The 135,729-nt window shown below is 63.0% G+C and overlaps 8 protein-coding genes across 11 annotated transcripts; 3 read left to right on the forward strand and 5 right to left on the reverse strand.

The window, feature by feature from the left end:
* Nucleotides 1-6,104: 6,104 nt before the first annotated feature.
* Nucleotides 6,105-19,264, forward strand: MAP3K12 (mitogen-activated protein kinase kinase kinase 12). Its single transcript, XM_075724987.1, is given in 16 exon segments — nucleotides 6,105-6,341; nucleotides 6,343-6,419; nucleotides 6,812-6,837; nucleotides 7,671-7,854; nucleotides 8,986-9,177; nucleotides 10,126-10,284; nucleotides 10,682-10,840; nucleotides 11,913-12,021; nucleotides 12,925-13,034; nucleotides 13,226-13,342; nucleotides 13,904-14,041; nucleotides 14,699-15,146; nucleotides 15,452-15,522; nucleotides 16,591-16,790; nucleotides 16,793-16,839; nucleotides 19,172-19,264. Coding segments are annotated over 16 exon segments (2,367 nt in total).
* Nucleotides 19,265-19,941: 677 nt separating this feature from the next.
* PCBP2 (poly(rC) binding protein 2) lies at nucleotides 19,942-36,131 on the reverse strand. 4 transcript variants are annotated; one of them, XM_075724897.1, is made up of 16 exons: nucleotides 36,059-36,131; nucleotides 33,303-33,438; nucleotides 32,840-32,863; nucleotides 32,710-32,742; nucleotides 32,210-32,326; nucleotides 30,609-30,740; nucleotides 29,880-30,008; nucleotides 29,296-29,370; nucleotides 27,570-27,656; nucleotides 27,331-27,396; nucleotides 26,515-26,556; nucleotides 25,342-25,414; nucleotides 24,801-24,839; nucleotides 23,676-23,728; nucleotides 23,124-23,293; nucleotides 19,942-20,378 (listed from the first exon to the last, which is right to left on the reverse strand). In XM_075724897.1, the coding sequence occupies exons 2-16, from the start codon at nucleotides 33,369-33,371 to the stop codon at nucleotides 20,342-20,344; spliced, it is 1,146 nt and encodes a 381-aa protein (XP_075581012.1). In that variant the 5' UTR covers nucleotides 33,372-33,438; nucleotides 36,059-36,131; the 3' UTR covers nucleotides 19,942-20,341. The 4 variants fall into 4 exon arrangements, with proteins under 4 accessions (XP_075581012.1, XP_075581014.1, XP_075581013.1 ...); XM_075724899.1 differs by lacking the exon at nucleotides 27,331-27,396; XM_075724898.1 differs by lacking the exon at nucleotides 27,331-27,396 and having other exon boundaries at nucleotides 23,676-23,731.
* A 1,297-nt stretch (nucleotides 36,132-37,428) lies between these two features.
* On the reverse strand, nucleotides 37,429-46,764 carry AMHR2 (anti-Mullerian hormone receptor type 2). The gene is given in 15 exon segments (XM_075724895.1): nucleotides 37,429-37,547; nucleotides 37,631-37,681; nucleotides 38,139-38,178; nucleotides 39,251-39,376; nucleotides 40,286-40,422; nucleotides 40,499-40,646; nucleotides 42,168-42,328; nucleotides 42,398-42,512; nucleotides 43,472-43,696; nucleotides 44,315-44,424; nucleotides 44,846-44,932; nucleotides 45,404-45,545; nucleotides 45,547-45,569; nucleotides 46,160-46,309; nucleotides 46,740-46,764. Coding segments are annotated over 15 exon segments (1,659 nt in total).
* Nucleotides 46,765-50,424: 3,660 nt separating this feature from the next.
* SP1 (Sp1 transcription factor) lies at nucleotides 50,425-65,728 on the reverse strand. The gene is made up of 6 exons (XM_075725020.1): nucleotides 65,697-65,728; nucleotides 64,473-64,567; nucleotides 62,294-63,797; nucleotides 51,470-51,638; nucleotides 51,102-51,301; nucleotides 50,425-50,992 (listed from the first exon to the last, which is right to left on the reverse strand). The coding sequence occupies exons 1-6, from the start codon at nucleotides 65,701-65,703 to the stop codon at nucleotides 50,673-50,675; spliced, it is 2,295 nt and encodes a 764-aa protein (XP_075581135.1). The 5' UTR covers nucleotides 65,704-65,728; the 3' UTR covers nucleotides 50,425-50,672.
* A 14,837-nt stretch (nucleotides 65,729-80,565) lies between these two features.
* On the forward strand, nucleotides 80,566-81,561 carry SP7 (Sp7 transcription factor). Its single transcript, XM_075725072.1, has one exon. It carries the CDS (start codon nucleotides 80,566-80,568, stop codon nucleotides 81,559-81,561), a length of 996 nt encoding a protein of 331 aa, XP_075581187.1.
* Nucleotides 81,562-85,244: 3,683 nt separating this feature from the next.
* AAAS (aladin WD repeat nucleoporin) lies at nucleotides 85,245-92,374 on the forward strand. The gene is made up of 16 exons (XM_075725000.1): nucleotides 85,245-85,367; nucleotides 85,529-85,656; nucleotides 86,084-86,139; nucleotides 86,305-86,396; nucleotides 86,738-86,784; nucleotides 87,327-87,425; nucleotides 88,248-88,391; nucleotides 88,573-88,693; nucleotides 88,961-89,085; nucleotides 89,325-89,385; nucleotides 89,555-89,645; nucleotides 90,204-90,297; nucleotides 90,437-90,504; nucleotides 91,509-91,590; nucleotides 91,945-92,029; nucleotides 92,246-92,374. The coding sequence occupies exons 1-16, from the start codon at nucleotides 85,245-85,247 to the stop codon at nucleotides 92,372-92,374; spliced, it is 1,545 nt and encodes a 514-aa protein (XP_075581115.1).
* Nucleotides 92,375-94,416: 2,042 nt separating this feature from the next.
* MYG1 (MYG1 exonuclease) lies at nucleotides 94,417-96,913 on the reverse strand. The gene is made up of 7 exons (XM_075725084.1): nucleotides 96,723-96,913; nucleotides 96,061-96,198; nucleotides 95,823-95,982; nucleotides 95,461-95,610; nucleotides 95,258-95,380; nucleotides 94,691-94,872; nucleotides 94,417-94,603 (listed from the first exon to the last, which is right to left on the reverse strand). Exons 1-7 carry the CDS (start codon nucleotides 96,911-96,913, stop codon nucleotides 94,417-94,419), a joined length of 1,131 nt encoding a protein of 376 aa, XP_075581199.1.
* Nucleotides 96,914-98,999: 2,086 nt separating this feature from the next.
* Nucleotides 99,000-116,282, reverse strand: VDR (vitamin D receptor). The gene is made up of 8 exons (XM_075725031.1): nucleotides 116,132-116,282; nucleotides 110,165-110,295; nucleotides 102,215-102,399; nucleotides 101,881-102,004; nucleotides 101,204-101,375; nucleotides 100,527-100,678; nucleotides 99,401-99,517; nucleotides 99,000-99,259 (listed from the first exon to the last, which is right to left on the reverse strand). The coding sequence occupies exons 1-8, from the start codon at nucleotides 116,278-116,280 to the stop codon at nucleotides 99,000-99,002; spliced, it is 1,290 nt and encodes a 429-aa protein (XP_075581146.1). The 5' UTR covers nucleotides 116,281-116,282.
* Nucleotides 116,283-135,729: the final 19,447 nt, after the last annotated feature.

Here is a 135,729-nt window from a genome sequence, read left to right on the forward strand (position 1 = left end):
GGGCGGGGCCATGTGGCTGCCGGGCGGGGGGGGCGCTGCCTCAGTTTCCCCCCGCCCCGGACGGGGAAGGGGGGGGATAAGGAGGGAGGGGGGGCGGGGGGGACGGACGGGGGTCAATGGATGGGGACAGACGGACAGGGTGGGATGGGGACAGACGGACAGGACAATGGGGGCAGGCAGGGTGGGATGGGGACAGACGGACAGGGACAGACAGACAGGGACAGACGGACAGGGTGGGATGGGGATGGAGAGGGGTCAATGGATGGGGACAGACGGACAGGGACAGACAGACAGGGACAGACAGACAGGGACAGATGGACACAGTGGGATGGGGACAGACGGACAGGACAATGGGGACAGGCAGGGTGGGATGGGGACAGACAGACAGGGTGGGATGGGGATGGGCAGGCATCAATGGATGGGGACAGTGGGGACAGGGTGGGTGGGATGGGGACAGACAGACAGGGACAGACAGACAGGGACAGACAGGGACAGATGGACACGATGGGATGGGGACAGATGGACAGGACAATGGGGGCAGGCAGGGTGGGACAGGGAAGACGGACAGGGTGGGATGGGGACAGACGGACAGGGACAGACGGACAGGGTGGAATGGGGATGGAGAGGGGTCAATGTTTGGGGACAATGGCAGGGTGGGACAGGGACAGACAGACAGGGACAGACAGAGACAGAAGGACAGGGTGGGATGAGGATGGATGGGCATCAATGGATGGGGACAGACGGACAGGGATGGACAGGGACCAACAGGGGTTGGTAGAGAGGGATGATGGGGACGGACAGGGTGGGGCAGGGACAGACAGACGGGGTGGGACAGGGGGTAGAAGGGATGGACAGATGGGGACAGACGGACAGGGCCAGCCAGGTAGCGGTGGGGACAGACGGACAGGCAGGGATGGGGTCGGTGGGGACTGGTGAGCGGGGGGCAGCGGGGGCAACCGTGGCAGGGTGGGACGGAGGGACGGGGAGCGATGGGGACAGACGGACAGGGAGGGGGACAGACGGACAGGGAGGGGGACAGATGGACAGGCAGTGATGGGGACAGGCAGGGGTGACAAGGTCAGACTGGGCCAGCTGGGATGGGCGGGGTGTGACGGGGACAGACAAGGGGCCATGGGGACAAACAGACGCCTGCACTGGGAGCACTGGGGACAGAATCACACTGGACTGGGAGCTCTGGGGGACAGGGACACCCATACTGGGAGCACTGGGGGCAGGGACACCCATACTGGGAGCACTGGGGGCAGACTGGGAGCACTGGGGGCAGGGACACCCATACTGGGAGCACTGGGGACAGAATCACACTGGACTGGGAGCTCTGGGGGACAGGGACACCCGTACTGGGAGCACTGGGGGCAGACTGGGAGCACTGGGGACAGAATCACACTGGACTGGGAGCACTGGGGACAGGGACACCCATACTGGGAGCACTGGGGGCAGACTGGGAGCACTGGGGACAGGGACACCCATACTGGGAGCACTGGGGGCAGACTGGGAGCACTGGGGACAGGGCCAGCCATACTGGGAGCACTGGGATTGTGCTGGGGCCCCCGTGTGGTGCTGGGGCCGGGGGCATCCCGGTCCTGGGGGGGTCCCGGGGGCAGCGGGGGGTCCCGGTGCCGGTCCCGGGGGGGTCCCGGGGCCGGGGGGGGGGGACCTGGAGCGGTTCGGGGTCCCGGCGCCGGTGCTGAGGCCGGGGGGGGCTCCCAGTGCATTCGGGGTCCCGGGGCCGGTGGTCCCGGGCCCAGCAGTGGGGTCCCTGTGCCGGTGCTGGTGCCGATATGGGGGGGTCCCGGTGCTCGTAGGGGGGTCCCGGGGCCGGTATAGGGGTGCCGGGGCCGGTTGGGGGTCCCGGTGCGATTTGGGGTCCCAGGGCCAGTGCCGGTGCCAGTGTAGGGCTCCCGGGGCCGGTGGTCCCAGGTCCCGGTCCCGGTCCTGGTATAGGGGTCCCAGTGCCGGTGGGTTCCCGGTGCTGGTCCCGGTGTGGGGGTCCTGGTGCCAGTGGTCCCGAGTCCCGGTGCCAGTGGTTCCTGGGGCTGGTATAGGGGTCCCGGTGCCCGTAGGGGGTCCCGGTGCTGGTAGGGGGTCCTGATGCCAGTGCCGGTGGTCCCGGGTCCCGGTGCAGGGGTCCCGGTGCCAGTGCGGGGGGTCCCAGTGCTGGTACGGGGGTCCCGGTGCTGGTCCCGGTATGGGGGTCCCGGTGCCAGTGGTCACAGTGCCGGTATGGGGTCCCAGTATGGGTGTCCCGGTGCCGGTGTGGGTGTCCCGGTGCCGGTATGGGGGTCCCGGTGCAGGTATGGTGGTCCCGGTGCCGGTAGGGGGGTCTTGGTACGGGGGTCCCGGTGCCAGTGGTCCCGGTATGGGGGTCCCGGTGCCGGTGGTCCCGGTCCTGGTATGGGGGTCCCGGTGCCGGCGCGGGGGGTCCCGGTATGGTGGTCCCGGTGCCGGTATGGGGGTCCCGGTGCCGGTCCCGGTATGGGGGTCCCGGTGCCGGCGGTGCCGGTGCCGGTGCCGGTTTCGGGGTCCCGGTGCCGGCGGTTCCCGCGGCCGGGGCGGGGCGGGCGGGGCGGGGCCGCGCCGAGCGCCGGGCGGGGCCGTTCCGCTCCGCTCTCCCTGACCGCGGCACCGGCCCCGGTACCGGCCCCGCCCGCGCCCCGGCCCCGCCGGGCCCAGCCCCGGCCCCGGCCCCAGCGGCATCGCCAGCGCCAGCGGCATCGCCCCCACCGGCACCGCCGGGCGCGGGGCCCGGAGCCCCCCAGGTACCGGGGCCGGGGGGGGCGGCGGGGAGGCCCGGGGGGGCGGGGGGGGGATGCGGGGCGGGGGGGGCGCGCCCTCCTCCCGCCCCCTCGGGGCCTGGGCCCCCCCCGGGGCTCGGTGGGGCCTGGGGGGGGGGGCGGGGGAGGCGGGCGGCCTCTTGCACACGCGTGGGCCCCCCCGCACGCGTGAGCCGCTCTTGCACACGCGTGGGCAGCTCCTGGCACGCGTGTGACCCCCCCACCCACCCACCCCCCCCCGCGCGCACACGGGTGATGCCCCCGCGCACACGCGTGTGCAAGGCCTGCAGGTGCGTGCGCGCGTGCCGGCGCCCGTGCGTGCCCCGCGACGTGCGTGTGCCCCCCGCCACGCTCGGGCACCGCCGTGCACGCGCGTGTGCACACACACACACACACACGCCCCCCCCCCTCAGGCGGGTGCGAGCCCCGCGTGGGTCCGCACCCCCTTGCACCTGCGCGCGCCCCCCTGCACGCGTGTGCGCCCCCCCCCCCGTGCACGTGCACCACCTTGCACACGCGTGGGCTCCCTCGCGTGCCGCCCTGCGCACACGCGTGTGCACCCCATAGGGCTCCGCCCCCCCCAGGCCTGTGCACCCGCTTGCACATGGGTGCGCCCCCCACGCACACGCGTGTGCCCCTCGCAGCCCGTCCCGCTCCTCCCGCCCCCTCCCCGTGTCGCGACAGGGCGCCATGTCCCGACATGCCATGTCGGCGGGGGCGGCGCGGTGGCGCTCTCTCCCCCGCTCCCCTCCTCCAGCTCCGCTCTGTCGCGACACGGGGCCGGCGCTGTCGCATGTCGTGACAAGCACCCCCCTCCCCGCCCCCCCGGGTCGCTGTTTCCCCGCTTCTGCCTCAGTTTCCCCGCGCGGAGCCGCCGGGGGGCGGGGGGGGGGGAGGGGGAGGCTCCATCCCTTACCGGGATGACGTCACCGCGTGACGTGATGTCGCCACGGGGGGGACACGACACCTGGGGGGGCGGGTCGTCCCCTCCCCCCGCCCGGCCGCCCGGGTCCTTCGGGGTGACGCTGAGCCCCGCCCCCGCCCCCCGCCGTGACTCACACCCCCCCCCCCCAATTTTAGTGATGACCTCATCGGCCGGCTCCGCGGTTGCCATGGCAACTCCCCCCCCCCCCCCATTTTCAGGGGACCCGGATCGGGCCTGATCCCCTCCCCCGACCCCCCCCGGGCCCCCCGGCCCCACCAGCCCTGCCTCAGTTTCCCCGGCTCATCTGCACCCCATTGCACGCTCGTGTGCCCCCCTGCACGCTCATGCACCCCCTTGCACGCTCGAGTGCCCCCGCGCGCGGCGGAGGGGGGGGCTTCCTCCGGCCCGGGGGGTGTGCACACGCGTGCAAGGGGCTGCACGTGCATGCGACGGGTACCCAGCGGTGGGGGGCTGCACACGGGGGTGCAAAGGGGTGCACGCGTGTGTAAGGGGTGCACGCGTGTGTAAGGGTGCACGCGCGTGTAAGGGTGCATCCAGGTGCAAGAGGGTGCATGCGTGTGCAAGAGGGTGCACACACGAGTGCAAGGGCATGCACATGCATGTGAGGGGGTGCACAACGCGGGGCTGCACACACAGGTGCAAGGGGTGCACGTGTGCAAGGGGGGTGCCCATGGGTGCACGTAAGGGGGTGCCCGTGGCTGTGAGGGGCTGCAAACGTGCGGCTGCACCTGTGGGTGCGAGGGGTGCAGAGTGTGCAAGGGGGGGGCCCACAGGTGCAAGGGGCACACAGGTGTGTAAAGGGGGGGGCCCATGGGTGCAAGGGGGTGCCCGTGTGTGTAAAGGGGGGCCCGTGGGTGCAAGGTGTGCACACACACGTGGGATTGCAGACATGGGTGCCCCTGTGTGTAAAGGGGGGGCCCATGGGTGCAAGGGGCGTGCAGTGGGGCCGCACACTGCAGGTGCGAGGGGTGCAGAGCATGCAAGGGGGGGCCTGTGGGTGCAAAGCAGGGGTGCACGTGGGTGTAAAGGGGGCCCGTGGGTGCAAGGGATGCACAGTGGGGCTGCACCCATGGCTGCGAGGGGTGCAGAGCATGCAAGGGGGGGCCTGTGAGTGCAAGGGGCACACAGGTGTGTAAAGGGGGGCCCATGGGTGCAAGGGGGTGCCCGTGTGTGTAAAGGGGGGCCTGTGGGTGCGAGGGGCGCACAGGTGTGTAAAGGGGGGCCCATGGGTGCAAGGGGGTGCCCGTGTGTGTAAAGGGGGGCCCGTGGGTGCGAGGGGCGCACAGGTGTGTAAAGGGGGCCGTGGGTGCAAGGGGCGCACAGGTGTGTAAAGGGGGGCCCGTGGGTGCGAGGGGCGCACAGGTGTGTAAGGGGGGCCCGTGGGTGCGAGGGGCGCACAGGTGTGTAAAGGGGGGGCTGCAGCCATGGGTGCGAGGGGCGCACAGGTGTGTAAAGGGGGGCCCGTGGGTGCGAGGGGCGCACAGGTGTGTAAAGGGGGCCGTGGGTGCGAGGGGCGCACAGGTGTGTAAAGGGGGCCCGTGGGTGCGAGGGGCGCACAGGTGTGTAAGGGGGGCCCGTGGGTGCGAGGGGCGCACAGGTGTGTAAGGGGGGCCCGTGGGTGCGAGGGGCGCACAGGTGTGTAAAGGGGGGCCCATGGGTGCAAGGGGGTGCCCCTGTGTGTAAAGGGGGGCCTGTGGGTGCAAGGGGGGGGTGCCCATGTGTATAAAGGGGGGGCCCATGGTTGCAAGGGGCGCACAGGTGTGTAAAGGGGGGGCTGCAGCCATGGGTGCGAGGGGCACACAGGTGTGTAAAGGGGGGCCCGTGGGTGCGAGGGGCGCACAGGTGTGTAAAGGGGGCCTGTGGGTGCGAGGGGGTGCACAGGTGTGTAAAGGGGGGGCCCGTGGGTGCGAGGGGCGCACAGGTGTGTAAGGGGGGCCCGTGGGTGCGAGGGGCGCACAGGTGTGTAAAGGGGGGGCTGCAGCCATGGGTGCGAGGGGCGCACAGGTGTGTAAAGGGGGGCCCGTGGGTGCGAGGGGCGCACAGGTGTGTAAGGGGGGCCCGTGGGTGCGAGGGGCGCACAGGTGTGTAAAGGGGGCCCGTGGGTGCGAGGGGCGCACAGGTGTGTAAAGGGGGGCCCGTGGGTGCGAGGGGCGCACAGGTGTGTAAAGGGGGGGCTGCAGCCATGGGTGCGAGGGGCGCACAGGTGTGTAAAGGGGGCCGTGGGTGCGAGGGGCGCACAGGTGTGTAAAGGGGGGCCCGTGGGTGCGAGGGGCGCACGGGTGTGTAAAGGGGGCCCGTGGGTGCGAGGGGCTCCCGCTGACGGCCCCTCCCGCAGGCGGGGGCGCGGGGGGCGCGGGGGCCCCGCCATGGCCTGCCTGCACGAGACGCGGACGCCCTCGCCCTCGCTGGCGCTGGCCTCGGACGGGACCCCCGAGCAGGAGCTGACCCCCACGCAGTGCGTGCTGCGCGACGTGCTGCCCGCCGCCCCCGCCGCCCCCGCCGCCCCCCCCGAGGCCTGGCCCCGCCGCGGGCCCCCCCGGCACCCCGACCCCGAGGGCGCGGGGCCCCTGGCCGCCGAGGCCGCCCACCTGCGGTGCCAGGCGGGCGGGGGGGTTCCTGGAGGGCCTTTTCGGCTGCCTCAAGCCCGTCTGGACCATGATCGGCAAAGCCTACGCCGCCGAGTGAGGGGCGCAGGGGGTGCGGCGTGGGTGCCACGGGGTCGGGAGGGGGCAAGGGAGGGGGCAAGGGAGGGGACGAGGGGGCAAGGGAGGGTGCAGGGGGGCAAGGGAGGGTGCCATGGGAGCAGGAGGGTGCAGGGGGGCAAGGGAGGGGACAAGGGGGCAAGGGAGGGGACGAGGGGGCAAGGGAGGGGACGAGGGAGGGTGCCATGGGAGCAGGAGGGGGCAAGGGGGCAAGGGAGGGTGGCAGGGGGGCAAAGGAGGCTGCAGGGGGGCAAGGGAGGGGATGAGGGGGCAAGGGAGGGGGCCCTGGGAGCAGGAGGATGCAGGGGGGCAAGGGAGGGTGCAGGGGGGCAAAGGAGGGTGCAAGGGGGCAAGGGAGGGGGCAAGGGGAGCAGGAGGGTGCAGTGGGTCCAGGAGGGTGCAGTGGGACAGGGATGGGGCAAAGCAGGGGCAGTGGGGCAGGGGAGGGGGCGGCGGGGCAGGCAGCGGGGTGCTGGGGTGCAGAGGGTGCAAGGGGGGGGGTGGGAGCAGTAGGGCGGGGGTGAGGGTGCCAAGGGGGGCTGCAGCCTGGCCATGCCAGCACGTGGGTGCTGTGGGCGTGGGTGCAGCAGGGGTGCCGGTGCGTGGGTGCCACGGGCGTGGGTGCAGCAGGGGTGCTGGTGCGTGGGTGCCATGGGTGTGGGTGCAGCACGGGTGCCAACGCACGGGTGCCGTGGGCGTGGGTGCAGCAGGGGTGCCGATTCGCGGGTGCCATGGGCATGGGTGCAGCAGGGGTGCTGATGGCGGGTGCCATGGATGTGGGTGCAGCAGGGGTGCTGGGGCGCGGGTGCCGTGGGTGTGGGTGCAGCAGGGGTGCCGACGCGCGGGTGCCATGGGCGTGGGTACAGCAGGGGTGCCGGTGCACGGGTGCCGTGGGCGTGGGTGCAGCAGGGGTGCTGGGGCGCGGGTGCCGTGGGCGTGGGTGCAGCAGGGGTGCCGATGCGCAGGTGCCGTGGGCGTGGGTGCAGCAGGGGTGCTGGTGCGCGGGTGCCATGGGCGTGGGTGCAGCAGGGGTGCTGGGGCGCGGGTGCCGTGGGTGTGGGTGCAGCAGGGGTGCCGACGCGCGGGTGCCATGGGCGTGGGTACAGCAGGGGTGCCGGTGCACGGGTGCCGTGGGCGTGGGTGCAGCAGGGGTGCCGATGCACAGGTGCCGTGGGCGTGGGTGCAGCAGGGGTGCCGGTGCACGGGTGCCATGGGCGTGGGTGCCTGCAGACCCCTGGGAGGTGCCATTCGAGGAGATCCTGGACCTGCAGTGGGTGGGCAGCGGGGCGCAGGGCGCCGTCTTCCTGGGCCGCTTCCACGGCGAGGAGGTGGCCGTGAAGAAGGTGCGGGACCTCAAGGAGACTGACATCAAGCACCTGCGCAAGCTCAAGCACCCCAACATCATCACCTTCAAGTGAGCGTGGGTGCTGCCGGCACTGGCGTGGGTGTGTGGGGGTGGGCATGGGCACGGCGTGGAGCATGGACGTGCTATGGGCATGGGGACACCACGGGCACAGGGCATGGACACAGCATGGACATGGCATGCGGCGTGGTCATGCCATGGTCATGGAGTGTGGATGTGGTAGGGACAAGCTGTGGTCATGGGGAACACCATGGGCACAAGGCATGGACACGGCATGGGGCATGGAACATGGACACGGCATGGGGCATGGGGCATGGAACATGGACATTGCATGGGCACACCGTGGGCATGGAGAACACTGTGGGCACAGGGCATGGACACAGCATGGGCATGGACATGGTACGGGGCATGGATGTGCCATGGGCATGGGACGTAGACATGGATATGGCATGGGCATGAGGGATGGAGGTACGGACATGGCATGGGCATGAACACAGTATGGGGCATGGACATGCCACGGGCAAGCCATGGACATGGAGAACACCACGGGCAGAGGGCATGAACGCATCATGGGCATGGGCATGAGCACAGCATGAGGCATGGACAAGCCATGGTCATGGGGAACGCCATGGGCACAGGGCATGCACATGGCTTGGGCATGAGCATGAACATGCCGTGGGCACAGGCGTGGGGTCATGGATGCGTCATGGGCATGGGACACCAACACGGCACATGCATGGGGAACACCGGCACGGCATGGACCTGGGCGGGCAGGACACGGCACGGACACGGGGCACGCTGGTGTGTGCCACGTGTGGCACAGGGCATGGCCGCCCACAGGACAGGTCTGTCACAGACGGGGCAGGGCGGTGTGGGTGCAGATGGGTGCCCCAATCCAGATGGGTGCCCCAGTATCCCAGTGCCTCTGGGTGTCGGGGTGCCCATGCGTGCCCCCAGTGCTAATGGGTGGCCTGGGTGCCCCAGCACTGGTGGGTGCTGACAGGTTCCTGGGTGCAGCCAAGTGTCCTGGTGCAGATGGGTGCTCACAAGTGCCCTGCTGAGGTCGGGTGCCCCTATGCGGTTGGGTGCCCCGGTGCAGCCGGCTGCCCCGGTGCTGCTGGGTGCTACTGGATGCCCCGGCTGGCCGGGCAGCGGGTGCTGAGGGTGCTGCTGTGCCTGCAGGGGTGTGTGCACCCAGGCACCCTGCTACTGCATCATCATGGAGTTCTGCGCCCAGGGCCAGCTCTACGAGGTGCTGCGCGCCGGGCGCAAGGTCACCCCCTCCCTCCTCGTCGACTGGTCCATGGGCATCGCCGGCGGCATGAACTACCTGCACCTCCACAAGATCATCCACCGCGACCTCAAGTCGCCCAAGTGAGCGGGGATGGGGGCTCGGGGAGCACCCATGGGTGCTGGGGCGGGGTGTCCCAGGCGGTGGCGTGCCCGTGATGGTGCCGTGCCCATGGTGGGGACGTGCATGTGGCCGTTGCATGATAGCGGCAGTGCCATACCCGTGGTGGTGCGTTGGCCTCGGTGGCTGTGTGTCGGTGATAGTTGCATGTCCGTGGCGGTGACACATCCATGGCGGTGATGTGTCCGTGGCCATGCTGTGCCCATGGTGCTGCAATGCCACGGCAGTTGCACGCCCATAGCAGTGCCGTGTCTATGGTGGCTGCGTGTCCATGGCGTTGACATGCCCGTGACAGTGCTGTGCCCGTGGCAGTGCAATGACCTTGGCGGTTGCATGTCCATGATGGTTGTATGTCCATGGTAGTGCTGTGCCTGTGGTGGTTCCATGCCCATAGCAATTGCATGACCATGGTGGTGCCATGCCCATGGCGGTGGCATGCCCCTGGCAGTGATGTGTCCATGGCCACGCTGTGCCCATGGTGATGCAATGCTGTGGCAGTTGCATGCCCATAGCATGCTGTGTCTATGGTGGCTGCGTGTCCATGGCAGTGACACGCCCATGACTGTGCTGTGCCTGTGGCAGTGCAATGATTATGGTGGTTGCACGTCCGTGACAGTTGTATGTCCATGGCAGCACCATACGCATAGCGATTCTATGTTCATGGCAATTGCGTGACCATGGCAGTGCCATGCCCATGGCAGTGCCGTGCCCACAACAGGACCGTGCTCATGGCAGTTGTATGCAAATGACAGTGCCACGGCCATGGCGATGCCATGGCCGTGTTGGTGCTGTGCCCATGGTGGTGGCATGCCCATGGCCCAACGATGCTCACAGCAGTTGCATGCCCGTGGCGGTGCCGTACCTGTGTCGTTGGTGTGTCATTGGCGTGGCGCTGAGTGGGTGCCCCCCAGCATGCTCATCACCTATGACGACGTGGTGAAGATCTCGGACTTCGGCACCTCCAAGGAGCTCATTGACAAGAGCACCAAGATGTCCTTCGCCGGCACGGTGGCCTGGATGGCGCCCGAGGTCATCCGCAACGAGCCCGTCTCCGAGAAGGTCGACATCTGGTGAGGGCACAGGGGCCTCGGGGACGCTGGGGACATGGGACACCCCAGGAACGTGGGGGGCACAGCAAGGCAGGGGCTTTGGGAGGCCATGGGGACGCTGAGGGGCACAGGAGGCGTTGGGGACCATGGGAACAGGGGACGTTGCAGGGACATCAGGGGCGCAGGAGGCCTCAGGGACACTGGGGGGGCAGAAATGGGGACATCAGGGATGCTGCTGGGGACACGGCAAGGACAGGGATGAGGGACATGAGGAGGGGCAGGGGACAGTGGGGACACCAGCATGGGCAGAGGCAGGGAAGGGACACCGGGGCAGGGCAAGGGGGACCAGGGGACGGCGGGAGGGTGCTGGGGGTGCTCAGCTGCGGGTGCCGGGGGCCATGGGTGCCGGTGCCCCCAGGTCCTTCGGGGTGGTGCTGTGGGAGCTGCTGACGGGCGAGATCCCCTACAAGGACGTGGACTCCTCGGCCATCATCTGGGGCGTGGGCAGCAACAGCCTCCACCTGCCCGTCCCCTCCGGCTGCCCCGACGGCTTCAAGGTGTTGCTGCGCCAGTGCTGGTGAGTGCGCCCGCGGGGACGCCCGCCGGGGACACCCTGCCATGGGGACACCCCACTGTGGGACACCCCACCATGGAGTGACCCTGCCATGGGGACACCCCACCATGGGGACATCCCACCATGGAGTCACCCCACCTGGGGACACCCCACCATGGGGACACCCCACCATGGGACACCCCACCATGGAGTGACCCTGCCATGGAGACACCCCACCGTGGGACACCCCCACCATGGAGACAGCCCACCATGGAGTCACCCCACATGGGGACACCCCACCATGGGACACCTCACCATGGGACGCCCCACCATGGGGACATCCCACCATGGAGACAGCCCACCATGGAGACAGCCCACCATGGAGTCACCCCACCATGGGACACCCCACCATGGGACACCCCACCATGGGACACCCCACCATGGGACACCACACCTGGGGACACCCCACCATGGGGACACATCACCATGGAGTGACCCTGCCATGGGGACACCCCACCATGGAGACACCCCCCTGGGGACACCCTGCCATAGGGACACCCTGCCATAGGGACACCCCACCATGGGGACACTCCACCTGGGGACACCCCACCATGGGGACACCGCACCATGGGGACATCCCAGCATGGAGATACCCCACTGTGGGGACACCCTGCCATAGGGACACCCCACCATGGGGACACCCCGCCTGGGGACACCCCGCCTGGGGACACCCTGCCTGGGGCCACGCCACGGGCACCCGTGCCACAGATGGGTCATGCCATGGGGGACCCCACCGTGGGCCCCCCACTGTAGGGACCACCATGAGGGACCTGCCATTGGCACCCCAATGTGGGCAGTGCAGGGGGGACCCCTTGTCACAGGGACCCCCATGCTGGGGGTGCCCCCGCCCCGGGGGGTGTGCCTGTGGGCACCCCGTGCCAGGCTGCACCCCGGGCACCCCTGCTCCTTGGGCGTCTCGTGTGTCCTGTGCACCCTTCTCTGCCCGTGGTCCCAAAAGCCTCAGCACCCTCCCAGCACCCCCCCAGCACCCAGCCGCCCACCCCGCCTGCACCCAGTGCCGTGCCGCTCCCCCCAGGAACAGCAAGCCCCGGAACCGGCCGTCCTTCCGCCAGATCCTGCTGCACCTCGACATCGCCTCCGCCGACGTCCTCTCCACCCCCCAGGAGACCTACTTCAAATCCCAGGTAGCCGGGACCCCCAGCACCCCGGGACACCCAGGCACACACCGGGACCCCAGCACCCCGGGGCACCCAGGACCCCTGGGATACTCCAGCACCCTTGGACCCCAGAACCCCCCAGTACCCTGGGACCCCCAAACCCTGCAGGACACCTCCTTCAAATCCCAGGTACCCGGGACCCCCAGCACCCCAGGACCCCCAGCCCCCCAGGCACACACTGGGACCCCAGCACCCTGGGACACCCAGGACACCTGGGATACTCCAGCACCCTTGGATCCCAGAACCCCAGGACCCCCAGCACCTAGGGACCCCCCAGCCCCCCAGGGACACACTGGGACCCCAGCACCCCGGGTTCCCCAGCACCCTGAGACCCCCAGGACCCCTGGGATACTCCAGCACCCTTAGACCCCAGAACCCCCCAGTACCCTGGGACCCCCAAACCCTGCAGGACACCCCCTTCAAATCCCAGGTGCCAGCACCCCAGGGCCCAAGCACCCCAAGACTCCCAGCACCCCCAAACCCCACAGTACTTCACGTCCCCGTGACTGCGAGGGCTGGGGCGGGGGCAGCTGGTGCCAGCAGTAGCTGGTGCCCAGGGTGTCCGGGCCACCACATCCCAGTGCTCCTGGGAGCCCAGCCCAGTGCATCCCAGTGCCTGGAGTAGCTGCGCCCAGGTACCGCAGTGCCCGGGGTGCCCGGTGCCCGTGGTAGCCGGTGCCCAGTGCCTGGGTTGCCTGGGGTGCCCAGTGCCCATGGTAGCCAGTGGCCAGTGCCTGGGGTGCCCATGGTGCCCGTGGTAGCCAGTGGCCAGTGCCTGGGGTGCCCATGGTGCCCGGTGCCCATGGTAGTCGGTGCCTGGGTTGCCTGGGGTGCCCGGTGCCCGCGGTAGCCGGTGCCCACGTGCCGCAGGCGGAGTGGCGGGAGGAGGTGAAGCTGCACTTTGAGAAGATCAAGTCGGAGGGGACGTGTCTGCACCGGCTGGAGGAGGAGCTCATCAACCGCCGGCGCGAGGAGCTGCGGTGGGGCCCGTCCACGGGACACAGGGATATTGGGGACACGGGGTGCCGTGGCCATGGGGGCATCGGGGACACAGCGGGGGGACCAGGGTCAGGGGGTGCGGGGTGTGGGGAGGGCTGTTGGGTGCCTGTCCTTAGGCATGGTGGGTGCTGTGGGGTGCCTGTGCCGACGCCACGTGTGCCGCGGGCGCCAGGCACGCGCTGGACATCCGGGAGCACTACGAGCGCAAGCTGGAGCGCGCCAACAACCTCTACATGGAGCTCAGCGCCCTCATGCTGCAGCTGGAGCTCAAGGAGAAGGAGCTGCTCAGGTGAGCGGGCACCCCCGGCACTGCCCCATGGCCGCCCCATGGCCGCCCCATTGCTGTGGCCAACCCTATGGCCATGGCCAACCCTCTATCTACCCTATGGCTCTACCCTATGGCCATGGCCAAACCTATAGCCACTTCATGGCCACAGCCAACCCTACATCCATCCCATGGCCACCCCATGGCCATGGCCAAACCTATAGCCACAGCCAACCCTATAGCCAGCCCATGGCCATGGCCAACCCTATACCCACCCCATGGCTGTGGCCAAACCTACAGCCACAGCCAACCCTATAGCCAGCCCATGGCCATGGCCAACCCTATACGCACCCCATGGCCACCCCATGGCCGTGGCCAAACCTATAGCCACAGCCAACCCTATAGCCAGCCCATGGCCATGGCCAACCCTATACCCACCCCATGGCCACAACCACCCCTATACCCACCCCATGGCTACCCTGAGCCCATGGCCAGCCCTTACCCACCCCATGGCCACCACCCCAAGGCCACGGCCACCCCACACGGCGTCCCTGGGTGTGGGTGCCCACGCGTGGCCCGTGGCAGGCGGGAGCAGGCGCTGGAGAAGCGCTACCCTGGGCTCTTCAAGCCGCGGGCGCCGCGGGGGTTCCTGCACGGCAACGCCGTCGAGACGCTCATCAAGAAGCGCAACGTTCCCCAGAAGCTCTCGCCCCACGGCAAGCGGTGCGCCCGGACGCCTGGGTCCCTGGGGGTGGGGGGCGCAGATGGGTGGACCCTGGGTCCTTTGGGTGGGGGGGTCTGGGGGTTCGGATGCCTGGGTGCTTGGGGGGGGGGGGCATGGACATGTGGGTCCCTCAGGGTGGGGGGGTCTGAGGACATGGAGGTGTGGGTCCTTGGGGGGCTGGGAGCCCGGACACCTGGGTCCTTTGGGGGGGGGGTGTCTGGGGGCTTGGGTGCCCTGTGGTCCTTTTGGGTGGGGGGGCTGGGAGACTGGGTGCTGGGGTCCTTTTGGGTGGGGGGGCTCTGAGGGCTGCAGATGCCTGGGGTCCTTGGGGGGGGGGGGTTGTTCTGGGGGTGCAGATGCTTGGGGTCCTTGGGGGGGGTGTTCTGGGGGTGCAGATGCTTGGGGTCCTTGGGGGGGGGGTGGTGTTCTGGGGGTGCAGATGCTTGGGGTCCTTGGGGGGGTGTTTTGGGGGTGCAGATGCTTGGGGTCCTTGGGGGGATGTTCTGGGGGTGCAGATGCCAGTGTCCTGCGGAGAGGGGAGGTCTTTTGGGAGCATCTGGACGTGGGGGTCCCTCGTGCCTGGGTGGGGGGCGTTCCAGGCGCTCCCGGCTGCCCGGGTCCCCGTCCACAGCCCTCCCCCGTGTCCCCCGCCCCAGGCCCGACATCCTGAAGCCGGAGGTGCTGCTGCCCAAGCTGGATGCGGCCATGGCGCAGGTGGCCCTGCCGGGGTGTCCCAAGGGCCCCCCCTCGCCTGGGCGCAGCCGCCGGGCCAAGGGCCGCCACCGCAAAGCGGGACCCCGGGGGGGCTGTGCGGAGCCGGGCCCCGAGGCCGGACCCCCCCGGGGGCTGCTCGGACCCCCCCCACCCGCTGCCGGCCCTGACCTCCTCGGGGGCACCCTGGACTCTGCGGGTGGCCCCCCGGCTGCGGTCCCTGATGCGGGACCCAGGGGTGCCATGGGCACCCAGGGGTCCCCCCCGCCGCGGCCCCCGGCTCCCGGCGAGCCCGAGCGGGAGAGCGGGGCCGGCCGGGGGGGCAAAGCGGGGTCCGGGCAGCACCTCACCCCCGCTGCGCTGCTGTACCGGGCGGCCGTCACCCGCGGGCAGGTGAGCCCCGGCCCTTTCAGGGGGCTGGGGGGGGGGGAGGGGGGGGGGGGGGCAGGACCCCCCAGGTCCATCCCAGCAGCGGGGAATGGGACGGATCCCCTCTGGGAAGGGGCGTGGGGCGGTTGGACACAGGGGTCTCGCCTGGGGGGGGGGTCAGGATCTCTGGGTTCCTCCTGGGGGGATGGGGACGGGGGGGTGAGGACCCCAGGTCCTTCCTGGGGGGGGGTCAGGACCCCTGGGGGTCAGGGCCCCCGGGTCCCTCCCAAGAGGCAGTGGGAGGACCCCAAGCCCCCCTCTGCCCCCAGAAGCGGGGGGTCTCGTCGGAGGAGGAGGAGGGCGAAGTGGACAGTGAGGTGGAGCTGCCACTGCGGCAGAGGTGGGTGCCCCCCCCCCCCCCCCCCCCCCCCCCCCATGCCTGCGTCCATTTGGGGGGGGGTCCATGGGTGCTCGGACACTCGGGATGGGTGCCTGGGGGTCCTTGGAAGCCCAGGGTGGGTGCAGGTGGTCAGTGGGTGCCCGGGATGGGTGCCCGGGCCCGGTCCGTAGGTGTGCAGATGCCCGGGGTGGTGGCATGGAGGAGCCCGTGGGTGGTTGGAAGCCCAGGACGGGTGTGGGGGGGTCCATGGGTGCTCAGAAGCCTAAAATGGGTGCAGGGGAGCCCATGGGTGCCTGCATGCCCTGGATGGGGTGGTGTGTGTTGTCCATGGGTGCTCAGAAGACCAAGGGGGTCAGTGGATGCCTGGATACCCAGGATGGGTGCGGGGGGGGGGGGGGGCCCATGGGTGCTCAGACACCTGGGATGGGTGCAGGGGGGTTCCATGGGTGCTCAGACATCTGGGATGGGTGCAGGGGGGTCCATGGGTGGTTGGACACCTGGGATGGGTGCAAGGGGCGGGGGGGGGGGGGGGGGGGGGGGGGGGCAGGATCCATGGGTGCTCAGACACCTGGGATGGGTGCAGGGGGGGTCCATGGTTGCTCAGACACCTGGGATGGGTGCAGGGGGGGTCCATGGTTGCTCAGACACCTGAGATGGGTGCGGGGTGGGGGGGGGGTGGGGGGGTCCATGGGTGGTTGGACACCCGGGATGGGTGCAAGGGGCGGGGGGGGTGGTCCATGGGTGCTCAGACACCTGGGATGGGCACAGAGGGGTCCAAGGGTGCTCAGACACCTGGGATGGGTGCAGGAGGTCAGTGGGTGCCCAGACGCTTGGGATGGGTGCAGAGGGGTCCATGGGTGGTTGGACACCCGGGATGGGTGCAAGGGGCAGGGCGGGGGGGTGGTCCATGGGTGCTCAGACACCTGGGATGGGTGCAGAGGGGTCCATGGGTGCTCAGACACCTGGGATGGGTGCAGGAGGTCAGTGGATGCCCGGACGCCTGGGATGGGTGCAGGGGAAGCTGTGGGTGCCTGGACACCGGGGTCCTCACCCCTCACCCCCTCCCAGGTGGCCCCCCGGCATGAGCAAGCGCCAGTCGCTGTCGACCTTCAGCTCGGAGAACTTCTCGGACGGGGACGGGGACGAGGGGCACACGAGCGAGCCCTCGCACAGTGCCACCCCCGACGTGGGCAGCACCAACACGGACGAGCGGCCTGACGACCGCTCCGAGGACCTGCTCTCCCAGGGCTCCGAGATCCCCCTGGACGCCGCCCCCCCGAGGGGCCCGGCCGCCGTCACGGGGGGCTCAGCCCCAAGGTGATGCCCCCGCCCTGGGGTGGGGGCTGGGCAGCACCCACAGTCCCACGGGGACGGGTGGCACCATGGGGTGGGGGGTCTCCCAGGGATGGGTGACCTGGGGTGGGGGTCCCTAGGATCCACCAGGGCTAGCACTGTGGGGTGGGGGTCCCTAAGTTCCCCCAGGATGGGGTTAGCAGGGGCAGGGGGTGCCCCAGGGGTGGGTGCCATTGCATGAGAGGATCCCTAGGGTCCCCCAGGGCTGGGTACTATGGGGTAGGGATCCTTGTAGCCCCCCAGGGTGGGGTCAGCAAGGGGAAGGGGGTCCCCAGGGCCCCCAGGGCTGGGGGGGGTCCCTAGAGTCGCCCAGGGCTTGGTACTATGGGGCAGGGATCCCCTGAGCCCCCCCCAGGGTGGGGTTAGCAAGGGGAAGGGGGTCCCCAGGGCTGGGTACCATCGTGTAGGGGTCCCTAGGGTCACCCAGGGCTTGGTACCTTGGGGAGGGGCCTCCCCAGTGCCCCCCAGGATGAGGTTCTATGGGGAGGGGTCTTGTGAGCTCCCTGTGTTAAGGGAACAAGGGGAAGGGGGGGACCCAGAGACCCCCAAGACCAAGTACCATTGGTGGGTGGGGTCCCCTAGGGAGGGTCCTGGAGCCCCCCAAGCATGGACAACATTGGGGGGGGGTCCCAGAGTCCCCCTGAAACAAGTGCCATGGCAGGGGGTGTCCCCGTGGGGTGGGAGGGTGTCACTCAGCAGCAGGTGCTGTAGGAAGGGGGTGTGTGTGGGGGGGGTGTCTCAGCCCACCCACCCCCCCAGAATAGGAAGCACGGGGAGGGGGTCCCCTGAGCCACCCAGGCCAGGCTATCAGGGCGAGGGGGTCCCCCCAGGACCCCCAGCACTGGGTACCATGCAGAGGGGCTCCTGTGAGCGCCCCCAGGGCCTCGCACCTTTGGGAGCGGCTGCCCAAGGTCCTTAGGGGGAGGGCGGGGGGCCCCAAAGGATCAAGTGCCATGGGGACGGGGTCCCTGGAGCCCCCCCTAGGGATGGACACCATGGGGAAGGGTGCCAGGGTCCCCCAGAACCAAGCCTCATGGTCATGGGCTCCCCAGGACGGGTAGCAAGGGGAGTGGGTGCCCCAAGCCCACCCGCAAGGGTGGATCTCACAGGGAAGAGCTCTCGGGGACCCCAGGGACCAAACGGTCATGGGGAGGGGGGGTCCCCAGAGCCCCCCAGGGCTGGATGCCATGTCCAGGGGGTCCCTGGGGTTCCCCACAATGGGGTAGCAGAGGGAAAGGGATCCCCTGGGGGTGGTTACCATGGGGACAGGGGTCCCCAGGACCAGCGACCATGAGAAGGGGGTCCCCCGGTACCAAGCACCTTGAGGAGGGGGCTGCAGGGGTCCTCCAGACCAGGGGCTGCAGGCGAGGAGTCCCCCAGGGCCCTGCAGGACTTGGTGCCATGGGCAGGGGGGCTCAGGATAAAGCATCGCTAGGAGGGGGGCCCCCAGGGACACCCCCCCACCAAGAACAAGCACCATGGGGAGGGGTCCTGTGAGCCGCCCCCAGCATGAGGCCCCAAGGTCAAGTACCATGGGGACAGGGGTCCCAGGGCCCCCCAGGACCAACCTGACAGGAGGGTGCAGTGAGGGGGTGTCGGGCTCTTCTCCCAAGTAGTGAGCGATGGGACGAGAGGAAATGGGCTCAAGCTGCGCCAGGGGAGGGTTAGGTTGGAAATTGGGAGAAATTTCTTCACGGAAAGAGTGGCCAAGCGTTGGAACGGGCTGCCCAGAGAGGTGGGGGGGTCCCCAGCCCTGGAGGGGTTCAAAACACGGGCAGAGGTGGCACTGGGGGCCAGGGTTTGGTGGGCACAGGGAGTTGGGGTGATGGTCTTGGAGCCCCTGTCCCACCCTGGTGATTCCCCGTTCCGCTGTCGCTACAAAGCAAAGCAGCCCCAAGCCAGGGAAGAGGAAGCTGCGACTCTGCCCTCGGTGGGTTTGGTGGTGACTTGGCCGCGCTGGGCTCACGGCTGCGCTGGGCGACCTCTTCAAACCATTCCATGATTCCATGATGCTGCAAGCACCGTGGGGAGGGGGTCCCCCCACCGTGCGGTGGGGCCCGCAAGCCCCCCAGGATGTAGCAGCTTGGGGAGGGGGGCCTCAGGACCCCCAGGGGCAGATTGCGAGGGGCGGGGATCCCCCAGCTATTGGGGCCATGGGGAGGGGTCCCCCGGGACAAGCTATTGGGGGGCCCCAGGGCCCTGCCCTGCAGAAGGGGGGGTCCCAACCCCCCAGGACCAGCTGTGGGGCAGGGGGAGGCTCCAGGGACCCTTAACCCCCCCTTTGTGTCCCCCTCAGGTCTCCGAGGACTCAGACTGCGACAGCGCAGAGCTGGACCACTCAGGCAGCGGCGAGGGCCCCCCCCGGCCCACAGCCCCCCCCGGCCTGTGACCTGCCCCCCCCCTTGTACAGCCCCAAATATTTATATAAATATCTATCGCTCTCTACCAACGCTCTGTGCTGTCTCTGGGCCCGGGCGGGGGGCAGGACTTGGGGAGGGGGCTCTGGGGGTCACTTTTGGGGGGAGAACAGAGAAGGTGTCCGCCTGCCTCGTGTGTTTATGTAGGCCCTACTGTAACAGCCCCCACCCCAGCGCTGGGGAGAGGACCCCTCTCCCCAAGACAGGGCAGGGGATAATTTGGGGGAGCAGCACAGAAGGGGCTGTACTGGTGGCACTGGGAGCACTGGATGGGGGCAGAGACCCCCCTGCTGGAGCCCCAGGGGCGGGGGGCACTGCTCTCACCCCCCCCGGCAAAGGAGGGGCCCAGGCGGATTTTAGGGTGGGGTGGAAGAGGCACGACCCGACCTGGCTGGGCTAGGGCTTCCATTACAGACCAGTCTGGGGGGCACTGGGAGAGGCAGAGAACCCCCCAAAATGCACCTGGGGTATCAAAGCCGACCCCCCCCGCCTCCAGGGCCGGGTTTATCCAGCCTCGGAGCCGCGTCCCCTCCCAGGAACCCCAACCATACTGGGAGCACTGGGCAGAACCGGGGGGGTTCAAATAAAGACGGAGACAGGCAGATCCATTAACCAAAATATCCTCCAGTTTCTATTCACAAGGAAAAGCTCCAGTCCATCTTTTTATTAATTTTTTTTTTTGAAAAATTTCCTGACGTTACAGAACTAAACTGAAATGTTTCTCTTCCACTCTTACATTTCATGACAAAACAGAAACTTCATGAGCCGAAAAAAGGGGGGGGTGGGGGGTGAGGGGGCAGGAAGGAGAGAGAGAAGCTTTATAAAACTAAGGATCTGGGGCTCAGCGTTTTAACAGCTGAACGGAGAAAGGAATTAAAATGCTGTAATTAAAAAAAAAAAACCAAAACAAAACAAAACAAAAACCTCATGAGTGGCCGCGGAGAGCATGGAGGAACCGAAAAATTTACAAACTAGTTAAAACCTGGGGCTGGCTGCTAAGGGACTACACAGATGGATGGTGAGGTGAGGCCGAGGGTCCGCGTCGGGCCCTAGCTGCTTCCCATGCCCCCGGTCTCCGAGGAGAGCCTGCAACGAAGAAAAGGGCGTCAGAGGGGGCCCCGGCGGGGGGGGGGAGGAGGAGGAAGAGGGGGGGGTGCAGGGGAGGAAGGGCTTCCCCCTGGGGAGCAGCCTGGAGGGGGGATGGTCCCCCAAGAAGGGAAGGGGAGGGGGGTTTTGGGGTGCAGGGGGGTTTTGGGGTGCAGGGGGGTTTCTTTATGCACAAGCAGCAGGGAGGGGGTGCAGCCTGCTGCCCCCCAGCCATCCCCCCCCACCAAAATGGAGCCGGGGCGCTCCCAGGGCCCCGCGCTCTGCCAGGGAGGGAGGGAGGGGTGCAGAGCGAGCGCACAGCGGGCTCTGCTCCCAACAGCGGAGCAAAGCTTTTGGGGAGGGGGGGACCCAGGGGACCCCGAGGCACCCTGGGCACCCCAGGGTGCAGGCAGGCAGGCGGGAGGCAGCAATCCCTGCAGGGAAGGGGGGGCTGTACCCCCCCAGGGACCCCCGGGGGGGACACGCATGATGCAAGGGGTTCCCCGAGCAAGCAGGGACAACACCAGCACCCCCGACCCACCCCGAGCACCCCCAGGAGCTGCCATCCCGCGGCTCAAAGCTGCTCCCTCCCTGTGGTTTGGGGGGGGACACCCCAGGCTGGGTGGCAGCAAGCCCCCCCCCCAGGCAGAGGGCACCCCGCCAGGCCCCCTCCCCGGGGCTCAGCCCCCCCGTCGGCACAGATCTAGCAGAGCAGATTCTCACCGTGGCAACTTTATTACAGGTACAGACATTAAAGAGAGACAGGCGAGGCCGCGAGCCCCGTGGGCAACGTCACCAGGAATGCAATTAAATCCCCCAACTCGTTTATTTGGTAACGAACCCCTCCCTCCACCCCCCACCCCCTTCCCCAAAACCGTGATTGAAACCAAGCTACTAAAAAAATGGAAAAAAAAAAAAAGAAAGAGGAGGAAAAAAAAAAACCCCAAAACCCCAAAAAGCCATAGCTACAAGATAGCAGGATCGAGAAGGAATCAAACAGATCACTAGACTCCAGGCCGGGCTGGGACACAGGGAAAATCGTCTCTCGGCCGGCAAGAAAACTCCGTTCTAAGAAACATCACAAGCTCACTTTGGAGTAAAAAGGAGGAGGAAGAAGGAAAAAAAAAAAGAAAAAGAGGAAAACAAAAAATTGCTCTTCCAAGTCTCCTCTACGGGGTCTCCATGCTGCCACCGATCTGCTGGTCCTCTAAGGCCACAAGCAGACTCAGTAAGGAGAAAATCTCTGCTTTTCCGCTTTCAGTTTGTTAGTGACACATGGCACAGCTGGAGCGGAGGTACCCTTAGCAGCAGACACAACATTTAGAGCCAGGAGAGGGACAGGTTTCATGCCAAGCAGACTGGAGACACAAGGGGCAGTCGGAAGAGGGTTGGGGAGGCTGGCGGGTGCTTCGGAGGCCCCCGCTGTGGCGAGCGAGGGGGTGGTGGTGGAGGAGGAAGAAGAAGAAGGGGTGGAGGGTTGAGAGAGGTTGATGCTGAGGTGGTCAGGGATCGTGACGGAGGCTGCCTGGGAGGAGGGTTTAGCGCTTTCTAAACTGTAACAGAGGAGAAAAGGAACAAAAAAAAAAAAAATACGGGTGGGTGGAAGGGAACACCACAAAAAAAAAAGCACAGGACAAACAGCGTAAAATCGCACGAGCCGAGCTCGGGGAGGGAGGGAGGGAGGGAGGGAAGGACGGAAGAGCGCTGCGAGGCCGCAGCCATGCCCGGCGAGGTTTGGCCTTGCCTCCGAGCCGCACCAGGACCCCCCACGCACCCCAGAGCCCCGGGCCGAGCCATCAGCTCGGCAGCAAGGCCGCCCTCGGAGCCAGGTACCTCAACACAACCCGTGTGGAGCAAGTGGAATAAGCCAAAAAAAGAAAACCACCAAAAAAAAAAAAAGAAATCACAGATGGCTTCTCCTCTGCTCCCGCTTGGGAGCGAGCTGGAGCTGCCGTGCCACCCCAGCGTCGACGCAGACGACACGGAGCGGTGACGCATCCCTGCGCGGGCCTGGGGCTCGCTCCTCTCCGCCATCCGGAGCCCCGGGGGCTGAGGACCAGGGAGGACGCGGCTCCCAGCCCACCCCGTCGCAGGGGACGCGGCGGCAAGATGGGTCTGAGCGCACGGGAGTCCGAGTTGGGCCCTAAATCCCTGCTGCAGCGGAGCGAGCTGCAGCATGCCGCATGGCGGGCAAGCGGCCAGGCCCCGCGCCGGGCTGCGGGGAAGCTGGCCGTCCCCGTCAGGGCTCGGCAGCCGCTCTGAGGAGCCAAGCCAGCGCCGATGCCTCTCCCCAGGATCACGGCATCCCACCAGGAGATGCCCAGGATCTCCGCCAGCAGCCCCAGGGGAGTCCCTCCTCTGTCACCCCACGAAAAAGCCCTCACCACGCAAGCGCCGGATCGGAACAGCAGAGCCCTAACTGCCCGCCAAGGGCCCCATGGGGCCAGGCACGGCTTTTAAGCAGCCACGGGCTCCCCTCGGCCCCGTGGCCAGACCCCCTTCCAGCCGGGTCCGTTCCCCTACAGCTTCCCACAGACCAGGAGGCGATCGCACCAGGAAAATGGGACAGCAGGCACAGGGAGGGGAAAGGAAAGGGGGTGGAAAAACAAAAAATGGGAGAGAAACCCCCTTCCCCTCACGCATCAGGGCGTGAGGAGGGTCCCAGCCCCGGGAGCGGTACCCCACGGCGCAGGCGTGCAGCGCTAGGCCCCCCGACGCGCAGAGCCTCGTCGACTGCAGACTTACCTGACATTAATTAGATACTGGGCCAAGCTAATGCTCGCTGCAGATCCAGTTATGGTAACCTGCCTGTCAGTAGATCCTTCCACTGGATTGGCAATTTTGATCTGCGCCCCAGACATCTGGCGGATCTCATTGATTTTGGCGCCCTGACGCCCGATGATGCAGCCAATCAACTGGGGGGAGAAAGCAGCTTCGTTAGCGGCAGGCGAGAGCCGAGCGCGTTGACCCACCCTCCTCCCCCCGTCGCACATCTGTCCCCCACGGGGACGGGGGCACCATCTCTTGGTGGGGTTTCAGGGGCAGAGAAAGGGGGTTTCTGCCTTAAAGCGGGCTGCAGAGGGGAGGAGGTGGTTTGGGGTGCAGCCACAAGCCCTCCTGCAGCTCTGAGCCAAGGACAGGCAACCCCGTGCCCCATTTTCTTAAAGAGGGGCAGATTTTTTGTTAGAGAGGGGCAGATCCCGGTGACCCATGGGGACAAGGGGGCAGCTGCCTGCCCGCTGCCCACCCCCCTCCCCAACGCGGGCTGGAAGGGCCGGATCCCATCCGGATACTCACATCATTTGGAATGGTGAGTTCGTGAGAGGTGGTTTGAGCGGAGGCATCCAAACCTGCTTAGAGACAGAGAAAAAGCGGGAGAAGTTCAGGGGGAGGCGGTGGGACGGCAGGGCGCAGCACAGACAGACCGCAGCAGTCAAGCCAGCATTTGCTGCTGGCTTCATGGCTACCTTGGAGACGGTTTAAAACAGGAGGGGAAGGGTAGAGCAAGCTGTGAGGTTACTGCGACCCCCCCCGCTGCTCCCCACCTCCTCCCTGCTTGCCTGCTCTCCCCCCCTTGGTCACCCCAATTTCTCTCCCCATTGTCCCCCTCCCCGCAATGTCACCACAGGATCTTCCGTCCGGTCAGGACAGTCCCAGAGCAGCGCACTCTCACTGCGGGGGCTCCATTTGGGCGCTCGGCTCCGCTGCCCGCTCCGTTACCAGCTTCCAAGGGCTACGCTACCCCCCTCCTCCTCGCCGCCGCGGCCCCGGCAGGGCAGTGCTACGCCGGCCAGCGCGGGTGCTGCGAGGCTGCTCTCACGTCTCAGATGGGGCCAAGCATGTGTGCTAAGTGGATTTTTTTTTTTTTTTTTTTAAGAAATGTTTTTAAATTATTTTTCCCCCCTCCTCAGCTCGCTCCCTGTTACAGGGAGCGGCGGGAGCCTCGAGACCTCACCCCAGGGCTCTGGCAGGGGCGACGCAGCCTGGGGACGCGCCAGCGGCCGCGGCGGTTAACGCGGTGCCGTCCCCCCCGTTGCCAGCGGTTCTGCCACCAGCAGCAAGTGGGGGGCTCGGCTGCCGCAGGCAATCTGCTCCGGCAACTCCTCGGGCGGGGGGGATCGCTCCCCCACAGCGTGTGGTCGGGGGGTAAAGCGAGGGGGCCCAAGGCTCGCTAACAGCGTCAGACGCTGGCTGACCGAGCCCTCCAACAAGCCCTGCCGCTCTCCACCGTCCAGCTGACGACTTCTGGGGCACGTACAACCAAGCCAGTCGGGACCTCCAGCCCTCCTAAGGCTCCCCTCGACCCCCCCTTTCCCCTCCCATCCGTGCACAAAGGCGGGCAGCATTTAACAGGGAGAACGAGACCCCGGTCAGTATTAATACACAATAGAATAACTACAGATTTTGTTTTTTAATCATTACCCCAATAGCCTTTCACCTCTGGAGAGCTGGATTCAATGCCTGTTAAGATACAAGTGACAATGAGTTTGGCTGTCTCAAGTTTAGAGCCCCAAATGGGTATTTTAGCCATCTTAGCAAGTCTACAGCAAATTTGGTACAACTCAACAGTTGCCTGCTCAGGACTGGAGTAGCCGGAGGGGAGAGAGAGGGTGCTGCGGGTCGGGGGGTCTCCCGGTGCATTGGCAGAGCTGTGGAGGATGAGGGTGAAGAGGAAGGAAAGCAGCATGGAGGCCCTGCCTGCTCGGTGGCTTGTTTGGTTTTTTGTTTTTTCTGCCCTCTGCGGCCCCCCGCGACTCGCAGAGGTCGGTACCAAGTCGCCCCCAGAGACGTCGCGACAAAAATCGTTACCTGGCCAGGCTCGCCTCTGGGGGAGCATTTGGTTTGGTTTTTTTTGAGAGCGTGAGACCCAAGCGGAGGCCCCGTTAGAGAGGAGCCAAGCGGCGGCTCGCGGGCTGGCCTTTGGCCCACGCTAGCGTACAGAAGAGAGAAGGAGTTTCCATACCACTGAATCCAGTGTTGCCATGAGACATTGGAAAGTGTGACTGTTGCATTGCCAACTGGTGCAGCTTGGTCAGCTAGAGGGGAAAGAGAGAAAGAAAAAGGCTGATGTTAGCCATTTCCCAAGCCCGAGGGGGGCCAGGACTCGCACAGCACGCACATCGACGCGGACACTGCCAGCGGCACCGGGTCCCCCCGGCCCCTCCGTACACGGCACTGCCCTCTCCACCCGCAGAGCGGGGAGGCACCAGGCCGGGGTGGGCTGGGGGGGCTGCGCCCACCCCCTGGTGAAGCGAGGTATGAGAGGAGCTCAGGGAGAGAAGCAGAGAGGAGCAGGAGAGATGAGATGGCAGGGTGCTCGCACCACACCATGCAGGGAGCAGCAGCGGGGACAGGAGTGCCACGAGGGGAGATAGGAACGGAGCCCGGCTCGGTTCAGCCCCCAGAGCAGCTCTTCGCCCAGCTTCCTCCTAGCCCTTCTCCTCCCTGGCCTGGCACGTCAGAGCCCCCCCCTCGCTGCTCTAAGGGCGCCGGGAGCAGAGATGGGCCCCCGCCAAGCCTGCGACGAGCCTACGGGATGAGCATGGGTGCCAGAGGATGGTGGTGTCCGACAGCGAGCCGGCACAGCGCCCGCAGGAGAGGCGGCCGCTGCCTGGACCGCCGCTCCTCTCCCGAGCAGTCCCCGGCAGCAGCCCGGGCCGCATCAACCCCCGCTGCCAACTGCCACCTGCGACCGCGCGCCGGGCCAGCTGTCCCCTGCCCCAGGAGAACCGCCGTGACAGCGCACCATCGTGTGCTGGTTTTGTTTTTCTCTTGACGGGCTGCGTGCCAAATTCAAGAGGAAGGGGCGGGGGGGGGGCCAAGGGAAAAGCCAGAGCTGGTGTGAAATGCCAAGCCAGGGAGAGGTGGGTTCGGAAAAAAAAAAAATTATATAGGAGGAGGGAAGTGTCAGAAAGAAGGCAGGGGAGGGAAAAAGGAGAGATCTGAGACCGGGTGAAGCTGGCTGCAGGAGGGCAAATTGAAGGGAGGCGAGTTTTTTGGGGGGGAGTTCGGATTGGATCGAGTATTCAGCCCAAGCTGACAGCTAGCGGCTCGAGTCGAGAAAGCACGGAGAAAATTTTGGAAGGGGGGAGGAAGAAGGTGGATTTCAAGACAAGAAGTTGTAAACAAAACTTACATCTGGCTGTGGAATGGCATACTGTCCTTGAATGGTATAGGCCTACAAAAGGAGGAAAACAGTCCTATTAACAACCATCGGACAGCCACCCAGGGACAGACAGATTTCAACTAGCCAGGAAGTCAGAGAGCCAAGGTGGAGAGTTCTCCGGGGCGAGGGAAGTGGGGCAGGGAGAGGCAGGGGACGGATAAATGCTGTAACAAGCAGTTTCTAGACGGGCGGTTACTCGAATTGGCCTTACGTGGCGGTTACAGGGAGGGAGTGGACAGTATGGCGCCGTCCCCCCCAAAAAAAAAGTGGCAGACAAAAACAGAACGGCTGGGATCTTGATGAAGATGTATGGTGTGGTGGAGTCCGACAATGCTTCTAGCCCTGCGCCCCCCGCCTTGCCGACAGGGGAAGGTCTCCAACGCCCCCGCCAGCCCTGCTAGCTCCCGGCCCCTCCTTTCCCCGGCCCAGCAGCCCCCCCCAAAAAAAAAAGTCCCGTTCCGAGTCCTCTCGTCACTTCCGCACGCCTAGGAAAACGTCGCCGGGCAAGCTAGAGGTAAATGCTGGAGCTGGCTACCGATGCTAGACAAGGCAAAAGAGAGGCATTCAGGGGGGGTAACAAGGCTGAGTGCCTGACCTGCCACAATTCCATGTCTTGAGGTTAAGGGACAGCCACAGACTTCAGATTCCTCCTGAAGCTACCCAGAAAGGGCGAGTCACTGGCTGGGGCCTGGCTGGCTAAGGTTTGGGGGTGGGGGGGGCCGGGCAGGTGGGGGTGGGTGGGATAGGAAGGGGAGAGGGGGGTACACAGCCTCACTTCCAGGTCACCGGAAGAACTGCAGCCCAGGCTGGAATTGGCCCAAGTTCGTTGCCATGCAGTGGCTGCCGGGTGGCCTGCGTGAGGAGAGGTTGGTGGGCTCAGAGTCCAGTTCCCAGTGGACAGGAGTCCACAGCACAAAAGCCACCGTTGACGGTTTTGGGGGACGGGGACGGGGATGCCACCCTTGTTGGCAGTCTCAGAGAGGCCAAGGATTGAACGGGCCGTGGAGACTGAACTCCCCTCTCACCTCCTGAGGTGGTCCCTCCAAGTCAGAGTTGAGGCACATGGATGGGGCGGTGTGGGGGTAGCTCGCACTGCCGCTGCTGTACCTGTCCTGTGGATAAATTAGAGGACTTCAGTCTCCAGGGCTGTCAATCCGAAACCTTCCGCTAACACCAAAGTCACATCGACATTAGCTTTGCTGTTCGAGGGCTAACCCTGCTCTACGCACGACTCTGAGCTGCGAAGACAGAGCGCAACACCACCGGGAGCGGGGCCCGGACGGCTGCATGGGGCTGGCCGCGGCCCTGGGCCAGGGGAGAGGGGTGGAAGAGAAGGAGCGGGGAGAAGAAAGGGGAGGGGAGGGAAGAGATGCGTGGCCACGGGAAGCCTGCTCCTCACTGCTCTAACGGGGAAGGCGGCCTGCTCCCGCGCTGCGGGGGGGGCACGCGGTACGGCCCTCCGCTGGCAAAAGGCACGGGGGGGGGGGCGCACGGATGTACCCAGGCGCTTCCCCCGGGGCGCAGAGCAGCAGGAGAAGCTGTCGGAGAGGCGGGGGGGGCTGACCGGGTTCAGGGAGGGGAGGAGGAAGAGGCAGGGAGGGCAAGGGGTGGGGGGGGCCGAGGCGAGGAAGGGGACGGCTACAGGTCCGTCCCCAAAACAAGCATGGCATGCCAGCCTGGCGGGGCGGGGGGGAAGAGCAGAGTCAGGCCTGGCTCTCGGGGGGGCCGGCGGCAGCTACCCCCTTCCAGCTACCCCCTTCCCTGCCTACGGAGACCTCCACTGACAACGCCGGACCCTGCCTGCGCTGCCTGAGCAGCTCCCCAGGCCGGCTAGGGGCTCCGGGCCCCGCCAGAGCCCACCCCGGAGGGGTCTCCCTGACAGCAGGAAGGCAGCGGACGCATTTGCACGAGTCGCCGCGTTTTCTCCGAGCGTTACGGCAGCCCTGGGAACCGCAGGGTGGGGAGCGGGTGACCCGCACCCCGGCCCGAGCCCCCCTTGCCTTGCCCAGCAGCCTGGATGGGACCGCAGGCCAGGATGCCCAGCCAGCACCCCCCACCCCAAACAGGGCCAGGGGATTCGGGGCATTACAGCAGACCGGATCCCAGGGGAGCCCTGTCACCTGTAACCTGGCTCAGCAGCAGGGAGCAAGCAACTCCCCTGATCAGCTCAGCACAGGAGGGACTAAATCCCACATCCCCTGATGGCTACCCCTATCTGACACCTGCCCCTCGTGCAAGACGAAACCTTTCCGCACCCCAGGCTAAGCCTTTGCACCCCAAAAACCAGCCCCGGAGAGCAGAGAACCCCCCAAACCTCTGGGCCAGTCACCCACAATGGGTCACACCAAGTCCTCGGAGCCAGCCCCAGGCAGAGGGGCAGCGCCTGGATTTGGCAGCTGGAGCCTCAGCCCCATTCAAATCCCCCACCACTGCCACCATACTGGGATTTTTTTTTTTTTTTTGGCTGGTTAACTGCAGGGCTGTTTGCCAGCACCCCCTCCTCCCCAAATCAGCCTTTTTGCCCCCCCCCCATCCCACCTCTGCCCTCTTCCATCCCTCAGCGAGCTCAGCGAGGAAGGCTCGGAGCGGGCTCTGGGAGGCCGAGGCCAAGCAGAGCCACTCTCTGCCGGAGGAAGCGGCGTGGGTGACAGGCACGCAGAGCGGCTGATGTGCGCTGGCAGCGTGGCAGCTCGGTAAGACACCCCCTTGCTCTCCCCACCCCGCACCCCAGGAGCAGAGGAGAGGCCTTACCTGACCGCCTGCAAAGATGACGGGAGAGCTGGATGGCTTGGGTCGGTACGGGATGGTGACGCCCTTCGGGGGAGACTGGGTGACAGGCAGAGAGCAGAGGTTAGACACCGAGCGCTGCTGGCACCGACCATCCCCTCCCTGCACCCCAGATGCCAACACTCTGCGGGTTTAAATCGGCTGTTTGGGAGGACGCAGAGCAACCCCGTTTCTTCCCCATCCCGGGCACGGGGCCAAGGGAGGACACCCGAGGAGCAGAGCAGCGTGCAAGGGAGGCTTGGGACAGCAGGACAACACCGCTCAGCGTCACTGTGGTGACCGGTCGTGCTGCCCAGCACGGAGCCGTGGGTGACACCATCCACCGGTGAGTGGCTCTGCAGGCCTGACTCAACCCCGGTTTTAAGCAGCTCCAAGCCTCACCTGGATGAGGCCGTAATCCCCAGCTATCCCTTTATCCCCCAGCAGCCGTTTCTCTGTCCTCAGCGGTTTCCACTCGCAAGGAGGGCTGCAGCTCGCCAACGGCGGCGGGGATCCCCGCACTGCACGTGCCTCCCCGGGGGAGAAACAGGCCCGCGGGGAGGCCCTACCTCAAGCATGACGACGCAGATCTGTTTGACGCACTCGATGATAGACTGTGGGATCCCAGCGATAGTGATGGCTCGCTCAGTCGAGTTGGGCAGCATGTCTCCTGCCACCTGGACCTGTGCCCCCGTGCTCTGCAAAGTTGACGGTCAAAAATAAGTGGTCAGACCCCGGCAAAGGCTGTGACCTCAGCAACAAACCCCGTGGCCAGGTTATACATAGCCGAAACTTCCCCCCACCCGCCCTTTCCCCAAAAATAAAAGTCCTTTAATCCCAGCTGGAAATAATTCTGTGTCAGGAGCCCGGGGCAGGAGAGGAGGAGCTGGGCTGCAGCCTTTCCCTGTAACCCAAGTCAAGCCCGTCTCTGCAGCCAGCAGAGCTGGACAGAGTTAATCCCCGGCAGCCCAGCGTCAGCAGCGCCCGCACCGAGGGCAGCACAGGCCTGGCAGTGCATTCCCCGCTCCAACAACCGGGAAAAGGCCGGGGGGGTTGTTGGGAGCCCGGGGAAGGGGGGGAGCAGGAACCTAGGCAGCCCACTGTGGCGGACAGTGCCGGGAAGGGGACGGTCTGCCCCGAGTCTCAGTTTCACAAGCACTAAAAATACAAGGAGCTCTAAAAGGGTGGAACGACATCACGTCTCTACTATGTGGTACCACCTGGGGTGTGGCCGATGAAACCATTCACCCCTGGAGGCACCCGGACCCTCGCGTCCCCCTGGGCTGGCCCCCACACACCTCTCTTATCTCTTTGATCTTGCAGCCTCCTTTTCCAATGAGGGAACCGCACTGGCTGGCAGGTACCACAAGCCGGAGGGTGACCGGGGGCCGGCTGGCAGCTGTACTGTTGGTCATGGAGCTGCTGATGTCCTGCGAGGAAGAGGAGTTACTCAGAGGGGTCAGCCCAGCGCGGTGCCCTCGCCAGAACGGCACGCAGGGAGGTGACGCGCCTGGCAGAGGAACGGGGAGGGTGACGCTGGCACGGGCAGGCCAGGCCAAGGTGACCCCGGGGCTCTCCCCGTCCTATCTCCTACTATCTCCTAGGACTTCGTTAGCAGCCCAGAAACACCACAGCCACGTTTTGGAACAGGAGGAAGAAGCCAAACTCCACTGTCTCAATGAAAAGGGGGGTTTAACCCCCACCAGCGCAGAGGCACCAGCTGCGTCACACTAGAGCCAAACAGGAACCGGCTGTGCCGGTGCTGGACGGGGACAAGCGGCTGGGGCCTCGGTGCGCCCACAGCTCCCAGTTCAGCGTGGAGCCTCCAGTTGTAACGAGTGATCGGGGCAGGAGCGGCTCCGGGAAAAAACAAGCCCGGCGCTGATTACAGCGGTCATGTGCTGGCAGGGGGAGGGGAGGCACAAGGCCACGGCTCAATTGACCTACTAAAATAAAAGCTTTAACTGAGCCCAGCACCCGGAGCACCGGCAGCCAGGAGCCACGCTCGGATGGGGAGCCCTCGGAGGACTCGGGCTCTTGGGGTACGGCAGAAACAGCTCAGGGCTCAGCAGCCTTTTAGGCAACAGCAAGAACAGAGGGGCCTTGGGGACAGATCTGCCAGCACTGGGCTGTCTCCTCCCAGGGACGGGTCCCAAATCCAAACAGAAACAGGATTTTCACCCCCACAGGCAAGGTGAGGGCCACAGAGCTCTGCCCCACAGCAGGCAAGGAGCGCTCGCACCTTCCAGCGATGGAAAGCTCCTCAACGCCATGGCCCTGAGCAGGCTCTAACGCCCACAGCCAGGATCCGAGTTATCCAGGATCAACATCCCCCCTGGAAGCCCCCGATTCAACGGGACCAGGGGCACGATGTGGCTCCTCCTCCGGCGCTGCGCAGCTGCACCCCCAGGTCCCCTCCTCAGCAGGGCTGGAGCCGGAGCCAAGCCCCCGCTGCCCACCAAGACGTGCCAAGGGAAACCAGCACAACCACCCAGAAGGGTGAGGGAAGCCAGGGAAGTTTTGAAGCCCTGCTCTGTTTTAAGCTGTTTAACCAGCGGCTGCAGGGTGTTTTCAGCCTGGGAAAGTCCCCACAGGGCTCTGGCACTCAGCGAGCAAGCACTTAAGGATTGCTGAGCGCACACAGGGAAGTGTCACTACCTGGACCTTGACCCTGCTCACAGCCGGGCAAAGATCAGGCCCCATGGGGAAAACACCACCAACCCATGCAGAACAAGCCCATCCTGCTGCTCATCCCCAGGGGAGAGCTTCTCCTCATGCTCCGGACCCCCCAGCACGCTCTGGGGCAGAGCCCAGGGTAAATTTATGCGGGGACAGAGGTAAAAGGTGACCGCAAGCAGGGCAGCAGCCTGCTGCGGGGGGCTTGGGACCGCAGACACACCTCTTCCAGTTTGTCAATGATCATCGCAAAAGCTTTGAAGATGGCATTGGTGGGTCCAGCGAGGGTAATGATCCGTTCGGGGCAGTTCCCTTCTGAGATGTTAATGCGAGCACCACTCTGCGGGAGGAAGGCACGCAGACATCAGGGCTCCCAGCCCCCCACTCAGACCCCCAAAAGCAGCAGTGGGCCCACGCACCCGGCTCGGTTCAGCATGGAGCAGCCGGGGTCCCCCGGGATCCACCACCAGCCATGAATCCTCCCTCCCTCCCTCCCTCGGCTCGGGGCAGCCATCTTAGCAGCCATCTTAGCCTCCTCGGCTTCCTGCCCGGCCCTGCCTACACCTCCCAGCATGCCTCGCGCCCGCCAGCTCCCATCTGCTGCCGGGGCCGCTGGCACCACTCTGCCTGCAAATTCCTTTTAAGGTCCGCGCCGCCACGGCCCCGCCGGACCCCGCCAGATCCCCCCAGGTCCCCCCTAACCCTCCTGGCCCCGGGACTCACCTCCTCGCGCATCTTCTTCACGGACTCCCCTTTCTGTGCGGAGGGAGAGAAGGGAGAGGCATTAGCGCGGCCTTGCCGGGCGGCGGGCGGGGAGAGGGAAGCGGGGCGAGGGGGTTTGTTGCTCACTTACCTTCCCAATGATGCTTCCCACCTCCTGGGATGGAAACAAAAGTGGCCATTAGTCAGTGCTTAAAAAACTCCAGGAGTCTCAAGCTTAAACAACCCCCTTTCACAGCCAAAACAAGTTCCTCAGGACCCCAGATATCCCCTCCCAGGCATTCTGACACCCTGCTCCCAGCTGAGCTCGCCACCAGGTCGCTTCTCCCCCCCTCCTGGGCTGTTATTTTTATTGATGCGCTGCGCTTTTAAAGCGCTGCCTTGCTCCTCAAGAGATATCCAGGAGCCGGCCGGGTGCCAAGGAGCACATTCCTGACACCGCTGCCTAATGGCTGCAATAAGGAGGCAGCTCCAAGACGTCTGACCGACAGGATTTACTGCCATGGAATCACACAGCCCATCCAGTCTGCCGAAAAGGCCGCCCCTGTGTCAGGTGAAGGGGCTTCGGCGCGGCCCTGCGTACCACCAACACGTACCTTTCCGTGCATAAGTAGTCGGATGGTGAGCGTGACATTTAAACCACCTTCAATGACACCGGTGTCCATCTTGAGCTGCGCTGGGTTGAGTCAAGCTTCGTCAGTGGTCAGATCTTTGGTCGCTGGGTGAGCGGAGCTACGAACGAGAGAGGGATTGCATTTGAGGGGCTCTGGAACACTCCCCGGCCGGTTTCAGACCCATCCCGGGGGGATTCAAGCCCCATTACCCTTCCTTGAACATCCCCCTGGCAGTTTTAGGGCCGTGCTCCTCTCCAAGCGGAGATCAGGAGAGCCGATCCACAGCAGTTCAGCTCCCCAGCAAGCTGCTCCTCCTACCAGGCATTTTCCAGGGCGGATGGTCTGAGCTGGCACAATCCCACCTGCATCGGGCCACAGCCAGAGCCACGAGGGTCTCGCTCGTCCCCTGCCTCCCTCCAGCCCTGCTCCTCGCAGAGGCTTCGCCCACAGCTCCAGGGAACTTGCCTCTACTTGCAAGCCCCACACCTTAATCTAGATTACGAGCTTTCCTCCGCAGCTGCGTGTAGACACACACGCGCCAGACGGAGCGACCGCCCCGTTTCCCTTTGGTTTAACCCGCTTGGGGAACTGGGCTGTTGAGAAAAAAGGAAAAAAAAAAAAACAACCCACTTATCTGCGCCCTGAGCCTGCGTGGGGAGGCCTTTCAGACCGGTTTCCAAGTTGATTTACTCAAACCAGATAAGGCCACATGAGCACACGATCAGGTTTCAAACAACCTGCGGACCGAGTCGACAGCAGTTGCAAAACACCGCAACCGGCCACCGGCTCAGCCAGTCAGCCATTTAACTTGAAAAATAAATTAAAAGGAACTAAATTTCAGCTCTTGTTTTTATCAGTCCGGCTGGTCACCACCCCATCAAAGTTTAACCAAGCCCAGGGAGAGAAGCCGGGGCGAGGGCAGGGGGATGAATAGGGCAGGGGACCGTGCCAAGGGCGCAGCGCTGCCGCGCTCCGGGTTAATGCTCTTTTAAGGGGAAGCCGCTGGCACGGAAGGTTTTCTTTTTTTTTTTTTTTGCCATAGCAAGCAGTTACGGCCTCCATAAAACTCAGCCTGACATCCCATCGGATCCAAAAAGGCGCCCGTTTGCCTAGTTTGGAAAGAAGGGCTCAGGATCCGAGCCCAGCAGCAGCGGAGCGAGGAGGAGAGTCTAGACCCGAGCCCACGAGTTGGTTGTTTACGAGTTTCCCAGTTCACCGGAGGTGGCAGGAGCCTCGCTGGCACCCGCCGCCGTCTCTCCGGCTCTGAACCCACTCCTCCTCCCACCAGTTCAGCGTCCCAGTTCGCCTTCGTTAGCATTAATTTGCTTTCCTAGCAGCGGTTTTGCCAGTCGAACGAGCTTGGGTCGGTTACAGGGCCGCCTCGCAGCCCGCTGGGGACAAAAGGAGCCGACCAAACCTGCCGGGGGGTTATGCAAAGGGAGAAGCGAAGCCATGCGGGGCAGGCCGAGGCCGGCAGGCCGCCGTCGCTCTGACGCGGGCTCAGGACGAGCCAAACTTCTCCTTACCTCCATCCGGCAGCCCTGCCCGTCCCCACAGTGCACGTGGAAGGCCGGGCCCCACTGCCTGTACCGGGACCAAACACCCACCCGGGGGCCCCCCCACTCAGGATCCCAGCCCCAAACTGGGACCATTCTGGCAGAGGGAACAGGTCGCAGGGACAGGGATTTGGCTCTAAAACCGGCCTGTCCCTGAGGCGGGGGGGAAACGCAGCTCCAAAACCGACTCATCCCTGCGGTAGAGGGGTAAAAAACAAATCTGGGGCTGGAGATCCCAGCTCGTTGGCCCGGGGGGGGGTAGGGGGGCCATGGACAGACCCCCAGGCCGGGGACTGAGCCTCCAGACCAGGCCCGTCCACAGAGGGGGGCGAGGGGGGGTCCCCAGTCCCGGATCGCGGCTCTAAACGGGACCCAGAACCCAAAAGGGGAAAAACCGGCCGAGCCCCGGGTGCGCGGCTCAGCCCCGGCTCGGTCCCGAGGGGCTGGGGGGCAGCTCTGGACCCCAAACCGGGCCGGGGCGGGCGGATGGGACCGGCTCGGGGGCTCTAAAAACAGCCCAGAACCCGGGGTGGGGGGGGCCGGGGCCGCGGCTCCAAGCCGGGCCGGTCCCGGGGGGCGGAGGGGGAAAGCCCCGAGTCCTCGGTGCGGGGGGGGGTCCGAGCCGGGCTCGTCCCGTGTCCCCCCGAAAAGAACCCGGGATGGCAGCAAAAACGGGCCCGGCTGTTGAGGGAGTGAAAAAAAATAAAAACCCAAAAACTAAAAAGAAAAAAAACCCACAAAAAAGAAAAAAAAAGACGAAAAATGGCCAAAAAAAAAAAATCCCCCCGCCCCCCGGTGCCCCCCCGCCGCCGCTCGGCCCCGGGCGGGAGGGGGGCGGCGGCGGCGCCACGTGACGCAGGGGCCCCCCCGGCCCCGGTCCCCGCGGGGGGCGGCGGGGGGGGAGGGGGGGAGCGGGGGGAGCGCGCGGAGGGGCGGCGCCCCCCCCCCCGGCGGCGCGGCGCGCGCGCAGGCCGCGGCCTAGGCCGCGAGTAGGCCGCACGTAGGCCGCGGGCTGGCGTGAGGGCGCGGCCGGCGGCGGGCGGCGCGGGGGGCGCTACGCGAGGCCGCGGCTCCGCGGCCGTTGTGGAAGCGGGCGCCGGATGGCGCCGGGGGAAGCTCGGAGCGGGGGGTGGGGAGGGGAGGAAGGGGTCGGGAGGCGGCGTGGGGAAGGGTCGGGCCTACCTGGAGCGGCGCCGGTAACGGCGGCGGGAGAAGGGCGCTCCGGGCGGAGCGGGAGGAGGGAGGGCGGGGAGGAGGGGAGGGAGGTGGGGGGGGGAGAGGGAGCGCGCCGGGGCGGGCGGGCGGGATGGCGGCGGGAGGCGGCGGCGGCGGCGGCTGCTCCTGCTGCGGCGGCCGCGGCGGGTCTGGGAGGGGGCGGCGGGAGCGGCCCGATTTACACCCCGCCCCGACCCGGAAACGGACGCCGCGCACCAGCGAGGCGCGGCGGGGCGGGGATAGAGCGGCCACCCCGCCCCGCGCCCCGCCCGCCCCGCGCGGCCCGGGGGGGGCAGCGGCGAACGAGCCCGGCGGGCGGAGCGGCCACGGGGCGCCGCAGCGCCGCCGGCGGCTCGGAGGACTTGGGGAGCCGGGGCGGCGGGGGCATGAGGGGCGCTGGGGGGGGGGGGCGCTGGGGGGCAAGGGGGGTAACAAGGGGCGGGGGGGCCAGGAAGGGGCAGTGGAGGCTGGGGGGGCAAGAAGGGGGGGCAAGAAGGGGCAATGGAGGGCGGGGGGGCAATGGGGGGCGATGGGGACGGGGGGGCGATAGGGGAGGGGGCGGGGGGTAACAAGGGGCAGGGGGTAGCAGGGGGCAGGGCAATGGGGGGCGATTGGGGTAGGGGGGCAATTGGGGTGGGGGAGGAGGAGACGCCCATGGGGGCACCAAGGGGCGGGGGGGGGGGTTGGGGGTCAAAGGGGCAATGGGGGGGGCAAAGGGGCAAGGGGGGGGCAAAGGGGCAGCCCCCCCCCCCCCCCCCCAGGGCTGAGGGGGGTCTGTGTCCCCCGACCCCCAACGGCGCGAAGGAGGCGCTGGCGCGGCGGGGGGGTCCCAGAGCTTTATTGGGGGGCAGCAGGGGCACCCAGCACCCCCCTCCCGGCAGCCAGGCCCCCCCGGGACACGGGGTGAGGGGACACGGGGGGACCCCACGGGCACAGGGATGCAGCTGGGCAGCGCGGTCATGGGCGGACACGGGTGGTCACAGGTGCTCCTGGTTGGTCACGCGTGGTCATGGGTGGACACAGGAGGTCCCAGCAGGTCACAGGTGGTTCCAGGTGGTCATGGATGGGCGCGGGCGGTCATGGGTGGTCTTGGTTGGTCACGCGTGGTCATGGGTGGCTGGGGAGGTCGCAGGTGGACACGGGTGGTCATGGCTTCACACGGGAGGTCATAGCTTCACACGGGTGGGCATGGGGGGGCCCGGGGCAGTCAGGGGCACACGGTCGGCCACGGGAGAACACAGGTGGTCATGTCTGGCCATGGATGGTCACAGCTGCCAGGACACGCGTGCTCTGGGGCAGCTGTGGGCACACGGGTGGTCACGGGAGGTCACGGGTGGTCACGGGTGGTCACAGGTGGGCACTGGTGGGCACGGCAGGAGCGGGGCGCAGGGTGGTGATGGTGGCCTCAGTCGGAGTCGCTGCTGGAGGAGGAGGAGGAGGAGGAGGACGAAGAGCGCTGCGGGGGGGACAGGGCGGCCATGAGCACCTGGGGCGGGGGGTGCCCCCCACGTGCCCCCCTGCCCCCCGCCCCCCCCCCACCTTGTGCCTCTTCTGAGCCTTCTTCATCCTCTTCTTCATCTTCTTCGCCGCCTTCTTGTCCAGCCCCGGGGGGTACAGGGGGGGCACCCCGGGGGGGGGGGGCTGCAGGGGGGGGCACCCCGGGGGTCCCATGGGGCACAGGGGGGGTCCCGGGGGGCCCAGGGGAGCCCCTGGGGGGTAGAGGGGGGGGCCAGTAGGGTAGGGGGGCTGCCCGAGCCCCCCCAGCGAGTTCGGGGGTACCCCGGGGGGGGGGTAGGCGGGGTTGGGGGGTGGGGGCTGCAGGGGGTATGTGGGGTTCGGGGGGTACGCAGGGTCGGGGGGCAGGGGCTGGGGGGGGTACGTGGGGTTCGGGGGGTACACGGGGTTGGGGGGGGGCGGCTGCCCTGGGGGGGAGAGAAAAGAGAAAATTGAGGGGGGACCCCAGCCCCGGGGGGGCGGGGAGTGGGGGGGGGTCGAGGCAGCCCCCCCGCTTTGGGGGTGTCCCCCCCCTCGGCTTGCCCCCCCTTACCTGCACCAGGGTCCCACATGGCGGGGGACGGCTCCGGGACCTGGGGGGGGCACACGGGGTGAGCAAGGGCCCCCCAAAACCCCAGGAGGGGTCCCTGGGGAGCCCCCACCACCGTGGAGAACCCCCAACTGCCTGGGGACCCCCCCACTGCCTCCGGGGGGAAACTGAGGCATGGCAGCTCGGGGCGGGGGGCGGCGGGGGGCATTTGGGGGGGCAGGGGGGCCTGGGGGGCGCATGGGGAATGCAAGAGGGATCTGGGGGTGCACGGGGGGGGTTGGGGGTGCAGAAGGGGACTGGGGGTGCAGGGGGGTTTGGGGGTGCAGAAGGGGTCTGGGGGTGCAGGGGGGGGGTTGGGGATGCAGAAGGGGACTGGGGGGTGCGGGCGGGATCCGGGGGTGCACAGAGAGATCTGGGGGGTGCACAGGGGGGTTTCGGGGTGCAGAAGGGGACTGGGCGGGAGCACAGGGGGGGTTTGGGGGTGCAAAAGGGGACTGGGGGGTGCGGGGGGGACCCGGGGGTGCAGGAGGGATCCGGGGGTGCACAGGGAGATCTGGGGGTGCAGGGGGGGTTTGGGGGTGCAGAAGGGGTCTGGGGGGTTCAGGGGGATCAGGGGGTGCGGGGGGGAATCCAGGGGTGCACGGGGGGGGTTGGGGGTGCAGAAGGGGACGGGGGGATGCAGAGGGGGGGTTGGGGGTGCAGAAGGGGACTGGGGGGGTGCGGGGGGGGGGTGGGGGTGCAGAAGGGGGACGGGGGGGTGCAGAGGGGGGGTTGGGGGTGCAGAAGGGGACGGGGGGGTGCAGGGGGGTGGTTGGGGGTGCAGAAGGGGACGGGGGGGTGCAGAGGGGGGGGTTGGGGGTGCAGAAGGGGCCTGGGGGGTGCGGGGGGGATCCGGGGGTGCAGGGGGGGGTGCGGGGGTCGTGGTGCGGGGTGGGGGTGCGGGGTGGGGGCCCCCTCCCACCTGCCAACTCCGCTCCGGCCGCGGCCCCGCCCGGAGGAAGGGGGGGGAGGGGCCGGGCGGCGGGGGCCGCCCCGGGGCGGGGGGCGGGGCTGGGTTCGTTCCCGTTCCCGGTTCCCTCCCCCCCCCCCCCGTGCCTCAGTTTCCCCGCACCCACCTGGGCGGGCGGGGGGGGCCCCGCTGCCAGGCGCTGGAGCCGCTGCAGCGCCCGCTCGGCCGAGAGCCGCGCCTCGGGGTCGGGGTCCCAGCAATCCTCCAGCAGCTCCGGCAGAGCCCCCCCGGGCTGCGGGACCCCCCCCCTCAGCGGGCAGCCCGGGACCCTGCAGGGGCCCCCCCGGGTGGGGCCCCCCCCGGGCATGGCACCCCCAGGGTATGGGGACCCCCAAACAGGGACATACACCCCCCCCCCCCAGGGTAGGGGGACGCCTTGCATCCCAGCAGAGACATCCCCCGGGCATGACACCCCCCAAGCAGGGACCCCGCCATGCAGGGACACCCCCCTCCCAGGCAGGGACACCCCCCAGTAGGGATCCCCCCCCCCCCAGGCAGGGGAACCCCCCAAGCAGGGACACCCCCCGGGTAGGGGGACCCCTTTGCACCCCAGCAGAGACCGCCCCCGGGCATGACACCCCCCAAGCAGGGACATCCCCCCAGGGTACAGGGACCCCTTTGAACCCCAGCAGAGACACGCACCCCCCCCCCGGTAGGGACCCCCCTGGACATGACACCCCCAAACAGGGACACCCCTCCCAGGCAGGGGCACCCCCAGGCACCCTCAGCGTCCCTGGGCACCCGGGCAGGGACCACCCTGGGAAGGGGCACCCCTGGGTACCTCTGGGTACCTGGGCAGGGACCCCCCGCTCCTGGGCATGGGCACCCCGGGTCACCCCTACACCCCTGGGTACCCCCAAACACCCCTGGGCACCCCTGGGCACCCAGGCAGGGACCCCCCCAGGCATGGGCACGCCAGGGCACCCCTACACCCCTGGGTACCCCCCAAACACCCCTGGGTACCCTCCAAACACTCCTGGGCACCCCCGGGCACCCAGGCAGGGACCCCCCCAGGCATGGGCACCCCAGGGCACCCCTACACCCCTGGGTACCCCCCAAACACCCCTGGGCACCCCCAAACACCCCTGGGCACCCCCGGGCACCCAGGCAGGGACCCCCGTGGGTGCCGGTCGGGGCTGACCTGGGGGGCGCGGTGCCAGGCGGGGGGGATGAGCGGCCGCCGCCGCTCCTCCACAGCCAAGCGCCGGAGCTGGGCACCCGTGGGGCTGGCACCCAGCTCCGCCTCGTACGCCAGCCGAAACGCCGGCACAGGGGCTCCTGCAGGGCGGCGGGGGGGTCAGCGGGGATGGGTGGGGGGTCCCGGGGGTCCCGGGGGGCACCCACGGGTGCTCACCGGGGCTGAGGGCCTGGCAGCGCGAGAGGATCTCCCAGAGCAGCAGCGCCAGGGCGTAGACGTCCGCCTGCCGCAGCGCCCGGCCCCACGCCCGCAGGTCCAGGCTCTCGTCCAGGATTTCGGGCGCCAGGTACCGCTGGGTGCCCGCCTGCGCCCACCCGCACTGCTCGCACGGTCCGCGGCACGGCGCACGGCGAGCACCGGGGGCCCCGCAGGCTCACACCAGGGCCAGGCATGCACCAGGGCCGGGCATGCACGTGTGCCAGGGTGAGCCTCGCACCAGGGCCATGCTCACACCAGGACCATGCTTGCACCAGGGCCGGGCATGCGCGTGCACTAGGCTGAGCCTCGCACCAGGGCCATGCTTGCACGTGCACTAGGCTGAGCCTCGCACCAGGGCCGTGCTTGCACGTGCAGCAGGGTGAGCCTCGCACCAGGGCCATGCTTGCACATGCGCCAGGTCTGAGCTTACACCAGAGCTGTGCTTGCACCAGGGCCGTGCTTGCACACGCACCAGTCCCCCCCTTGCACTGCAGCCATCCTTGCACGCACACGAGGGCTGCACTTGCACCCGTTCCCCGCTGCTGGCAGCGTGAGGGGGGCCCTCCCTGTCCCGTCCCATCCCATCCCATCCCGTCCCATCCCATCCCATCCCATCCCATCCCATCCCATCCCTGTCCCATCCCTGTCTCTGTCCCATCCCATGCCATCCCATCCCCATCCCGTCCTTGTCCCCATCCCATCCTTGTCCCCATCCTGTCCCATCCTGTCCTGTCCCATCCCGTCCCATCCCATCCCATCGCGTCCCGTCCCGTCCCATCCCATCCCCATCCCATCCTGTCCTGTCCCACCCCATCCCATCCCATCCCATCCCGTCCCATCCCGTCCCCATCCCATCCCATCCCATCCCGTCCCCATCCCGTCCCATCCCATCCCGTCCCCGTCCCCATCCCATCCCATCCCATCCCACCCCATCCCATCCCATCCCGTCCCGTCCCGTCCCATCCTGTCCTGTCCCCTCCCATCCCATCCCGTCCCCGTCCCCATCCCGTCCCGTCCCATCCCATCCCATCCTGTCCCGTCCCATCCCATCCCATCCCATCCCACCCCATCCCATCCCATCCCGTCCCATCCCATCCCATCCCGTCCCCATCCCCGTCCCCATCCCATCCCATCCCGTCCTGTCCCATCCCATCCCATCCTGTCCCCATCCCCATCCCATCCCATCCCGTCCTGTCCCATCCCATCCCGTCCCATCCCATCCCATTCCCATCCCATCCTTGTCCCTATCCCATCCCACCCCATCCCATCCCGTCCCATCCCATCCCCATCCCGCCCCGTCCCATCCCACCCCATCCCACCCCATCCCATCCCATCCCATCCCATCCCATCCCATCCCATCCCGTCCCCATCCTGTGCCATCCCATCCCATCCCATCCCATCCCGTCCCATCCCGTCCCATCCCATCCTGTCCCCATCCCCACCCCACCCATCCCATCCCATCCCATCCCATCCCATCCCATCCCATCCCATCCCGTCCCCATCCTGTGCCATCCCATCCCATCCCATCCCATCCCGTCCCATCCCGTCCCATCCCATCCTGTCCCCATCCCCACCCCACCCCATCCCATCCCATCCCATCCCGTCCCGTCCCGTCTCGTCCTGTCACCTTGCGGATGGGCAGGGCCTGCCGGGCGCTGGTGCCGGCCTGGGCGCGTGGTGGCAGCGCCAGCGCCAGCCCGAAGTCCCCGATGGCGCAGGTGCCGTCCTGGCGCACCAGCACGTTCTGGCTGCTCAGGTCCCGGTGCACCACGCTGGGCTTGTAGAGGCCTGGGGGCGGGGGGCGTCAGGGCGGGGACCCCGCGGGCGCGGGCGGGCGGGGCAGGAGCGGCCGCTCACCGTCGCGCCACAGCTCCTGGTGCAGGAAGGCCAGGCCGCGGGCGAGCGAGAGCGCCAGGCGCACGCTGCCGGCCCACGTCCCCACGTGCTGGCCCAGAAAGTGCCGCAGGGAGCCCTGGGGGACACGGGGACACTCCTGGGGACACGCCCGGGGACACGCCCGGCACACGGCGCAGCCCCCCGCGCGCGGGAGCGCCCCGTGTCGCGGCCGCGGCACAACCTGCGTGGGCACCTCCAGCAGCCCACGCACGCGCGCGTGCACAGCAGCCCTCCCGCGCGCTCCAGCACCCCGTGCGCACCCCCCCGGCGCTTTGCACACACGCCTGCCCCCGCAGCAGCCCGTGCACACCCGGGTGCATCCCAAGCAGCCCGTGCATGCCCGCGTGTGCCCCCAGCACCTTGCACGCGCACCTGTGCGCACCCCCAGCACATTGCACGCGCACCTGTGCGCACCCCCAGCACCTTGCACACACTCCTGTGCACACCCCCAGCACCTTGCACGCGCACCTGTGCACACCCCCAGCACATTGCACGCACACCTGCCCCCCGGGCAGCCCACGCCCAGCAACCCATGCACACCCGTGTGCACCCCAGCAGCCCCTGCACACCTTGAGCAGCCCGTGCACACCCGTGTGCACCCAACCAGCCCCTGCACACCCATGCACACGTTGAGCAGCCCGTGCACACCCGTGTGCACCCAAGCAGCCCCTGCACACCTTGAACAGCCCGTGCACACCCGTGTGCACCCAACCAGCCCCTGCACACCCGTGCACATGTTGAGCAGCCCGTGCACACCCGTGTGCACCCAAGCAGCCCCTGCACACCCGTGCACACGTTGAGCAGCCCATGCACACCCGTGTGCACCCAAGCAGCCCGTGCACACCCGTGCACACATTGAGCAGCCCGTGCACACCTGCGTGCGCCCAAGCAGCCCATGCACCCCCCCAGCAGCCCAAGCGTGCCCACGCGCGCCCAAGCAGCCCATGCACGCCCGCGCACCCCCGCGTGCAGCCCGAGCGTGCCCACGCGCACCCTGAGCACCCCGAGCTCCCCGCGCCCCTCAGTGCCACTCACGGCGGGGTAGAGCTGGAGGACGAGGAGCCCCCCACGGGCACGGGGCCCGGCGCCCCGCGTGCCCAGCAGCCGGGCCACGTTGTCGTGCTCCATCAGCGGCAGCCCGTGCACGGCCCGCTCCGCCGCGAAGCGCCCGGCCGCCCCCGCCGCGAAGGCCTTGATGGCCACCGGCCGCTGCTGCAGGGTGCCCCGCCACACCGCCGAGAAGCGCCCCGCCTGCAGCACCTGCCAGCAGCCACAGCACCCGGGGGGGCCCGTAGTGACCCCGGGTGTCCCCTCTGGGTGACGGGCTGCCAGCCGGGGCTGGGTGACCCCAGCCCCAGGCACAGGCAGCCCCGGGCACCCGTGGGTGCTGCCAGCCCCAGGAACCCCAAGCCCGTACCCTCAGCGCTGGGCACCCACGGGTGCCCCTGTTCCTGAGCACTCCCGTGCTGAGGGATCCCCATCCCCAGGCACCCACGGGTGTCCCAGCCCCAGTCACCCCCACACCCAGGGATCCCCAGGCACCCACGGGTGTCCCAGCCCCAGGGTCCCCCAGCCCTGGGCACCCCAAACCCAGTAGCCCCAGTCCTGGGCACCCATGAACACCCTGAGCCCTGGGCTTCCTTGTGCCCCCCCGAACTGCTGCCCCCCCGTTTGTGCCCCCCCCGTGGGTGCCCCTCGGTCCCCTCCCCCTATGGGTGCCTCCAAGTGCATGCCCCCCAGGATTGCCCCCTCAAGTGGCCCCCCCCATTTGGGTTCCCCCCCCCGAGCCTCCCATCAGTGTCCCCACTGTGGGTGTCCCCCCGGGACCCCCCCTGTGTGCCCCCCCCGGGTGCCCCTCGCTCCGTGGGTGCCCCGCACCTGCAGGAAGCGCAGCGCAGGCAGATCCGGGCTCGGGGGCTCCGGGGGGACCCTGATCCTCTGGCACCCCCGCGGGGGCCGCCCTGTGCGGGCCCTCGCCCGTCGCAGCCCTGGTATGGGGACAGAGGGACACTGGGGACACCCCCACCCGGGGACACCCCCACCCGGGGATCCCCCATAACCAGGGACACAGGACCTGGGGACACCCGGGACACCCCCCGGGGACACAGGGGATGTGGCTCCTGGGATCCCTGCACCCAGGGACCCCTGCACCCCGGGGACACCCGGGACACTGGGGTCACTGGGAACACTGGGGACACCCCACCTGGGCACCCTCACACCCAGGGCTCCCCCCGGCACTGGGACCCCCCCTGCCCCCGGGACAGGGTGACGTGGCACTTGGGAACCCCCCCACCCCAGGAGACCCGCACCCAGGGACACCCGGGGACACCCAGGGACACCCAGGGGACACGGGGTAGGGGGTGGCCTGTGCGCAGGGGTCCCCGTGTCCCCCCGTGTCCCCGTCCCTACCGAGGACGGCCAGGCAGGCGAGGAGGAGGAGGAGGGGACCGGCCCCCCACAGCCACAGGGTCCCCGCAGACCCCGTGCGGCCGGGCACTGGGGACAGAGGCCACGGTGACACGGGGCCCCCCCCACACCTGACGGGCACCCCGGCGTCCGGGGGGTGGTGGCCCCTTTTTGGGGGACTGAGGGCAGAGACACCCCACGGGTTGCCCAGCCCCCCGTGGGTCCCAGGACCCCCCCTGGGTTCCCCATCCCCTATAGGTCCCCAGACCCCCCCATCGCTCCCCCAGTCCCCTGTGGGACCCACATCCCCCTCTAGGTCCCCCCCAGGGCTCCCCCAGCCCCCACGGGTCCCCTATGGCTCCCAAGCCCCCCTCCCTGGGCCTCCAGCCCCCCCCGGACCCCCCCATGGGTCCCACATCCCCCTACGGGTGCCCTGAAGGTCTCAGGGTCCCCCCTGGGTCCCCCCTGGGTCCCCCATGCATCCCCAGCCCCCCCCCAGTGTCCCCAGCCCCCCCTGGCCTCCCGAGGGATCCCGCCCAGCCCCCTGGAGCCCCCCAGCACCGGGGCCGTGGCGGGGCCCCCCCAGCCCCGGCCCGGGCCCGCCGGCGTTGCCGTTGCAGAGGTGGCCGTGGCAGAGGCAGACGAGGACGGCGCTGCCGGGGGGTCCCGCGGGGCTGGGGGCGCAGGCGGGAGAGGGGCAGGCGGCCCCCCCGGCCCCCCCAGCAGCCTGGGGACACCACCGTCACTGGGGCACCCCGGGGGGCTGGCCGGGGAACCCCGAGGCTGGCGATAGGGTGGGGGCCCCGGCTGGGACCCCCTCCGTGGGACCCCCTCCATGGGACCCCCTCCCTGGGACCCCCCTGCCCGGGACCCCCTGCCCGGGACGCCCCTGCCCCAGACCCCCCTGCCCGGGACCCCCTCCCTGCGACCCCCTCCCTGGGACCCCCCCTGCCCCAGACCCCCCTGCCCGGGACCCCCCCCCCCGCAGCGCTGCTTCATCTCAGCGCCGCCGTAGCAACTTCTCAAGGCCAAGGTCAAGCGCAGCAGCTGGGAGGGACCCGGGCGTCCGGGCCTCCCAGCACCGCCCCCCACTGCCCCTAAAGGCAGGATCGGGCCCCTCCACCCTGCCCCAGCCCCTTCCCCTGCACCGAGCCCCCCCAGGGCAGGATCGGGCCCGGGGCCCCCGGGCAGGACCCCCCGGGCAGGACCCCCCGTGCCGGACCCCCCGGGCCCCCCGGCAGGACCCCCCGGCAGGACCCCCCGTGCCCCCCCCCCGGGCAGGACCCCCGGCAGGACCCCCCGGGCAGGACCCCTCACCCTGCACCAGCGCCTGGCTGCGGTTCCAGACGCCGACGCAGCAGTGGCCGGGGGGGCAGCGCACGGTCCCGGCCTGCGCCCCCCCCGCACCCCCCAGCCCGCCCCGCACGCTGGGGTGCTTGTAGGAGACGCAGCTGAGGTTGAGGGGGCCTGCAGCGGGGGGGGGGACACGGTGGCGACAGCTGCCAGCCCCCCCCCCAAAAAAAAACCCTCCTCGACCCCTCCAGCTCCCCCCAACTCCTCCTCTCCCCCCCAAACCCCCTCCTCTCCCCCCCAGCTCCCCCCAAACCCCCTCCTTTCCCCCTCCAGCCCCCCCAAACCCCCTCCTTTCCCCCATCCCCCTCAAAACCCCCTCCTCTCCCGCCCCAGCTCCCCCCAAACCCCTCCTCTCCCCCCCAGCTCCCCCAACCCCTCCTCTCCCCCTCCAGCCCCCCCAAACCCCTCCTGTCCCTCCCCAGCTCCCCCCAAACCCCCTCCAGCCCCCCCAAATCCCCTCCTCTCCCCCTCCAGCCCCCCCAAACCCCCTCCTTTCCCCCCCAGCCCCCCCCCCCCCCCCGCCCGAGGGGGTCCCCGCACCCACCTGGCAGCCCCGGCGCCAGCCCCATGGGTGCCGCGGGAGCGGGCAGGGGAGAGCGACCCAGGCCGGAGGCAGCCAGGGGCGAGGAGGAGGAGAAGGAGGAGGAGGAGGAGGAGGAAGGCGCTGCCCCCGCAGCGGGGAGGAGAGCGGGACAGGGTGCCCCGGGGGGAGCCCGCCCTCGCCCCCCCCGCCTCGCCCAGAGCCCCCCCGGCCGGTGCTGCCCCCAGCGAGCTCCCGCCCCCCCCCCCCCCCCGTGCCTCAGTTTCCCCACCTGGGGCCGAACCCGGCCCCCCCGCAGCAGCCGCGCTCCCCCCGCCGAAATCCCGCAGATTTCCAGACAACGCCAGCGACTCGTGTTTATTACAAAAAGAAATCGTCGTTCCCCGTTTACAAAGGAGCCCCCCAAAAAACTAACATTTTCATCTAAGTCCTTTTGTACAAAAAAATAGCACTTTGGGAAAAGGAAAAAAAAAAAAAGAAAAACCAAACCCCAAACAAACCCCAAAAGTACGTTTTAGGGTGTTATTACATGGGCCACCGGATTTTTAAAAAACAAAACAAAAAAGCCCCAAAAATTAATATATAGCACAGACATGACAAAATCAAACAGTCTCGACAGGGAGGAGAATTATTGCCGGTGGGGGGGGCCGGGGCGGCAGGACCCCCGCGCTGCATAGAGGGGCGGCCCCGGCCCCCCGGGGGGACGCCGCATTAAAGCTGGGGGCCGGGGGGGCCTGGGGACAGCCCCGACGCCCCGAGTTTTCCCCCCAAGCCCCTGGGGGGTTAAAAGGAGGTGGGAGGGGAGGGGGGGCTCGCCCCCAGCCCCTCACCCCCAACCAAGGCACGTCTGTGTGTGTGTCCCACCCCGGGGGTGGCAGGGGGCATTCGGGGGGGCCCGAGGGGCGGGGACCTGGGTGCCGCAGCGGGAAGGGGTCCGGCTGCCCCGTGGCGCCGGGAGCATTGCCCCCCCAAATCCTCCGACCCCCCAAAACACAGGGGGGGGGCGAGCACCCCGGGCTCCACGCCAAGCCCCCCCCCTCCCGGCCGCATTTCCATAGGAAAATTAAATCGGGGATGACCAGGAATGTGACTGGGGAGGGGGCACCCCAAAGCCCAGGCAAAGCCCGTCCCCTCGGCGGGGTTTTGGGATCGGGGTTTGGCACTTGACTCCCGCTGGCGCAGGGTGGGCTGGGACGGAGCGGAGCTGGCGAGCGCGGGGGTCTCGGGAGATCCCTGTTACGTGGTGGGGGGAAAGGGGAAAAAAAGAAAAAATCAACAATTAAATTAAAAAAAAGTTCCTGTTTTCTACCAATTCTCTGTAGCTTCCAGTATCAAGGGGGGGAGGAGACGGACACGACGCGCTGGGGAACTCATAGTGCTTCACAGATTATTAAAATACAAACGCTTAAAGTTTCCTATATAAAAATATACAAATGCAAAAATATATATCGAGAGAGAGAGAGTGCGGAAAGATCGGCCGGAGGAATCGCCACGCTCGCCGCCTCCCTCCCTGCAGAGCTTTTTCTTTTTTTTTTTTCCTTTTTTTTTTAAAAAAAAAACCAAGGTAAAAACACCTTCGCGCTTCACAGTTTGGCTGGGTCTTGCCGCCGATGGTTCGGCCCCGGGGGCTTCCCCCGCTCTGGCGAGCCCACCCCGCCACGGGAAGCATCCGAGCACAGACGAGCTCGGGGTTGGGTAGAAAACGCATCCCCGGCGGGGGTCTGGGGGAGCCCCGGCTGGGGAGCGCTGGTTTAACTCCTCTCCAAAGGCCTTCCCAGCCCACCTGAGCGATTTTGGCAACCTCGGCCCCGAGCCGCCGTCTCCCTCCTGGCAGCCCCGGCTGCGCCGAAGCCCACGGGACGGCCCAGGGCGGGAGAAGGCGCCTGCGGGAGCAGGGAGCACGGCGGTGGGGATCGCCCCTCTCCGCATCCCGGGGATTTTCCTGGTTTATCCTCGGGCAGGGAAAAACAAAACGCTTCTAGAAAACGATAGAGCCAAGCCCTGGCGTTCGGGCGGGAGGAAGACGCCGCTGGCAGGCGCGACTCGGGATCCCAGGTCCGCGAGCACAGGGGTCCCCGCGCCGGCTTCCCCCCGCATGCCGAGCCCGAGCCAGCGCGACGGCGATGCCGGCGCCGCCTCCAGCTCCACGAACCATCGCCCGGAGCTCAGCACCCTCTCCGGCCCCGGCCTCCACACCCCAGGGTCGCTCCTACAACCCACGCTGCCTGCCCGGCTCAGCTCTTCCCTAAGCGTCCCGGCGGGACCCTCTCCTCTCCTCTCCTCTGGGAGCCGCTCGGCGCTCCTCTCGCCCCCAAATTTCTGCTCGAAAACGAGGAGAGATTTCACCCAGCGGCTCCCTGCAGCCCTTGAGGAGGCGGTCGGGAGCCACGTCCCACCGCCGCCTTGTTCCGGGGACGCAATCGAGCTGCCCCCCTGCTCTGCATCACCCTGAGATGAGCCCCCCGGTACGGGGGGACGGCGCGGGGCCCCTCCGCGGCTCCTCCCTGCGCGGGCAGGGGAGCCCCTGCCTGTTCGCAGCCGAGGGGAAAGGGCAGATATTGTCTGGCCTGGAGCAGGAAGAGGAGGGCGTGGGAGGAAGAGCGGAAGAAGACTGAGCCATCCCAGTCCTCCCCGGGCTGGGAAAAGCCAGGTACTGGAAAACCAAAAGGGTTTTCCCTGAACCGTCCCCGTTTCCAACGCCCTTTTTTTTTAAGCAGGAAGCGTGAGGAGCCACCTCCAGCAGCGTCACGGCAAAAGCCGCAAGGCGACAGCTCCGTCCCGCGTCCCCTCGCCGCTGGGACCTCTCCTCGGGGTGGAAAAGTGCCATCTCCCGCCGACCAGCTCCGGAGGCGCTGAGTTTTCAGGATTATTATTATTCTTAAGACCAACGGTGGCCAAAAAATAAAAAAAAAATAGACGTTTTCCCCGAGGAGGACCCGAGCCGTCTCCCACCGTACCCCAACGCGCCGGGTCCCAGACCCTCTGCTAAATAGCTTGAGTGAACCTGCACGAAACCCTTTACAAATCGATCCCACGTCTGGAGCCACCGCTCAGCCCACCCGAGCGGGGATCAGGAAAGCCGGAGGAGAAGGATCTTCGCGAAGAAGATCGCTGGAAAATACAGATCAAAAAGTCCAGTGAAGGGCAGGGGGAGGGCAGCTGTTTTTACAAGGGGGCGGGGAAAGCAAAACCTCACCCAAATAATTACAAAGAAATTAAAGAACAACCTAAAAGCAAAGCATACAAAAAAGACTGGGGGGTTGGGGTGGGGTTTTTTTCTTAATTCTTTTTTCTCTTAAGATTACAATGTAAAATGTAATATAAGGTCTGAAGGACAGCTCAGGCACCGTCCAACTGCCCCAGAGGGTCAACCTGTTCCAAGATAAGGCATCAAAGAGACCAAGCCATGGTCGCAGCAAAATCTCTCCTCTCTCAAACGAACACATTTTATATTTTTATATATATAATAATAATATAGAATCTTTTTTTTTTTCCTTTTTCTGGGGTGTGGGTTTTTTTGTGGGTTTTTTTTTGTTTTTTGGTTTTTTTGTTGTTTTTTTTTTTGCTAAAAAGTATTTCAAGGATCATATACTTTTACCAAGGCATGATGGCGTCGAAGGCTAGCTACGGAGGGGCAGACGGATCTCGGGGAGGGAGTGGAGGGGTGGGGGAAATAATAACAATAAGGTCAAGCCGAAATTAAAAAATATATATATAGCTCTGGCCTTCGTGTGTGGTCACCGGGCCCCGGAGGTTGGACAGCTCAAGGAGGGCTGCGATCCCAGGTAAGAGGAGCTGGGCTTTAGTGCTGGAGGGTGACAAGGGACGTCGCCCTCGCGGTGAAAATAGCTCCCGGCTCCATCGCCGCTCGCCTCTCGGCCCCGTGCCGCCCGGCGCCGCCGTGTCGCCCGCCGGTGCCCGCGTCCCGCTTCGCCCTCAGAACCCGTTGCCACTGATGTTGATGGACTGGAGGTCGGCCACCTGCATCACGTTGATGCCGCTGCTGGCCAGGCGGGCAATGCCCTCGGGGCAGATGGCTTCCATGGCCACCATGTTGGTGGCAATGAGGGCCGAGGGGGTGGCCCCGCCGTTACCCTCCGCTGAGGCCCCCGTGTCCATGGGGACGGCGGAGACGTTCATGGCCACGCTGTTGGCCGCGCCTCCCTTCTTGTTCTGGTGGGTCTTGATGTGCTTGGAGAGGTGGTCACTCCGCATGAAGCGTTTGGGGCATTCCGGGCAGGCGAACTTCTTCTCCCCTGGAAGAAGGGAGGGAGAGCGGGGTCAGGCGGCGGCTGGGCCCCTTCCCCCCCGCCCAGGCCGGCAAAAAGGCAACGGACACCGGGGGAGCAGTGCCCCGAGCCCTACCTGTGTGCGTGCGCTTGTGCCGCTGCAGCTCGTCGCTCCGGGTGAAGCGCTTCCCGCAGAGGATCCAGGTGCAGACGAAGGGTCGCTCCCCAGTATGCCACCGCAAGTGAGCCCGGAGGTGAGAGGTTTTGCCGTACACCTTCCCGCAGCCCGGGATGTGGCAGATGTGTTGCTTTTTTTTACCTGGATCCCCAGAGCTCCTGAAAGAGTCCGAGGGAAAGAGTTACAACAACCCTGAAAGCTCCAGCTGACCAGAGGGAGGGTGAACGGGGTCAAACAAGGCATTTTGGGGGTTTCAGCCTGCTCCTGGGGGTTCAGAGTTGCTTGGGCAGCCCGGTGTTGCTGGATGGGTGACGGAGCAGCCTTACCTTCCCTCGCTGTCTTTGCAGTAGGGGCAGGTACACGCTTCTCTCCGCACTTTCCGTCCTTGCTGGGGCTGCGGGTCCGGGCTGGTCTCTCCTTCCTCCACAGCCGCGTTCTCGTCTCCCAGCCCGTCTCCACTCGTGCCGTGAAGACCCAGCTGAGCACCGTGGTCGCCTGGAAGAAAAACACAGGAGGTTACTGCAGGCTCTCGGTCAGCAAAGCCCCGAGCAGCAGGAGGGAAGCGAGAGGGGCTTTCCCCAGCCTTTCCCCACGGCAGCCGCAAAGCCAGCAAGGTCTCGGCTTGATTGAGCCAAAGGAAGTTATTAATTGCAGCCTTCTCCCTTGGCTTTCCACAGGCTCCCATCTTTTCGAGCCCTGAGAACCCCACACCAAGCCCTCCCCAGAGCCCCGGGGCTCTCCCTGCCCTCCACAGCCCCCAGCAAAGCAGGGGGATCCCCCCAGCTCCCACACATCGCCCCACATTTTGGTCCACGCCCTCCCATTTGCATCCAGAGGAAAGAGCCACGTCTCTCAGGAAAAACAGCCCCCCTACGTCGCTCCAGCCACCTGCCAACTATTTCAGCTATTTCAGCTAACATAGCGCAGAAAACAGAGCAAAAAAATGTAAACCGAGCAGCGCTGGCCAGCTTGAATCGGTGTCAGCGATAAAGCAAGCGTCAAAACATCGCCGGGGGAAACCCGGGCTTCTCTGAACCACACCTTGCTACCGACTTCACCGAGGCCCCTTTCCCCCCTTGTTTTTTGGGCTGAAAGAGGCAGTTTTCCCTTTTCAAACCTGATGAAAGCAACAACCCAGGAGCAAATCTACAGAGCAGATGCAAACCCTCCTGCCAACGCCCCCCCCCGTCCCCCCCAAAAAAAAGGCAGCCATAAATAAAGCAGGCTGGAAGACCGTAGTCTTCAGCAGCATCCATCAGCGAAGATATTATCGGCACGCGCTCACTGGTTAATTACTGCGATTACAGAAAGGGATATATATATAAAGTTGAAAAATCATCTGGCGCTGCTTGCGGAGTGCGGTCCCTCCCTCTCCCAAGGAGCAATTCCCAATTATAAAAGCCATAGGAACCGCAGGGTAGTGCTGACGAGCTCCCAAATGTAGACAAACATAAACCATTCATAATGGGGGGGTTGAGGGGTAGGAAGTTTTTAAGCCTATCAGTTTTCATTGCCGTTTTATTGCTCTACGCTTATGCTGTCATCTAATTGCTTCTCCAATAACCCCATCTACACTTCACAAGTGTTTTATTTCCCTTCAAGCTCCGCTGCTTGATTATTTTCATGCTGAAAAGCCGGAGCGGGCGCAGAGACGGCACGCTGAGTAATCTCTTTTCAGCTGCAATTAACATATGCCAATAGGTCTAACGGCAGATTTAGAGCCGAGATGCTTCCGCCGGACGGGCAGCGGCATCCTTGGCTGGCTACAGGCTGCGATTTGAGCCCAAAATTCACCTTTTTCCTACCAACTTCCTTGCAAGCAGGCAGCCAGGGTTGAGATCACTGCCCGAACATGGTGGCGTTTGAACACGGGGCTGAGATAAAACACGCGTGTGTGCAACGCACACAGGCACACGCTTGTCCCCAACAGCAAATGACGCTGTGCTCTGCTGCTCTTTCCAGAGATCCTCTCCCACTGCTGGGAAATGAGGCCGTGTTGGGGTGAGTCTATCCCAAAAACACCCATCTGGGGGCTTTCCTGATGCTGTTCAGCAGCAGCTGCCCGGATGGCTCCAGCGAGGGCAAGTGAACGGGAAGGACCGCGCCAACCAGCCCCGACAAAGGCTGATGGGGACACCAGGACGCGAGGGACGTCACGGCACCCTGCGGGATGCTGCTTCCCTCACTCCATCTCCTCTTCCCAGTACCTGGAAGCCGCTTCTTAAACAGGGAGCGCAAATGCCACAAGGCTGCAGTTGCCAAAGCCGGCGTTCCAAAAAACAGCCCTCAGCACTGCTGCTGGTGTCCCCAGAGCTGCGTCACGATGGGGCTGCAGGAACGACGGCCACCTCGCCAGCATGGGGACCGAGATGCTGCCACCGGCGGTGGCACCACAGGAGGCCAGCACAGCCTTTTGAGAAGCTCTGCTGGGACAAGTACCTTCAGCAAATCGGTGACATTTGCTTTGAAAACCTGGCTTTCCATGCAACAGCTTCTAGGCAGGAGGCAGCACACCAAGCATCTGCAGGAGAGGTGCCGGCGCTGAAGAAGGATAAACTTCAGACTTGTGTTGGCCCGAAACATCCATTAGCTGCACGCTGGGCTCTCTTCCTGCGGCCAGGAGGGAGTTTCACAACCCAGAGACAGCGAGGGGGGAATGACGAAGAGTTCCTGGCAGCGGGCAGCCTTCCCCCGGCCCACGGCATTGCTGTTACCAGCAGGTGTCAGTGGTGCCCTGGCAAAGCTCAGCGGAGGAGCCGCGCTCAGGAGAGGACAAAAGCCACCAGGAATATCTATTGCCTGGCTACCTGGGACACCGGCCAGCTCAGGGCCGCGATGCCCGACAGCTCTGCGGCAGCATTGCCCGTGATCTGCGTGGCCGGCGGGGGATTTACGTGCGCAGCCGGGCCACACTCCACGTCTGGGCTTCCTCCAGCGAGAGGAACAGCTCTGATTTCGCTCCTCCGGGCCGCGGTGGCAGCAACAGGAGGTCCGCTCTCCCAGGCAGGAGCACGCGAACGGGGAGGCTTGAAATTAGGGGCTGGCTGCTCTGCCCGCCAAGTCCGCAAGGGTCCCAATTTCCTGGGAGAGGGCAGCGCTGGGCAAGCCCTTTGCCGTCGAGGACCGAGACACCCGGAGCATCAAAACAACAACCAGGAGAGAAGGGCTGCCATCAAGGAAATGAACCCTGACTCATCTGCTCACCCCGGCTCTACTTACGTCACGCTGCGGCCGGTTCGTCTGCAGGGGACAAGGCACATGCTGCCGTCTAAGCAGAAGTCGGGACGTCGTCCGCGTTACAGCAAGGGGCTGCGCTCATGTGTCTGAGCCCCAGCGTCGCGCGTTAAAGGACGGCACCGGCCCCAAAGCCCACGTAACCCGGCGCACGGTCCCATCCAGGGCAGGAGGAAACGCTCGGCTGAATCACAGCCGAAAGATGCTGCAAATAACACCCGTGACCGACACAGTCGGACCAGTCCGGCCCTAGGACAGAGCTCCTGCGTGACGGTAGCATTAACAACCGCAGCGGCGATGGTTGTGTATGCCCTCGCGCCGGGACACCGAGGTGGAGGAATATTGGTGGCCATGGAGTGGCAGCGACCAGGCCTGGTCTGGCTGTTCAACAACGATGCCAGGCAGGAGGGAAATTGTTTGTCCCCCCCAAAAGGGGACACAATTTTGAGCCCTGCTTGGAAATCTTGGCTGGGCCCTCCCATACCTCATCAGCAACTTTCCTATGCTCCCCACAAAATTTAGCAATTTTAGGACAAAACCTTTTCAGTGCCCCCCCTCCAGCTCTTGCAACATATGTTTACAGTCTAAAACCAGCATGGAAGGAACGAGGGAGGTTTTTTTTTTTTTTTAAGCTTTATAAGCCAACGACGACAGCTTGCGTTACAGCGACAGATTAGAGATTTCCCTGTCGCGTATGTGCCGTCCGGGGAGAGCTCTTGTAAAAAGGAAGGAGAAGACACACACGCTCTCCCCAAAATACACTTGGGAGGGGGAGAATCCAGCCCTGATGTCTTGGAATGGCTTCAATCTTCAAACATGCAAAAGCCTACGCAGCGTTTTATAGTCTGTTGGCATGTCATATGGAGGAGAAAAAACCCAAATCCTCCTTCTGGTAATCTATGGCTCGCATCTAATTAAGGTATAAATAAATTACGGCAAGAGAAGACAGATCTTGTACGTACACGCTTCATTCTTCACATATCAGGATGCGCCGAAGCCTCCAGAATATTGCAGTTTCAGGAGAAAGCTTGGCGGAGAGAAACCAGCTGGATAATTTACGTTTATTATCTCCACTAATATAGATTACTTCTAAGACCAAAGCTTTCATGAAGGCTGCCAAGCCCCTGGTCCACACTCAGGTCACTGAAATCCTGAAAAAATATATTAATAGCAGAGCAGGGAGGGGGTTTAATCCTTGGAAAACCCTGGGAGGGACTTGCCTGCGAAGACAGGCGACGGGCAGGAGCGACCCCACTTTGCTGCGCCTGGCTCCCGTACCCGACCCGGCTTTGCCCGAAGGAGCCCCTGCTCCCACGGCACGGGACGGGGGTACCGACCTCCGAGACCCCTGAGAAGAGGGGGACTCGTTTGCCGGTCTCACGCTAAGACAAGACCAAAGCACCCAAGTCTTGGCTTGTGACTTCTCTCAAGACAAGGTGTTTCTTGTCTTCTAACTGCTTGTCGGAGGAAAAATGCTTTGGTTTAGTCGTTTTATTTAGCAAACTAAAACGAGGTGAGAAATGCCCTGTGGATAGAAGAGAGGAGCATTTTTAGATCCACCCCAGCTGACCTTAGGAGAGGGGAAACAGTCTCAATGTTCATTTTTAGGGAGGATCTCAGGAAAAAAAAAAAAAAAAAAAAAAGGTTTCTTGTGCAAACTCTGCAACATTGGCAGCTGCAACTCTGCAGAGGCAGGGGAGGAGGAGGGGGTAAGTCATTACCACGCAGAGCGGGCCACGTACGACAAACTGATGTCAGCTTCCAGACGCAGCGAAAAGACGCAAGAGGAAGTTTTAAGGCTAAAAGAAAGGGCAGCAAAACCCGGTGGCATGCAGCCCCGGGGCTCCCCGAACCTCTCGGCACGTCTCCACTCAGGGCGGCTGACAGACACCAAGCGCGAGCCTGAAACCCCGCCCAGATCAAACCTTTCTAGCTCACAACTCGAGTTCTCCCCGCTTCCTCCTCTTTATTTCGGCAGAGTCTGAAAGCCCGGGGTGGCAGTGAGCAGCGTTGCCTCGCTGATGCTCACCGCTCTCCCCAAAACACGCCACCACGCTCCACTCCAGACAGATCAAAGACGATAGAGCTGCACTTGCTACACAAAGGAACAAAGTAGGTTTTGTAATGCAGTCCCCTTGATTTTTATCTCGTTTGATTTCCTCGCTAATTTGCAAAATGAGTTAATCTGCAGTAGGAAGCCATTCATGTAAATTAGCCAAGCTCTCGCTAAATAATTCTTCGGAGTTATGGACAGCGGAGCGGGGAACACACGGTGCCCGGCTGCGTAAGATGGTGCAGTTTTAAAGTCGGACTGCAGCGCATCGAGTAATTGTGTTTTAATCTGGAGTTTAATGACTTGAAAAGCCACCAGGCAAGTTCAGTGATATCCTTTAATTGTTGGAGGTTTCTGTGCGTCACAAGAAATTACACTTCCTTTGGAGAAGAAATAAATAGGGACAGAGCTGCTAGGTCAAGAGCAAGGCGGGCTGCAAGGGCAGACGGAGCCGCGTCCGTCCCCCCCGTGACGCACAGGCGGACCTGGAGGCGAGCGAGGAAGTCACCTCGTCCAGCCTGCAAGACCCCTGACCCTCCCAGGACTTGCTAAATACCTTTGTCGCGCTGCAAACTGAAACGCAGATCTCCCTTGCCCTTTTAATTCCACTCTGGATTGCCACGAAACTGGGATGAAGCCTCTAGTCCTGCCAAAGCCTTCAACGAAGCGGCCCTGCCAGGGCAAACCAGACCACCAGCAACCGGCAGCCAGAGCACCTCCACCCCGTAGCACAGGCACGTCCTACCAAACCACGCCAAAAAAGAAATCAGGTTAGTTAAAAAGAGAAGTCCCTGACGGTGCGCGAGGAGCACAGGAGGAGGAAAATGCCCAGCTGAGACGGGGCAGGGCGATCCCCGTGACCACGGAGGAGGAGGAGGAGGGCTGTGGCCTGAGCCCAGCCCAAAGCACACCCAGGAGACAGGGAAATCCCTGCAGGCGTTCCTCACCGCACCTGAACCTCTCCATTCCTCTCATCCACCCCATTCGAGGGCAGATGCTAGTTCCGAGCCTCAAAGCCCATGCTTTTAATCACACCCCTCTGCCGAGAGGGGGAATTAGTGCCCGCATCACTCACGGCGTCTAACCTAGCCATCCCGCACTGGGCCAGGGAGACGGCTGGACAGCGTGAGCCTCTGCGACAGGGCAGCCAGCGCCCCGAGAGCCGAGCTTGGGAATGGAGCCGCGCTGCAGCTACCCCTGCCCTGGGGCCCAGGATCCAGCTCCTGCAAAGGGGCGATAAAGCCCACGCTGCTCGGCCAGGAGGCAGCGGGGCTGAGGTTGGCACAGATAAAAGGAAAGGAAAGATTAGGGCCCAGCGAGACGGTCAGGAGCCGGGCAAGGAAACTCTTCCGTGAGGAGTCACGGGGCGTGCAGCACCCAACCAGTCCAACCAGCGCAGCTGCCAACCCGCTCCCATTCCCAGGCGGCCAAGCCCCGGCCTCGAGGAGGAGGAGGAGGAAGAGGAGGAGCAGGGCTGCCCCACGGAGCCCCAGACCCACGGCAACTTTGCGCGGGGCACAGCCTCGCCTGGACGAAGCTGCGCTGCAGTTAACGCAGGCATTATATTGGGATCGCTCCCTCTTCCCAAGCAGACCCCAGGATCTCTTGGGATTTGTGTAATTTCTTCAGCAAACCACCCTCTTTATTATGGCAAGGAGAGAGGTCAGCCAAGGAAGCCGGGAGGGTATTTAAAGTCCAGCCCAGCCAGAGTTTAGAGAAGGGAATTTCACAATATAATTATTTTCTGACGTGATGTCATGGGCGTAATGAAACAAACAATTACAGCACGTTGAGGAGAGATCCTGTCAGGGCTTGTTGGCCTGAGATTGATTCCGATTTTCCCCTCCCCTCCACAGATGATGCCATGTGGATGTCTCATCAAGGCCCTGCTACAAAGCTTCCCTTAAAAACAGAAAATAGGAGACAATCAGGTCTTTGTGTCAGTGCCCCACGGCTGGGAAGAGCCCTGTAAGAACAAAGTCGCAGCAGAGAGCTGGGGATGCATTTGGTAAACAGATTTCAAAGGGTTACTTCCCCATGAAGGCCTTTTTTTTTTTTCTTTCAGAAGGATGTCCTTGCTACGTCCCACCGCTCCATTTGACCACAAGCCTCTGTCCAATGACGCACTGAGCCCTGAAAGGGAGCTCGCTGCCAAAACGCCCCCGGGCAGGGGCACGGCTGGCGGCCGGTGCATCTCCCCCATCCCACCAGTGGCCCCCGCACCCTCCCAGGTCCACCTTCCCTGGAATAAAACATCCTTTAGCGCTCGTCTGTTTTGCACAAAACAAGGGCCGTGCATGAGGGATTTAACTCCAGCGCTGGCTTACCGGGAAGCCGCCGGCGGACGCCTGTTTACCCAGCACATACCTCAGCCAGGCAGGGCTCTCTGTCTCCGAGGCGCGGAGCACTAAGCAGCAGGACTCTGCCAGGGACAGGTACGTGGGCAGAGCCGCTCCGCTGGCAAAACTATACGGACACAGAGCTAAAAAACAAAAACAAAGGCCCTCTCCTCCTCCCTAAAGCTCCGTCAAAAGGGGAAGAGAAACCCCGGCATCGCAAACTTCTCGAAATCGCCCCCACCCTGCTTGCCACAAAGCCACGGCGCGAAGAGGCCTCGCGCCGGACGTCCCCTCCCCGAGCAGGCCAGCGCCAGGGCGACAACTGGGCGACGCTGCTCGCCAGGGCCAGGAGCCCACCGAGGCGTCCGAGCACTGCAACACCCACCTTTGCACTGCCTCGCCCACAGAACGACACCCAAAGCCTCCTTCCTTCATCCCGGACGCGGTCCTGCTGCCCGCTGGCATGGGGAGCGCCGGCACCCAAACCCGCGCGTGGGTTTTTGGGGCAATGCCAGCCGAGGAGATCCGCTCCCCCGCTCTGTGGCTGCCTTCCCCTCGCAGCAGAGCCGGCTGCAAGGCCTGTTTGCCCACATACCAGCCCATCACAGTCACAGACCTCCTCTTGTCTCTGCCACCGCTGGTAATTCACAGCCCACCTCACGCCGAGGAGGCGGCAGCCTGCAGACTACCTTAATTAATACAAACACAGCCAGAGATACATCTGCACAGAGCTCTGGGCCCTGCCTCATGCCCAGGAGCAAAAATCCAATTTTTTAAAAGACCTTTTCAGGTGTCATTTTCTCCAGGGGGATCTTTCCCCACCCCACTTTGCAGAACAGAAAGCGAAAAGCAGAAATCTCATCGGTGGCTCGTCCCCAGCCCTCACAAGGGGCCGAAAGCCACAGCGCAGGAGTCCCGCTGCCCACGGACCGGCGCAGGGCTCAGGAGAGGGGACGCGTGCTTCCCGCAGCCCAGCAGCAGCCCGGCCGGGACACCGCAGCGGCCGCCAGCCCTGGAGGAAGCGGAGCTGAGCTCTTCGAAGCAGCTCAGCTACGGCAGATCTGCAGGGAAGCGGTAGGAAACGCGGCGGCTGCAAGCCCGGCAGGCAGCTGGAGTGCACGCTCAGCTACCGAAACCCCTCGCCATGCACCCCCTTCTCCCCACCACACCGTAACACGTGGCAAACCTCGAGCAGCCGGGAAGACCAGCTGCCAGTCTCCCCTCCCAAGCAAACCTGGGTTTTATTTTCCATTCGCCTCCCTCAGAAGCAGAGGAGCTTTTTCTGCTACAAAAAACCCTCCCAACTCTTAGCCTCGAGCAGAAAATGAGCGCAGAAAGTTCCAGCACACGTGGTGCGTGCTTGCAGAGCCGCCGGCAGCTGGAGGGGAGGCTGCTCACGGGAAACGTTCAGCGATTTGGACAACGGGCAGAGTCGGTAACAAAACCACCCCCTTCAGTTGCCATCAGAGAGCTCGGACGGGGAGGGATCCCCGTTCACAGCCCCCCAACATGGCAGGGATGGCCCAGCCGTGGTGCGGACGGAGAGGACGCGCCTGGTGCGAGGTCCGGGGGGGGCTCAGCACCCACTGGAGAGGTGCTGTTTGCGGGGGGACGAACGGACCCATTGCCACGTGCGACTGACCCAGCTAGAGGAAAAACTCTTCCAGCCTGGAGTCAAACCACGCAAACCGTGTGCGTGGATCAGCGCCAGGAAGCTTTCCGTCCCAGCCACAGCCTCCGCGATCTCGCCCTCGGAGCCTGACTCACGGTCCCGTCGCGCAGGGGTCTCGACGGGTCCCCGCAAGCCCTTTGAAACCTGAACCCTGCTCTGGTTTTTCAAACATAACAACATCAAAGCGTCGCCTGAACGTCACATCCTGCGAGCTAAGGAAGAGCAAGGCCCTCGGCGCAGCCGCCAGCGTCGGAGGGTGAATTTGTCACTGCAGATCAAGAGCTAAACACGCTGCTGAGCTAAAAAAAAAAAAAAGGAGGAGGAGGAGGAGGCGACGGCTCCCCAGCGTGAAAGCGTTGGATGGGTGGTCTCTGGAGCGTTCCTCCCTGCCCCACCTCCGAGGGCAGAGCCAGGCACAAATACAGGAACTAGGAGTCGCCCATGCGTTTCTCTGGTGCCTTAAAAACAAGCACGCCCCAACGCGAGCAGCCCCGCCGGGCCGCAGGGCGAGGGGATTCCAGCGAACCCAGGCGGGCGAGGGCGAGAGGGACCCTCCACCACCCGCGTTTCCACGTGTAAAAGAGGTGACGCACCACCAGCTCCCCTCTGGGTGCAGAAACCAGCCTCCTCTAGCACAAGCGGGTCTCTCCGCTCGGGGAAATCCAAGGATCAGGCTAATCCCGACTGCGGCGCAGTCTGTAATAAACCCGCGGACGCCTGCAAGCCAAGCTGCTGTAGCAACAGCCCAAAATACTGCTGCAAAACAACTCCGGGAGAGCAGCCGCCTCCTCTCGCGAGAAGGAAGCACGAGTCAGATTGAGCAACATTTTTTTGCTGCCTCTCAGCTGTGACTAAATCTAGCAACTGCCTTTTTAGCTGGAGCCAGAACAACAACAAAAAAAAAAAAAAACAGAAAACAAAGAAAAACACTGGAAAAAGCAAGCAGAGCTCCTTTTCGGCACCGATTTCTTCTGCGGCAAGAGCTTACGGGCCCCTTGTACAGGCAGGCACGGCATTTCCAAGGGGAAGCCGAGCGGCCTCGAGCTCACGCCCCGTGTCCACACCCCCCTGGGCTGGTGGGAGCTTTTGGGCGACGACGGGGCTGGTCCAGGGGGAAGCGAGCGGGCAGCTCTGCGCCAGCTGTGAACGCGGGCCCGTCTCGGGCAGGATGAGATCACAGCGTCCCACACCAGCACCCAACTTTAGGCTAAATATACGCTTAAAGAGCCCGTTCTTCCGCCTCTGCAAGGAAATTCCCCACGGCTTTTTGTTTGTTTGTTTTCTAGGGGGAGGGCAGGGGGATTTAAGTTATTCCTGGGTTTTATAAAGCTGCGACTCTTTCCGCAGCCGATGAGCTGAGGCAGACTCAGCTCCATGCCCCAACCCCGACCCGAGACCCCCGGGGGGCTGTTGGGGCAGGACAGCGGCCTTGCACAAAACCACGCTTCACCCATGGCGCCGCACACGGCGTCCCCCTTCTCCCCCACCTCTCCTCTCCGCACATCTCCCTCCTTCCCCATTCACAGGCATCTCGCCTGGTGCTTTTCATGCAATCAGCCGCCCAAGAGAGTTAATTAGATCAGAAACTCCCCAAAATGAGTTTCAGCGTCTCCTGGCCATCAGCAGAGGCTCAATACTTCCTTCCCGAGGCCAGCATAAGCACCAGCCCGCTTGCCAACACGGTTTGGCATCGATCACCCCCAGCTCCAGCCCTGGCACGGCTGTGCCAGCGCCCTGAACCCCACAGAGCCCAGACGGCGCACGGAGCCAGCTGCGTGCAGCCAGGCGACATCGTTTGGCCTTTGATTTCCTCTGCCCAGCTACGGAAAGGAACCGAGACAAAACAACTTACCGGCAGTGTTTGCTATGGCCAGCGGCAGCCCTTGCAGCTGATGCACCTGGATCCCAGACGCTCCCAAGGCACTGAGGTTAATAGTCTGGAGGCCGGGCATGGAGGAGAGCTGGGCAGCGTTGACCGTGACAGTGCCGCTGGGGAGGGAGGCGATGGGGGTGAGCGTGGTGCTGGTGCTGCCCGTCTGCCCCAGCGACACTCCCTGCATGGGCGCCAAGGTGATTGTCTGGGCCTGAGGGTTCTGAACCTGAAGGTTTTGGAGCTGGATGGTCTGCCAGCTCACCTGCCCGTTGGGACCCACCGTGGGCGTTCGGATGATGATGGGCCCGGAGTTGGGGACAGTTTGGAGCTGCAGGTTCTGCAAGGCGTCTTGGGAGATGGCTTGAGTGGCAAAGGTCTGGCCAGAGAGCGGCGTGGTCTGGAGGGCCTGGATTGTCTGCCCTCCTTGGACTAGCTGAGGTTGGATCAGGATCTGCTGCTGCTGCTGCTGCTGCTGTGATTGTTGACTCTGATCCCCCTCTTTCTGCTGCCCTGGCTGCAAAGCCACCCCAGAAACTTGGCTCTGCAGAGAGTCCGAGCTCTGGACGCTGCTGACCCTCTGGGGCGTCTGTGCCTGGACATTGGTTCCCACTGTCGCGCTGGTGGAAAAATTCATGATGCCCATGTTACTGGTGGTGGTGGTGGTGGAGTAGCTGTTGGCGTTGGTAAAAAAGGCGCCAGAGCTAGCGTGAGACGTGGCTGTGTTGGTGGAACTGATGGCAGCGCCCGAGGTGGCCGGCTGGGAGCTGCTGTCCGGGGAGCCGGAGCTGCTCAGTGTGACCGTCTGAGAGGTGGGAGCCAGGCTGGCGGCCACGCTGTTGACGGGCAGCAAGGTGATGTTGCCGTTCAGAGCCACGGGGACGTTGGCCACGTACTGGGTTTGCCCTGAGAGGGTATTGTTGGCTAAGCCCACGCCCTGGATGGGGACGGCCTGCTGCAGCAGGTTTGGCATGGCAATGAGGTTACTCGTCCCCGCTCGGCTCGTTATGATCTGCTGGTTCGTGCCGGGGATGATCTGGAGCTGACCAGAGGCATCCTGCTGCACGTTGACTTGGGCAGGGGTGGTGGCAAACTGGAGCTGCTGCCCATCGATGGTTTGGAATTGGGGAATGACCTGGTACTGGATATTTGGGATAACTCCCGGCAGGCCCGTGAGCACCTGCTGGTTCTGCAGGTTGGAAGCGGTCGTGACCACGTACTGCCCCGCGCTCACGGGCCGGCTTTTGGAGGCGTCTCCGCCGTTGCTGCCGTTGCTGCCCTGTTCCTTGGAGGCCGTCGGCGTGCTGGAGCCGGCGGAAATGATCTGCCAGCCGTTGGCGGACTGGGCGATCTGAGCAGCGGCGGCTGTCAGGTCCAGCTCGCCGCTCCCGCCTTGCTGGCCCTGGGAGCTGTTGGAGTTCTCGTTGGGAGACTCGATCCTGCTGCAGGTAGCTGCCAGCAGAGCCAGCGGGGAAGGCTGCGATTCCTGGGAAGGAGAGAAGGAGAGGAGGAGTTAAGTAAGTGGGAGGCGGCCCGATGGGCAGGCCAAAAATAAAAGGGGGGGGGGGGGGGGGGGGGGGAAGAGAAAGCAGGGAGGAGCGTACTTGGAAAAGATAAACACTCCTTCCTGAGAAAACCCACCCACAGCCGGAAAAATACAACTGCCAGACACAGGGCTGTCAGGCCGGGACAGACTGAACCCACAGGGAAAAACCCTCTGGGAGGGAGGAAAGGGGAGGGAGTCTGCATGTAAAAGGCAAGGAGAGATGTCTCCTCCACCCCAAAGCGGGCAAATCTCCCCACAGCAGAGCAACTCCAGGGAAGGACAGTCATTCCTGGGCACCCCGACCTGGAGAAGGGCCAGTTGGGGCTGTGGTGTTTACTGGGAGCAGGGGAACTGACGCGTTTTCGAGGGCCCCACACAGAGCTGGGGGAGGAAGGGAAGCCACAGGCGCTGCGGGTCGGTGCTCTGGCGGGGCATTTGGCAGCGTGACGATCTCCTGGCGCGCACTCGCCCTTCTCTTCCTCTGCCCAGGGGAGAGGAGCCGGCGTAACGCTCGGCTGGGCCAAACAAACACCTCGGCCTGGCCCTGGACTTTGCCACGGTGAGCGGAGCCAGGAGGCCACCAGCTCGGGGCTGTTCCTCCCTCCCCGCACTCACCTGGCCCTCCCCACCGCCCGTGCTGCTGTTACTGCTGGCATCTCCTTCGCCCTTCTCGGGCTTCACTGTCGCCATCTCCTCGGGACTCTCTTGGTCTGCGCGGGTGGGAAGCAACAGCGGGAGTTACGGACATTTCTCGGTGGGAGAGGGGGACGAGGAGCACAAGGACACACGGGGAGTCAGGGGCAGGGAAGGCAGGAGGGCTGGGCGGGGGGGACGGCACGCTGGCAGGCACTCAGGGGGGACGGTGTGCTGCTCGGGCACCGGTGCGAAGGGGCTGGGAACCGGAGGGAGCTGCCAAAGGGGAGCTGGCAGCGGGACAGGCGGAGGAGGACCCGGCCCAGCTCCAGGCCCCAGCTCCTCCCCACCCACTCGGGACACTCCCTGGCCCCCATCGAGGTCCTCCCCGGGCCTCCCCTTTGCCTTCCCCGCTGGCCTGGGAGCGCACCTCCTACCCCGGCCCTCCGCGGAGCCGCCCCGGCGGCCCTCTGCCTGCCCTGCCCACGGGATCCCCCGCCGCGGATCCAGCCCACGGGGCTCCCCGGGGCTCCCCGGACCCCGGCTCCCCCACCCGCGCTCCCCGTGACCCGGCCGGGAGAGGGTCCCTGCTCCCCCCAGCCCCCCCTCTCCCCCCGCCCGGGAGCCTCCACACCCGCCCCGCTCCGGCAGCTCCCCCCCCGGCCCGGGGCCCGTACCCCTCGCCTGGGTCCCCCCCGGCCCCGCTCCCATGGACTCCGCCCCCCCCAAACACCCCCCCAGCTCCCGACCCCCCCCCGGCTCCCCCCCCCCCGCATCCGCCCCCGCAAGGCGCCTTCCTCGGGGGGGCCGCCCCCTCCCCGGTACCTGCTCCCACACCCTCACCCCGCAAAAATCCTCCTCTCCGCGCCCGATCCCCCGGGACCCTGCCGCTCACCTCCCCCCCGCCGCCGCCCCCCCCCATTACCGGGGCCTCCCCACCCCCCCCCCCCCGCCGCCCCCTCCTCCGCTCCCAGCGCGGCCCGGCCCGGCCGCGGGTCCCTCCCCCGAGGCCTTCCCCCTCCCCCGGGTCCCTCCCCCGGCAGGTCCCCCCGGCGCGGCGCGGCGAGGCCCGGCCCGGCGGGGCCCGGCCCGGCGTGGGGCGGGGCCGCCTCTGGCCCCTCCGAGCGGGCGGGCGCCGCCGCCTGCGTGTGCCTGGGCGGCCGCGCGCCCCTCGCCCCCCCGCCGGCGCGGCGGGCCCGTCCTTACCGCTCATGGTGGCCGGGGGGGGGCGAGCCCGAGCGGCGGCGGGGCGGGGGGGCGGAGGGGCGGGCGCGCCCGGCGCGCTGACGAGGCGGCCTAACCCCGCCGGTGACCGCCAAGGGGCTGCCGAGGGAGGGAGCCGCGCGCCGCGGCCCCGGCCCCGCGGCCCGCCCCCGCCGCCGCGCCCGCCAATGGGCCGCCGCCGCGGGCGGGCGAGTGACGGGCGGGGCGGCCAGTGGGGAGCGAGGGCGGGCCGGCGGCGGGGGGAGGGAGGGGGGAGGTGCCCCGCCCCCGCCGCCCCGCCCCGTGGGGGAGGGGGAGCGCCGCGGGCGGCGGCCAATGGGGGAGCGGGAGGGGGGGGCCGGCGGCCGCGGGGGCCAATCGGCGCCCGCGCGGGCTCGCAGGGAGACCCCGTATGGGAGCGGCCGCGGCGGCGTGGGCCGCGGCGTGACGGGCGCGGGCCGCCGCCAATGGCAGGGGGGAGGCGGGGCGGAGGAGTGAGTGGCGGCGGCGGCGGCCAAGCGGCCGCGCGGGACGCGGCGCGGGGGAAAGGCGGGCTCGCTCACTGACGGGCGCACCGCCCAATCCGAGCTCGGAGGCGGTGGCCGCGGCGGGGCGCCGCGCCAATGAGGACGGCGGTCCGTCTCAAACTGGCCAATGGGCGCCGCGGGGAGGCGGGGCGAGCGGGCGGGCTGCGCCCTTGGAGGGACGGCTTGGCGGCGCCCGGAATGTGGCGGAAAAGGCGCCATTTTGGTGCTGGCTCCGCCCCGGCAGCCGCGGCCGCTTTGCCCCGAGCTGGCCGCCCCCACGCCCGGGCGGCGCCCGCGGGGCGGCCACGTAACCCGGGCCGTGTCGCGACAGCGTCGCTCTTCGCCCCCCCCGTCACTTTTTCCTGTCACGAGCCGCCTCAGCGCCGTCGCGACAGCCGCCATCCCGGTGCGACGTGTCCTCACGGGCCCTCGGCGGGGCCTCGTCGCTGTGTAAACATCCCCAGGGCCCTGTCACCACGAAGGGCCCTCGAGGCCCTGTCACGACATGCCCCACATCCTGCCACAGCACCCAGCCCTGTCATGACAGGGGCTGTCACCGCCTGGGCCTGTCCCCTCCTCTGCCGTGAGCTCCTGTGGTCAACCCCGCTCTGGGCATGGCGGGGGGGGGAGGCTTTTGGGGGGGCTCACAGGAAAAAGCCCCTGGTTTGCAAAAAACGGGGGTTTTGACGGTAACGAGGCACGAGGGGCCCGGGGACGCGGCCGCACGGCCACCCTGGCGCCGCAGGCGGGCACGGCCGGTGACAGACCTGGGGGGCACAAGAGCTGATGTTTAATGTCTTTTTTTTTGTCTTTTTTTTTTTTTGTTTTCCAGCATCAAAGCCGCCCGCCCAACACGGCACCATCCCCCCCCCCCCGAGCCGCCCGTCCGCCCGCTGCCCGATCCTGCCGGCCACCGCCCTTTGATGTCCCCCGGTGACGGGGGCCACGGAGCCCCCCACCCCAGCACCCCCCGCCGCCCCGCTGTTGATTTTGGAGGCGCTGCCGGGGCCAGCGAACCCCTCGCCCGGCACCCCGCCGGCCGCCCGGATGCCGTCTGCGCTGTGACCTTTTTATTTTCCACTTTTTTTGGCCCAATTCCCTTCATCCCGCAGCTGGAAAATTGCCGTCGCTCACCGTGACCTCACCCTGCTTCCAGCGGAACTGTTTTATTTCGGCTTCTCGGCCGCGCCGGCCGACTGCGAGCCCCCAGAGTCATTAAAACAACGCTGGGCGAAGAGCAGAGACCCACCCGAGGAGGCGAAATAAAACCAAACCCTCCCGCAGCTGGTGGTTTTTCGGGACAACCCCTCATCCTGGCTCCGGCACTGCACGGAGCCTGTCCCCCAAAACCCCGGCAGCGGGGACGGGACAGCCATCCTGCCCGCTGTCCCCTTGCTTCTGAGCAAAGGGGCGGCTTCGTCCCCCAGTGCCGGCGGGGAGGAGGCCGCCGCTTCGCCCCGGACCCTGCTGCGGCCTTGAAGCCACCTCTGCCGCAGCCGCCAGGGCCGAGGGGGGTCCCCGTCCCGGTGCCCCCCGCGCCGAGCGGATGCGGCGCTTCCTTCCATCCCGGCCCATGTCCTGCCAGCTGCGGCGTCGGCAGCTGCTGGGGGACCGGTCCCCCGCCGTGCCTCAGTTTCCCCTCCTGACCTCCATGGGGACATGGAGCGTGCGTCCGCCCAGCCCCATGCCTCGGTGCTGCTGGGGAAGGGACAAGCTCGGGCTTTCTTGGTTTGTCCCTGTTGTGGCATCCCCAGGGCTGGTGATGCTGCCGGGGCTGCGCTTCGCAGCCCCCCTGCCCCAAACGGGCCGGGCCCGGCAGCGTCACCAGCCCCGGGGTGGGTGGGGGACGCGGGGACCGTCCCCATCCCCCCGGCGCTGCGCCCCAGGCAGCTCATCGCACCCCCCGGGCACAGCCTTGCCCGCGCTTCTTGGGGTGACACCTGTGGCCACCGTCGCCTCCTCCTCCTCCTCCTCCGGCCGCTGCCCCCATCCTTCCCCGCCGGGGGGGATGATGGGGACCCAGGGACAGGGCTGGTGGCCATGGGGGGCTGGGGGTGGCCACCGCAGGGCTCCCACCCCGTTGGCACCCCGTCACTCCCACCCCGTCACCCCCACCTGGACCCCCCCAGTAGCCCCACCCCAGCAGCCCCCCATTAACCCCTCTGCCCCCCCTGTACCCCCATTAACCCCCCTGCACCCCGTACCCCCATTAACCCCCCAGCAGCCCCCCCAATAACCCCACTGCCCCCTGTACCCCCCATTAACCCCTCTGCCCCCCCGTATCCCCCATTAACCCCACTGCCCCCCAGCACCCCCCCATTAACCCCACTGCCCCCCCGTACCCCCCATTAACCCCTCTGCCCCCCCAGCAGCCCCCCCCTTAACCCCACTGCCCCCTCGTACCCCCCATTAACCCCTCTGCCCCCCCAGCGGCCCCCCATTAACCCCTCTGCCCCCTCGTACCCCCCCATTAACACCTCTGCCCCCCCAGCAGCCCCCCATTAACCCCTCTGCCCCCCCCGTATCCCCCATTAACCCCTCTGCCCCCCGTACCCCCCCATTAACCCCACTGCCCCCCCCGCACCCCCCATTAACCCCACTGCCCCCCGTACCCCCATTAACCCCTCTGCCCCCCCAGCAGTCCCCCATTAACCCCACTGCCCCCCGTACCCCCATTAACCCCTCTGCCCCCCGTACCCCCATTAACCCCTCTGCCCCCCCAGCAGTCCCCCATTAACCCCACTGCCCCCCGTACCCCCATTAACCCCTCTGCCCCCCCAGCAGCCCCCCATTAACCCCACTGCCCCCCCGCACCCCCCATTAACCCCTCTGCCCCCCAGCAGCCCCCCATTAACCCCTCTGCCCCCCCGTACCCCCATTAACCCCACTGCCCCCCAGCAGCCCCCCATTAACCCCTCTGCCCCCCCGTACCCCCATTAACCCCACTGCCCCCCCCCAGCACCCCCCCGTTGCCCCCCGGTGGCCCCGCCCCCAGCCCCTCCGTCCCAGCGCCCCCTGGTGGCTGCAGCGGGTCGGTGCCGCCCCCGGGCGCGGGTCTCTGCTGCCCCCTGGCGGGGGCGCCTGTCACCGCTGTCCCCAGCGGGGTCCGCAGCGGAGCCCAGCCCGGAGCCGGTCCCTGCCCTGTGCCCAGCAGCGCCCTGTCCTGTCCCTAACAGTGCCCTGTCCTGTCCCTGTCCTGTCCCTAACAGTGCCCTGCCCCTGCCCTGTCCCCAGCAGCGCCCTGTCCTGTCCCTGTCCTGTCCTGTCCCTAACAGTGCCCTGTCCTGTCCTGTCCTGTCCCTAACAGTGCCCTGTCCTGTCCTGTCCCTGTCCTGTCCTGTCCCTAACAGTGCTCTGTCCTGTCCCTAACAGTGCCCTGTCCTGTCCTGTCCCTGTCCTGTCCTGTCCCTAACAGTGCCCTGTCCTGTCCCTGCCCTGTCCCCAGCAGTGCCCTGTCCTGTCCCCAGCAGTGCCCTGTCCTGTCCCTAACAGTGCCCTGTCCTGCCCCTGCCCTGTCCCCAGCAGTGCCCTGTCCTGTCCCTGTCCTGTCCTGTCCCTAACAGTGCCCTGTCCTGTCCTGTCCCTGTCTTGTCCTGTCTCTAACAGTGCCCTGTCCTGCCCCTGCCCTGTCCCCAGCAGTGCCCTGTCCTGTCCCCAGCAGTGCCCTGTCCTGTCCCTAACAGTGCCCTGTCCTGCCCCTGCCCTGTCCCCAGCAGTGCCCTGTCCTGTCCCTGTCCTGTCCTGTCCCTAACAGTGCCCTGTCCTGTCCCTGCCCTGTCCCCAGCAGTGCCCTGTCCTGTCCTGTCCCCAGCAGTGCCCTGTCCTGTCCCTAACAGTGCCCTGTCCTGTCCCTGTCCTGTCCCGTCCCTGTCCCTGTCCTGTCCCGTCCTTGTCCCTGTCCTGTCCCCAGCAGTGCCCTGTCCTGTCCCTGCCCAGCAGTGCCCTGTCCCTGTCCTGTCCCTGTCCTGTCCCTGTCCTGTCCCGTCCCTGTCCTGTCCCTGCCCAGCAGTGCCCTGTCCCTAACCATGCCCTGTCCTGTCCCTGTCCCTGTCCCCAGCAGTGCCCTGTCCCTAACCATGCCCTGTCCTGTCCCTGTCCCTGTCCCCAGCAGTGCCCTGTCCCTAACCGTGCCCTGTCCTGTCCCTGTCCCTAACAGTGCCCTGTCCTGTCCCTGCCCTGTCCTGTCCCTTTCCTGTCCCCAGCAGTGCCCTGTCCTGTCCTGTCCCTAACAGTGCCCTGTCCCTAACAGTGCACTGTCCTGTCCTGTCCTGCCCTGTCCCTGTCCCCAGCAGTGCCCAGCCCTGTCCCTAACGGTGCCCTGTCCTGTCCTGTCCTGTCCTCTCTTGTCCTGTCCTGTCCTGACCCCAGCACAGCCCTGTCCTGTCCCTGTCCCCAGCCCTCTGACCCCAGCCCAGCCCTGTCCTGCCCTGACCCCAGCCCTGTCCCTGCCCTGTCCCCAACTCTGTCCTGTCCCCAACAATGTCCCCAACCCTCTCCTGTCCCCATCCCTGTCCTGTCCACAGTCTGGTCCCCAACCCTGTCCTTGTCCCCATCCCCAGCTCTGTCATTTCCCAACCCTGTCCTGTTCCTGTCCCTCCACTGTCCCCAACCTTGTTAATGCCCTTTCTTTGTCCTGTGCCTGCTGCTGTCCCCAGCACTCCCCTGTCCTGTCCCAGTTCCTCTCCCCATCCCCAGTTCTGTCCCTGTCCCGTCCCCAACCCTGTCCTGTCCCTGTCCCCAAACCTCTCTGTCCCCAACCCTGTCCTGTCCCTGTCCCTGTGCTAGCTGTTACTGTCCCCATCCCTGTCCCTGTCCTGTCCGCATCCCTGTCCACGTCCCCACCCCTGTTCCTTGTCCTCAACTCCATTCCCCTCCCTGTCCCTGTCCCCCCCCATCCCCACGTCGCACTGTCTGTGTTAGCGCTGGGGACACCGGACGGGGGCTGAGGAGCCCCCAGCTCTGCCTGGGGGGATGGCCCAGTATGGGGACACTGGGACCAGCCTGGGGGGGAGAGGGACACTGGGGTGGGTAATGGGGGCACTGGGACCAGTCTGGGAGTGCATGGGGACACTGGGATGAGGAACGGGGGTGCTGGGACCAGCCTGGGGCAGGGAGAGAGGCACAGGGGGGGGTAACGCAGCCACTGGGACCAGTCTGGGGGGGACTGGGGACACTGGGGCGGGTGATGGGGGCACTGGGGTGGGTGCAGGGGCAGTGGGAGCAGCCTGGGGTGCCCAGCCCCCCGGGCCCCCCCCGGGAGCGTCCCCCCGGGCCCCCCCGCAGGTCGCGGCCACGGAGGAATCAGGGCGACGCCGGGCGACTCCCAGCAATTTTGGGTTGGGAACCGCAGAAATGCAGCGTGGCGCGAGCCAGGCCCGGCCCGACCGCGGGGACAGGGACCAGGATGGGGACAGGGCATGGCCGGGGGGCCCAGGGCACCGGGGGGGCCCTGGCAGCTTGGGCGGGTCCCAGGGCTTGGGGGGCACCTGGGGGGACCCACGGCACCACGGGCCCTGGCAACCTGGGGGTCCAAGGACATCAGGGGGGTCTCAGGGCGGGGATGATCCCTGGCAGCTTGGGGGGGCCCCAAGACACCATGGGGGGGGGTCCTGGCAGCTGGGGGGAGTCACAGGGCTTGGGAGGGACCTGAGAGGGGACCCCACTTGCCATGGGGGGGTCCCTGGCAGCCCCGGGGGCAATGTGGCAGTTTGGGGGGGGGGGAGCATGCGGGATCTGGGGGAGGGTGTCTTGGCAGCCTGGGGGGGTCCCAGGCCCCCGGGGGGGTCCTTTGGCAGCTGGAGGGGGGTCAGGCCCCCCAATGCCAGTCCCGCGGCTGCTGCTGCCACCGCTTTGATGCGGCTTCTGCACCGCAGTGCAATGAGAGCCACATGGCGGGGGGAGGGATGGGGGGACAGATGGGGGACAGACGGACGGGGCGTAGGCCATGGGGGCTTCTCCGTGGTACCTGGGGTCCATACCTGTCACCCTGCGGTCCGCCCTGCTGTCCTGGGGTCTGTCCGGCCGTCCTGGGGGTCCATTGCTGCCCCCCCCGCTCTGTCCCTGTCCCCCCCAGGGTCAGTCCCCGTGTCCCCACGGGCCGGGCCTGTCCCCCGTGGCCACCGCAGTTATTTCTGGCCCGGCCGGGGGATAATTAGAGGGTGGGAAGGAAGCGCCAGGGGCGTGGGCACAGCTCGGCCCTGGGGCAACCTCTGCCCCCGGCTTCCCCGGGACCTGGGGACCCCCAGCCGCCCCGGCTGCCTCCGGGTCCTCCCCGTCCCTCCAGCTCCCTCCTGCTCCCCCTTGTCACTTCGGGTCCCCCCGTGTCCCCTTGGGTCCCTCCACATCCCTCAGGTGCCCCCAGTCCCTGTGGGTCCCCCATGGGTCTCCCCAGTCTCCCCCGTGACCCCCTGGGTCCCCCCCAATCTCTCCCATGTCCCTCTGGGTCCCCCATGACCCCCTGGGTCCCCCCCACATTCCCCTGGGACCCCCCAGGTCCCCCCATGTCCCCTGTGTACCCATGGACCACCCACATCCTCCCTATTCCCCTCCTGTCCCCCCAGACCCTATGGATCACCCCAGGCCCTATGGATCCCCCCCCATAAGGGCTGAACTTGGGGGGGGGGGATGCCAGGGCCCACCCGCGCGCCCAGGCCCCCCATGCCAGGTGAGAAGCGGAGCCAGCGCGGTGCCAGGGGGGCTCAGCCCCCCTACGAGCCCTCAGAGACTCCCCGCCACCCCCCCGGTCCCCGCGGCTGGCTGGAGCCCGCGGGTGCTGGCACGCCGTGGCCGGCGCACCCACACGCGCTGGGGCCGCCGCTATTTCGGGGCCTCCGACCGCAAGAGAAACATCCGGGGGCCGGAGCGCGGCGGGGGGGCCAGGGACAGAGGGGACACGGGGGCGGCCGCCGCGCGGGGTGGGGGTGCGTGCGGCCACCCCCGGTGTCCCCCGGCCGGCAGCCTGCCGTGGGGCGCGGGGACGTTGGGGAGGCAGATGCGTGGGGTGGGGACAGCTGCCAGGGGGCCTGGGGACACCAGGCTGGGGGGCTTGGGGACAGCGTGCTGCTGGGGGAGGGCCACATTCCCACTGCTCCTTTCCCAGTGCTCCCCATTCCCAGTGCCCCCAGTACCCCAGTCCCCATTCCCAGTGCCCCCAGTACACCCTCTCAGTGCCCCCAGTTCCCATGCCCCGTGCTCCCTATTCCCAGTGCCCCCAGTCCTCATTTCCAGTGCTCCCCACTCCCAGTCCCCCCAGTCCCCCCAGTCCCCCCTCCCAGTGCCTCCAGTTCCCATGCCCAGTGCTCCCTATTCTCAGTGCCCCCAATCCCCACTCCCAGTGTCCCCAGTCCCCATTCCCAGTGCCCCCAGTACACCCTCCCAGTGCCCCCAGTTCCCATGCCCCGTGCTCCCCATTCCCAGTGTCCCCAGTCCCCATTCCCAGTGCTCCCAGTGCCCCAAGTCCGCATTCCCAGTGCTCCCTATTCTCAACGCCCCCAGTCCCCATTCCTAGTGTTCCCTATTCCCAGTACTCCCAGTCCCCACTCCCAGTGCTCCCCATTTGCAGTACCCCCAGTCCCCATTCCCAGTGCCCCAAGTCCCCATTCCCAGCATCCCCAGTCCCCATTCCTGGTGTTCCCCATTCCCCGTAGCCGTCCCCATTCCCAGTGCCCCCAGTCCCCATTCCCAGCATCCCTAGTCCCCATTCCCAGTGCCCGAAGTCCCCTTCCCAGCATCCCCAGTCCCCATTCCTGGTGTTCCCTATTCCCAGTCCTCCCAGTCCCCACTCCCAGTGCCCCCCATTGGCAGTACCCCCAGTGCCGGTGCTCCCGGTCCCCGCTCCCCGTGCCCCCCCGCGCACACATGGAAGCGATTCGTGGGCTGATTTTCGCTCCCCTTTGAAGGGCCGCGGTGCCCCCAGCCCAGCTGCTGGCGCTTACCGCAGGGCGCCTGGGTCCCCGCGCTGCCGGGGGGGCCGCGGCTACAGCGGGGGGGATCCCCCGCCCTGCGCACCGGGACGGGGACGGGGACATCTCCGGCCCTGCCTGGCGACTGCAACCCCCATCCTGCTGAGACCCCCCCCGAACTCGTGCCATGGGGGCTGAGACCCCCCCCAAACTCGTGTCAGGGGGGCTGAGCCCTCGCCTTACTCATGCCATGGGGGCTGAGACCCCCCCCTCAAACTCATGCCATGGGGCTGAGACCCCCCAAACTCATGCCATGGGAGCTGAGCCCCCCCAAACTCATGTCCTGAGCCAGGCTGACAGATGGGGGTAAATGAGTCGGGGGGGGGGAGAGGGGAAGGAGGGAGGGGTGGCGGTGGGAAGGGGGGAGGGATGGAGGGGAGGGATGGAGGGGTGGCTGGAGAGCTGGGGGTGCAGGGGTGGCCGGGGGTGCAGGGGTGGCCGGGGGGTGCTGGGGTGCAGGGGGGCGGCCGGGGGTGCAGGGGGGCCGAGGGGTGCAGGGGTGGTTGGGGGGTGCCGGGGCGTGGCTGGGGGTGCAGGGGGGTGCGGGGGTGGCTGGGGGGTGGAGGGGCAGCCAGGGGTGCAGGGGGGTGCAGGGGTGGCCGGGGGGCGGCCGGGGGTGCAGGGGGGGCCGAGGGGTGCAGGGGTGGTTGGGGGGTGCCGGGGCGTGGCCGGGGGGTGGAGGGGCGGCCAGGGGTGCAGGGGGGTGCAGGGATGGCCGGGGGTGCAGGGGGGTGCAGGGGTGGTTGGGGGGTGCCGGGGCGTGGCCGGGGGGTGGAGGGGCGGCCAGGGGTGCAGGGGGCTGCAGGGATGGCCGGGGGTGCAGGGGGGTGTAGGGGGGTGCAGGGACGGCCGGGGGGGCCGAGGGGTGCAGGGGTGGTTGGGGGGTGCCGGGGGGTGCCGGGGGGTGCAGGGGGGCGGCCGGGGGTGCAGGGGTGGTTGGGGGGTGCAGGGGCGGTTGGGGGGTGCAGGGGGGTGCAGGGGTGGTTGGGGGGTGCAGGGGGGGGCGGCCGGGGGTGCCGGGGGGCGGCGGGAAGCGCAGCTGGGCACGGGCAGTGGGGAAGGGCCCCCCCGCCCCCGCCCCGAGCGAGCCCCGGCGTCCGGCCGGTATAAATACCGGGTAATTGCGGGGGCCCCGAGCGCGGCCGTGGGGGCCGTGGGCGGCCGGGCCCGGCGCCGCCCTGTAATCAGCCCCCGCCGCCGGCCCTCGCCCCCCCCCCGCTCCTCGCTCCGGGCGAGCGCCGGGCTTTGAAGGGACACGGGGGGGGTCCCTGCCCCCCCCGGCCCCAATCCGCCCCCCCGGCCAGGGGACCCGGGCGCTCCCCGGCTGCGCCCCCCCCCCCCGGTGAACCGAACCCTCGCGGTCGACGCCGGTGGGAGCCGAACCCCCATGACCCCCCCCGGGCACCCCCGGGTGCCCCCGCTCCGCCGGCCGAGGCCGAGGAGGGACGGAGCCGCTGTCCCAGTTTGCTCCCAGTCTGTGGGCAGTGGAAGCCCCGGCGGGGGGGGGCCGGGGAGGGGGGCCGGTGGTTGCGGCCTTCGGCGGGCGGCCGCGGCGCCGGCGGCTCCGGAGCGGAAAGCCCTGACTCAGGGCTGGGAAAGGGCCCCGCTGGCTCCCGAACCGCGCTGGGGAGAAACGTAGGGAAGGGGGGAAATAAAAAAGAAAAGGGGGGGGTGAAGAAAAGGGGGGCAAAAACCAGAGTGGTTGGAAGAACCCCCCCATCGTGGGGAAACTGAGGCACGGGGGGATCCCCAGCCCCGTCTCCAGGGCTGTCGTGCCCCTGTCCCCAGCCCGGCTCCCCTGCGAGTGCCCCTTGTCCTTGTCCCCAGCTCTGTCCCCCATCCCCATCCCTGACCTCCACCCCCACCCCCGGCCCTCCTCGTCCCCATTCCTGCTCCATCCCTGACCCCCATCCCCAGCCCTCCGTCCCCATCCCTGCTCCCCCAGCCCCTTTCCCGGTACCTCCAGCTCCATCCCTGGTCCCCCCTCGTCCCCATCCCTGCTCCATCCACATCCCATCCCCATCCCGGGTCCAACTCTGTCCCTGTCCCTGCTCCATCCCCGTCCCTGCTCCATCCCCATCCCTGCTGCCCCAAACTCCGTCCTGGGTCCTGCCTTGTCCCCGTCCCTGCTCCATCCCCATCCTGTCCCTGTCCCCGTCCCTTGTCCCCCATCCCCATCCCAGCCCCTTGTCCCTGCTCCATCCCCATCCTGTCCCTTGTTCCCCCATCCCAGCCCCTCATCCCTGCCCCATCCCCATCCTGTCCCTGTCCCCGTCCCTTGCCCCCCATCCCAGCCCATTGTCCCTGCCCCATCCCCATCCTGTCCCCATCCCTCGCCCCCCATCCCCATCCCAGCCCCTTGTCCCTGCCCCGTCCCCATCCTCTCCCTGTCCCCGACCCTTGCCCCCCATCCCCATCCCAGCCCCGCATCCCTGCCCCATCCCCATTGGCACCCTTTCGGGGGGGTTTCGCCCCATCCCACCGCCGCAGGCCCTGGGCCGAGGAGGGGCCGGGGTGAGGGCCCTCAGGTGCCCCCAGGTCCCCCCCGCCCTTTGCCCTCCCTGCCCCCTCTTCCCCCTTTTGCCTTTTTCCTTCCCCCCTTCCAGCACTTTTCCCGTTTGCCCCCTCCTCGCCCACCCCCTCGCCCCCGCCGGGCCCTTTCTGCCCCCTCCTTCCTCTGCCTTTCCCCTTTCCCCTTTCCCCCAGCCCCTTCCCTGCGGTGCAGCCCCTCTGCGCTGCCCTCCCCGCTCCCGACCCCCAGTCCCTGTCCCCCGGCCCCCCCCGGCCTTCAGCCTCCCTGTCTTCCTCGCTTCACAACTTTTTCCTTTCCTTATATCTTTTTTCTTTTCCTTTTTCCTTTCCTCTCTTCTTATCTCTCCTCTCCTCCTTCCTAATTTCTTTCCCTCTTTTAGCTCCTTGCTCTCTTTGCTCAGGCTCTTTTCCTTCTCCCCCTTTTCCTTCCTCTTTTCCTCTCCTTTCCTTTTCCCTTTCCCGTTTCCTTTTCCCCTTCCCCCTGCCCTGCCCTCCCTTCCCCCGACCCCCCCGGCCCCCCTCCCGGCGAGGGGCGGTTCGGGGCAGGGCTCCCGGCCCCGGTCCCGGCCCGGCCCAGCCCCGCCGCAGCGGCACAGCGGGGCGGGCGGCCCTCGGCGGAGCTGCCTCCTCCCGCAGCGAGCCCCGGGACAGCGGCACCCCCGGCACCCCGCACCCCCGGCACCCCCCGCACCCCCGGACAGCGGCACCCGCATCCCCGCCGCCCGTGCCCACCCCCGGCATCCCCGGACCCGCGGAGCCCCGGAGCGCGGTGAGGAGCCCGGGGAGGGACCCGGGGCAGCCCCGACCCCCGGCAGCCCTGAGGGAGGGGAGGACCCCCGGGACAGGGACCCTTCGGGATGGGGGACACCCCCTCCCCCCCGGCACCTGTGCCAGGCTGGGGGAGACCCCTGGGGTACGGGACCCTCGGGGATGGGGGAGCCCCCCCGGGACAAGGACCCCCGAGATGCGGGACCCCATGGGACAGGGGATCCCCTCTAGGATTGGGGGAGTCCCCCCCGATAGGGACCCACTCGGGGCAGGGGACCCCCCAAGTACAGGACCCTCCAGGACAGGGACCCTCTGGGGAGAGGGACCCCCCGGGACAGGGACCCTCCAGGACAGGGACCCCTCTGGCATGGGGGAGCCCCCTGGGGTACAGGACGCCCCCAGGCTGAGGGAAGCCCCGGGCCCCAGGACCCTCCGGGACAGGACCCCCCCAGGAAAGGAGGCGCCCTTGACTCAGGAAGGGTCCCCGGGGATATGGGACCCCCCGGGGAAGGGGGACCCCCCCCGCCGTGGGACTCGGCCTGGAGAGGACCCAGGTGTCCGGGCGTGGGGCTCGCTGGCCCCGGGGATATTTTCAGCCCTGGGACTTTGTGGCCATCCCCAGGCAGCCTGTCCCCCCCAGCCCCACCCTGTCACCGCCGCCACCGCCGCGCTGGCCACCGGCACCCAGCCCAGGGACCGCTGGGGTCCTGCGGCACCGGGGTGCTGAGCCCTGGGTGCTGGCAGGGCACCCATGGGGCTGCGGTGCCCGGGGAGCTGCCGCTGGGGACACATCCGTCCCCAGGGCCATTGCACCCCGGAGCTGGGAATGGGGACGCATCCATCCCAGGGCCATTGCACCCCGGAGCTGGGAATGGGGGCGCATCCATCCCCAGGGCCATTGCACCCCGGAGCTGGGAATGGGGGCACATCCGTCCCAGGGCCATTGCACCCCGGAGCTGGGAATGGGGGCACATCCGTCCCAGGGCCATTGCACCCCGGAGCTGGGAATGGGGGCACATCCGTCCCAGGGCCATTGCACCCCGGAGCTGGGAATGGGGGCACATCCGTCCCCAGGGCCCTGGCACCCCCAGACCGGCTGCTGGGAGCACACCCCGTCCCCGGGAGCCTGGCACCCCTTGGGGACGCATCCATCCCCACGGCCACGGTGATGGGGCCACGTCCGCCCCTGGCACGGGGCCGGCCCGGGGACAGGCAGCTCCCTGGGAGGACACCGGGCTGGCACCAGAGGCCACCGCAGTCCCTGGGAGCCATGGGGACCGGGAGATGGGGACCCGGCCTCCCCCATCCCCGCCCGGGGCCCGATCCTCCACCCCTGCTGTCCCCCACCCCGGCAGGACCTGCAACCCGCCGTCCCCAGGGAGGGGACAGGGACACGGAGCCGGTGCCAAGTGCCACCTCCGTCCCAAACTGTCCCCTTGCTGGGGACGGTTTCACCGTGCGAGCAGGGGGAGCCAGGGCCCTGGGGTGACGGGGTGGCTCGGACGCCTGGGCTCCCCGGACGGGGGCAGCCGGGGCTGGGGGCTGGTGCAGGCAGCATGGCCTGGGGGCTCGGCGGCGGGGAAACTGAGGCAGGGGCTGAGGGGGCACCGCTGGGGTCGGGGCTGGGGGCAGTGGGGCAGCAGGGATGGGGACCAGGGATGGGGTTGGGGGACAAGGGACTGGGGACAAGGGACCAGGGTTGGGGTCTGGGGACAAGGGACGGGGGACTTGGGGGATCAGGGACTGGAGTTAGGGGACCAGGGACTGGAGACCAAGGGCTGGGGACAGGGGACAAGGATTGGGGACCCGAGACTGGGGACTGGGAACCAGGCACCGGGGGATCAGGGAAAAGGGGCTGGGGACCAGGGACCCCCAGCGCAGGGGCTGGACCCGTCCCACCCCGGGGGGCTGCTCCAGAGTGGGGGGGACACACAGGAGGGGTCGGGGTCCCTGGCACAGCAGAGGCCATGCAGAGCCACAAAGCCACCGGCTCTCCCCCCGCCAGCCCTGCGGCAGCCACTCATGCACTGAGCTCGCGCCGTTCTCAGCCCGCAGCTCCCGGCTCCCCGGGGCGCCTGCCCTGCTCCTAATTTCCCGGCGCAAGCGGAGCTGATTTATGGGAGGTTTACACTATTTTAAGCGTGCCTCCGTTAGACGCTCGCCCTGGTTTTAATTACCTCGGCTCTCGCGGCAGGGCAGCGTTCCCGGGGCACAGGCCTGGCCCTTGTTATCCTTGGAAAACCGGGAGCGCGCTGCGGCCGCGGCCGGGGCCGGCTTAAAAATAGGCGCAATAACCACGGCAAAAGGCGGGGGGACCCCCCAAAAAAAAAAGCTGGAAAAGCCACAAAGTGGGTGAAGGGGAGGGATACGTTTAAAAAAAATTAAAGGGAAAAACTAGGGGTGATGGGGGGGGGCAGCTCATGACGCCCGGTCTCAGCCCGCGGCAGCTGAAAGCCATGAAGGGCATAAAAGCAGAGGAAGTCACCCGGGGAGCGGGGCGGCCACAGGGTAATTCGATTAAAAGGCCATAAAAGCAGAAGGAGCCGAGATTGGGAGTAGGGGGAGGCTGGGGGTGGCGGGGAGGGGGCCCTGCCGCCGGCACAACCCTGCTACCAGCCCTTGGAGAAGCCCCTGCCAGGACGCCGCTGCTCTGCAGGGGGAAACTGAGGCACGGGGAGCACGGGGGGGCTGGGGAGGGAGACGATGGCTGTCACCGTGGGGCGTCACCGCGGGGCTCGGTGGAGCCGGAGCGCGGGTGCTGCCTGGGGCTGGGCACCCCACGGGGCTCAGAGCCCCCTGCACTGGGTGCCCCACGGTGCTTGACACCCTAATACTGGGTGCTCCGCATTGCTGGGCGCCCCACGGTCCAAGGTACCCCAATACTGGGTGCCCTGTTGCACCGTGGTGCCCTGTTGCACCGGGCACCTTACAGCACTGGGTGCCCCCCTCTATCTCCCTCCCCGCAGTGCCCTAACACCCATCTCCCTCTTCCCACAGGCTGCCGGGCGCCATGGTCCCGTGCCCCCGCTGACGCCGCCCCCGCCACCTCGGGGTGCTCCCACCCGTCCCCCCGCCGCCGCCGCCATGGGCGACTCCTACACCGCTGCCTTCCCCAGCGCCCCGGGGCTGCTCTCGCCCTCGGCCAGCCCCCAGGCATCGCCCGGCCCCTACGGCCCCGACTACAGCCCCTTCGGCCACCCCTTCCCGGCACCCACCGGCGCCCAGGAGGTGCTGGGTGCCCCCGTGGTGGTGACGGCCAAGGGGCACCCCCCAGGCGACTGCCTGCCAGGCGTCTACCCCTCGCTGGAGATGCCGCATCCCTACGGCTCCTGGTACAAGGGCGGCATCGGCGGGGGGCTGCCGGGGGGCTCGGGGCCGGCAGCACCCTCCTGGTGGGACGTGCACCCCAACGGGGGCTGGCTGGGGGGGCCGGCAGGCGCCGAGGGGCTGCAGGGCTCGCTGCAGGGCCAGCCCACCCTCAGCCCCCCGCTTCCCACTTACGGCTCCGACTTCGGGGCTCTCAACCCCCCACCCTACACCAGTAACCCCACCGCACCCCCCGCCCCGAAAGCCAACCCAGGCGAAACCCCTAAGGGACCACGTGGCGGTTCATTAGGGGGTCGGCCGGCCTGCGATTGTCCCAATTGCCAAGAGCTGGAGCGCTTGGGGGGTCCGGGAGGATCCCGACGGAAGCCGGTGCACAGCTGCCACATCCCGGGCTGCGGGAAGGTGTACGGCAAAGCGTCCCACCTGAAAGCCCACCTGCGCTGGCACACGGGCGAGCGCCCCTTCGTCTGCAACTGGCTCTTCTGCGGCAAGCGCTTCACCCGCTCCGACGAGCTGGAACGGCACGTCCGCACCCACACGCGGGAGAAGAAATTCACGTGTCTCCTTTGCAGCAAGCGCTTCACCCGCAGCGACCATCTCAGCAAGCACCAGAAGACCCACGCCGAAGCCGGCCCCCCCAAACCACCCCCCACCGGTACCGGGGAGCAGCCCCCCGCTTCTCCTCGGCAGCCTCCGGCTTCTCCCGGTAAAGACGCCGGTAGCCCGGAGGCTGGCAGTTTGTTGGAGATTTGAGCCTTCGTCCTCCATCCTCATCCTCCTCTGCGCCGTTGGGGATATTTATTATGGGGTGCTGCCCCCCCCCCCCAAAAAAAAACCCACATTCCCCCCCCCAGGGCTGGCAGCAGCTCCTTGTTAGCAATTATAATTTATGTCTTAAATTATGGGGGGGCTCTCCGAGCGCTCTGGGGCTCACTGGGGGGGTGCCGAGGTGAGACACCTCCCCCTTTTCTCCCCCCCCCATCTTCTCACCCCCAAAACCTCGCCGGCCGCCTCGCGCCCCCCGCACAGAGCTCAGGGACAGGGTTCACCCCTTCTCCTCCGCCTCCGGCCTCGTTAGCACGCCCGGTTCGTTAGGCCCTAATGTAACGTCCACCCCCTCCCCTTTTTTAGCTGGCTGCCCCCCCAAAGCAATAAAGGGATTGCTAAGGCGTGAAAGCGGAGCTGTGCCCCCTTCTCCTGCGCCCGCGGGGCTGAGGCCGGGCAGCTTCGTCGCAGGGATGGGCTCCGACGTCCTCCTGCGGCTCCGGGTGCTCGAAGGGAAACTGAGGCACGGAGGGGACGCGGCCCCGCTCAGGGTCGCCACGTCCTCGCCCTGCAGGGGTGGCGGGAGCCCAGTGGGGCTGGGGTCAGCCCGGCTCCGTCCCCCACGCCGGCTCCCGGTGCCTCCATAGCCCCACGCCACGGGCTGCTCGTGGTCCCCTGTCCCCAGGACCCTGTTGCCCTCCATCCCTGCAGCCCCAGGACCCCGCATCCCTTGTCCCTGTTTCCTGCGTCTCCCCGTGGCCAGGACCCCCTGGTCCCACGTCCCTGTCACGCTGTGCCCCCGGGACCCCCGTACCCCGTGTCCTTGTAACACCATATCTGCTGTCCCCGCGTCCCTCTGGCCCGGGACCCTGCGACCCTGTACCCCTCTGCCCCCATCTCCCCGGGCATGGGGACCACCCCAAGCCGCTTTTGGGGGCCTGACGGGACTTTTCCATCTGCGCACGGCAGCGGCGGTTGCGCCAGCCTCGCCCCGCATGCACGCGTGCCCCAGCCCTGCACACCCACCCGGGCCAGCCACACGCGTGTCCTCGTGACACCACGTGTCCACAGCCCTGGGGACATCCATGCACAGGAACACGCAGTTGTGTGAGCAGGAACACATGTGTGCGCAGGAACATGCATGTGCACAGGAACACGCATGTGCGCAGGAACACGCGCCTCGCCCTGCGCCTCAGTTTCCGCACCGCAGCGTTGTGGCCAGAGGCCACGTGGCAGCGCAGGGGCATGCGCCGGGGCCGTGCGTGACCAAGGACACCCCAATTTTGGGCGCCACGGGCTGGCAGGGACCCCAGCCCTCCTCCCCCCGAGCACCCCCCCCACCCCCGCCCCCCGCCCTGGGCCCCCGCCAGCCCTTTGATGCGCCCAGCCCCGGTTTGGGGCTTTTCTGAAAAAAAAAAAAAAACACCCAAAAAAGCCACGGAAAAAGGCAAAGGGAGGCAGAAACGGGCTCCCCTCCAGCACAAAGCGGGGGATGGGGGTGCCGGCACCCACCGCCCTGGTGGGGATGGGGACAGGGACAGCAGTGGGTCCCCGCGCCAGCGTGGCGGAGCCCCCGGTGCCACCCCCGGCCACGTGCGCCAGCGCCGGCTGAGTCACGGTGGCCATGGCTCCGCAGAGCTGGCCAGGGCCTGGGGGGTGACACATGCTGCCCCCCACGCTGGGGGAAACTGAGGCACAGGGGTGTCCCCGTGCCGGCGGGGGGGCCAGAGCCCAGCGCCACAGAGGGTGACGGAGCCACCCCCGGGATGGCTCCAGGGGAATTTGGGGCGGCGGGGGCCAGCTCTCCTTGCAGCCCCCCAGCTCCGCTCCCCCCCAGCCACAGGTTTGTTCCTTTCGGGGTGTTTCCCCTCCCCCCCCCCCAAAACCCGCCAGCCCCACTGCCGCTCGCCATGGGTGGGCCAGTGCCAAGGAGAGCATCCAGCCACATCCCCGAGCCAAACCCCGACCCGGCGGCCACCGAGGGCTCGACCGCCCGGAGCCTCCCAAACCGCAGAGCCCGAATGCATCCAACGCCCCCCAAAACCCCGCCAGGGACCCCCCTCTTCGGCAGCGCCGGATTTCCCTGCCTCGCCGCCCCAAGGGGGCCGAGTTTTTGGGGGGCTTGGCTCCCGCCGGTGGGTCCAAGGGAAGGGGAGCCACGAGGCCACGCCAGCCCTGCGGCCGCTCCAATGTCGGCGCCGTCCAAATCGTTGTCTCCTATCAAACCCCTCTCGCTCCGTAACGGGTGAGGAATGCAGGGCCCCCGCCGCAGCCCCCCCCGCCGCAGCCTTTATTTAATATCCTGAAAAAATTAAAATAACTTTTGCGGCCGCTAAGGAAAACACAGAGATAAATATAATAAAAGCGAGCCGAAAACGGGAGGGGAAGGGAAACGGAGAGCCCGGAGCGAGGAGCTGGGAGCCAGCCAAGGCGGGGGGCTGGGCTGGGGGGGAGCCCAGCACCCACTGCCCTGCCTTGGGCACCCGTGGGACCTGGGGGGGGACACGGACACCCACGGGACCTGGGCACCCGTGGGACATGGGGGGGGACACGGACACCCACGGGACCCGGGCACCCGTGGGACATGGGTATGGTGACAGGGGTGGGGGGTGCGGGCACCCGTGGGACCTGGGGGGGGGGGGGGGGGGGCATGGACACCCACGGGACACGGACACCCATGGGACCTGGGTATGGGGGCGGGGGGCATGGACACCCACGGGACCCAGGCACCCGTGGGACCTTGTGGGGGGACACAGACACTCGTGGGACCCGGGCACCCGTGGGACCTGGGTATGGGGGGGGGGGACGACACACACAGACACCAACGGGCCCCGGGCACCCGTGGGACCTAGGTATGGGGGGGGGCACCCGCGGGGCCCGGGCACAGGGTGGGGATGGCCGCGGGCGCCCGTGGGACCCGGGCATGGACAGAGAACGGATGCGGGCACCCACGGGGCTCACGCACAGGCAGGTGAAGGTTGCGCCCGTGGGACCCGTGCGCAGGGGGGGCACCCACGGAAGTGATCCCCCCCCGCGGGACCGTGCACGGGAGGGTCACGGTGTGCGCGGGGCTCCCCCAGTTGCGGGAGGGGGCGAGCAGGACACGGGGGGGGGGCGCCCGGGGACCCCACGGGGGGGGGGGTGCAGGACACGGGGGGGGGCGCCCGGGGACCCCACGGGGGGGGGGGGTGCCCGTGCCCCGGCCCCGCCCGGGCACCACGCGAGCCGCCAGCGCCGCGCCACGCGCCGCCCTCCCGCCCCCTGCGCGCGGCGCGCCGCCTCTCGTAAAGGGGCAATGCTCCCGCAGCGCCGGACCCTCCGAGTCAGCGGCCCCCGTTCCGTGGAGGAGCCCCTAATTCAGCGGAGGCGTCTCGCTGCAGAGGCCAGGGCGAGCCACGCAGGCCCCGCAGGGCCGTATCCGGGGGGGGGGGGGGGGGGGGGGGGGCGGTGCCGGCCCGCCCTGCCCCTCCCGCGGCGCGGGCACCGGGGCCGCGGCCCCTTTAATTCCGCCCCGCCGACAGGGGGCGCGCGGCGGCGGCGGGGATTGGCCCTCGCCGGGACCCGTCGGCGGGAGGCGGGAAAAGGCCGCGCGGCGCCATGGCGGCGGCTGCCTGAGGGCTGGGGAGGCCGCGGGCGCGAACGGGGCGCTGCCCCCGCTCCCCCCGGCCGCGATGTGCTCCTTGGCGCTCTTCCCGCCGCCGCCGCCCCCCGGGGACATCGCCCTCTACGAGTTCAACAACGCCTTGGTCTGCGGCCGCCTCTGCGAGCCGCTCCCGCTCGCCTTCCAGAGCCAGGTCGGCCCCCGCCCTGCTGCCACCCTCGCCCCTCGGCTGTGCCTTCCCCCCCCTCTCCCCACCTTCGCGCCCCTCCTCACATCGCCGCCTGCTTTCTGCCACGGGGGGGCCCTTCCCCGACCCCCCCCGCTTTGCTCACCGCGCCGTGTCCGCGCTCGCAGCTGGCAGACCTGCCCGTCCTCAGCCTGCCCAGGGAGACCCTCAAGGCTCACAGCCGGCTGGAGCACAGCACCCGGCCGCCCTTCATCCACCACCGCGAGTCCCTCTGGAAGAGATGCCTCAGTGCCTGGTGAGCGCGCACCCCGCGGGAGGCAGAGCCGGGGCTGCCCCTTCCCTTGGTATCCGCGCTCACCTGCCCTTCCCTGCACCTGTGCTGCAGCCTCCTTGCCCAGCAGAGCCCCGAGAGCGCTCGCCTACGAGCAGCAGGAGGGCACAGCCTGCTCCTGGGCCTTCGCGGTGCTGCACAGCACCCCAGCCGGCTTCCTGGGAGGGGTTGGGGGTCATAATATAGCTGAGAGCTCAGTGCAGCTGGGGGCAGGCTCAGCAGGTGCTGGTGCCAGGGGTGAGTGCCCCCAGCTGAGGGGAGAGGTGGTTTGGAGGCTTTGGGGCTTCTCAGCAGGTGAGGGGGGATTTTGAGAGGGTGGGGGAGGCAGGTGGCTGGGCTGCCTGTCACCAGCACGCAGGGCGAGGGGGGCTGACCGAGCTTTCCGCTGCAGGCGGGACGTGGGGCTGTGCGGGGTGCTGAAAGAGATCGCCAGTGCCGACGAGGAGGGTGAGTCCGGGCTGCTCGCAGAGGACCTGGAGATCTCCTGGCTCTCTCTGGATCTCGCTTTGATCCTTTGGTTCCCTTCATCCCCTTTTCCATTGTGCCTGTCCCTGCCCGTCGGGCCTCTCACTGAAGAACACGGAAGTGCTCATTGTCCTTTTCTCCCTGCAGGGCTGCAGTGGGCGAAGACAGGCTCAAGCTACACGCTGGCCGTGTGCCACTGGCTTTCCTCGCTGCATGGCTCCTTGTTCCCCCACCTCTCGGTGAGTCTTCTCCGGACGTAACCCTCGTGCTCAGGAAGGCAGGGGCGATGCAGCATGTCCTACGATGCCGACCCTGCGCCGGGGGGCTGGTTTGGATGGTGGGTGGGTGCTTCCCAGCCAAAACTAAAGCAAAATATTCTTCCTGGTGGTGCCCAGCTACAAAGGCTGCAGGTTTCCTTCGGCAAAGGGATGAGAATGGGTGCTGGAAAGGCGTTAGGACAGTAAAGTGCTCCAAGACGGACTGATATTTGGGGGGGGCGGGGAAGGGGGTGTGTGTGGATACTGGGGGGTCCTCACTGCTGTACCAGAGGCAGCTCAGCGTTAACTTTTCTCCCCTGAAGCTGAACAGCGAAGACATGATCGCGACGTTCTCCCAGGCAGTGGACTGGTGAGTCCTGCGTGTTGTGAAACCGCCGTACCTGGGTGTCTACGAAACCCTGCGAAATGGGGCTGTGGAGCTGAGCGAAAGGGGTGGGAGTACGAGGACAGGATCACCTCACTTTTTATGTGCTCAGCCTCCCCATTAGACAGATGTTAGGGCAGATATTTCCCCGTTGCCTCTGGCTGCCCCAGTTTGTGTATGACGGCAAGAGGCAAAGCAGTGTGCTGCACATGGGGGAAATGGCATTAAACTAGATCAGGGCTTGGAAAATTCCTTCAAATACCGACCCTAGACTGTTTGTTAACCAGCCCCTCGGCACCACCCTGCGAATAATTGCCAGGAACGGGGAATTTATCAAAGAAAATGGTCCCATTCAGCAGCGCAAAGGAAGTTTTATTTCACTGGTGACTCTGGAAACTGCCTTTATTGGCCATGGGCGGCTGCTGGGTGGTCACACCTGATGCCCGAGAGTCCATCACCGCTGCCTTGAGCCCAAAATGCCGGTGTGGCAGCTGGTGTTCCTCACCCTGCCCTATCCCTCTCTCCAGGGCCGGCTGCACCGTCCGGGCCTTTGCCTGGCACCCTCACACCAGCAAGTTTGCCGTGGCTCTTCTGGATGACTCCATTCGGGTCTACAACTCCAACAGGTGAGAGCTGGGCTGCTCCCGGGCACCGCTGGCCATGTCCCTGGAGATGCTGCTCCTCGGGGGTTACCTCCGCACACCCCTGCTCCCTGTTTTGCCCTCTCACATCCACCTCCAGCACGTACCGAGGATTCCCCCGGCATCTCTGCCCTGCGCTGCCTCGGTGTTAGCCCAGGCTTTGCTCTCGCCTGCACCGTCTGTCCCCCAGAACTTCTTGCTGCATAGCAGGAGCTCTGAAAGGACATCTCTGAGAATCTCCGGCCTTACTTAAGCTTTGATTTTTCTTTCCCTCCCTGCTCCTGGGGGCAGCCTGGGCAGGCACAGGTTGCGGCAGCACACGGCCTGGCTGCCATCACAGGCAGCGTCTTGGGTGTTGTTGAGCCTCCTTTCTCCCCCAGGTCTCCCTGCTCCCCCAGGGCATGTAAAGCCCTCCTCAGGAGAAGACTCTGCCGGCTGGTCCTGCAGCCCTCCCCGCGCCTCCCCGCTGAGGCGCTCTCCCCCAGCTGGGATTTCAAGCCAGCAAGTGCCATCTCGCACCCTGGGGCCGGGCCGTGGGCAGCACGGGGCACGGCGCTTAATCACACGAGGTGTGCGCTGGCTCGCTGCACGGCGCCGGTGTCACCTGGCCGGGGTCTCCTCTGTCCCCCCTGCCACGGAAGCAGGTCACAGTGGGGCACATCCCCCCTCCCACTCTACACTTTTAGCCTCCCCACCATGGTCAGAGCTGGAGAGGGGACACTGGGAGATGGTCCACAGCCCGCCCTGGGCGGTGTGAGCACTCTGATCCCCCATTTTCCCTCGTCACGCTTCCCTCCTCTCCGGCAGCGCCACCATCCCCTCGCTGAAGCATCGCCTGCAGAGGAACGTGGCTGCCATGGCCTGGAAGCCGCTCTGCGCCTCCATCCTTGCGGTCGCCTGCCAGAGCTGCGTCCTGGTGTGGCACCTGGATCCCACCTCCCTCTCCACGAGGTGACAGCCCCGCGCGTCTCCCCGGCCCTGTTGCAGGTTGTCGCGAGCCCGTTGGGGTTGGCTTTGGGTTAACTCCAGGCAGGTGGCTGTCCTGACAGCCGATGCATCCCCAGCCTTCGGTGGCATGCAGGCCAGCCCTTCCTGCTGTTGACTGCAGCGGTTTCTCTCTCCTTCCCTCCAGACCGTCGTCCGGCTGCGCTCAGGTGCTGTCCTACCCGGGGCACAGCCCCGTCACCAGCCTGGCGTGGGCTCCCAGCGGGGAGCTGCTGCTCTCGGCGTCGCCGGTCAACGCAGCCATGCTGGTGAGTAAGAGGCTGTGCCATCTGGGGTGCTGCTTTGGGATACCGGAACCACGAACATGCCACGGGGTCACCAAGGGATGGTTTGGCTGTGGGACTGCTGGGGACAGGTGGCGTTTCCTCGGGATGGATTAGGCAGCTCTTGAATTTGAACTGGATCCAAAAGCATCAGTCTGTATTCCATGCAGAAACTCGCTCAAAGCTGCGCTAACTACCCAGTCAGCATTCAGGTCCTGGTGTCATCATCCTCCTTACTGTCCCCTCCTCCAGGTGTGGGACGTGTCCACCGAAAACTGCGTCCAGCTGCAGTGGTTTGGGGGCGGGGGTGTCACTTACTTGGCTTGGTCACCGGACGGCAGCAAGATCCTGGCAGCCACTCCCTCCGCAGTGTTCAGGTGAGCTCCCTCCCTGCGAGATATTTTATTTCAGCCCTTATTATCATTTTCATTTGTTCCAAACCCAAGCAGATCTGGATTCTCTGTGTCCTAACTGCTCCCATTCCTCCTGCATCTGATGTGGCGGGGGTAAAGTGGGTGGGTAATTGGGTCTGACATCTTGGACTCCTCTTGGAGCAGCAGAATTGGGGCAGATCCCAGGAATTTATCCCACTCACTTTGGCTTGTCTCTCTTCCAGAGTGTGGGAGGCTCAGATGTGGACATGCGAGCGGTGGCCCACTATCAAAGGACGCTGCCAGGTAGGATGGGGGCACTTCCCACCTGTGTGGGGCTGATGTTGCCTCTAAGGCCCTCAGGTGCATGTACAGTGTTCTAGTAAACCTCCCCCAGTTCCAGCTGGCTCCAAAACATCCCTTGCCAGCTCCCCGGCCTGGGTAGTGGGTGTTGACGTGGCTCTGTGTCCCACAGACGGGGTGCTGGAGCCCTGACGGCAGCCGACTGCTCTTCACGGTGCTGGGCGAGTCAGTCATCTACTCCTTGTCCTTCTCGGAGTACCGGGGTGAGTCTGCCCAAGCTGGCTGCTGAGGCGAAGCTTTCCAAGAGCCAGTGGCTGGTCCCCAAGCGATCCTCTTGCTTTTGGCTGTGGCTGGGCTTGGCCACGCAGGCTTTTTGCTTATTTGCTGCATTTCCCGACCTGGTGGGCGTGAAAGGATGGAGGCAAACCCAGGACATGCAGGGGGAAGGGTGTCTCAGGGGTCTCTCAAAGCACAGAATCTCTGCGGGGTCAAGTGGTTTTTTTTTCCCCCTCTCGCATTGCTTCTTGCGCACAGTTATGATCTTAGAGTCACAAATGGTTTGCAGGGCAACTTGTACAGTGGGTTCAATGCTCAGCTCATGTGGCTTCTTGCCATGGAGGCAGCTGGTCATGATGTTTGTTGAGGGGAAACCTCCGCTGTCCTCCATCCCAGATGTAAGCAAGTGGGCTAGCAGCATGTCACTCCACAGTTCCTCTAAGAAACAGATAAATTACGTATCACTTCAGAAATAAAAGTGTGATTTATGGAGTGATGTAGTAATTCGAGCAGGAGATGAGAAGTGACCAGGCTGTTTGTTCCAGGGGAGATGCAAGGGCAAGTGGGAGGCTCGAAAACAGCTTCTATTGTGGCAGATCTGTCCGAGACCACCTTCGAGACGCTCTACGGGGAGGAGAGGTGGGTCTGGCTGTGCCCGTGGCCCTAACACCACACCTGGGAGGCAGAGGGGGCTCCGTGCCCCCCTCGGCAGCAGCCCCCTGGCGCTGGGGACGTTGGCTGGGCGGGGGGATCTCACCGCCGCTCTCGCTGCTTTCAGGATTGGAGGAGAAGTCCACTCCATGGTGTGGGACCCCACCGGTGAGAGGCTGGCCGTGATCATCAGGGGTAAGCGCTGCCTCCACCCCGCCTGCCCCAGCGCTGGGCTCTGCCTGGAAATCCCCCTTCCAGCAGCAGAGGGGTGCAAACCCCGCTGAGGTGAGGAGTCGGGCCGAGGAGGCAGCTCCCACTCTCCGTCCTTTCTCACCGTGACTCCGCTCCTCTGTATCCTTTGGAGAGGGATGCCTCCGAGTTCCCTCCCCACTTCCAGATGGATGAATCACCTCTCCCAACCCCCCTGCAAGGTCTCTGTGTTCCCACAGTGCCCACATTACGCCTGGAGCCCGACTGGGCCTCTTGGCTCCATTTCTAGGGGCAGCCCCTGGGATAATTGAGCCATTCAGGCTCTCCTGGACAGGCCCCACTCCGAGACAAAGCGGACCTTTGAGGGAGCACCGAAACACGGTGCTGGGGATGCTGCTGCCTCGGGCTCCCTCCCTGCATGCCACCGGTGGGGAGACAGCTGAAGCTGCTGAGCCCAAACTCATTTTTTTTGCTGTGCTTAAAGCTGGGTGGGGAAGAAACTGGGTGGGGGGAAAACCTGAGGGTACCAGGACTCCCATAGCTGGCATGCCCCTGTCCGCTGCACCTCCAGGTAGGTCCTGCGAGGATCTCGGTGCAGAAACCCTGATAGGATGGAAAATAACCACACTGGAGACAGGGCCCCCATGTCACGCCTTAAAGGCTGGGGTGTTTCCAAAGGAGTCACCTCATCTATTGCCCAAACCCTTCTCAGCCAAACCTACCTCCCCGAGACCTCGGAGCCAGCGTTAAAGCACTGAAGGGTCTTTGAAAGCCCTGTCCTGAAATCCTGCGCACCTTGGTGTGAGGAAAACGCGGTCCACAGCCAGCTTCCCCCCACCTCGGTGGCTGCCTGCCCCAGTCTCTGCAGCACCCAGCTGCTCCCCACAAAAACCTGACCTCCGTGTCCCCGCTCCGGTGTCGAGGGGCCTGCCTGCGTGCCTGTGCCATCCCTCAGACCAGGGAAAGCCTTACCGCTCCTCCTCCCCCAGGGCACGCCGACGCTCCCGGGAGTCAGACGGTCATCGCAGTGTTTCGCACCCGCAACAGCCCCGTGTTTGAGCTCCTGCCGTGGTGCGTAGCAGCAGATTTTGGGTTGGTTTGGGGTTGGCTGAATACCAGCAATCCTCCAGGGCGTGGTGTGGAAGAGCAGACCCACCTCGGAGCGGAGAGACGCTGCCGCCCTGGGCTCCCGCTTCGGGCAGTGTCGCTGTTTTCCCCTAGAATCGGTTGCGTTTTGGCCATATTGTCTGTTATCCACCTCAAAGCCCTTTGCTTCAGGCTGCCCTTGCCTGGTCCATCCTGGCAGGGCCCAAATGTCTCTGCTTAACCACAAGTTACCCTAAAAGTGCCACATCTTGCCGGTGTGACCGAGTGCTGCCCCGCGGTCACACTGTAACAGCGGCTTTTCCTTCTCCCCACCACCAGTGGTTTCCTGCGAGGCGAGCGTGGTGCGCAGCCCCAGATCATCGCCTTCCACCCCTGCTTCAAGAAGGGTGCCCTCCTGACCGTGGTGAGTGCAGTCCCCCGTTTCAGCAGTTCTCGGGGCTCCCTGTGGCAGTGCCTGAGGGACATCAATCTGGTGGCTGAGCAGGGCGGGTGGAAAAACCTCCCCACGGTATCCCCGTCCTTGCTGGGGTCACAGAGATGGTGACAGGGTGACGCTTGGGCTGTCACCCCTGCCGCGTCCTGCACTCATCTGCCTCCTCTTGTCCTCTTCGCCCTCCAGTGCTGGTCCACGGGGAAGATCAGCCACATCCCCTTCTTCTTCGTGAGCACCCATGTCCCCTGCGCCAGCCCCAGCCCCGTCATGGCCAGCGCCAGTGTGCGGGAGCAGCCCCTCTTCTCGGAGCTGTGACGGCACCCAGGTCCTCAACGGCGCCTTCCCGAAGAGCCTGCGCTGGGACGCTCCCTCTTCAGCCTCCATCCTCCTGGGACGCACAGCGTGGCCACAGGTGCCTTTCGTACCCCTCGTGGTCTCACAGCTCGCGGGGCCAGCGCTGTACAGATTACAGCTGGGTCTTTGTCCCCGCTGCCCCTCGCCGTCACTGCGCCTCACTCTTTCCTTGCCCCGTGGGGATGACAGTTTTGTGGGCGGCAAGTTCTCAAAGCCCCCTGGGTCTGGGTGTGCTTCTGGGGCTCCAGTGCTGCTTTGTGATGTCAAAAATAGCTTGGGATGAACCAGCAGGAGAACATCCATTCCCTGTGCCTTAATTAAACCAGACTTAAGGCACCTACTGCAATGTTGGCGTGCTGCAGCGGCAGCACTGGTGGGTGTGAGCCCTCTGCAGCCCATGGGCCCCGGGGGCTTTGTTTTGGGGTTAAAGAGCTGCCCCACGACAAAAGGTGAGGGCAGAGGGGGCTGAGGGGTCCTCAGCCGTCAGCGCAGCCTCTGGGCTTTGTCTTGAGGGTTGAAAGCACCACCAAAAATGAACCAGAAACTCTGCGGCTCCATCAAAACCAAACCTCGGCCTGTGTGGGGCGGCAGCCAGGTGGTGAGCAGTGCTGGAGGCTCTGCCCCAACCCAAGCCCCGGCCCCAGGTGCTCGCGCCAGCCCGGCCAGTACTGCAGTGGTCATGGGGAGCAGATGGGTCACCCCCCAGCACGGGGATTAGCGGCGGGGCGGGGGGAGCAGTGTGGTTAAACCCCAGGGATTACACATGGTTAATCCCCAGGATTACGCTGCAATCGCTCTGCTAAAACCTGGGGTGCGCAGATGATGGGGAGAACACAAGGGCCCTGCTCCCCCCACATCCTCGGCTCTGCAAACACCCCTGGGACCCCCAAAGGCACACCCCGACACAGGGCAGGGAAAACCCCCCGCAGGGGCGAGGACGGCAGCAGCGGGGCTGCGTGGGGAGCGGAGCTGAGCCCGGACGGGGTTGGCACGAGGATACGGGGTAAAAGCAACGGGGTACGAACCCGCTCTGGCCGCTGGGGCAGGCCTGGGGGGGCTTCACCTTCTTGGGGCTCCCTGGTTTGCTGCTGGTGACGGCTTGTGCCCACGGCGCCTCAGAGGACGGTGCTGAGCGTCTCTTCCTCGCCCTCCTCCTCTTTGGGGCTGGGTGGTTCGCAGGGCAGCGCCCGCAGGTACTGGAGGTGCAGCCGGGTCTCGGCTCGGCTCCTCTGGATGTACTGGCCCACGTAGAGCAGGACGGCGCCGAGCCACCCGCCCACAGCCACCAGCACCCCCACGTCCGGCGCCCGCGGCTGCCCACCCCCCTGCAGGGTCTCATTGCTGGTGGGGGGCAGCGCTGGGGGGGCCCCCCCCGGGCACTGGCAGCCTCGGGGGCAGGCGGGCAGCCCCAGCGCCAGCAGAAGCAGGCAGGCTGCCCGCATCGTCCTGCCGCGGGAGCCTGGAAGCGAGGGGGGGGCTCTGCGTCCCCCCGCTTCGTGCTGCCGGCTGCGCGATTCCGTGGCGGGGGGGCAGCAGGACGGCAGGGTTCCCCTCCCAGCGCGGGCGGGGGGGATGATGCCTGCTTCTGCACCCCAATTCACAGCTCCTTGCAACCCCGTATCGCTACACACAGCCCCGTTCCCCCCTCCACCAGCCCCCCCACTGCCTGAGCAGCGCATGCGCTGGGAACGCACTGGTTTTTACTGGTGTCGGGAACCCACCAGCAGCAGACAGCTATCAGGAATGGGGACAATCTTCAGAGAAATAGATCCAAAAAGTCTCTTGGCTTGGGCTGTGACAGGGTTTGCACCAGTCTGACGCTGGGGCTGGGAGCAGCGATGCCCCCGGGGGGAGCCTGGCCCCCCCAGCTGTGCAGGCAGCCCCCTCAGGGTCCCGCTGTGACCCCATTACATGTGGTGAGCGGGGACGGTCTCAGCCGCCCCAGCAGCAGGGGGGTGGCTGGGCGAAGGGTCCCTTTTGGGGTGACCGTGATGGGAGGGGGCTCATCCGCTCTGCGCTCCCGCCCCGTGCCGCTGCGCCAGTGTCCGCCGGGCCATCTCCAACACCCCCTCCCGCGTGCGGTTGCCTCCGATGAAGCCGCTGGCGTGTACGAAGACGCAGCCGGGGATGCCGGTGAGCTGGGACAGCGCCTCGTCCCGGACGCCTCGCCAGGGCTCGGGCAGAGGGAGGCTGTCAGGGGGAGAGGGAGGCGGCGGGTGAAAACCTGCCCCGGGGGGATGCTGCCAGGGTGGGGGGCGGCGAGGGGACGGGTCTTACCGGCTCTCAAAGGAGTGCGGCGCCGCCGGGACACTCTGCACCCGCCACTGCCCACCGCGGTCGGGGAAGAGCACCAGCTGGAGGGGGTCGGGCAGCGCCAGCTCCTGCTCCAGGTGGAAGAGGTGCTCCTTCCACGGGCAGCCGCCCTGCGGGAACTCCAGCACTGCCCCGCTCGCGTCCACCTGGGCAGGGGCACACGCTGGGCACAGGGGGTCCGGCCCCCGCAGCCCCCGCCCCGCGGTTCGCCCCCACCCACGGGCACCTGCTGCCGGGTGCTCTGCCGAGCTTGCACAGGGAGCCCGGGGGGCGCGAGCGTGTGGGGGAATATTGGGATGCACAAGGCGGGGCATGGGGAGGTGCAGGACCGTGCACGGTGATACGGGTGTGCGCAGCTATATGTAGGTATATAGGGCGCAGGAGGGGCTGCACGGCCACATGTAGGGGTACAGGGGAGCAGAAGGGGGGTGCGTGGCCATGCAGAGAGGTTCATACCGAGGGGACCTGGCCTCTCCTCACCCCATGGCCCCCACCCAAACTTTCAGCCACCCCCAAACTGGCAGTGGATACCTCAAAGCGTCGCTGGATGGCCTCCTCCACCAGCGCCCGTGCGGGCAGCCAGGCACGGTGGTAGTAGTCGAGCCGGTCCATGAACTCGCCCCCGACCAGCTCCATCGCCCGCTTGAACCCCTCCTGGGGACGCAGAGCAGGGTCAGCAGCGGCCCCAGGCAGGGTGGTCCCTGCCACCCCCCTGCCACGTTCCCCGTCCCCACCTCGGTGTCCTGGTCGGGGTCGTTCCAGCGGGGGTTCAGGTGCCCCACACGGGCACTGAGGGTGGTGGTGAGGGCGTAGCGGGGCTCCCCCTCCGCCTGCGCGATGCCGTTGTCGATGGCATCGATCTCCTCCACAAAGTTCTCGTATAGCTGGGGACAGAGCGGGGACATCGGGGGTCGGCCGGGTTGGGAGCCCAGCCGCGTACCAGCAGCCAGAACAAACCGGTCCCCTCTTTATGGGGTCCCCCTCCCCAGAGCACTCTTCCATGGGGTAACCCCCGCCAAGGAGAAACCCTGGGGAAAGCTGTGCGGCCCTGCCAGGGTTAGAGCTCCCCCCGAGACCCTCCCGGCTCCCCTGGTACCTTATCATAGAGCACCGTCACGACAGGGCTGTCCTCCGGCTGCCCCAGGAGCCCCGCGAGGATTTGGGAGCCGAAGTGGCAGTAGACCAACCCGGCACTGCTCAGCTTTGTGGTCCAGGGCTTGTCGGGCCGCAGGCTCTGCATGGACTGCATGAAGGACCTGTGGGGCCGCGGGGTCAGCCCCGAGGGACCCCTGGCACCCAGGGCACCCCAGTGTCCAGCGTGGGGGGGGGCTCACCTCTGGTGATGGTCGTAGCGGTGTCGCTCGGGGTCATACTCGCCCCCTACGTCCACCACCACGTCGCACTGGGCCAGGCGCTGGGGGTCCCGGGTGCGCACCACCTCTGCGTCCTGCCGGGGGGTGCAGTGAGGACGGGGAGCCCAGGGTGGTCCCCAGGAGCGATGGGGGACCCCTGAGACCTGCCCCTGGTGAGACCAGGGACCCCGAGAAGGGACTGAGAACTTCAGGGTGACCCCCAGGTGGGACTGGGGACCGTAAGGCCGACCCCCGGGTGGGAGCAGGGGGCCCCAGTGGGTCTGGGGAACCGGAGGGTGGCCCCCGGGTGCGATTAGGGACACCAAGCAGGGACCGGGCACCTGAAGGGTGGGCCCCTGGCTGGGACCGGAGACCCCCAAGTGGGTGTGGGGACCCGGAGGGAGCCCCCCGGTGCCACCGGGAACGGCGGGAGATGTCCCCAGGTAATGGGGACCCCGAAGGGCGCTGGGCACCCAGGGGCTGCCGCCAGGAGGGAGCCGGGACTCGAGGGCGGGCAGGGGCCGGGGTATGCGCGGTGTCCCTGTCCCCGTGCAGGGGTCCCGGGAGGGAGCCGGCTCGGTTGCAAGGGGGCCCGAGCGGGCCACAACCCCGTCCCGCCGCACGGTGCCCCGGGCCGTACCCGGTAGCGGGGCAGGAGGCGCAGCAGGTAGCACGCCAGAACCTCGTCGCAGTGGAAGGTGCCGTCGTGGGTGCCGATGCGCAGGGGGGGCTCGGGCCGCGGCCGCTTGAGCCCGGGCCCGGCCCCGCTCCCGGCCCCGCTCCCGGTGCCCACGGCGGCGGCCATGAGGCGGACAGCGCGCGCGGCACCCCTCATAGCACTGCGCACGCGCAGCCCCACCACCACAGCACCGCGCATGCGCAGCGCCTCCGGCCCGACGCTGCCGTACGGCGCATGCGCCAACCGCCACGGCGCACCTGCCCTTTGTCACTCTGCGCATGCGCCAGCCACCACCCCCTCCCCGCCGCTCTGCGCATGCGCCAGCCACCCCACCCTCCCCGCCGCTCTGCGCATGCGCCAGCCACTCCGCCCCCACCCGGCCACTCTGCGCATGCGCCAGCCACCCCACCTCTCCCCGCCACTCTACGCATGCGCCAACCACCCCACCCTTCCCCTCCACTCTGTGCATGCGCCAGCCACCCACCCCCTCCCCGCCGCTTTGCGCATGCGCCAGCCACCACACACGCACACACGGTCGCTCTGCGCATGCGCTAGTCCATCATTCCGTCACTCTGCGCATGCGCCAGCCCATCACCCCGTCACTCTGCGCATGCGCCAGCCCATCACCCCGCCACTCTGCGCATGCGCCAGCCCATCACCCCGCCACTCTGCGCATGCGCCAGCCTATCCCAACTGCCATGGCCCCGCCTCGCGCCAGCCCCGCCCAGCCCGCGCCCAGCTGCTCTGCGCATGCGCCGGCTCACCCCCGTTCCCGCCCTTCCACCGCGCGCATGCGCTGGCTCACCCCGCCCGTTCCCCGCCTCGCGGGAGTGCGCATGCGCCCGCCCCCCGCGCCCGCCCCGCCTGCGCATGCGCCCTGCTCAAGGCCGCAGGGGCGGGGCTTTATGGAAGGCGGAACTTTCTGGGGCGGGGCTTACGTGAGGGCGGGGCTTTCTGGGGCGGGGCTTGCGCGAGGGCGGGCCCCGCCCGGGGACACATGGGCGTGGGGACGGGCACGCGGCGGCGCGGGCACGGGCACGGGCAGGGACACGGGCAGGGACACGGGCACGGACAGACACGGGCAGGGGAAGGGGCAGGGGCAGGGACACGGGCACGGGCACGGGCAGGGACACGGACACGGGCACTGCCCGGCCCACACGGGCACCTCCGCCACCCCCAGGACAGACGGGGCCGGCACAGCCCCGCAGGGACAGACGGACACGTACCCCCCCGCCCCCGCCCCAGGAAGGAGCCCAGGCACGGTTCCCCAGCGAGGGTTTAGCGAGGCTTTATTGGCGAGGAGCAGCACCGGGCAGCGAGCACGGGCCCCTCCCGGACGCTGTGAAAGGCCCGGGGGGGCCGCGATGGCTCCGCCCTGGGGCCCGGGGGGCAGCGGCACCGGTTGCAGCACGGCTCGGGGCACCGCAAGCCCAGCTGGGGCCGCGGTCCTTCCCGCGATGCCGCCATGGGCTGCAGGGGGCCCTGCCCGAGAGCCTCGGCCAAGGGGGGCGGCTCGGAGAGAGCGGAGGGGCCACCCCAATCACCCCGCTCCCCCAAAGCCTGGCAGTAGTGTCGGGAATGCGAACTTCAGCTCACGGGGCTGTCTCCTTCCAGGGCTGAGGGCAAGTTCCCCTCTCGGGGCCGACGCGGACGTCTTCGGCTTCGCCCCGGCCTCGCCACGGCTCACGGGAGCGGTTTGAGCTGGTCACGCGTGCGGGGACCGGCTAAACAGCCCACGGTGTTTGCCGGCAGGGGTTCGGGGGTTGCAATTCAATCAGCACCTCCCTTTTTGAAACGGGGAGGGGGGGCTTTGCAGATTTTAGGAGGGGAGCAGAGGATGGCGCCGTGGGCTCAGCAACGCCGTGAGTCTGTCTCCCCACACAGAAACACCCGAGCACTTCTTCCAAGCAGCCCACTTTTTTGGGTCAAGAAAGAAGTGATTCAAGGTAGCCCAGCCTCAAAATATCCATAAAGGGATAAGTCAGCTCTCGCAGATGGCAGGGAAGCGGAAAAGCTGCTGACGGAGTGGGGCAAACCACACGGATCTGGGTCTGTCGCTGCTCCACAGCAAGCAAACCTCAGCCGCCGTGGATGAGAAGACAAAGCAGGACCTCCAGTAGTGTGAAACCAAACTGTCTATGTACAAAACTCCTGCCCAGGGTCACATCCCTCCGCTCGCTGCCTCGGGGAAGCCAGGCTGACTTATCCCTTTACTGGCAGGTGCTCAAGCCCACAGCCGGAGTCAGGATATCTCGTTGCCGAAGACCTCGAGCACCAGCGGCGTGAGCTGCATGCTGTGCTCAGGCTGGAAGGAGAGGCAGCGGTACTGCTTGGAGTGCTCCTCGTTCAGGCTCCGTAGGTCGGCCAGCTTCTGGATCATCTTGGCGTAGAGCAGGCGGCTGCCGGGAGGAGGGTGCCTGCAGCGGATGTAGGTCTGGAGGATCTCCGAGAGGCGATCCTGGAGGGATTCCACCAGCGAGGTGTCCTGCACGCCTGGGCGATCTAGGAAACACCAGGGACGTGGGGTGATTCCCTTCCCTTTTCCCAGCCGGCCATGATGGAGAGGCAGGGAAAGGTGACATTTTTGGGGAGGCAGCTAAAACCTGGCAGGTTAGTGCCCCGGGGGGTGGAGCGTCCTCCTACCTGGGGACAGGATGCAGATGGCCATGAGGAGCACGTGCTCTTCTTCGTGAAGGTTCAGCTTCTTCAAGCCAACCTGGAATTTCACAAGCGGCTCGAGCAGGTCCATGCTGTGGCCAGCTGGGAAGAGAAAAGGGCCTTTATCGCAGCCTGCTCCGGAACAAGGTCTCCCACAGCCGAGGGATGAGCGTGGAGCTCGGCAGCCCTTCAGTGCAGCAGAGAGCCGGGACAGTGAAAGACTACTTTTGATACAGCTTAAAACACGTTGGTTTTTAATTGTACTTTTCTCCCCAGCAGTTTCTCTAAAGCAGGAGATTATGGAGCAGATTTTGCTTTTGACATCTATAAAGACACTTACCCTACAGCCATTCTGCCTCCTTATCGTCATTTCCGCACTGCCCCGTGTCCTGCACAAGCATCACAAACCAGACCTTGTGTGCCCAGAGCCCTCCGCAAGCAGATTGCTTCCTGGCATTCAGTGGGTGCCAGCTGCCCCGTGCCTGGTCCCACCACACCGCTTGCTCTGGCTCTCCTGGGATCTCGCTGGGGGATCCCTGCCCTTGCCCACATCCCTGGGTTACTCCGTGGCTCTTCCAAGTGCAGGGAGAGATTTAAGGTCCATATATATCACCTGCACACCCTGTTCTCCGTGCTGGTCCCCCAATCCTAAAGCAAGGGATGTTTAGGGCAGGATTCACCACTTTTCCTACCAGAAGGGCTTCCTGGCTGCAGAGCACAGCGGCTTTCCAGCCCTCGCAGCAGCTCGGATCAAACTGAACTCAGCCCCCGTCGCGGGGCAGAGGGGCTGGAGACAGCTCTGAGCTCCAGCCACGCTCTAGCTTTGCTTTTCTTAAGGAGTTAATGGCTCTTGCCATCCGGCTGCGGGATGCACACAGGTCACAGCGCGGGGCTTGGGAGATAAAACAGAGCACGGCTGATGCCGGGACGGGGGTCTCAGTGCAGCCGTCGCACTGCCGAGCTGCTGGTGCTGCCGCCTTCCGCAGCCGTGCAGCCTGCCAACATGTCCCTGCTTCCAGACTACTCAGTATGGGCTTTCTGCATCTGAATTTAAGGCTGCGACAACATTTCTTAGCCCGCAGCAAGCAGGAGAGTGCCCGGCAGCCTTTACCTTGGGTGACATCGCTGATCCTGTACTTGAAGTCATTGCTGCCACAGGTCCACGTCATGTCCTCAAGGGTGAAGGACTGATTCGAGCGCAGCATGATCACCTCAATGGCGCTGGATTTCAGCAGGGCGATCTGGTCCTCTGCTGCCAGGTTCCTGGGCAGGGGGAGTAGGGGGGTGAGAGACCTGTCCGGTGAGCAAAGGAGCAGCCCCCGCCGCCCACACACCAGGTTCTCCATCGGTAATCCGGTCCCTTTGCTGGGGGCACCCCAGCTTCTCCCTCAGCCCAGGTTTCCATGTAACTAAGCAGCAGGTATTTCTGCAGCGACATTTACGGAGTGGCACCACCCAGCGCCCCGGGCACCAGCCTGGAGTTAAACAGGACCTGAAGTCCTTCACAAACCAGGACGGGACCGCTCCCATGGTCTCGAGCATCTTAGGAGCTCAAGCATTTTGCTGGTAGAGTCTGGGTGAATCAAGGTAAAATAGGAGAGCAGTAACCCCAGGAAGGAGGAGAGACAGAAAAACGTGAAAATAGGAACAGACCTGGGAAGGGAACAGAGCCTGAGGGACAGCTGTGAAGATGAAACAGAGAAAAATGATCTGGCTGTGAAGGGTAGGACAGGATTCCCAAGAGTGGAAAACCACCGCAGACATCAGATCTGGGAGCAAACGTCTCACCTGAATCCCGGGATCATTTTGGCAAAGCCAATCACCTTCTGTATGCTGTAGCTGACCAGGTCGGCCAAGTGCGGGAGCATGGAGAGGTGGGAGAAGTCGATGTTCATGGAAGAGCTCTCATCATTCTCCTCGGAGAGGACCAGGTTTGAAAACATCTGGGGCTCCACAGACTCTGGAGAGAGGGAGACGGTCAGAGGGTACCGCGCTTGTAGGCAAGACATGGGTGAGGAGAGCGATGCCAGCTCGCGGCAGCAACGGCATCCAAACTGCCGGGGGCTTTGCGTTGCGTTTGGACAGCGGGACAAGAGGAACGGGGCTGGGAGAGCAGTCGTTCGCTGGCTGCCAACAGCATCAAGATTTTTGCGCTTGGCCCTTGAACTCCTCTCCTGTGCTGCGATCAAGTCTAACCGCAGCCCGAGCGGCCACGACGCAGCCCAGCGCTCGCGTTCACCCTCCTCTTGGCCAGCCTGGAGGGCTCGGACACACAGAGGTCTGCAGGGCCGTGATCCAGCCAAGCACTTAATGCTTTTTGCTCGCAAAAAGCCTTTGCAACACCCCCAGGGGGGTCTTACGGATAAATAAGCTCCCCAGAAGAGGTAAAGCAAGGGTCTGAATGGCCAGACTGAGGTAAAGCTGCACTTCCACCTCCATCACATACGGGGCGGCAAGAGCGGTACCTGGAAACGTGCCGAAGCCATCGGAGCCAAAGAGGTCGGTGGAGTCCTCCGACGACAAGTCCTGGGTGAGAACGGAGGGGGACCTTGCTGCCCCCCTGTTGCTGGGGTTGCTTCTCATGGGGGGCTGGAAGAGAGAGCAGGACGTGAGGAATGGGGCCGGGAGAGCAATTTGGAGGCAGGCGTTCGCCTGCCGCCAACAGCGTCAGGGTTCTTGCACTGGGATTTTTAATGCCTCCCTAGAGAGGCGTCATGGGGTGAAGCGGGTTTGGCGCATCCGGGCAGGAACCGCTTGATTCTGCGCATGGGAATCGGGGCTGGCGTGCCCCGGACGTACCCGAAACTTGGTGAAGTCAGCGTACGTGGGGTCATAGGTCTTGCGATGAGCCTCGAGGAGTATGTCAATAACTTTCTGCTGCTCCTCTGAGAGTTTGGGCTTCAGGCTCTCCTTGAGCGCTTCCTCCTCCTTGCGCTTCAATATCATCTCACGCTTCCTCTGAACCTCCTCGTCTGTCAGGATGACTGCGGGACAAGGAAAGCGTCAGAAACGGGTGGAGGGAAACAGAGACTGAAGCAACCCCGGGCCGCTGCAGCCAGCATCCCTATCACCTTGCCAATCAATTATTAAACCTGCATCAACCCCATCCTGCTCCTGTCCTTGACTGCCAGGTCATGGCTTCCCGCTACCAGACCAGGACACGTTATAGCCCGCTCGGGTGCTTTTAGGCAAGGACCAGGTGCAGTAAGGTCACGTCAGTGCTGCCACGCGTCTGCTCTGTGCTGCAACCTCGCCGCTTGCTCTGTGTTTTCAGGTGAAAGAAATCTTGATCCTGCAAGAGGCAGGCCAGCGGGTTCCCCTCGCTCCGGCACGGCTCCTGCGCCGCTGTCGGCGCCTGACAACAGAGGGAGCCCAATGCGGCACCGCTCAGCCTCCGCGCCCGGCTACCACGCCGCAGCTGCGATAGTCTGGGTACCCAGCAGTGCTTCTGCGGCATCACAAGGATTTTTAAGCTAAGGGGGCACATAAACATACCCCCGCTCCCAGGACGGGGTATTTATGACTTGTATTACGGGTGACAGCCTTCAGCAGCGGCCAAGGCTTGGACTCAGAGGTGATACGCAGGGCTTCTCCCATTTCTTTAGGGAAGGGGAGCATCCATGGGCAATTTGGGCTCAAATCTTACCTTTATAAAAAGAGCTTAGAGACCTGAATAGCCTCAGAAGGTTGAAAGAGCAGAAAAGCAAGAGAGAGCCACAACGACCTCTGGGGGTAGCAGCCCCCCATCCTCGTAACAGAGTCAGACATTCACAAAAGCTCGTTAATACACACCAACCAGCGGGTCCTAAAAATAGCAAGGGCCATTCCTCAAGATGTTATTAGCCCTTTAACCAGTCATTAAAAAACCCCAAGCACGTTATCTGATGGCAGGCGGCTTTCTGCCTGCCTTGGGTTGCACAGAGCTTTGATGCTGGGCGAGTCGAGGTGGAATTTGGGACGAGAGGTCGTCGAAGGGCAGGGGGAGCCACGGTCACAGGGTTCAAGGCAAGGAACTGTTTGCAGTCCTTGCTCCCTTCTGCCACCTTTAGCCGACAGCATTTTTCCAATATGCTTTCAAACTTGCACAACCTCAGAGGGGACTTGAAGATCTTGGAGGCACGGGAACGACCCACTCAGGATGAAAGATCGCTCCTGTGAGCAGCACATTACGGCCAGCTCTGCAGGGGACAGCACGACTGCCTGGGGAGAAAAATCAGGATTTTGCCATCTCCCATCCCAGGTCTTATTATAAAAGCATTGGATCCATCTGGGCGCTGCAGGCAAGAAGGGAAACTGTTCATAGGCGAGGCAGCATCTGTGGGGAAAGAGCCACGTGGGGCTGGGAACAAGGGGAGGGCAAAGAGCCGAGCGCTTGGGCTGTGGCCATGGTGTTCAAAGTCCTTGCCAGCATGGTCTGTTCCGAGCATCGGGGCTTTGGAAGGGATTATTGCAGGTGTCTACACCAAGCAAATCTCAGATGCTGCAAGTGAATCGATCCGAAATTAGGAAGCATCTGCAGAGTTGGTTTGGAAAGAAAAAGATGTTTCTGGGGCAACACCACAAGGGAAATCTCCTTTGGATTTCCCACCCACCTTTAGGAAAACCAGCCCTCAAACAGATTTGAAACAGCGAGGCGGCAGCACTCCTCACCCTGGTAAGAGATGAAAAGCAAAAGCATGTCCCAGAGCATCACTTAGCAGGAGAACAAACACTGGCAAGGTTTGTGTTCCCCGGTACGATCCCCAAGGCAGCCAGATTTCCCTACCCAGGGTCTATGCAATGAAGCACCTTGGTTTCCCTGCATGTCCCAGGGCTGCTGGCTGCACCAAGGCTCGGCAGAGCACGTGGGCTGCGTGTTGCTGTGAATCCATTGCCAAACTGCTGGCGGTGATGACAGAAACTGGCTGTGGCTCTGGCTGGCAGCAGGGTCCAGGTTTGGTGTTTAATGCTCTGACAGGACTTGCTGGAGCCCACAGGAGACTAAAACCCAAAGGAAGCCCTGCAGGTGCTTAAAAGATAAAGGGGAGCTGCAGTTCCCTTCCAGCTTGCCTGGTGTTGTGAATGCCCGTGCCATGACACAGCAGTACTTGTGCAAGCCAAGACACAGCAGCATCAGCACTGGATTGAGAACCACCCCCAGCACTTCTGGCAAAATCGTTCCCAGGGACGCTGGGGAGCAGCAAACCCGAGATGCACTTTGCTTGGCTGTGCGGAGGAACGGCTCTTCAGCAGAGCCGGTGGTAACACGGGCGAGGGATGTCAGCGCAGTGACTTGCCTGCTTTATAAAGTCCTGGGGACAAGGATTTGACCCATTTACTTTGCACTCACAGAAGGGTGGGTGTTGCCCACCACGTCGCTGCCTGCCTCAAGGGGAAATACGGGGCCAGGAAATGGCTCAACACCTGCAGCTTCCACTCAAGATCCCGGCTCACGCCCTAGATCTGATCTCCTCCCAAACGCTGAGCTGGAGCCGTCCAGCCACAGGCTCCTGGCACGACCAGCGATGTGGCTAAGCGTCTGTGGGCTGCCCTGACCCGAAGTCCGTGCGGAGGCTAAGATAACATCTGCCCATCGCTTCCAGACAGACTCTGGCCCTCTTTGCGAGACACCGCAAGGGCAGCAGGAAAAGCCACGGCCGACACCGAGGGCAGCACATGGGGATACAGCTGGCCGGGCGAGGATACAGCCCTGCAACCCTGGCCAAAGCCAGGGGCTTGGAAGTGCTGGAGGGTGATGTGGAGCAGCATGAAGGCAGACTCGCCCTGTCAGGCGAGGAAAGAGCAGCCAATATAAAGCAAAGTTCAAGCTTAGGAAACTTCAGGCGTGAAACATGTTCACTGGGTGTCTCTTGAGCATTTCACTGAAGCTTGAACGGTGGGTGCTTCTGCCTGCCCCGGGCGCAGCTGGGGACACCGTCCAGTCCCAGGGCTGCAAAAAGCCCCATCGTTGCTCCCCCACCCTGGGACAGCCTGCCTGGCACGGCCGCCACGGGGGGTGGCACTTGGGTCTCGCTGGGACGGTGGCGGCGGTCGGAAGCTGAGCTGGTGGCCCCTGGTTGGCAAGGGGGCTGCAGAAACGCCCCTTGCAGCAGCAGCTTTGGGGCGATTCATGGCTAGGTGAGGGTCAAGAAGCAAAAGAAGCAGTTTAATACGCCGTAGGGACAAAGCATTTGCATTGAGATCGGGAATCACCCCCCTGAGCCGCTCTGCAGGGCGTTGCAACCTCACTTAGCTGCCAAGGATGCCCCGGATTGCCCGGCACCGGTTCACACAGTAAATACCCAGGACGCAGCCTTCCCGGAGGCGCCCGCTGTGCACCCTTTACAGCTGGGGAGCAAAGCCTAATTCAGTCCTGCTGCGTCTCCCAAAACCACACCTTTCAGCCCTGCTGGCCTGCTCCAAACCCCAGCTGCGACTGCCCCAAGACGCCTTTGTCATCGGGAGACGGAGCATTTCTAAAGGCGGCCGACCCCTGCAGCTGTCATCAGCAGCGCAGCCAGCGGCGACAGGGCTGGGACAAGGGGTGGCACGGCCAGCAAACCCACGTTGCACAACAGGAGCACAAACACCGCAGTGGTGGGGGGGGTGTAAATGGGATGCTGCAGGCTGGCTGCAGGGTGTGCATCTCCTACAGCGCGTGGGTTTGCACGGAAACCAGAGAGGAGGAAAGCCTGCAGCAGTGGGCAAACAGCAGTGATTTAAATTGCAGGTCCCAGACCCGCACCGGAGCAAATCGGAGCGGTGACAGCAGCTGCAGGGCCCCCAGCTACTGCTCTCCCCCTGCCAAGGCGGTTGTGTCCCTCCGACGCAGCCGAGACATGGCTAACCGAAGCGATGCTTGCACAGATTTCAGAGAGGGCTTTCCAGATGCTCAGCCCCTGCCGGCGTCCAAGCCTGCGCTAATTACAGAGGACACTGGGTGTTTATAGCACATGCTTTGAGCCCGCGGGGCACAGAGACGCTTTCCGGCCAGCCTGCGAACACTGGCTGCCGCCAAGTGATGTTTTCCTGAATGGCCGCGACTCTTCCCTCCCTCTCGTGCTCCGGCCTCGCCTCTCGGCCAGTCTCCCATGTCGGCGCGGGTCCCAGAGGCCGGCGTTGCACAACAGTGCTGTGCGGTGGCTCCCGGGCCGGGGAATAACGCATTCCACGTTTGGGGCAGCAGGGACTTTTTTTGCTTTGAGTATTGCCGCCTATTCGGGGAAGCGGAGGAGAGCTGGAAACAGCACCTCCCTCCTTGCTCACCCTCATCCTGCAGTCCCACCCTAAACAACCGTAACCCTGCAGCTGCTGCTGCCCTCACGCTGCCGGCTCCCCCAGGCATCTCTGGTCCTCTCCTGACTGAGTTGGGAAATTCCCCTCTCTCCGCACAGTCTCATTCCAGTTTCTGCTCCTCTCCCTAGCTCCGAGATGATTGTTTGGTTTTTTTTTTCCTCCTCCCCTTCGGGGATTTTCAACACTGCGATCGTAAATTGAGCCTCACGGTGAGGATGCTGAGCATCAGCTGCTCGTGACGTACAACCAGATCCCAGCAAGACTCTTCCTTGGAAAAGGGGAGAGAAGATCCATGGGGCGCTGACCCCAGGCAAGCTATAGACCTTGCTGCGGCACCGGGGAGGGGAATTAGCCGCAACCACCTTCAGCGATGTCTGAGGACCCGGCTGCGGAGGGACAAACTGCCCCAGGACACGGCTGGGGGCCCTCCCAAGGAGATTCACGGATTCCCAGCTGACTGTCCCAGCACCAGGACAAGCACAAAAAAATTCCCCAACAGCAAGTAAGGTGGTGGGAGAGAATAAATTCAATGAGACTGCTGCAGCCCCAGGGAGCCTGTGGGTCCCTCCAGCTGCTCACGCTGGTGATGCATAATTTATCTTCCTGCTTTGCAGCAACACCTTTAGACCGTGCAGGACAGATGACCTGCTCCCCATCCCTGCTTGCATACGCTGCGAGCGCTGGCAAGCTATTAAAGGTTGGGGGAGAAGGGGCAAAGACACTGAGAGGTGAACCACCCAAAGGTTACAGGTGGCTGTCAAGCCTGGCTCCATCTAATGCCCCGTGCTTTGGCCACCACAGCCCCAAGGGACAAACGTCCCTTTCCGAGCTCCAGGCAGTTGGCAAAAGGCAATTTTGCAGGGCAGAAGGGGTAACTTCAGCATTTTGCCACCCTAACCAGTGCCAAAGCAGGCAGGATAGTCCAGCATTTGAAGTACGTCATCCTAAGGAAAACCAGCGGCAAGCGGACAGGGCAGCTGAGGCACCCCTAGGCTGCAGACCTGCCCTCCCCAGAGCCATCAGAAGGGAAACTGCTCCGGAGAGCAGAAAAAGGAGCGTTCCCAAATGCCACGGCTTGGGCTGTGAGGTGATTTCTCCTCTGCCCACCGCACAGCCCCGCAAGCTTGCCCTGCGCTTTACCCTGTGCAGATAAGACAGGGAGAAACCCACAACTATTTGCTAACGCTGGCTGCAGACAGCTTAGGGTGAACCCAGGCATTGCAGTGGGGCTATAAACCCTGCTCCAGTCTTACGGCCGTAACCTCGGCTGCCCTCCAGCTTCCACCTCCTCCCCTCCCGGGCCCCTCCTCAGGGGACGGTGGCCGCCCCGACGCTGTCCCCAGCTCCCCGGGGAGTGCCGGTGGCCCAGGCCTTTTGCTCTGTATGGCTCTGAACACGCGCGATCCCTCCCTTGCTGCACCTCCCCAACAAGCACTGGCTCCTCCAGCCCATCACCGCAGCACCTGGTCCACAGGTTTGGCTGCACCCAGACTGGGACCGCGCTGGGGAAGGGACCCTTGACACAGCCGCGCTGCCGCAGGTCTCAGCCCTGCATGGTTTGGGCTGGAGAGGATGTCTAAAGGCATCCAGGCCATCCAACCACCCCATGCTCTGGGGATGGAGAAGGGTCTGCCTGCACCAAATTCCAAATTAACACAGGCACAAGGCTGGCCAGGGTCTGCCCTCTTCCTCCTCTTCTTCTTCTCAAGTGTTCAAAAAACGGGTAGATGTGGCACCTGGGGACATGGTTTAGTCTGGTCTACCCTTGATTGGCTTAGAGTAGACTTGGTAGTGTAGGTTAATGGTTGGACTGGATGATATTAAAGGTCTTTTCCAACCTAAATGATTCTATGATTCTATGATTCTTTATCCCCATCTCACTCCCTCATTTCTGCTTTGGACTCAGATCCCATCGGCAGCGGGGTCAAACTGGCCCAGCCTTGCCTGCGACAATCCTCATCACCTTCAACGCCAGCCTGGGGAAGACACAACCCCCCCTCAAGAGCTTCCAGATCTCCGATTCAATCTAAAAATAACAGCAGCACACCTTGTTCCCCTTCATTTAACCAGCAGCAAAGTCCACAGGAAGGCTATTTTTAATTTTCTTAGGTTAGGTTTTGTTAATCTAGTTAACGGTTTGCTAATGGGGTCGCTTACAAGTTAACTCCTGGGGAGAGCATGCACATCCCTGGCACTTGGCCGCGGCCAGGGTGCAAACACCCCGTGCAATCGCTGCTGCTGAATTTTCCGGCCTTTCCTGGGTAATTAACCGGTGCAAGTCAACACATTTCCCTCGTCAGCAACGGCTACACCAAACGGACTGCACCAACCAGCTACCGTGGGCTCGCATGTCCTCATACTCACCCAAAACATGGGTACATTTGGTGCATTATACCGTCTTTTTCTCCCTTTTTACGGAACACAGCTGCTAGTTTAAGAAAAGACGATCCAGGGACCTTCTCTTTCAGGGATCTGCTCGATCTTTGGGACAATTGGAAATTTAGGCATTTTTTCCTGCAAACACCTACCAGTTCTGATTTGCTGGAGGACGCAGGTGCTTTGGTGGCACCCTGTGACATTGGATGCCGTTTGCTCTCACTCACCACGTAAGGCAATGAGCACCACTTCCATTTTCCAAATTTTCAGATGCATCAACGATTTGACGTGACGTCCTGTTTGCAACGTCTCCTAGCAGAAGGCTGTTATTTTGGTTTGAACGCTATGCGAACGCCAGCCTTCTCCTGAAGACTTAGGACATGGAAAGCATGTGTACGTAGGAGGAAGTGTGTCAAACAGATTTTATTTTTAAAATCTGCTTATCTATAAATATAGTTGAGGAAAATAAATATTTGGACAACATTAGTGTGCTTGGATTGGGTTAAGAAGTACTTTACTTTCCTCTGCTATTTACTTAAGTCTCTGCTACGCATGTGGCTGGACGGACGGACCCACGTTGCAAGAATAAGGGCCCTGAAAGAAAAGCCCACGAGGTATGGCAGAGCAAACCGCGAGCTAGTTCCATGCTAATGGAAATGACTCTCGCTGTGGGGAAGCTCATTCAGCTCTCCCCGTTCAGATGCAGCGAGGAGCGTGCAAAAACGCGTTGGAGAGGACGATGACTTTGCACAGGCAGGACGGGAGTAAGTTCAGTCAATGTAACCGGGAGTTAATCAGAAACCGCTCCGGATGCTCTCACTAAGCTGATGCCCCCCCAGGAGCCAGCAAAGGCGACTTGGCTCTGCCAAAAGCAGCTCCCCACATTCGCTAACCGCCACAGGAACAGCCTCAATCATTAAACGAGCTCCTCTCAATCATTACCCGCCGCATCCCCTACCCTTTGCATCCTCTTCAAATCCTTGTAGGGCTTTCAGGTTGTACGCTTGCACGCCTGCCTTCTGCACCGCACGTTTAATTGAGAAGGAAAAGGACATCACAGCATGAAGCCGGGCTGCTCCCCACGGCACGCATACTCACACTCTTTCATCATGCCAATGTCCACACAGCGCTTCAGCCGACACGCCTGGCAGTGCCGCCGGTTGTCCTTGGTGATTTTGCAGTCACCGTTGAACGGGCACGTGAACATCGCTTTCCTCTTCATGCTTCTCCTGGAGAGGAATGGAAAAAAATGTCTTGGGTCAAATCAACACCGCTCTGACTGTGCAAGAGGCTGCTCCAAACATCGGGAGCGGATGCAAGCACAAATCCAGCTCTCCGGACAGCAAACTGCTGGAGAGAGATTGCTAAGGAGATACTGGAAGCATCTCTGACCTCACTCTGTTCAGCTCAGCTGGTTGCTCGAGAACATTAAGTTGGAGGGGCTGTGCCTGGCTGGGTGCATCTACGGGTTTGATCTTAGAGGTCCGGCATTGCTGGCCAGCATGGAAAAGGACAACTTCGTACAAGGACACAGCCGAGGGGTTCAACCACAGGTTAAGCAGCTTTCTGGTTCTGAACGGGTATTTTGAAGGCCAAAAGAAGGGTAGAAGGATTGTAGAGAAAACCCCACCAGCAGCAAAAGAAACCAGAGTAGAGGCCGGCACATACCAAAGCAGCCCGTGTTATTAAACCTTTACCAGCCTTTAAAGCCTGGCTTTGCTAGAATAACTGGCTGGAGTGCATGTTTGTGTGTGCAGGAGAAAGAAATCTCACTGCAGGATACAAGAGAAACAACACTTAACATAATAACCCTCTCTTCCACCAAAACCACACCGTACCACGTTCATCTGCTGCTGCAATCGGGACTGTAAATCTTCCAAGTACAAAGGGTCAAAGCCAGAGCTCCCAGCAAAAACTCGCCTTTCTGTGGGGCCGTCCTGCGCGATATCCACTAAGGACACGTTACAGGCGTAGCTGAGCTGCTCTGTTGACGGTGGTTTCTCCCCTGTGCCGGGAGATGCTACGTCTTCGCTTTGGAGAAAGTTACTCAACGATCTGCCATCAGCAAGCAAAGCTTTTCCCTGGATTTGCAAGTATTTCTAAAGGTGCTGCTTGCTTTAAATGAAGATTTAAAGTGATTTTGAACGGAGGTAAACCAAGCCCAGGACACCTGCAGGCTGGAAAGTCAAAGCGAGAATGTTCAGAGGTAAATGCAGCAGAGAAGCAGAGCTGAGATGCAATTCAGGTACAGCAGCGAGAAATCTGCCACCAAGTTAATGCTGTGTTTCAGCACCGGCACGAAGAGTCTCCTGCTAGAAAGAGTCACTCCTCTAGCAATAAAATCCCTGCACGCAGCTGAGCTGATGGTGCACGACCCCCGTGCTGCACAGGCAAACAACGTGGAGGGAGCAAATGGGCGCCTGCAGGCTGAGAGGGCGATGGCGGAGGGGCCCCTCCATCCCAGGAACGGCGCCAGCCCTGCGCTTATAGGGTATAAATATAAAATACGTTCTCGGGCTGCAGACCCGGGCAGCACGTAGCATGCAATTAGAGGCTATTTCAGAAAGGGAGATGTAAACAAAGAGGCTTTACTCTCCCTTCACCTCACAGATGAATAAATGCATTTAGGAAAATTAATACAGGAGAGGCGGATGGCAGAGCCCTCCACAGCCCGCCTTGCACTGTTTCACCCAGCAGCTTGCTCTCAGTTTAATTGCTTTTCTCTGGGTTTTTCCCTTCCACCAAGACCAGCAGGACCTTTGCTCTCCCAGGAATGGGGACAAACGTTGTTCAGCTCAGGGGCAGGTCAGGATTTGGAACCGAACACCCCAAAATCTCCCAGTTTTGGTGAGCGACTCTGTTTTTGAGCACCTGGGGCAGGCAAGCAGCTCGTCTTTTCCCCTGCAGCCCAGGGCAAGGCTGGGGAATGCACAAACAAGCAAGAGAAACACAAGGCCCTCGGGCAGGGAGAGATGTCCTGTGTGCGAGGGCAAGCCAACATTATGGGTTTGGTATGAAAATTGCAGTTTATTTGAATGCAGGGTGGCTGGGCACAATAGAGGGTTTTTCTAAGCGGCCGCTTCTCTGCCCCAAGGGTCTAGAGCTCTGGGCTACGAGGAGCCCCAAGTTCCACCAGCAGTGCAGAGGAGTGGCTGTGCACCCCACAGCAGGACCTCACGCCATCCGGCTCCGGTGTATTTTTACAAAGCTCCACAACTAGCCATTTCAAGACTCATTTAAGATCCATGTCCCAGGCAGGCTGCCGAAAGTTTAAAAATAAACGCGATCCCTCCCTGCGCAAACCCAGCCCACGGGTGAGAGCAAAGAGGGCGGCAGCCCACAGCAGGGGAAGCTGAGGTTTGCCACGCAGGGAGCGATGAGCTCCGAGGCTGCGGGGCTGTACCTGACGGTGGCCGGGGAAAGAGGGGTGGCATTCCCATGCGCGCTCTCCAACGTGACCGCCAGCTGCGTGCAAACGCAGCGCTGCAAAGGACGGGCTGCGCGCATGGAGGGGCAGCATGCGTCGGTCGCAGCGTGCCCATCTCATGGGGGCAGGGGGAGTCCAGCTGGTTTTATCTTGCCCAACAGATCCTGTTCCCAACGGAGAGCGCTCCGGCCACCATGAGGACTGCAATTTGCCCAGCTCCAGCTCCACAAGCCGGGAACCCCGGTCATTAACCACCCCCCCGACTGCAGCAGCTGAACTCCACCCTCGGTCGTTGGTAGACACGTGCCCGACGGTCCTACCTAGCACACCGGGGAGAGCGCGAACCCCAGTGCCTCTATAAAAGGGTTTTTAGGGTATCAGAAATGTTAGGTTACATACAAACCAGATGGTGGACAGCAGCCCTGACAGCCCCCACCAGAAGGAGGGCAAAGCCCAGACCAGCTCCGTGTCGTGCGGCAGGTACGAGCGCTGTGCTGCGTCCTTCCCCTTTACAGACAGGGCTGATCTTCACAGTAACTCTTTCTGAGTTTTTTATTAGCAAAATGGGCTTTTGATACACACAACTCACATTTGCAGAACCTGTGAAATTCTGTTTCCTGAAAGCTACCCTACTCATAACCAAACCCCGCAGTGGCCTTCCTGGCACGGCCTTTGTCACCCACCGCATGGCTAATACATGTGAGGAGTCATTTTGGCACCAAGGCTGCAGCAGAACCACCTCACACAGCCATCGCAAACCGTTTGGGGTAGGACAATCCCCCTTTTCTGCCCCAGTACACCTACACAGCCCTTCAGGAAAGCCCCTTGGTACACCAACAGCCAAGTCAATGCCAGGAGCAGAGCTGCAGCAATCTGGCGCCTGTTTTGCATTCATTTGCATTTTCTCCCCCAAATCCTACCAGCTCCATCCTCCACTTCTGACCCCAGGGACCCTCCGCAGACAACTGCGCCTTGCCCTGAAATATCTTTAGGGACCTCTGGGGAAGGAGGAAGAGGGGATGGATTTATTTCAAAAGTTTCACGTAGAACATGGCAAAGAACTGGGGAGGATTACAGGAGCAGGAGCTGCAGCGATGCTGACAGGATGGGTGGGGAGTTCATAGGTTTTGAAATAGCCGAGCTGCTTGGAAAGGCTCTGGGTATTAACACCCAGCATCAATGCACCTGGGAAAAACTAGGACTGCAGAAGAAACCAGAGAAACCGTGGATGCTTCAGCCAGGTCACAGCAGAATAAATCACTCGGGCTTAGCTGCTTTTTAAGAGCTCCGGAGCAAACAGCAGAGCTCAATAAAAGTCTGCTGTTGCCATTGGCAGCATTAGTAAACAGCAGACTTTGAAGCAAGCAGCCAAATGTTGCCTCACGCCTGTTTGTGCTGCAGGTTACATGCATGTCTGAGCACCCAGAGGTGCCAGTAAATTCCTAATGCCTTTTATAGAGCCATTAAACCCAGGACCTCCTGGGGGACTTCACACCAGGGAATCATGTCCCGCAGGTACATGCCCAAGGCAGGTGAGATGCACCAGGAAGTTCTGCAGCCGTTCTGCAGCCACACCAGCGAGCCAAGGCTCAGGCTGCGTTTTGCTGCATCCCTCTGCGACAGTGTGCAAGGCTGCGGAGGAGCCCAAGTCATGCCTGCAGCCTGAGTGCACTCCAAAAAAGCTGTGAAACCCTCCCAAGGTTTTGCTGCTGCAGTTCGATATTCACAGCCACTTGCTCTCTCCTAGCCCCTAGCTCCTAGCTAGCCAAGGCTGCGAGTCTGACCTCCCAGGTAAGTGCCATCAGCCACCAGAAATTGATACCAGCACAGTGATTTTTTTCAAAGACCTGCTCAGGGAGTGCAAGCTGAAAGTTGAAAAATGGCAAGTGCACACAAGCACAGCCTGTTATAAAACCCAAGGTGCTGGCAAAAGGACGCATAGCATTTCTAGGAGAGTTTTAGGGGTCTAGGCTCCTCTATGGCAGTGCTACTATATTTTAATGCACAAAGCTCTAAGCTGTGGCAGCAGCAAGCGTTAATTAATTCAGTGATTGAAAATGGCATGTAAACGAGCTTGTGTAGCAAGACAGAACACACCGAGACCTAGCATGGGGAGAACGTGCCTGGAAAGCAAGATTAAAACAGTAGTAAGAGCCTTAAATTGAAAAGAAAGGCTTTATATGGGGCATGAAGGGCTAGCTGAAGATGAGAGCTTTTCACATCATTAAGATGTCTGTTCAGAAATACTGTCACAGTTGTATGTCTTGCATGATTACAATGGTGTGACAACAGAGATGGGGAAATGCAGCAGCAGGGCTCACAACATTAACGCAAGAGCGACATCGCCCACATCACACCCAGGAAGGGTTTGTCAAGCAGCAGTGGCCATTTCACAGGTCAAAAGCCAGACCATTGCCTCTGTGGCCACAACGGGGATGGGGAAGGTCAGGGACACCAGACCAGAGCATGGAGGAGAGCACCTGAAAGGAGAGTTACTCATTTAGCAGCAGTAATTGAGGAAAATGTTGTTGCTCAGGTTGGCCGGGCTTCGAAGTCGCCCTGTTAACAAAAACAGACTGCAAGACTGTGGTATGTGAAAACCCCCATCTAGCCCTGAAATTCTTGCAAGAGGAGGAGTTATGACTTTGCTGTGAAAGTTCAAGCTCTGGTTGCTGTAACAGCCCAGCTCAAGGTGTAAAGCTGTGCGCTCTGGTCTTTGCAATACCACAGCCACCTGTGCCACCATCTCATTACAGTGCAAAATACTTGAGCAAGGCTTTTTCCTAGCCAATCCCACGCCAGTCATTATCTTGCTTCGTTTCGCCAGTGCTTAGTCATTCTCTCAGTTGGTGCAAGCGATCTGAACTCCCACGTGAATGGTTCTGCACCATCTGCATGGGAGCATCGCCTCGGCAGATGCAGGGGTAAAACCGAGCGGCTAACAAATACCCACAGACCTGCAGCTCTCCAGACGTGGAGACCCCAGCAGCTTTCAGAAATGTTTCTGCCTTGCTGAGGATCAGCTTGAGACCACTCAAGACCCCCACCTGACAGTGGGGAAAAAAGCCTCAGAACAGCTGCCTATGCAGCCCACAGCCACTTTAAACCCCCTGAGAGCCCGAGCTGTGAGTGAAAGACTGCCTGATTTTGGAAGGAGCTTGGTGCCCACTCCAGCAGGTGGGCAGAGGACCCCATGCATCTCCACAAGCAAGTGTGCAGCGCTTCAGAGCAGACCTTAGAGGCAGACTGCTTTAAAGAAAAAAAGTTTGCAGCCATCATACCAGTTTAGTTTTCAAAGACTGCTAGTTTCGGGTGTATTTTCCCAGGTGCCATCCATAGTGTGCTGGAGGCTCTTTCACTCCTGCCTACACAGCACATGGACACCTGCAAGGCTCCCAGACTGATGGAAATCTCTGGCTAAGGGGAAAACAACCTACGTCCCAGTAGCAGGGTGCCACAGTAAGGCACCAGAAGGGAAACCGTTTGTGATGTCTCCATCATCAAGATTTGCAGGCGTGTCAGACATCTGCAATGCAGGCACAGGTCTGGCAAAGCTGTCTGCAGCCCAGCTCTGTAGAGCATCAGGCTGCCTGATCCTTAAGGCTTGCTGGTTACGGAGTAAGATTCCTCCCTCTCACCTGAAGAAGCCCTTACAGCCTTCGCAGGTCATGGCGTTGAAGTGGAAACCAGTGGCTCTGTCCCCACAGACGCCACAGATACGGGGCACGTTCCTGTCAAACTCGCTGGCTGGGTCAGGAAGCGATGTGCTAGCAGCCATGGGCTCCATATCTGGGAGAGCAGAGAAAGCCAGGTATTATTTTGTAAAGCTGTCACAGCTATACAAAAAGCAAATTAGATGCAAATAAAGGATTTTTCCTTGGCTTCAACACAATCTGGCAAGAAAAGCTTCTGTGCTCCCTCTGGCTCCATGCACTAATGCCACCGAAGAGGAGGTTCTGGCTAGCATTTAGTATGTGTACACATCTACTCAGCTAGCCAGTAAAGCCAGGACTGATCCCCCCTTCTCACACCCCCAGCCTTAACTGCCCTGCAGAGCATGCTGATGGCAGTTTGCTGTGCATCAGTGAGAACTCCTATAGCCCACCCCAAACCCAGATCATTTTTCCCCCGCCTCCTTTGCTTTTGTTTTCAGAAAGCCTTGAAGGGACCAGAATTCACCCAGATCGATGCTGCAAAACCACAGGGAAAGAGGTCACGCCGCCCGTACGCTGGCGCAGAATTTCCCTTGTGCACAGACAGGAAGCGGCACCGGCACACTCATGCCAGCTCCCGTAAGTGAGAAAAATCCCAAACGCGAGTCAAGTGAACATTGTTTTAAAAAAATCCTCAACGGGGACATAAACAAGGGAGGGAGGAAATAGTGCTCCTAACGCAGATCGCTGAAATGAATATTAAAATGGAGCTTTTAATAGACTTCCCCCGGCTTACAACATCCACTGGTAGCAGTCCGTCTCCTATTAGAAAGGGCAAGTATCTAAAAGCACTGGGGAGATAAAGGTTAGAAGTTTTCACGGTGCCAGCTCTTGGTAAAGACCACCCCAAGGCTGCGGTTTCGGCGGCACCATCCCCTTGCTCGGCACATAAGCTGCGTTTGCAGCTCAGCGGAGCCCGGGAGCTCTCGGGAGCTCCCGTGCCTCAGTTTCCCTGTTCACAGGACAGGCTTACCCCTTTGCGCATCTCAGCATGAGAAATTTTAAGTTGATTCAAGAGCTTCAAACGAGCTTTTTTTTGTTTAAGTATGGCTAAATGTTTTCTCAAGAGGCGCTGCCGATAGCTGCTGCCTAGCTGCATCTTGTCTGCTTTTGAGAGGCTTTTAGCTGCTGCTGGAATTGTCCTGTGTGAAATACTCTTTATCAGCCACTCGGCTGACTCCAGACAGTGAGTCTGGAACAAAAATGAGTTCAGAAGGAAGCAAGAGAACAACCCTACAATTTAAGTCTCGCTAAGTCTACCAGACTGCTATTGCTTGATCCCAGTAAAGCCTGGGCTCCGCCTGAGCCCCTGCCAGGGGAGAGCAGCTCTGCAGCGCTCGCACACAAAGCCCAGAGGCCCTGCGGCCGGCAAGCGGCGTCCCCGCAGAACGTGGGGAGGCACAGCTCCTAAAGCAGCTCCGGGAGCTTGGAGCTTTCTCCCATCGTGGTTTCACCTGTACCTCACCTGGAACTTGGCACAGTCAGCAGCCCCAGCACCCCTAGACGGGAGTCCCACTCACCCACGCTGTTTGAAGAAAGCTCCCAGGGAAAGACAGGCACAACCCCAAAGAGAACATCCTCCGTGCAGGGGAGCATGGTGGTTTACCTGTATCTGGAAGATATGCCACGCTCTGCCGGTGCATTTCCCAGGAGCTCTGGAGTCGGGACATGGAGCCTGCAATTAAAAAGGCAGACGGGACACGGTCCGAGACAGCTCAAACCTTATCGAGGTCGATGAGTCAAAGGAGAGCGTCTGACTGCACGCCCTGGTCACAGCTCCAGCCCCTTGGCGAGACCTGAGCACTGTGCCCGGGCTGGGGTGATCTCAAAATAGCCTGCCAGCTCAGGTCCCACTTGTCTGGTTCCCACGCCGCCCCCTCAGCGCGGATCCGGGAGATATCGCGGTGCCCCAGCCACCCTCCGCGTGCCGGCAGGTTGCTACGGGAGCCGGAGGAACGCACCAGCAAACACAGCAGCCACCCTTGGTGAGAGCAAGGGCACAGGAAGGAAAGAAGACAGTGAGAGGTGCTCAGCTCAGTCCTTTAACCTCAGTAATATTTTCCTATAAATTTAAATTTCACAGTTCAGCCTGTCAAGCATGCAGCAGCATGAGGCTTGCATGGGATGGCATAAAGCAGAGCTGACTGGCTGCTGTAAACGCGGGTCCTCATTCAACAGAGCATGCATCCTCAAAGTCAATGGGATCGCTGCAGCGCTGAGTACATGGAGGTTTTTTCCTCCCTTCTCACGTCATTTTGTTCTTTCAGCAGTTCTGCTCACGGGTGGGAAGCACCACACTGGCATCAGGCTAACACGGTGTTGGGACAGAGCTAGGACAAGGTTTTATTAAGGTGCTTTGCCTTCCTTGGGATTCTCCTCGAGGCCCGGCTAACCTGTATTAGCAACAGGCTGCTGGATTGGCTTGTGCCCATGGGTCACCCCGCTGTTCAACACAAACGCCCAGCCCTAAGCGATGCAGGTGTCACAATATAGGGCCAAAGCAAGAAGAGCTGTGGATGCAAACCACGTTCCACGGCCAGTCAGCTCACAAAACGTGCCTCCAGCTGCAGGGTTTATTTATCCCCAAGTGCTGCGCGGCAGGACAGTGCTGCAGCTACCACCGAGGGTCACGTCAGAGGCGAACGGCCACGAGCACTTGGGGACCACCCCCTGGGAAAGCAGCTCACAGTGGAGCTTCTGGATCCAGGAGGAGCCCAAGACACACACGTGCTTGGCAGAAACCTGCCCAGGCCAGCACCCTGCCAAGCATCCACCTCCATCCCACCAGGTTTCGAGGTCTGCAGGGGGAAGTAGGGCACAGACAGCCCTGAGCAGGCTCGCCTTCCCGAAGGGCTGGATTCCAGGAGTGCTGACAGCCGTTGCGTACGGGGCCGTGGCAAAACACCCGCTGAGCGCCCAGACTGGAAGCTGCTCCATTGGTCATGCAGGGCATCTCCCCATTAAGCAGCAGGGCCGCTTTTGGATGAAGACCCTTGTGAGACCTCAGCAAACCTTCTCCCTGCCATAGACATCCTGATGCACCGTTTAATACTTCTCCAGTGCTTTGTGGTGCTCCGTGCTCTACCACACCTTCCCAGGACCATGCATGAGGACGCCAACACCTCCAGCATCACAAGGCAGGATGGGGAAAGCAGGTGCTGATGGCAACCAGTCAACCTAGGAGGGACCTCTCCCCACCCTCATCATGCCTCTTGCTTTTTCCAGCTCTCAGTTAAAAAAAGCAAGAGGTGATTTGGTCACTAATGTTCATTACAAGGTAGTAAGTCTGTGCCAGATGCAATTCCCACATGGATGATGGTGCTGCTTCAATCTACCATTTCTGACTTCTTGGAAAACGTTACTCAGCCCCATAATGGAAGTGACGTCAGTGCACAGGGCAGAGCATGCACGGGAGTTTCCCTCCACCCCCATGAAAGGTCGCTCATTCATCAGACCTGACATTTAGCCTTCACCTCTTGGAAGAAGCAAAATAATTGTTAGAAGCACTGACCTCTTTTGAGCAGGCACCAGAAAGGTCAAACCAGTTTTGTAGCTGGTTAGAGCAAAGTTGCAGCAACCCAGTTGTTGTCCCAGTGAAGTCCCAGGGTTGGCTCTGAGCAGCCGTGCTTTGCTAAATCTAAGGTTTCCCGTCACCTCATTCCCAAGGCACCAAATCCATGCATAGATCAGGAAATTTCAGCTTTCAGATGATCCTTTTTTTGGGTTTGTACGGAGCTGTCACAGCAGCAAAACTCAAACAGCTACAGGGTGTTGGCAGAGAAGGCTGCACGACTGAGATTAGCAACCAGAGCTCTCCGCTGGGATGCGGCCAGATGAAGCAGCAGAGAAGCCACCACGGTCAAGGTTTAAAGACGTGGGAAAAGCTCACCTGGAGGAGACGCCGAGAGGGACGAACAGCACAAATAAGCGAGCTGACTGCTGTGCAAAGGGCTGCAGCAGGTAGCTCGGCTCCAGCCTCCCTGCCAGCAGCTGTTATTTAGGCCTGGACTGGGATAGATCCCTTGCACCTGGGAAGCTGGGAGCATGCGGCAGGGCAGAGGCAGGAGCTGGCTCCCCCTGTGCACCCATCCCTGCCTTACCCAGAGGAGCGACTCACTTCTGACCATGGGTGCCAGGAAGACGCAGGCCGAGGTGGTGCCATGCTCCCCCCTCAGTACATCCCTGCGGCACAGCCAGCCTGTCTCCCACCGGCATGCGACGGACCGGTGATGCAGCCCCTGCACACGCACAGCCTCCATCACTGCAACTGGCGGAGTCATCAACCCCAAGCAGGAAACATCTCCAGCTTTGGCCTCCAGCCCTGCCTGACTAACCAGAGCCTTGCAGATGCGGAGCGGGGGCAGGCGCCAGCTTCCCAAGGCAGGTGGTGATGGCGAAGCATGGACGGAGCCGCACACCGCTGGCCGAGAGCCCTGCGCAAGCAGCGGTTCAACAGCTGCACTCAGGGAAAGCAGCACACAGTCAGGACACTGGAACACATCTGTTAGAAGCAGCACAACTGTACAAAGGGGAGAGCATCCTCGAGGGGGCTGCCATTCCCCAAACATAGCCCAGCTTAAAGGAAACTGGGCAAATCATCCCAAAAATTAGTGTAACAGCCATTGAAGCCACAGCCCAGTGACCATGGCTGGCTGCGTGAGCGCTGGGACCCCGGTGGGGGTGCAGGAGGGGCACCTGGGGAAGAATCAAGAGCATGGGAAGTTACCTGCTCATACGGGAAAATGGGCACGGTGTCTGCTCTTCTTCCTCCTTTACACTGAGCCCAAAGGAGGATCCTTCACTTTTGGGGCTGTATTTATTTCTAAGTACCCTCAATAACCACTCAGAGGCTGGTAGGAAGTCTTTTGAAGTCTTTTCTCATGCTTTATCACTTTCCTTTTTCTCTCACCAACTTGCAAAACTCACTCACAGCTTATCAGGACTTGGCAGAAGGGAAAAAGTTTTGGAGGATGACTGCTGCTGAAAGCCTTAGTCACCCACATTTGGTGTCTGCACAGTGGCAGGCTTCCCTCCCAGCATCACAGCACCGAAATGCCTCCTTCCAACAGGACATTACTCCACCAACCACAGCAACAGCCGGGGCTGGGAATAACACACCAGCCAAGACAAAAACAGAGCTGGAGGCCAACGCATAAACCCCAGTGTGGGAGACTGGCTGTGGGGCTGCTGCTCAGGTATCAGCTGGGCTTCGGATACCCCACACTTTCCCGATGAGCAAAGCCAGAAATAAATACATTTTAACATGAAAACCCAGTGTAAGAAATACCGAGAGGCAAGATGGGGGCTTTGGCCAAGCACGCAAGGATATGAGTTTGTATTCAGCCAGCTGCTCCCCAGGAGGTTCAGACTTTGCTGAAATTTGGGGGAGAAACCAAGCCAGTTCAGCTGTTCCTTAACATTCCCAGAAAACAAGAGTGACATTTCATTAAAGAGGCTTTGAAGTCTTTGGAGTTTTGAGACTAACATTTTCAGGATGCAGAAAATAAACTATTACAATACTGTGAAATTATTTGTCACGTTCTCAGTATCTTTGTTGCTCCATCAAAATGCATTTTTTGGTTAACTTATTTGCCAAGCAAACCAAAAATCTTTACCCACATGGCCTGAAAGGAACAGCCTGGTTTCTGAAGTTTAAGTAAATCCTGACCCCGGCACTGCTCTGACTTGCTACTGAAGACTTTGCTAAGTCTTGGAGAGACCCATTCATTTACATGGAGCTTTTACTATTTTCCTGGCTCACACTCAGTTAACACCACTGTTGACATGTCAAAACAAAATGGTGCTCCACAGAGTCTCTGCAGAGCCTCTGGCAACTTGCTTGCATTTTAAGAAGCTTTTCCCAGTACAAATCAGCCTATTCATAACATCTAGTTGCAACATGCAAGCAACCCCTTTCTCTGTTAAGGCAGACAATTAAATAATTTCCTTCTGCAGCTCCAGGGAGCCCTCTTATTTAGCTGCTTTCCATAAGATTTATTAGACAGCAGATTGACAGCTTCCCAGGGAGATGAAGCACTGCTCCCACGAGCCCAGCACCAGCCCATGCGTGGATGGTAGCTCTACATCTTGCACGTGGAGGGGTGTAGCAGGTGAAGGTCCCTGTGCTGCCGCATGGTTGGATCCCTCTTGCCACCACTAACCTCCATTTCTAGGTTGGAAGAACTTTTTTTTTTTTTTTTTGCAAGACCCAGAGCGGCTGCAACCTCCTGGGAGCTGGGCAAGGAGATCTGGCAAGCCTTCCAGTGTCATGAGACTGGCAGCTATTTATTACCTGATGCAAGTCAGCTCATGCCACCCCTTCCTCCATTAATTTGATTAGATGTAAAACCCTTCTGGAGCCTCTGCTAACGCCCCCAGATGAAGGCTGGAGGCTCCACCATGCCAGGCAACACATAAGCATGACAATTCCTACCCCGGAGAGTCCAGACACTCCCCGTCTGCAAACAACATGTCATTGCAATGAAGCATTCAGAGGAGGGTCCAGCGGCGTGACAAGAGAAGCGGCTACAAATACTAGTTTCAAGAAGGTCAGAAAGACTCTAAAAAATCCCTCCCTAAGGAACAGGATGCTAATCTCATTCCTTGTGAGGAATCAGGCGCTTATGGGCTCCCTAAACGCTTTGTGGTATGGAAGTGAGCAAGCCTGGGGACACGCTGAACTCAATTATGGCCACCAGCACTCCCCAGTAATGCGGTTAGGAGCAGACATCTGAGCAGCCACGACCCTGGCAGCAAAGCTAAAAAAAGCGTTGACAGAGCAAGACCAGGTCTGCTCTCAACCCAGCGGGGCTCTTGCCAGTCCCCTGGGGCCACGCTGTGACCCCACACCTCCAGCGCCACACGGCATCCTTGCCATCGCATCCAGGATCTGGGAAACCAGAAGGAAGGAGAGGCGATGCACAGGCCAGTCCCCAGATACCCGGGTCTAGGTTGCCAGGGTCATCACCACAGCGCTATTGCCCTTCAATTCTTTTGAGAAGGTTGAGTGCTGTCCCGAGGTGTCAGAGCAGCACCAGGAGAGCCTGCAGGTATGCACCAGGAGCTGCAGAGCACGCAGCCCGCCAGGTAGGCTGCAAAACACATCCAGCCTCCCACATCCAAAGGCACAGGGACACGTCCTCAAGCAAACACATGTGCAAGGCAGGTCTAAGGATGGCCGACACGCTTCCTCTCACCAGCTGCAAGACGGGAACCAGAGGCTGGAGTCCAGGCACAGATTGCATCAAGCCTGGATGGGAAGCGCAGGAGAAGCCTGTTCAACAGCCTGGGAAAGGGGCCAAGGGAGCCAGTATATGGCAGGGAGAAGGGCTGGCTGGAGACCGGCATCACAGTGCAAACCCAGCAGCTTCACTAGTGTGAGAGGCAGAAGAAAACACCTGGCCATTTACAAGCTCTTCTACCACATTAGCCATGGACCTTTAAGGGATTTAGGCAACAAGGGAATTAGGCAACAAATTCTTACATGTGCAGGTAAAAGCAGAAAATACTTCTAAAGTGCCATTCCCCTGACTGGAAGGAATGAAGTAAACAGATTTCCAGATTACAGCTTGGGCACCGCATCAAAAATACCTCCAACCTGACTCCTCACTGGCACAACACTTTGTCATTTAAGCCACAAAATTGGAGCACTCACAGCAGCAACCCATCGGGATCTGCAAGCCAAGGGAGACCCCACTGGCACCACGTTAGTGGCAGCTGGATCACTAATACGCGATTTTTATGCGAGCAACGTGTCCTTTCTCGAACTCTCCTTCAACAAATAAATGAAAGCAGCTTTTCACACGGCCACAACTTTGACACAGGCTGGCAGAGCTTCCCTTTTTGCATCTTCTCTGTATTGCAGCTCTTCAGCACAAGCCAGTACCTATTGATGCCATCTGGGCTGGCTGCGGGAAGATGGAAAGGGGCTGTCTGGCATCAGCCTGGCGCAGGTTCTGCCCTCATTCCCAACCAATGAGCCCCCTCCAAGCACACATCCTCTCTGGACCGACTTGATGCAAGAGTTTTGAGACCTGGCTCTGTCTGCAGACTGTCTGCCAACCGGGATGAGCAAGCCCGGCACACCCTGCCAGGAGCAGAGGCCATCGGCCACTGATAGAAGTGATAACAGAGAGGGGTGCTCAGTTGCAGCATTGCAGGAGCACCCACAGACCCGAGGAGAAAATGCAGTGGAAGAGGCAAGAGCCGTCCCAAAACACAGTTTCAATGCTGGCAAAGGACCTACGAGCACCACGGCATGGGAACTGGAAAGAAACATGCACTGGGAAGGGTGGAGCATCCTCTGGCATTGTCATGGGCTGCTACGGGCTCCATCAGACTTTTGGGCTTCCTGAGCAGTCTTTTCAGTAGCGACCTCCTGATCTGGGGCTCTTCCTCCTTGGTTGAGACCCCCTCTCTAGATTAAACCAGCTCCTAATGCCCATGATCGCTAATCATGAACAAGCAAGGTCCTAGATTGCTTGTAACATCACATGGAGCAAAAGAGCTGCTGTATTTTTAACATTTCACATCTGCAACACCAATTCATTTAGAGATTCAGAGCCCCAAAGCTTTTCTAGGATAAAACTAATCAGAACAAGCTTTTAGATAGGAGAACAGTTTCAGCAAAGCATTGCTCTCGTGGACTTGGATTTCAAAGAAAGCATCAAGCAATGACTCACAGCCTGACATTGTGCAAAGCAGCCCAAAAGCATCACACACTTAAGGATACACATCTCAGCTACATCAACTGCAGAGGTGGGAATTTTTGTTTTCTGGGACAGAGCGCCAAAACTACTCAGACCAAAAGAACCCATTCCACCAGACTGGCCACTCCCAACCCCGCTGCCTCCTCCAGTTTGAGCTGGTGCAGGAACAGCAATGGCTCTTGTCCCTTTGCAGGTCTGCGCAGGCCCAAACTGGGGAGCACTGGTGACCCCGGAGTCAGGGTCCAGCAGCACCATGGTGCCCGGGGGTTCGGGCAGCTGCCACCCCTTCCCGCTAGCGCATGGCAGGGCTCTGCCCAGCCAGACCAGGGCTGGCTTCCAGGAATGGGCTGAACAATTCTACTTCCCCTGTGGTGGGAAGTCATGGCTGCTTTCCAGCGGAACAGGGAAGCAGGACACACCGCTTCCGACCTTGTCTGAGCCCTCCCTACCCTCGCCCCTGTTCAGCACCTGAACCACAGGGGCTGCCTGCCCCATCCCCGAGATGCTTCTCAAATAGAAGATCCCCCTGATGTGGGGGAGAGGCGATTTGCAACAGGTCTAGCTGCTCCAGAGACAGAACCAGGAAAATAAGGAGAGGGAAGGGTGAAAGTTTGCCAACTGATAGAGCAAACAGCAGGGCAGATCAAACATACCCATGCTAGGGCAGCACACCCCATGAATGGGAGAGCAGGGAGCAGGAAGTCAGAGGGGAAAAACCCCAAGCCCGGCAGCTTCTGAGCTCCCAGCCCTGGCAAAGCCAAGTTCAGACGTGGAAGAGATGGGGGTCCCATGTGTTGGATGAGGCCAGCTCCACAGATCCCATTATTCTCTATCACACAAACATCGCAATATTCCTTGTTCACTCAAACCTCCTAGGAGCTGGCACTTCAAACAAGTTTTATTTAATCATTCAGTTGACATCCCCTGTGTCTCGAACAAGAAAGGCCACCACCTCCCTGCCTGATCTGCGCATATTGCAGGGAGAAGAAAGCTAACCACGCAGGCACGTGCTTTGCAAAGCGTGCCTCTCCTCCCGGCAAACGCAGACACTGCATTTGCTCCACAGGCTTTCAGCAAAGCAAACAGCACTGCCTGGGACTGTGCCTCTGAGTCTGCAAGCCAGGAAGAACAAAAACCCTTCCCCAATGCATTAGGCTTGAATGGCAACCTAAAAAATAGCTAGGCATCTCCTGGAGCAGGGAGACTACCATGCCAGCAGTGACGGAGCTGCGGAGTGCCTCATTTCCTGAGCAGTGCCACAGGAGGATGTTAGTCATGAACAAGAAGTGACAGCAGTCACCAAGCCCACACCTCACAGGCCAGAAAGCTTGGGTAAGACAACAAAAAACAACACGCATTGGATCCATTCAGTGGAAGTTGTGTTGTTCTCTTTCACTCAGAAGCTGCTGCATGTGTGTCGGGGTTCAGCCCCAGCCAGAGCTCAGCACCACGCAGCCATCGCTCACTGCCCTGCCCTGATGGGATGGGGGAGAGAATCGGAGGAGTAAGAGTGAGAAACACTCCTGGGGTGAGATAAGGACAATTTAATAATTGAACTAAAGTAAAATAGTAATGATAATAGTAACAGTATAATAATGATAATAATAATAATATACAAAGCAAGTGATGCCCAATGCAATTGCTCACCACCCGCCGACCGATGCCCAGCCAGTTCCCAGCAGCGATCGCTGCTCCCCAGCCAACCCCCCCAGTTTCCATACTGCCCATGACGCCGGATGGGATGGAATGGCCCTTTGGTCAGTTTGGGTCAACTCTTCTGGCTGTGCCCCCTCCCAGCTTCTTGTGCACCTGGCAGAGCATGGGAAGCTGAAAAGTCCTTGACTGGCATAAGCAGTACTTAGCAACAACTAAAAACATCAGCATGTTATCAACATTCTTCTCCTACTAAATCCAAAACACAGCACTGTGCCTGCTACTAGGAAGAAAATTAACTCTATCCCAGCCGAAACCAGGACAATGTGTTTATGATTTGTTTAAGGAAAAAGGGCAGCTGTAAAATGTTAAACTGGATTATCTCAATAATAGCTTAAGTGCTAGTATAGTACTGTGTTAACAAGTATTTTAAATTCTTGTACAACTGCCTGTCTGCACTACCTAAAACATGGTCCCTCGATTACTGCCAAATCCAGTTACACTGCACCCAGGACAGAGCCATTTTACACTTACTCTGCTAGAAAAACCTGCAGGACACCAGGTTTTCCCAGCTTACCATCTCCACCACTTCACTGCATGCTCTGAAAGCGCATGCAGACCTTCTTCCAGACCCGGCCCAGCAGCCGAAGACACGACGCCTCAGCAGCTCCGCTAATGTGAGGCTGCCATAAGCGCTTTTCAGCACTCCAGCACAGCTGGCTAGCCTAAAACCTTCCCGGTAGCAGCCTACACCGGGCTGCAATCCCAGCAAGCAGCTCTGCGGAGATGAGAGCCCAGGAAAGACGCAGTCTGGGTGACAGACTGGTTCATGTAATGAGTTTCAGTCAGTACAGCTTTCTGCAGAGAACCTGTATCGCTGTGCCCAAGGGCACTGCAACAGCCACAGCGCCGGAGATGGTCAACACTGCTGCAGCCGAGGGGTTCAGTCCGTGCATGTTTGCCCCTAAATGCTCCCATTTGTCAAAACTGGCTCGCAGACACAGCAAACACGTGTGGCTTGTTCGCACTCGCACATCAGCCAAGCAGTTACTACAGGCTCCTTCCCACTGCAGATCAAAGTGTGCCACGCCGATTGCAAAACCCAGTTTTACCTCACTCTTGTGACTGAGGGGCTGAAGCGGATGCTGGAAGAGGATCATTCAGCTTTGAAGTTACCAGGAAAGTAGATGCACAAGTGCTAGTTCTCAGGAAGGATTCGGCCCCGGCCATCTTCCCCCGTGACTCACCCAAGCTGCCCGCCAGGCGCTCTGCCCAGATTCAGGGGAAGAGCCTGCTCCGGCGGCGCCCCGAGCCCCCGTCCCTGCAAAGCTACGGCAGGGCTGCTCGCCGAGCAGCAGGAGCTGGCTGCCGAGAGCTCCCGGCTCGCTGCTCTGGGCAGGCCAGTGTCAGCCCTAAGTATTCATTAGCTCAGGAAAAAGAGGGACAAAGTACAGGAAAGAGTTAGTCCTACCAAGAGGGGTTTTTGCTGTCTTTTATGACTTACTGCAGGCTGGGGAATTGTAGAAAAGTCATGCTCAGCCTGATCCTCAACTGCAGGACATCCTGTTTGACCGTCCTGAAGCGTTAAGAGCTGCAGAATAAAGCTAGCTATGGGAAGCTATCAATAAATAAAACCCAAAGAAAAATCAAGCCTCGAGCTACCAGAGGCACCTCATGACAAGCTGAAGACGCTGCAGGGCTGTTGCTGCTGAGCCGTAAGCGGCAGAGCTTTGTTTGCTTTGACGGATGCGGTGAACAAACACACGTTTGCTGGCACAGCCCCTCTCCCTGTGGCACCACAGCCCGTGCAGCTGGCACTTATTCTGCCCTCTATGGTTTTATTGAAATGTAAAGGTGACCCCTTCCCTGCGCAGGGTCTGTGTCCGCAGCCAGAGGATGCAGAAGCAGCGTTGCCCGGTCAGGCACTTGCTCACCCTGGGCTCCTGGATGGCAATCCAGCAGGATCACAGAGCTGGCTGAGCACAGAGCATTTCCAACTGCAGAACAGGTTCCTAAATTAAATCTACACCAGCTGCACTGTGCAGTATTTAGCATCAAGGTGCTATAACCCTAACCCATTCACAAGTTTTCAGCAGCAGATGTCTCTGCCTTTCCTACCTCTTCGGCTTGTAATTTTAACTACAGACAGGAATAGCATGCAATAGCTATTTCCTTCTTCCACATTTTCACTTCTTATCTTAGAAGAGTTATTTCTCCAAGCTAATGTTTCCAACAGAAACTCTGCCTTTAGCTTAGTCAACATGATTTCCATGCCGATATCACTGTTGCTCTGCCTGTACCGTTGTGCCTCCGAGTAACACCACCACATTTGCACCCAGCTAATTGCAGGGCACAGCAAGGACAGGTCAAAGGGAATATTCTGCTTGAACAAATTCAGAACAGCAATTATTTCCACAGGTGATTCCCCATGACACTTAGTGTCACCAGAACCCTTCCTAGATTTCAATCATGCCCTCCTCTCACTCCAAACTGCTTGTGTGCTTTGTCTCTGCCTTTGTTTCCCAATCACCAATTCCAGAGAAAGAGCAGCAGAGGAATCCTTTCTCTCAGATTCCAAAAATTCAGGAAAGGCCAACAGAAAGGAGCTGTCCCTGCATGTGGGAAATACCACACTCAAGAGCTGCTCCCTTATTTCGAAATACATGCAAACAGGTTCTTGCTAAGAATGCAAATTGCTCTATCACTCCCCACCAGAGAGAGAAATTGCACCAAGAATACGCAACCCCCCAGGGATTCCCCAACAACTTTAATACTGAAAATATTTCATTTATCCTATCAAGCCTATTTTTCTTTTCTAGAGATGGAGGAAAAACTCCAGCTGATTAAGCTGCAGATTACTACTGAATTCTGCATAGAAATAATGATCTACTGAAGACATGCCCTAGATTTGGGAGAGAAACTGAAGCCTGGCTGAAGAGAATTTGAACCTTCATCCCCCACCTTGGGGCAAATGCCAGGAGCTGAACATCCGCTCTTCAGCAGAAACAACTCCCAGCTGGTTTCAGGTTGTCCAGGAGAGGATGGGAGGGCTGGGAAAGCCACATGAGCTCCCTTTCAACGCCACAGCTAAACCCACACAACCAGGTCAGATATTGCCACACAGACATTCCCTAGACTTGCTTGAAATCAGTGCATTAAGCCAGGCAAGCTGCTCCAGTGGCACTCAGATATCAAGATCAGGCTCCAGAAGAGCTCCCCTTTGCAAGGCACCAACCCAGAGCTCTGCAGGAAGAGTCCAGAATTCAAGGTCTTGGGATTCACAAAGTCATAACGTATGTGGAAAAGATAGGGCCCTTCTGAGGCTGCCGATCTGCTCCGTTGGCCTTTGAAATAATAAACTAATTTACTAAGATTCCAGGAGATAGAGGACAACATACGAGGTCATTCCCAGAAGTAGAGACTGGCAGCTTTGGTCAACCTGTGCTGGAAGCAGATTATGTTAGATGTTTGCTGTAAGAGGTTAAAATGCTCACCTCTGCTCACAAATCTACCTTGTGGCGAGCAAAACCCTCTCATGAAAAAGGACAAAGCTTTCAGATCCCCTTGCATCTACCTCGGCTGTTCAAGCTGCTCTGATTACAGATTTTCTACCCTGCCACCTTATCTCCTGAACAGTTGTAAGACATTTCATTCATCAGGGTGGGGAAAGACACTGACATGGAGAAAGCTGCATTCGGAGAAGCGACAAGTGACAGAAGAGTTGATTTGTCATGGATTAGTCACCCTAAATCAACACCACAGAAAGACAAACCTCGACCAGCCCTTGTTACAGATGTAGATAAATGCAGCAGGCTTCCCCACTGGCTTAAGAGAGATCTGGCTTCAGCGCATTTCCCAGGAGTCTGACACGACAGCAGACAGTAAGTGGCATTAAGTCGTATTGTTAAGGAGGAAAATTTAGCTCCCAACACACAGCATAACAGGACTGAAAGTCTCATCGCTGTGTTCAAGCAGGAAGTTGCAATATGACCATAGGAGCTGCCAGCTTTTGGGTAAGATGGGACCCAAAATCAGTGGGTCCCTGGACCTGCTTGCACTGACAGAGCTGGAGCATCACAGTGGGGTATTTCCAAGTTATGGGAGAAAAAAGTCATGTCATCTCTGAAGCCGTTCCACACCCAGGTATATTTACATGTATGCAGATACAAGAGGGTAAGAGCTACATGTGAACATCCCCAGGAGCAGACTAACTCTCACCATCTCCTCAGAAAGGATCTGCCTTGCACACGAGCTCCAGAAGCTCAGCTTGTCATAGCTATGTCTTCTCATTCATTACTCATATCAGTTCTTTGCTTTCTTGCCCCCCCACCTTTCATCCATGCTGAAGTCCAGCCCATGCACCCATACCTCTCTCCAGCCCAAGCATTCCCAACAAACTTCAGCTCCCTTAAGAGCCATGAGCAGAGCAGTGATTTCTCAGCAGACCTCTATCAGCTGATTAAAGGACAGCTAGAAATGCAGCAGACAGGTTAAAAGAGACAAGAGCACCAAGTCAGAAGAGGGGGAAAGACCAAGAGGCAAAACAGAAGTCAGACAAGACAAAGGGGACATCCCCATGTCACCTCTCACCAAGGAAATGAAAGAGAAAACTAACCCACTGACCATTAAACCGTTGCATTAATTGCTATTTTTCCTGGACGTGAAGTTTGGGTCAGAATTACAGCCTATAGCTGCAGATAGGGACCCTCAGGAAGGAATCAGACCCACAAGCCGAGCTCTGCCGAGCCCCCAGCCCCCCCCGGCCAGCCAGGCTGCTCTCCCGGGCCAGGGTGGCTATCTACCTGCAGCGGGTGCCCGGGGAGCGTGACTGGGAGCAGCTGGCTCCTAGGTCTCTGCTTCTCTTGCCTGCCTGGACAAGCCAACAGGCAAATTCAGAGCTAAGCACAGCCACGGCACATGATGCCAAGGCAGAATCATGCCCTGCCCGTGACAGGCAGTTCCTTCTCCAGCAATTTTACTGCTACTTAAGGAAGTGAGTGGGTGAGCAGGGTTAAAATTGTTCCCCTCTACTAAGAAATCTGTGGGTAATTCTGCTTTTCTCCTTCCCAGAGATGAGCTGTAACAATCCCATTGCCCTCCCCGGCCCCCCCATCAGCCATTTTCAGTTCAGCTTGCCCTGGAGCAGAAAGCACTGACCAGGTACCTTTGGGCTGCAGAAAGAAACAGGAATTATATTTTCTGTGCTTGTGACTGCAGTGTCCACGAGCAGAGGAGTCCACTAAGCACTGTCCCTGACCTGCCAAAAGTTAAGCATCGCCCCTTCTATAAGTAGGGTCAACACATTACCATGGATTTAGGCACCCACTATCGGTGCATTTCCTCAGATCCCACCTCACCCTTTTCCCTGCTAAGTTTTTGTAGCAAAGATCACACAGCCACGGTCCCAGACATTTTGTCACAACATACTTCACTGGTTTGAAATTCTGTCATCCATAACAAGTAAAATAAACAGAAGTGTTTCTTGCAGTGCAGTGGCCCTGTGCATGTGCAATGGTTATAGTACAGAGTCTCCTACCCTGCTCTGGTGAGGGACAGTTTATATTTCAAGAGCATCAGGCAGCCCAACCACACTGGTTTTCGTGCCCTCTCCCAGTAATGTGCAGTGTCAACAAGGAGGATGGTGTAGGAGGCCACCCAGGGCAGCAGCCAGAGCACAGAAAAACAGGTTTCTCCTCCTCTGTCCAACTCTGACCAGACCACAGGATTACTCGAATGTCTGAGCATGAAGCAGAGATGTTTGGAAAAACATTGCCTCTCCTTCGAGCATGCCAGCAAGACCACAACTTGAAACTCCAGTTATCAGGCACAGACAGGTTCAAGAACTGCCTGCACCCCGATCCCAGGACAAAAGGCTAGAGGAAAGCCATGTGCCAGGACTACTGGGTTGAGAAGGGCTCTGCCCCTTAGGGAAGAGTCCCCACAATAGAGATTTAAGTTCAGGATTAGGAACTAGTCAGCACCACCTCCACATTCAGAGAAAGTCCAGCTATGGAAATCAAATCTCTCTTTACCTTGTGAAAACAGCAGCAAGCTAAGATGTCTCCTGTTAAGAGGGCACAAGGGCCTTGGGAAGACGAGGACTGATGGAAGACAAGCGTGTCTCGGGCCACGTCTCCCAGGGCATTGCGCTTAAGCTACGCGTGGCAGACAGCACTCACCATCCCTCCGGGGACACAGAGGTGAGCCAACGCTCACAGGTCCGATCAAGGACACTGCATGTTCCGCAAAACTAAGCAAGTTTAAATATAGACCACGCTTGTATCTTATCTGCGTTCTGTTAAACAGGCACATTTATGAAGCTGTAAGTGCTTATTTATAAGGAAGCCTCTGTGTCAGCACTGTCCCCGTCCCTGCAGCAGGGGAGAGAAGTGAAGGCTTCACAGAGCTGGTGTGACCCACGGCTCCCAAAGCCCTGTCCCTTGCCTGGCAGCGGGTGACAGATGGCACGGGACACCAGCCTGCCCGCTGGGCAAGGGAACCGCCACTGCCCCAGCACCCATCACCTCGCCCATCGCACCCGCCGAGCGTAGGAGGCTTCTTGCCCAAGCCAGGTGGAGGAGCGGGAGCACTGATAAAGCAGGAGGTGTTGTGTGTTGCAGCTTGGCGTTGGGAAATTGAAGTAGCACCTGCACGAGCCAGGCAGCCAGCTTGCAGCGGCTGGGACAGACGGGGCTATCGCAAAGGAGAGCGCAGACTTCTGGTGCGCAAACCCTTAGGAAAAGGCACAGGCTTTTCAAGAGAGCAGAAAAGCATCGCGTGTTGAGAACACCCTTTTCAACCTAACTTGCCTCATCCAGCACAGCAGTGCTTCCACCAAAACCCTCTGGGAGCTGTGAACATGCACAGGACTTTTGTTTGAGACAGGAGAGTCACTCACCAGTGTCCCACTGACCAGGAAAATCAGAGCTCAGAAGTCACGTCAGCAGGTCCTGACGCCTTGGGCAGACAGCATGTATTCCTGGCAATGAGGAAACTACTTTTAGATATACAGATAAAGGTTCCAGGTATTGTTTTTCATCACTTTTACACCCTGTTTCCATTTATTAGTAGCCAAAACTCACACATGCAAGGTTTACACTGATACTGCCGTTAAACACCACAGATAAGAAAATTGTATTTGAGTTGCAGCTGCTTCAGCAAACAAAATGAAGCTAGAGACAGGCAAGGGTGGCACCAGCGACGGTCCTTCGGCTGAAGTCACACCAAGGTCTCTCGGCCAAGAGAAGACCCATTCCCCACCCATCCCCTCTGCTTCTTCAGGTCACTGCTGAGCTCTGCTCTAAAGCCTTTGCGAGTCTCTGACCTTCCTTATCTCCCTGGACTTTTGCTCCCCTTGTCAGTCATGCTCCTCACGCCCTGCCTTAACAGTCCTTCCCTCTCCCAACCCCAGAGGCGCAAGCTGGCCTCACGGGCTGTCAGCTCTTGCTCTGAAAAGGTACTTTTCATTTTTAGAATAGTTCACCTGGAAGGGACCTACAACAATCAGCTAGGCCAACTCCATTTTCACCTGGTTCTTCAGTTCTCCTCCTCCGCAATGGGTACATCTTCAGAGACAAAATTTAACACAAGCAGCCTAAATCAGAGGGACGCTTTCCACAGTTGCTGCATTAACACTCAGCACTAAATTGTAGATCAATATATATTTTAAGAAGCAGTTCCATTTGCATTTCTCTCATTTTGGGGTTATATTTTAATCCCCACCTTTGCAAAACTGTTCTAAATTAACACCACTGCCTCTCATCCCCACCGCAGGCTGTTGCCAGATAGCGGGGGGTGCCTGCGTGCAGGGACAAGCACCCCGTATTTGCCATTGCGCTGGCACAGGCAACAGAGATGGTAACTGAGGAACTGCAAGGCAGAAGCTGTCGCCTCTGGGTCTCCCAAAATATGCTTTCATGTGAAGGGGAAGAAAACCATCAACCAAAAACATGCTCCACGCCTGCCCTCCACGGGCTACGAGATGAGCAGCCGGCTGTCGCAACAACTTTCACCCACCGCCTGAAAGCACAGCAGTTGTGTTGCCCCCCAACCTTTTTGCCTCGGTGATGCATGGTGAGCGCGAGCCGTTTCACGCGAGTTGTGCAAGCCCTGGAGCAGAGCGCCGAATCGCTCCACTGCCACCTCCTACCCAAGAGACGTAAGCAGGAGGTTACCCAAAGGGGTAACCACCCCCTTGTAGCTATGGTTAGGAAAGAGTCAGCAGCAAGCAGAGCCGATCCCGCAGCAGCTGGGGCAGGCGCCGTCCAGGTCACAGGTTCCCAGCATTTCCAGCTGCGAGGAGGAACCGTGATGCAGACAGCTCTCCACCCCGGACTGCTGCATCCAGCTCGGGAAGCAGTCAGTGCAGCGCCTAGACATGTCCCCACCGACACGGTATCATTATTTAGATGCCACCTGCATTTATTGACTTGCCACCTGTGTCACATTCAAATACAGGAGGGCACCATGTAAAACCCACTGCCCACAAGACACTTCCAAAACAGGATGCCCCATACATGACACCTCCTTCCACAGAAGTGGGATTTAATTCCTCCCACGCGACGTGGTTTTAGGAAAGTCCCTTGTAGTGGTGTCCAATGCCCACCCACAGAACAGCCCCTGCTGCAGCCACGCACGTCTTTTCTCCGGCTGCAGCATCAGCTGGTCGCCCTCATCTGTGGCCCCAATCGCACCGAGCAGGTTCACGCCAGAGCAATCAAACCTTACCCTGCACCCCAGATGCGCATCCCCTTCCTCTCGCAGCTGATACGCTGCCGCGGACTCACACTCGCTCGCGCAAGCGGAGGAAGATGTGCCGCAGCTTGGCTGACAGCTTCCCCCTTCACGCTCAGACGTCGCACAGGAGAGACAGACCCACTTACAGCCACCTTGAATTCTGATTATTCCTCTCCCAGTGACTTGACGTTTCAGCATTTCCCCTTCGCAAGCCACAGGAAGTTTGGGCAGACTGACTTTGCTCTGGCTCAGTGACAGCAGGTTAAAAATTATTCCCGAGTGCACCTCAAGCCGCAGAGGGAGAGACAGCTGCTTCTCCAGAGTTAGCTATTAAATGGAAAGAGCAGCTAGATTGTCCAGTTGTTTTGTCTGAAGTACACTGGGGTTCAGGGAAATAAACATCTAGCGAAAAGCTAACTGACCTGA

This window comes from Pelecanus crispus, chromosome 26, assembly GCF_030463565.1.
Source record: "Pelecanus crispus isolate bPelCri1 chromosome 26, bPelCri1.pri, whole genome shotgun sequence".
NCBI lineage: Eukaryota > Metazoa > Chordata > Aves > Pelecaniformes > Pelecanidae > Pelecanus > Pelecanus crispus.

Excerpts from the sequence above, each read along its gene's own strand:
- PCBP2 (XM_075724897.1), bottom strand. The coding sequence starts at position 33,371 with ATGGACACCGGTGTCATTGAAGGTGGTTTAAATGTCACGCTCACCATC. Across the intron at positions 32,864-33,302 it reads GACTACTTATGCACGGAAAG|GAGGTGGGAAGCATCATTGG; the intron begins GTACGTGTTGGT and ends TTTCCATCCCAG. Across the intron at positions 23,294-23,675 it reads AACTCACCATTCCAAATGAT|TTGATTGGCTGCATCATCGG; the intron begins GTGAGTATCCGG and ends TTCTCCCCCCAG.
- SP1 (XM_075725020.1), bottom strand. Across the intron at positions 51,302-51,469 it reads TGCAAAGACAGCGAGGGAAG|GAGCTCTGGGGATCCAGGTA; the intron begins GTAAGGCTGCTC and ends GGACTCTTTCAG. Across the intron at positions 50,993-51,101 it reads GCACAAGCGCACGCACACAG|GGGAGAAGAAGTTCGCCTGC; the intron begins GTAGGGCTCGGG and ends CCCTTCTTCCAG.
- SP7 (XM_075725072.1), top strand. The coding sequence starts at position 80,566 with ATGGGCGACTCCTACACCGCTGCCTTCCCCAGCGCCCCGGGGCTGCTC.
- AAAS (XM_075725000.1), top strand. The coding sequence starts at position 85,245 with ATGTGCTCCTTGGCGCTCTTCCCGCCGCCGCCGCCCCCCGGGGACATC. Across the intron at positions 86,785-87,326 it reads TTCTCCCAGGCAGTGGACTG|GGCCGGCTGCACCGTCCGGG; the intron begins GTGAGTCCTGCG and ends CCCTCTCTCCAG. Across the intron at positions 89,086-89,324 it reads ACTCCCTCCGCAGTGTTCAG|AGTGTGGGAGGCTCAGATGT; the intron begins GTGAGCTCCCTC and ends TCTCTCTTCCAG.
- MYG1 (XM_075725084.1), bottom strand. The coding sequence starts at position 96,913 with ATGAGGGGTGCCGCGCGCGCTGTCCGCCTCATGGCCGCCGCCGTGGGC. Across the intron at positions 95,611-95,822 it reads TGACGGTGCTCTATGATAAG|CTATACGAGAACTTTGTGGA; the intron begins GTACCAGGGGAG and ends CTCTGTCCCCAG. Across the intron at positions 95,381-95,460 it reads ACCCCGACCAGGACACCGAG|GAGGGGTTCAAGCGGGCGAT; the intron begins GTGGGGACGGGG and ends CTGCGTCCCCAG.
- VDR (XM_075725031.1), bottom strand. The coding sequence starts at position 116,280 with ATGGAGCCCATGGCTGCTAGCACATCGCTTCCTGACCCAGCCAGCGAG. Across the intron at positions 102,400-110,164 it reads CATTGGCATGATGAAAGAGT|TCATCCTGACAGACGAGGAG; the intron begins GTGAGTATGCGT and ends CTTGTCCCGCAG. Across the intron at positions 99,260-99,400 it reads CATCTGCATCCTGTCCCCAG|ATCGCCCAGGCGTGCAGGAC; the intron begins GTAGGAGGACGC and ends GGTGTTTCCTAG.